Raw genomic sequence first — 131941 nt, 5'->3', positions numbered from 1 at the left:
TGCAGATGCATTGACTGGTTGGATCGCATTCATAGATGTCTTCTTAAGAACCTGTAATAGAACCTCCCAACCCTGACCCAGATGTCAATAATTCTTGAGGTGCCTCTTTTATAGGGCCTAAATTGTGCCTGAAAAAGCCTGATTCTTTTCCTTGAGGATGGGTGATTTGTGTTGCTGGAAAGATCAAGCTGCTTTAAAACAGGGCATTAAAAACCAAAGGTACCTACAGAACATCCCTTCTGGAATTCTTTGTGGCAGTGATGGAGTAAAGATTGCACAGGGAAAATGCCAGAGCTGTGATACCCTGGGAAATACCCAACCCATAAAGGTGTTAGTGTGAGCTCAAAGATCCTTTACAAGCTGAATTGCACCCTGCAGATCACACAGTGCTGTGTTTTTTCCACCCCTCATATGCTGGTTTATTAAACATTCAGTCCATGTCTACTGAGGGGTCAAGACTTACATCACTGCTGCTGTGAACTATGGATGAGTGGGGCTTTTTGAACACCAAACAATGTGAATAGTGCTGTGAAAAACAAAGTTAGTGCGAGATTCTCATGAGACAAATATCAGGTCTTCAATATGAAAGGAAATGTAAAAAATAAAACCAGAACGGCTTTTTTCAGATGATGGATATGCTTTTTAAATTTTTTTTCCTATCTTTGTATTGAAAAGTAAGTGTAAATTTTTCAGTCACTGATATGCAACCCACTTCTGAAGGCTGGCTTTTAATACCTTTTATTTTTTACGAATTTTTAATTCCATATTTAAATTTCATTTATTCGGTGAAGCAATAAAAATACAGTAAAATCTCTTGGCTCCATTTTCATTAGTGCTTGAGAACAAAGTTAAATGACACCACATCTGTGAATGCAGCAGGACTTGCTTCGTGCCTGAAGAGGGATGTACCTGGGGTCTGAGTGAGCTGGGCAAGAGTTTTGTGTTACAGCTTCAGGAGAAGTTCCTCTTGGGCAAGGGTTTTGTGTTACAACTTCAGGAGAAGTTCCTCTTGGGCTGATCCTGTGGATGATCCAGGAGGAAGAAGGGGAGGTTGGTATTGGGTATAAAAAGCCCAGAGAAAGGTGGATGGGAGCTGAAGGTGAGCACCAAGGATTAGGGACTTCTGAAGGGAGAAGAGCAGTTGTTCAAGATTTGAGTGTGAGGATGGATATGTGTCCATATCCCATGAGAAATCCCCTTCCCCTCCTCTCAGTCCTGCTCAGCTGAGCCCTGCTCAAGGACTTGGGTGCTGGACCAGCCACACTGGCCAAGAGTAACAGGAACCAGTCTGGATCTTTGGTTAAATCACGACTCAGACTTTAGTGTTCAATAGTGATGAAATGTGGCATAAATCCACTGTGAACTGTTAGAAACAGTGCAGCAGCCTGTCCAGCAGTGCTGGTGGAAAAGCAGGCCTTGCTCTCCTACCCAGACACAAAAAGAAAGGGGGTGGAGGATCCAAGCAGCTTCAGAAAGCTTTCAGAGCAATTATCTGAGGAAAACACCAGTTTATCAAACTCATTCCACCCATTCATCTTCAGTAGTATCAAAGTGCTGATCTCTCCCATCCCCAAGGGCTTTTGTGATTGATCATTACACAGCTCTCCTCTGCTCAGAACAGAAGCCCAGGATTTATTCTGAATGCAACTGTATGTTGTACTGAGATAAGGGACAGAACATAAAAGAATCTTGCAAATGCTGGTTAGACATAGTTGTGGATGAAGTGGAACTGAAATATCCAAATAATAATAATAATAATAATAATTTAAAAGAAATAGTAGTTTGCCTTAGGAAAAAGTATTTGCAAAAATACAGAGTGTCCACAGGAGCAAGTGAAGCTTCAGCTCTTGGAGGGAAATGCCACAAGTAAATGCACTTCCTGGAGCAAAGTAAGTGACAGCAAGTATTGTAAAGAAAATACAACTGCATTTGATTAAATCTATTTCTTTACCCCCATGCACTCCCCAGTGCTGGAAACAAGACAAATGACATCCATGGTTTTGCACGCTGAGAGAATGGAACTTGAAAGTTCTCTCCAAATCCTTTGCTCTTGTTTGCACGTGAGGGCTGCACGTCTTCACCTTGTGGGGGGGAAATAGAGGCTGGAGTTCAATATTAAGTCACTGGAAAAGAAAATGTGCAGCTGCACTGATTTAACAACTGGGAAGTGGCCTGGGCAGTCTCTAGTCCCTCCAATCTCAGGTTTGTATGCTTTTTTGTTGTTGTTTGTGGTGGCAAACACCCTTTGTCAGAGCAGCTTTGTCCCCAGGACAGCGAGGAGTGGTGACCTCCCCTGCCAAAGTCCTTCTCCCCTGCACCTGCCAGGACCCACTGAGCTCAAGGGGTTGAAGCCTTTCCCTCCACACCGAGCTCTGTTCTCTAGGCCTGGCCAGGGCTGTCCTGAAGAACGGGAGTGGAGGAAGGTATTCCTTTTCTCCTTAGTCCTTGGAAGGGAATTTGAAGTGGTGATGTTTTCATCTCTGTGACTGCCTTGGCCGTCTGCACTTTCTAGCTGGTAAAGTTGTAGGGGTAATTACCTAGGGGGTAAAGCAGGAAAAGAGGAAGAAATCCCACAGAACTGGAGGGTGTGAGTGTACCTATGTGGGTTGTGTGTCATTTTGTTTGTTTTTCAGCGTTTGGAAGAGACACAGATGCACATGAGCTCTGCTGCCCTCTCCTCACTCATCCCAAACCTTGCTCTTGGCAGGCTGTAGTAGAAAGCTGCTTCAGAAATTCCCTATCCTGTGCAGGATGAGGATGAAAGGTTGGTTTTCCCTCGCTTTCAGCTTCTGCCAGCTTTCTGTGCTGGAAGGGTGAGGTGAGCCCTCCGTACTGAATATACTTCTTGTTTGTCCATGTGAGTGGATGGAAGCTTTAAGCTGAGCATGGACTGCTTGTGACTTGTGTTGAAACTTAATCTTTTAAGCCTTACCCAGAGTTTTAAAACTCCCAAGGAGGGTGGTTATCCATAACTTTCTGGTGTTCCCTCCCACCTCAGCTTTTTGTATGTGCCCAGTCAGTGCAGGAGGAGAAGAGTCACTTTTACCTGCCTTGATGAGTGTGGTTAAGCCTTGTCTGGACACAAGAGCAGCCACAAAGTGGAATAATTGCCTTTTACTTATAACAAACTGGCAGAGCTGTCTCAGGGTTTCAAGGAGACAATTAAAGATTTTACATTGTTTCCTTCAAAAGGAGAAATAGACCTGGGGGCTCCCTAATAGCCCTCCTGATTCTTTGCCGCGCTCTCGGTGCGTGTTGTTGTGGGTTGCATTTATTATGAGCCACTTATTATCCCTAATTATTGAGCAGGGGGTAGGGCTCTCGGTAACAGGCGGAGTTGTGACTTGATGAACACTCAGCTGTCTCTATTTAAGATAAAATTACTGTAATTAACAAATCGATCAACCCTACTTTCACTTTGCCTGGCTGGGACAGAACAAATGGGCTAAATGAGACCTATTTAGCACAAAAGTGGAGAAAGGGGTTTGCAGACCTCAGGATACACAGGCTCGGAGCTTTTTTTGTCCCACACTGCTTTTAATGGTAATGTCTCATAATTGTCTCTTGTTAGGCAATTTTGTCTCCAACAAAAAGCGCCCACGCTGCACTTTGTTCAGCTCAGCCCGGAGAGGCAGAGTCACGGCGGGTGAGCAGTCAGGTGGGTTGTTTGGTTATAACCTCCCCCTCGAGCAGGGCTGGGTTGGATTCCCTGTGTTCTGGGCTCACTTGTGACTCTTAGCAGGTTGTTTGCAGAATTTATGTCTTTGAGAGTAAGATTGATTCCTCAGGTTGTCTTTAGCTGGGCAGATGTTGCCTTCTCCAGCTTCCCAGCTGCTGCTCTTCGTGTTACTTTGCTGTCTGAAGGTACCTGTGCTTTTATCCCCAGGAATCCTCCCAGCTCGCTGGTGTGGGCAACACTTGTCCCCAGCTCTTCTTTCAGAGCCGTGTGCTGTCTAAAAAGCATTTGGCTGCAGGAATTTTTCTCTCTTGAAGCTTTTGTGGTGTGTCTGTGCTCTCTGGCAAGCCGGCACTGCATGTGTTGTCACCGACCTTCCCTGCTTGGCCACGCCAGGATCGTGTCACATCCACACATGTATGGAGGGTGATCCCATGAAGGAGATGAGGTGCTGGAGGGCCCAGGAAATGCTGTTTCACTGGGAAATGAGCTGGTAAAGGGTAGATCTGCTACAGCTGGGGAAGGGTCTGGAGAACAATATGGGGGGAGCAGAGGGAGCTGGTGGTGCTCAGCCTGGAGAAAAGGAGGCTCAGGGGGGACCTTTTCCCTCTTTACAACTACTGGATAGGAAGTAGCCAGGTAGGAGTGGGTCTATTCTCCCAGGTAACAAGTGATAAAATACAAGGAAATGGCCTCAAGTTGTGTCAGAGGAAGTTTAAATCAGAGAATAGGAAAAATTTCTTCACTGAAAGAGTGGAGCAGGCTGCCCAGGGACGTGGTGGAATCACCATTCCTGGCAGGGCTCATAAAAGGTGTGTGGAGGTAGCACTACGAAATGGGTCTGTTTCAGCCTCGGGTCTTGCAGGAGGATGAAGCTGGTGCTCCTGCCAGCAGTGGTTGTTCTTGCTACACCAGCTCACCTAGGTTTGTCCACCCGTGCTGTGTGAGACCGTCACAGTTACATTTATTTCAACAGATTGTTTAAAAAATAACCTGTAAGTGCTTCAAGGGACTGAACTGCTCAACCTGGAGAGTTGTGTTCATTCTGGCCCTTTTTGCAAAGGCCAGAGGAAGTTCATCCTCGCTGTCCCCACACCTGCAGGCAGCAGTGAGCTGTGATGAGGGTATTAGGGCAGATGGATAAATGGGAACCAGAGAGTGTCTGGCTTGACCTGTAATGCTGATGGCTCAGCATTTCAGAGGGCTTGGTCATCACTGCCCAGTTCTGTGGCAGGCGTGGCTGCTCTCCGTTTTGGGGGCTGCTCTGCTCTTCCCCAGTGCTGTCCATGGATCTCCACTGGGCATCTCTCCTCCATCCCGCTCCGAAGCGCCCCTGGCTGGAAGGGACAGCCAGTCGCTGCTGTGACTGTCACATACGAGCAGGGAAAACCCGTGTTGAATCGTCAGAGGCAGAGCCAGGAGCATCTGAGAGCTTCATTAGCCGGGCTTTGTTCTGACGGCGCAGTCAGGCGGGGAAATAATGCCGGGAGTGTTATCAGCCATGTGCAGGAGGTGGTTGCGTAGCAACCCCGTCTGGGGACCGGGCCGCTGCTCCGCCGGAAAAAGAAATACTCATTTTCTTCAATTTAGAGGCATTTCAAGCAGGAATTCATTGCTGCTGGAGGATTTGCTTAAGTTTGACATCTCTTAAAGAGATGGCAGCTGGTGTTGGCCTTGTTTTATCATCGTGTGGGTGCAAACTCACAAGGTAAATGAACCTAAGACAATCCAGGTTTTGTCTGGGTTTTCAGTGCTTTTGTCTGGGTTTTCATCCTTTTGCCCTGCTGGGGTTGAAATGGGATGAGTATTGGAAATTGCATTGCTCCTTTCAGGCCTGATGTAAAGGCATCTCCAGGGAGCCCTCCTTGGCACCACATTGGTTACTCCAGGTGAGGAGGGTGATCATGGTCCCTCTTTCCTCTGTGCCCTGTTCAGAGAGCAAAGTGCAGAAAGGGTGTTTCTGCTGCTGCATCCCCTGGTCGGGCTGGAGAATTGGTCAGACTTCAGAGAAACTACAAACCCGCAATACCTGTGAGGCTGGGAAGGAGCACTGGATGTAAGGATAAGAAAGAGATTCATCAGTCTGCTTTTGTGTGGACACTGAGATGTTGAGATTGAGGCAGGGGCTGCCCAGGCCTGTTTTGAAGGGCAGCATGATTATATAGTGCAAGTAAGAAACAAATCCCAGCTCTGAGTGGGATTGCCAAGTGTGCAGGTAGGGCAGGGCACCCCATGGTCTCCCTGTCCCGCTGGAGCTCTGGCTGTTTCACACACAAGGGGCTCAAAGAGCTTTTTCAAACTTCAGCTTCAGTGTGTGCTGTGCAGTAAGAGCAGTGGGGGAGAGTCAGCCTGCCCTGGAAGAGGAGCTGGGATGCCCAGACATCATGAGGGCATCCCTAAAGGATCTGTCTAGATTTGGTAGCTGTGTAGAGGGATTCACATTCTCCATGTGCCATTTATCTGGATGACGTATCTGGCTTTCCAAAAACTTGTGTGGACTTGACCCTACCCTTGTGCACTCCTCTCTGGTGCCTAGGACAGGCAGGGCATGCCTGAGTGCTCCCAGACGGAAAGATTAATAGGGAATTAACAACTACAGGATATTTACTGGTCCCATGCAGTAATGAGGAAATTACTGTTTCATTCCTTGTTCACCTGTTACTGTCTCTATTGCCAGGGTGAGCAGGTAACAGCAGGAGGGTGCCAGTACTGGCATTGGGATTTGGGATCCGTGACGCAGGAGAGATTAAATGAACATCCTCTATGTGGCCTCACCTGCTGAGAATGTGGAGGCATTTTCTGTCACTGATCAGCTTGTGCATCAAGTGACAGCAAGTACAAAGAATGTCATTTGTACATGGAAAACTCCTTTCTCTGCTCTGTCCTCTGGCTTCAGCCTTTCAATATTGAACAATAATACATCTTCACTTCTTATTAACAATTCAGTTTGAAGACTGATTCAGATTAACTAGGGCTCTCACTGTATTAAGCACTTTAGGAAAAAAAAGCCATAGGAGCTCAGGATTTTTATGAAAAGCAGTTTCCTCAGTGCCAGGCAGTTTAATCTCCATGGCCATGGCATTCAGGCTCATTTATTTTAAACTGTGTTTCCAAACTGTGACGGGTCAATAATAAATAAGGCAGGGTGGCAGACTTTGTGTGGAAGGGAGCTCAAAGGACACAGGCACGTTCAGACAGGAGCACAGAGAATCGTGTGGTTCTTGGGTCTGACAAATTAAAGGATCATTTGAAAAACAAATCCTTCTTATAATCAGTATTTCCCCACTGAACTATTGAGAGCAAGCGAAAATTTGGAGTTATATATGGCAAAAGGGAGAAAATTCTGATCCTCTCTCCTCCAAACTGTTTTCTTATAACAGTAAAATTGTTCTGCATGTTGGTCTGGATTTTCCCTTTAATCAAGTCCACGGTGGAAGGAGACACATAGCCCCAGGCGGGTTTTTGCACCTGAGACCTCCAATCTACTCAAGCAATAAATACAAGCGTCACAGAGTGCTTCAAAGGACTTGTTAAAAATATTGGAAATCAGTACCTTGTAGGAAACAAAGTGGGTTAATAGTATTTGTTGAAAACACCTTTTACAAACCACGTGGGACACTGAGCAGGTCAAGTGGAATGTGTAGTAACATTCACCTATCTCCTGCTTCCCTCTGTGGATATTCAGGCAGAGATTTTGGTGGGTTTAGGTTTTATTATCTCCCTTTGAATCACAGAACATGCAGAAGAGCCAAGGTGAATTGCTCTGCTTTGCATCCTGCTCTGCTTACGAGAGCTTTGGGCTCTCCAGCTCAGGGAGGGCTTTTCTTCTGCATATCCCATGTTCAGGGTAGCAGGTTCAAAATGTAAACAAGCTTCAAAAAGCTGGAGTACTCAGACTGGTGTTAGTACAGGGATATTGGAAAATTGATTTCTGTTGGTCAAGTTTCCTTTCAGATTACTCCTGGTAGAAAGACACCCCCTTCTCTCTGTGGAGCATGAAGTGCAGTGGATTTTTCCTGGATAATCAAAATATTGAGTTTGATTAAAGCATTATCAAACTCACCAGACCTCTTTGTTAGACATAATTTGTTAGATATCTATTTGTTAGATAATTTCTGTGAGTAATTGAGCAGGGAGGTTGTCTCTGCTGTTCCCACCCAGCTGGAGGTTGGGCTGTGGCTGGCCAGGGAGGTGAGCTGCTTCTGCTTTTATTTTGGTTAAACAGAATATTTATAAATCAGGTGCTCAGCTTGAATGCTTATTTAAAAGTCCTAACTTTTTCCTTAATGTTCCTGAGTGCTCACTTATTAGAAGCTCACACTGTGAGCCCCTAGGAATTCACGAGATGTTTTCTGTATTTGGGTACTTTAAATAAATCTCACAAGTGCAGGCTGCAGGGTCTGAGGAGATGAACTGTTTCTGAACAGGCTTCCCACACTGACCTTCCCCTCCTCCAGCTTGGCAGGAAGAGCTGCACCAAAATCTTGGCATCTTTTGCCTGTTGATGAACTTACCTGCAGAATTTCCCATTTGAAACAGAGGCTTCAGTGGTGGTCAGGGTGACACCGGAGCTGCAGGTGACGCTGTCTGCAGAGGTTGTGTAAATAATGGTGTGAGCTGCGGTGAGTTGAGCCCAGCTGGGTGCCAGATGTCACCTAAAGCTGCTGCATCACTCCCCTCCTCAGCTGGACAGGGGAGAGAAGATACAGGAAAAGGTTCATGGGTTGAGATCAGGGCAGGGAGAGATCTCTTACCCATTACCACTGCAGGCAAAACAGACTTGACTTGGGGAAATTAGTTTAATTTATTACCAACAAAATCAGAGTGGAGTAATGGCAAACACAAACAAATCCTAAAAATACCTTCCCTCCACCCCCTCTTTTTTTCTGGGCTCAGCTTCACTCCTGAATTCTTTCCCTCCTCCCCATGCTGGTACAGGGAGTGGGGTTGTAGTCAGCTCATCACACACTGACTTTGCTGCTCCTTCCTTCTCAGGGGAGGACTCCTCACAACCCTCTGCTGCTTCACCATGGGGTCCCTCCCCCAGCAGACAATTCTCCATGACCTTCTCCAGTATTGGGCTTTCCCACAGGCTGCAGTTCTCCAGGAGCTGCTCCAGTGTGGATCTCCCACAGGGTGCAGCCCTTCAGGAACAGGCTGGGGTCACAGATCAGGGTCACAGATCCTGCCCCAGCATGGGCTCTTCTCTCCATGGGGCCACAGGTCCTGCCAGGAGCCTGCTTCAGCGTGGAGTTTTCTCTCAGTGCTGCAGCACTTTGAGGCTGTGTCTGAGACCAGGACCTGGATCTTCAAAGAAACAAACCCCAGCTCCTGACCTTCTAAGGAAGCTCAGGCATAAAAATGTCTTCACCCCTGCCTTCTTCCTTCCTCCTGTTCTGAAGCCCATGATCTCTCTGACCCAATGAATCAGGACTCTGGGCAAGTATCCCTTGCATGAGAGCGCTGCAGCTGGCAGGGTAATGAGACAGAAAAGTGATGGATCCTGAGCTCCCATCCCCTCCTCTGCTCCTGCTCAGTGCCCACACACTGCCTTGGCCATGGGCCTGAGCCCATGTGAACCTGCAGCAGGATGCAGATGTGGGACACAGGGACACACTTCCCTTCTCTACCGGTTCAGGGACTTTATTTTTTAAAGCTACCACAAGAAATGTCCTTACGCTGGCAGGGATCAAGTGGGGAGAATGTGTTATGCCTCATCCTCCTGCAGTCCTATCCTCAAGGATGCCTCTGCTCTCAAAGCCATTCCTGAGCCATCTCTTGCTGGTTTGGCTGCTGGGCACTGACCATGGGCTCCCAGGGTTTGGGGTTTGTCTTGGTGTGAGGAGGGAGGGACGCCTGCTGCTACATCAGGTGACCAGAGCCTGCATTGCTGGCTGCTGCTTGGCTGCTTTTTTTATTCCCTTGCTTTAAAACCATTCTGCAGCATCTGGGGATTCATTCTGTTTAGATGTGTTACTTACAGATCTGCAGAGAGCAAGAATTATCACCTTAATTCATAGTAATATTCCCAGGCAAAGCCTTTGATTGCGGGTGCATGTTTTTCTTGTCTATTTTGGCTCACAGAGGATTTGCTTTCTATCTGGGTTTGGAGGGATATGATTTCTTTGTTTGACTGTCCTTCCCAAATATCCCATCAGCTGCATACTGAAGGAAAACTTCTGTCTGAAAAATAGAATTTTACCTTATTTTAGGCTTCCCTGCCTTAATCTCTGGTCAGGTAGCTGGAATTGTATGTAAAAATGAGGGAGACAGGAGATAATCTGCCAGTCTTGACAGTGTTCAGCTCTGGTGGTGGCATCCCAGCTGTTTCCAATCTTCACCTTGCTGGAGAACCCATTTCCATGATGATAATCATTTGTCAGCTTTTAATCTCCCAGTGCAGATGTGACAAAATAGTTTCATAATCCACTTGCGTGCATCAGGCTGCTCACTTCTATTCTGGGAGAGCAGGGCTGACTAATGTGTAGCTCTGGCTGATGGTGTGTGACACTGCTGTGCCAAAGGCTGTCACAGTGCAGCAAATGCCTCCAGAAAGGGGGTAAATGCAGGGATTTTTTAGTATGAGTTGGAAACTGAAACAAAAACATCACACAAACCCATGGAGAGAACCCTGAACTGTGACTCACAGGAGGAGAAGTCACTGTGTCTGTGCAGTCACCAGGGGCAGGGCAGGGGAGTGACATTCCTTGTGCTGTCCGTCTGCAGCCTGGCCCGTCTCAGCAGTGTTAGAGGGAAACATGGGCTCCAGGCCAAAAATAGGGAATGGTGACTCACTCCTGCTTCAAAGGGGTGCAGAGCAGCAGGCAACAGCATGTTCCCCCAGTCACAAGGGATGCCAGCTACTCCCCAGATCCCCAGGGACATTTCTATGATTCATTAGTGGGATGAGAAAGTGGAGGGATAATGGGGAGCAATTTGAGCATTGTGTCATCTGAAGTGTGCTTTGCTGCAGAACTTGTGGGAAGGGGATAAAGCACCAAAATCTAACGTAGCTGCACTGAGTGTGGGGGAGTATTGGATTATGTGTCTGAATATTCCATCAGAACTTGCACACGTGGTCATTTGACTGTGTGTGCTTATCTGATTTGGTCTCGTTAAAGCTCAGAGAAAGGATGGTCAAAAACTTGTCCCGAGTAAGTGTCTAGACATTCAATTGTTCCTAAATAACCAAGTGTGTTTAATTAAAAAATAATTGACGTTTCAATGGGTCTCAATGGGTAGACAGTTTAAAATGAAGATGAAATGTGGTTGAAATATAATCAATATCTTGGTCAGTCAAGGAATTTATGTTTGGGAAGTGGCAGTGAGCTCTATGGGGGGAAAATGGCAAAAGACCTCGTTAGCTTGAGAGCATATTTGATTAAACCAGAAAGTTGGTAGAAAGAAAATGCAATTTCCAGTTGTGCCTCGTGAGCCCACTAACAAGGCTGTGGAATGTGTGTGTGGAAGGTTCTGACATTGTTGTTTTCCTAATAGTAATAATACTTAAACATAAGTAAAGATGGGAACTAGTCCACAGCAGAGTCCAGGCATAAATCCCACCATTTATCATCTGTGCTCTCCTGGAAACAAGAAGTGACTGGCATACATGCTTAATTCAGACTAAATAGCCTATAAAACAAGTTCCCCAAGGCTAGTAATAATAATATCAGGAGAAATGAATATAAGGATGATTGAATACAGGATATGCTGAGGAGTGAATATGGGATATAGATACATATCACGCTGGCAAAGATGGGCTGGTGTTTATGGTATGCTGGGAACTCCAATCCATCATCTGACCAGAGAATGTAATGCAGTTAGAATCAAAAAGGATGCCTCTGTCTGAAGCAATGCATGGATGTTATAAACCAGTAAATGCAAATAATCAATCAAAAGCAGCGAGCGGGCCAAAGTAGAATATCATCAAGCAATAATTCAAATCACAGATGCCATTATGAGAAATAACCTTAAATCTGCTATTTAATTAATATTAAGCTCCTGACACCCTCTGGGACGGGGCACACAAACCTTCACAAGCTAATATGATAATAAAGAAAATATTATGTTCCTTAGAAATTTCAGAAAGGTTATTAACCGTTGAAGGCTCTCAGATCTGTGTGTATAAACTATATTGTCTGCACCCCAGCACTGCTCAGGTTATTGCTGGTTTCCTGGGCTCAAGCACCCCTTGTCAGAGACCCCAGATCAGACTGGGGCAGGCTCAGTACTCCCATCACCTTAGGGGTCCCTCTTTTGGCATTGATCCATGGTTACTGTGTAGTCTGGTCCTTTTTGCCTCGCAGGAAAAAAGAGAGATGCCCTGTGAGACCTTGCTGAGCAAGGCTGGCAGCAGCAGCTCCTGGTGACCGAAGCTTAGTTGCCTTGGTGTGGAATGAGGGTGCCCAACCAAAGCACTGAGCTTCAGAAGAGATCCCAGAATAGACTGGGTTGGAAAGGACCTAAAACTCATCTCCATCCAACCCCCTGCCATGGCCAGGGACACCTCCCTCAGGAGCAGCTTGCTCCAAGCCCTGATGATGATCTGACACCTTCAGTAGCCCAAGGAACACGTAGAGAGGTGCCTTGCACCTGCTCCCAGAGCCTGGTGTTAGACACAAGCTGATCCAAAGCATGAAGCTCTTTCTAGGCAAGTGCAGCTAGAAACACCTTTGTAGTAAGATTGTAGGTTTGCATTTTACACTTAATGGAGTGACTGACTCCCGTGCCTGGGAATGAAGCAGCTCCCTCAACCTTCCCCTGCTTTGTGAGTGAGTGTGTGTGTGTGTGTGGTAAATGACCTTTGGAATGAAAATATTAACAGAAAAGGAAAACATGATTGTAATTTATGAAATGTTAGCCCAGCTGCCTCTGGGGGGGAGCAGACCTTTCAGCCCTGCAAGCTGATACATCGCTGGGGGTGCCTGCATTGACACAGGTGTGTTTAAAGGGTCAATTAGGGGGAAGCTGTGTATTTACACAGCCTGGATTAATTTCATGTTTTGGCAACTTTCTTTTTAAACAGTCGAGATTCCCAATACTGCTAAAAGAGGTTACTAGTTGAGAAAGGACTGGAGGAGGTTCCAGAGCAAAGAGGTGAAGCCCAGACTCTGGTAACAAAGCATTTGGGTGGTCACTGCACCCCGAGAGAGCAGCTCCTGCCTGTGCTGGAGCAACTCTTGATGGTGGGATTTGGGCTCTTGAATGTTGGCAAATGGCTGCAAATAACTCACATTTCCAGGGATGTTGTCTGCAGGAGAACAAAGGAAGTGGGTGCTCTCTTGGCAGTAGCTTTGTGCAATTCGATTTTCTGGGTAAAAACCCTGAGTTTCTGTCTTCATTACTGACCAGGGGCTTCCACGTAGGGCTATTAAAACCTTAAAAGACTCTTTGAGGTAGATCAATGCAAAATGAAATGGGGGAAAATTGTTTATTGCTGAGGAAAATACAGCACGGTGAATAACAAAGAAGAAAATGCAGCTGAAGGCTCAAATTGAATCTCTATTATGCCTGTGATTAAAGAAAATGTGCTAGGAGAGGGGATTACAGGAGGGTTTCTCTGCTAGGCTAGATGGCTAAAAACATGGTGATTGTGGCTGCTGGGCCCTCATTGGCCTGGGTTTGATATCTAAATTATAGGGCTATTACCCAGAAATGAGTTTGATGCTCTGTCTGAAAGGCAGAGCCCCTCCATGGCCCAGCTGGCTGGGGACACTTGTCCTGCTTGGGGCTTGGAAACTCCATCTCTCTATTTTCCTTGGCAGCTAAGGGTTTGTAGTTCTTTGCATAACAGTTGTGGGGTTTTTTTAATAGGCTTAAGAAATTAAAGAGGGACAAGTCCTTCTAGTCACCTACATTCCCATGTAAACCCCCTGACAGTGGATGCGTGACTGCTTTGTTTTAAAGCTGGGTTTTTTTCTTGTTTATTTTAATGATGTCCTTTATTGATGAGGGTGATGTATGGGGTGACAGCACAAGATTTGTAATGTTTTCCAGAACAAACTTGCAGATTTGTAAGTAGCTGAGGTTCTAAGTGATGGCTGAAGGGTTGTATTTGGCAAACTTAACTACATTTGAAACTACTTTGGGCTTGAACTCGGGAAACACTGCTTTCTGTTTTAAAGAAAACTGTTCTCCAGGGTGAGAAGAAGATTTCGGTGACATGTTTGTATTTAGTAAGCTCAAGGCACTTTTCACAAACTTCAGAACCATTCAGCATCACAAGTTGTTTTCTCCAGGAAATCTTTCCTGCTCTGCATCCTCAGCCCCCCCAGGCCCTGATCTGGGAATTGCTGCTATCAGCTGCCCTCAGTGTTCTGCTCCTGGCTTATCTGCTGCTGACACAGAAAGGACACTGGCAACTGCTAATCAACCTCGAGCACACAGATCTCCCCAAAACATCAAGAGCATCTGCACTGCTCCCTCTTCCTTATTCCCTTCTCATCTTAGTGGAGGGGGGAGCATCCTTTGCTGTCTGCAAGCTCCCTAAGCTTAAAAATTGGAGCACAGTTAATTATGATTATTGAGTTGCTGCATCAACAATTAGCTGAACCTTAATTTGAAGCGCAGAGCTATTTGAATTTGTTTTATGCTACCCACCTAGTCTTTAACATTAAGTTCAGCTCTCCCTCTGGCCCCAGTAACACCAGTGTTTGTACTGTGTTGCTGGGTGGTGTAGCCCTTCTTCCAACCCCTTTGCTTTAGGGGACCTGCTGCAAATCCTCTTCTCTTGGAGCTCCAGCCTGGATGACGGCTGCTTGTTGTCACCTCTGGGTCACTCTCCCAGTTAGTGCCAAGTGTTTTTTTGGTGACCCACAGAATCCAGTCAGCACCACTGCAAGGGGCTTGTGTGACAAGCTGTAGCTCCTCAGCAAGGGGCAGCAGGAGGGATGCTCTAGTGAGATCTACATCATCTGCAGGAGGATGGGCCACATTGGGATTTGGTCCATCACCCACACAGGTTTCTCGAACTGGAGTTGGCCAGTTCTCTGACCTTAGTGTTTCTTGGATTATTTTGTAAAAAACCCCACACAAACAAAGCTCAGTTTCTCTTTCAATATTCCTGTCACCACTCCTATTTCTCCTGCTGCTCTGGCTGCCTTTGCCTGGGACATTAATATCCCAGTTGTCATCAGTGAGCCAAAACATGGCAGGAATAGCAAGTGTTTCTGCAGGAGTGTGGAGGCAGGAGAGGACTCGAGGTCCTGGGGACTGAAGACATCTAGGGAGGGTTTGGCTGATGAACTTAAATGTATTTGGTGTTTCTGTGATTTTACTGAAAAATCACGAAATATCTCCAAGGTAAACCTCCAGCTCTAAGTTCTGTGCAACTTTTGCTGTCTTTAAAGAAAGAAAAGGGATCTGAAGAGGAAGGTGCAGCTGGTGGTTCCAGGGTGTAAAGGCTCAAATCTCTGGTAGGGCAGCACTAGTGCAGCATGGCTTGGGTGATGTTCAGCTCTGTGGTGAGGGCAAGGCAATGACTCCTGCCTTGTTCTGTGGGTCTTGTACAACTGGTTCATGTGAATTTCCCAACACCTCTTGTGGCTAGTGGAAAAGCCAGCATGAGTCCACAGAGAGGTTCAGCCTGGCTGTGTCAGACCCTCCAGTGTCTTGTCATGTAATGTGAGTGAACAAGGTCAAAGATAAAATAATCCCCTCCCTCCCCCTTTCACAATTCTTCTGCTGTAATTTTTTAAGAGCCAGCCATGTGTGAGATCAGGCAAAGGTTAAATTGTCAGGCTCTCTTAGCCAAGGAGAGATTTGACTCCTAGCCCGAGGCAGGGGTATCTAACCTGAGCTGTTACATTGCTCGTTAGATCCTGGTTTTTCCTAGCCAAAACATATCTACAGCATAACCCCACTATCCCTGCTGGCTGTGAGGGGTGTGGGTTTTAGTCAGTCTGTGTAAACCTGGTCTAACACACCCTGGTAACCTGTTATCCAGAACTCATCCAACTGTAGGCTGCCAAAAACTGGCTGGCATTGCACTTTTATTGGCTTATGTCCGGAGGAAGTACTTTGTTTCTCTGCATCCAGTATCTGGTGAGTGGGGACTGGGGATTATTAGATGTATTTTCAGATTTCTGCTGCTGCAGATGAAGAAGGCTTGTGCTTCTCGTGTGTGTACACAGGGCACAGAGTCGACTCGTGACATGGCTGTGTGTGCTGGCTGATTGCCTCTGCTTCGTCAGGGAATTGAGAAAATTTAACTCCCATTATGCAAGTTCACCCTCATGGAAATTTATACGAATACAACCTGGAGGTGTACTGCTGCAAGAACCTGGGGTGCTTGGGGGTGCTGAGGGGGAGCCTGTAACTTGACAACATCAGGTTTTGCTGGTCCTGACCAGCCTTTCTGTGGCTTTTCTTTACAGAAAATGCAGTTGCAGCACAGTAAACTGCATTGCAGCTGCAGTAGGGGCCCATCCGTAGGGACCATCTGGCAGAGCCAACGGAATGGCTGAGCCTGCAGGCTCGGGGTGCTGTGACACACGGAGGGAAGCCGTGCATGAACAAAAGCACTGCTCGTCTCATCAGCAGGAACAGTGCTTAAATACAAGGAGGATTTTACAGTGACAGTCATTTCTGTGAAAACTATTGCAGTTAATTCTTCCCAGTGAGGAAGGCAGAGCTCACCTCTACCACGGGCTGGATTTCTCTTGACCCATCACAGATGTTGCTGTACTCCATTCTCAGGTCCCTCATCTCATGATGAAGGCAGAGGTTTCTTTAGCCCATCCTTCCAGATTTCCCAAATATAGAGTAGATTCGTAACCAGGGAGGAAAAATTGGAAAAGTCCAGCAATGTTGCATCAGTCTTGAGTATTCTACAGACATGGGGTGGTTTTCTTTCTGCCTAGTTCTTCTGGGCATCCCTCTCTTGCTGATATACCCATTAAATGAATATTTTTGGTAATCAACTCCCAACTACTGTTACAGAATAACTCCAACCTTCTTTAAAAAGCCAGCAGACCCATTTTGGTTATGAGTGCTGCAGTGCAAGTGTAGACAGTGGTACAGCCACAGCAGGTCAGGGTGAAAGCCCATCCCTGTTTCAGCTGAGGCCGAGATATTGATAGGGACCTTCTGGGTGGTTTACTGTGTTCTGGGGGCCAAATTAAAATATCTACAAGCCCAAAAGAGTCAGAATTTAAGGCATTAAAGCTGTCAGTGTCTAAAGTGGGTTTTGGAAGAAAGTGTAGCTGATCTGTACTGGCTTCAATGACATGTTGGATGGCACTTTGAGCAAACTGGTCTAGTGGAAGTTGTCCCTGCCCATGTCGGGGGGGTTGGAGCTAAGGGGTTGTTAAAGGTCCTTTCCAACCCCAACCAGCCTGTGGTTCTCTGACCTTTCTTTCCCTGTCTTGGACTGTTTATTTCTCCAGTGTCTGTACGACACATGCCCCTGCAGACAAAAAACAATCTTTGCTTTCACATTGGGACTCAGATAAACAAAGGCATCATCAGCGGCCCCCAGCGAGGCTGGGCTGTAATTGAGGTTATTAGCTTTGCTATTTTTCAAAGCACAGAGCAGGCTGGCAAGAGGCCAACCCTTCCCTGCTCCGGCAGCATCTCTGCTGCTCCTGCACCCGCTGCGTTTGACATCCCCTGCATCCTCCCCAGCCCCTGCTGCCTCTGCTCTCTCCTCCCCAGACTGCCAATCCCCTGCTCACCAGGGAGCTTTTTAAATGGCAGCATCTCTGGCTAAAAATAAAATGAAATTTTAATGACTACAAAATATCCCCTTTCCACCCAATTGCCCTCTGGAGGAAGGGGAGGGCTGGGAAGTCAGGGAATGCCCAAGAGATGATGCAGGGGTTGATGCCTCTCACTTGCTTTGCTGAGGTGTGTGATGGTAGGGAGGAGTAAAGAAATAGAAAAGATATTTTATTTAACCATTTAAAAATTTTATTTTATTGTCTTCAGGTGTTGTGGATGGAGAAAATTCGCTGGGAATCATTTGTTTGACGTGGTAGTGGCATGCCCAGGCTCATGGCTCTGTTCATATGGCTGTGATGTAACTGATACCTGAACACAGAACGTGTTTTGGACTCTGACCAGCACCTCCCACTCTGCCCAAGCTTGGGCACTCTGGGAGAGCCAGACTGGCAGAAACTCCTGAGCACCAAGTCAGAGCCTCCTGCTGGAGTCCCATCGGCATCCCTGGGCCTTGTGACTGGTTTTTGGATAGAGCTCAGTGCTGCAATAGCCAGCAGAGTCTGCTCAGTCTAGGTTGAATCTGTCACTTTCCCCCAGTTTTTCCCACGGGAAAACACGGTGTTCTAACACTTGGTGTTTGTGTTCACTTATCCCCAGTGCTAAACCACTGTGTGGCTTCCTCCACCTCCCTGAGGCTGCTGTGATCCAACACCTCCCTGCCTTTCTCCTGGCAGTACTTTGTATTTGTAACCTATTTAAGAAATTATATGGAGACATTGGATTAACCTGTAAATCAATAGTAAGGTAACATCTCCTACCAGGATGGGACTGGGAGGGAAAACAGCCAGGGGTGTTACCATCCTCACAGGGCTTGCTGTGGGAAGAAGCATTCCCTGTGGGCAGAACATTGTGATGACCTTCCTCACGTGAAATTCTCCTCTGAGGCTTTGCAAACCCCACGCTGTCTGCTCAGAGTTGATAAAAAGCCTTTCCATGCCTGTATATCCTTGCACAGAAGGGCAGAGAGAGCCTCAAAGCTGGAGCATCAGAGCTGCTGCAGTGCCACAGCCAGTGTGGGGCAGCCAGGGGTGAACTGCAATGAGTCACCCCAAGAACAGAATTGTCACACAGCACCTCCTGTGCTGGCTGCTGGGAAAGTCAGAGGGAATCCTGGGGGTTATCCAGCCTCCCTGGCTGCTCCTCTGCCAGGTCCATGCTGGCAAGTTCCCACGGGTGCAGCTCAGCCCTGTGGGGGACAATAATCACATCTCCCTGCTGGGATTCCCCTCTTTCCTCCACAAAAACCCCTCCACCACACTCCCTTTTTCATCCTGTGTTTGCTCAGTCAGAAAAGATAAAGGCACTCGTTATTTTTATGTGCTATGTGACTTTATAGGTGAATGTGACATTTCTGACTGACATAATCTGATGAGGAAAACAAGGTATTGGCATCTAAAAATTAGTGATGGGTGCTTTACAAATGTCTGCATACCCAAAAATAGCTGCAGAAGACAGTGCTGCCAGTACATTTTAGGCACAAGAACAAGCAAGGAAAACATTCCCAGAATTGCTCGAGGGAATAACAGACTTTTCATTTAAGGCTGTATTATTTAATTGGATAATCTGATTAAATATATAGGTTATGTGAGGACCTGATGCTATGCCCTTAAACTGCAGCATATAGACAGAAATAAAATAACCAATTGCATGTGAGGCAGAGCTACAATAAATGCTATTTTTGATGCAATTGCTCTGGAGAAATTGGTGGCAGATGCATTGCTCTGCTATTTGGTTAAAAGGGCTGTTTTCTCCCAGATGAGTCAGTTTGTGAACTGTAGTGAATTGGCCTTTGCCAAAATAATTTATTAAGTCAGAGCCATTGAGGCTGGGCATTTTGTTTGAATTTCCATGTTTTATTTATCCTGTGCTTGATTTACATATGTATTTATATAAATGCCCAATGTACGGGCCCTTGCCAGGGCTCTGCTGCATGAATGGGTGTCAGTGAGAGACGCTGGAGCTGCTCTTAGATCCCTGTGGTTTTGGGTTTGGTAGCAGTCACACCAGTGCTGTGAGTTGAGTAAGCTGAATACATTTAACTCAGCTTTTGCTGTGTCTGAGCAGGGGATTTGCCATGGCCTGTGGCTGGCTGTTTATTAGCATAACTTAATGGCTGGCTATAAATAGAAGTGAAGGGAGGTGCAGACAGAGACTTGCCTCACCAACCTGTCTCTTGGGCCCTTGCCTATGATCTTCCTTTTTTCTAGGTTTTTTTTTTCCCCCCCTTTTCCACAGTGATAAATAGTTAAAATGCAATTACAATGTTAATTTGTTGTGTTAATGTGCTACAGCAGGAAGCCAAAGGGAACTGCTCTGGCAAACTGGAGCGCCAGTCAGGTCCCATTAACCATCCAGGCTGCCGGGGGAGTCCTCTGCCACGGGAAAACCGGGAAACACAATCAGCATCTTATCAAGGCTGACACCGAAAGTGATGCAATCAGGTTCAAGTGTCCCAGAAGGACCAGGCACGAATAAAGATAAAGCCACTCAGCCTTTTCTTGCCTCACTGGGGTCATTGGGAAGGGAAGGATGTCATTAACCAAGCCATAAATCTCACTCCTGAGGCTTCCAGTTTTGGTTTTCTCCCCTGCAGCCCTTTGGTGGTGCAAAGAAGGGGATGGCACCCAGGACCCCCTTGTCCCTGCATGGAGAGTCATCCCCAGGCACCTCTGTGTGTCCAGAGGGAATCCTAGTGAGGGCAGTTCAGGGGTTCACGGGCTCCAGCACAGGCTGTCGTCCTTCCCTCAAGTCCCTCCCTTTTTTGTGCTTCTGCTGCTGTGTTATCAAGGGCCTCGCTCACCATGCTTTTCGTGGCTCTCCTCTGCCCCAGCAGCAGTAGCTGGGAGCTGTCCAGACCTCCAAATTGTATCCCAGTGTCCCTGAACACTTGTTTTTTTTAAGAGACAGCAGGTTTTTCATCTCCTCCCCATTTGTTTGGTGTTCCAGGCTCTTGCCCAAGGAAGATGGCAAGAGGCAGAAGTGTTTTCTTTCCTGTTCTTGGAACTGGAAGGATTTCTCCTGCCATGGGCAGACATGGAAACCCTCAGGTGGAGAGCCCAAATTGTGAATTAAAATCTGACATATTATCCTTGGCTTGAGAGTGGGAGTAAGATCCAGCTGCTGCTGTTCTCCTTGTAGGGCCTAAACCACTCTGTGGGTGTTTTAGTGCTCTCAGCACATGAAAATTATGTATATACCAGGGTGCTGGTAAGGAATGCTCAGATTTTTCCCTTTGGCTAAAATGTCTATTCCATTCTACCTCTCCTTCCACATAAATGTTTACAAAGTACAACCTGCTTCAGCAGCACTCCTTAGAATTTATTGAAAGACAAAACACAGCCTTAATCAAACACTTTTTCAGTCAGGAGTTACATAAATAAGTAAACCTATCTCCAAACCAGATGATTTGCTGGTAGTAGAAAAATCTCCTTTTATTGCAGTAGCTGGCTTTTCAAGGAATTAAAACTCATTAGCCTCTCCCATTTAGGAAAAAAAAAAGGCTTTTAAACATCAATTTAGAATCCATTTACAGGCTCTCTCAAGGCCCTGTATTACCACTTGGATCCAAGGTTATGTCTCCCTAACAAAATGTCAGGAAGTGTGGAAAAGCAGTAGGGGAACTGGAATTTCAAAATATTTTCTTTTTATTTACTAAAATATATGTTCAGATACTAAATTACTGTTAAAAAAAAAAAAAAAAACAAACAAGAAAGCAAAAAAAATTCCCAAAACCAAACAAAAAACCATCCCCACAAACTCTTGTAAACAGGAGAGAATTAGAAATTCACTGCCAAAATATGCAAATGCTGTGAAGTTCAAAGAGGGCAAATGGCACATTCCTGTTTATCACAGCCCTGGCCTGGCACAGTGCTCAGTGCTTGCAGAGAGGATTAATGACAGATATTGGCATTAAAACTGATGTTATCAAGCTAAAGAATATTTGCTTTCAAAAACCTGCTCACTAAGGGATAAATGTAGAGCTATGTTAGCATTTTGCAACTTGACACTCTGAGATCTGATTTTTCACTAGTCCAACTCCTCCAGTCTGCAATTAAAGCCAAGAGATTTGGATTTTGAAGATAGCAGAGGGTGAAGAATATTAAAGTCCTTTGGAAAACCAGGAAATTCTGTGTGTTTCAAGCTGACTACACGGCCAGGCACTCTGCTTCAAAGGTAAGATGGGACTGATGCTGCTGGGTCCTGCTGAGTCGTTGGGCAGATGTATTTATTAGTGCTTGAAAAATCTGGTTGCTCTATTGGCCATGAAAAATGGCCTGTGGGGAAACACGAACTCATCATTGAGAACAGCCTCTACCCCTGTGCAATGAATGAAGCTCGTGGCCACGGAGTGAACAGCAGAAATAGATGATGCTGCTGCTCTTTATTGCCTCCTGGAGCAGTGTCCTTTCTGTGTGTGACGTGAAGCAGGACCCATGTGTTGGCTGGAAACCTCGCCATGAGGGGGATACAGGGCATGGGGAAACTTTCCAGGGCAGAGAGATAAAATGAGGTAAAAATCTCCATTGGATATGTAAATGTGGCAGGAAGGGTTTAAGAAGTATTAGTATACATTTGCCAAAGTAGCATTTGCTCCTCCTAAGGTAACCTGGAGAGAGGGGCAGTCAATGTATTCCTGGTTTACAGAGGTCGTGCCTTGAGATAGCTCCGTTCTTTGGCCTTGTTACACCTGACTGTGATGCCTTGGGTCCTGTTCCCTCTACTATCATCACATTAATGAGCTTATGCTGCTCCTGAAGGTTTTTTTTCTGTGTCCAAAGGCACCTCAATGCACCAGACCCAAAGACCAGGAGGTTACAACAACCCATCCTCTTTGTGAGCTTAATGAAATTAGTGATTGCTAACACGGTGTTGGTGTTTTCCTGCATGCTGAGGGCTTCAGAACCCGAGCTGTAGCCTGTTCCAGAGTTCTGCCCCCCTCAATGTAAAGAAATTCCTCCTAGTGTTGAGGTGAAACTCCTTGTACTTAGGTTTATGGCCATTACTCCTCATCTGGTCAATGGGTACCACCAGAAAGTCTGGCACCATCCTCAGACATCCCTTGGAGAGGTTTGTATGGATTGATGAGATCCCCTCTCAGTCTGCTTTTCTCCAGACTGAACAGGTCCCACTCCTGCAGTCTGCCCTCGGAAGGGAGATGCTCCAAACTCCAAATGAACTTTGTGACTTCCAGTGGACCTCTCTAGTAGCTCTTTCTTGTTCTGAGGAGCCCAGAACTGGACACAGTACTCCAGATGTATCTTTTCATACGCCCCTTTGCCATAAAATCCTGTTTAATGGTAGTATATCAGCACTGACAATTACTTTTAAAGGGTATTTCTCATTTTATGTAGGTTTAAACACTTTGCCACGTTTGCCTAGAGAGACAGATTGTTAAAGGCCAGAGAAACCCTCTCTCTTTCTTGGCACTCCACAGGGCCACACAGCTGGAGTGAGTTTTAATATTATTGTCTCCAATTAAAAAAAAAATAAGCCAATTTTAGGAAAAAAAATTAAGCAGTCAGGATTTTCCACTAAGCCTAGCTCACGCCTGCCCTTTAAAATGTTATAAATAGAAAAACATCATCAACAAACTCCTTCACTGTGCAAGAGCCTAATTTCTTCCTCTCCACTGGGATCTGGTGTGTTTTTCAGAGTCTGTCATTAATTGTGCTGTATTGTGAGCATTTTCTGCTTCACTGGTTAGTCAGATAGGCAGCAAATGGAGTCAGCTCTAGGTCAGAGAACACAAAAAGCCAACTCCTGCTGCCTCCCCATCAGGTAGGAATATTGAATTGGGCTCCACATAATTGAAAACATTAGCAGGCTGGACAATAAGCCAATTCTTAAGCACACAAGCCTGAAACACAACAAAGAGACAAGGTCTGAAATTCCCAATGAGCCTGATCCATCTGCCCATGAAAGCAAAAGAACTTCCTCCACCCCTTGCAATGGGATCAGAGTAGGGTGTCTGGAAAGAAATACCAAGGGCCCAGTGATCTAAAGGTAGAGACCAAAATATCTAACTTCCCCAAAAGCTGTGAACAAAAGTAGGCTTAACCAGTTTTTGAACAGGCATGCTGAGACATAGATATGGGGTGTTCTGCCATGTTTTAAAAGTGGATGAATAAAACCTTTTTCTATGAATATATAGGCACATCTTACTTGTGCAGAGCATCTCCTTCCCTAATTTCTTGTCTAGAAGTTGCCTTTAACCTCTTTCCAACAGAGAGGAGAGTTCTGAAAGGCAGAAAATACCCTTCTGTTCCATGGTGTGCATTTTCCCAGACACCTGCTCTTGTTTAAATGAAACCTGGGCCTCCAGCTTTCCTGGACATTGTGGTGTTTTCACCTTGACTAAAAGCACAAAATCTGAGGGATATCACCTGGCACTGCAGACATAATACTCACAATGTTTGCTGACTGGGGCTTCAGCCCAAAAAGAGCCACACTTGAGAATCAGACATTGGCCACTAAATGAGTGATGGACACTTCTTAGCCAGCCTCCCTCTTTTCCAGCTGAGGAGATATCACAGGCTGACCCTTTTTCCCCTGGACAGTCCATAGCTAAATGCTAAAGAGGGACTCTGCAACAGGGAATTGGAGATCCCAGCTGATGTCTCTGATGGGTACAGGCACAATTTGCAGTAGCTGAGTGTCCCCCATTTCAAATGCCCAGTAAGTCTCACCTCTGCTGCTAAAATATGGGGAAGGGAGAGACAGAGACGGGTGTTCACCACATCTTCTTGGGCAGGCAGTTTCATATTCAATTATCATATTGCTTCCCATCAAATAGCAATTTGCATGTGATGCTGTAATACGAGGCCTCCAGGCCTGGTCCCCACCGTGGATGCTGTGACGTGCATTTTAATCAGAGTTCATTGCATGTGCTGTCTTCCAGGTGTCTTTTTGTATAAGAAATGTGAAGTAACAGTCGTGGCTATGCAACATACATAAGGAAAGTACAAACACACACGATGGAGCTTCCCTTATCAGGTGAGCAGCACTGGCAGCCACATCCTCTGGGACCTGTGAGATCGGGGAAAGGCAGGGATGATGACGTGCACTGAGCAGAGGAGATAAGGCAAGGAATAATTCCCGGTTGCCTCACACTGTTTCAGGCCTCCTATCTACACAATCACAGCCCCTCACTCTGTGTAGGCCGAGCGTTTGGCACTCGGTCCAACAATACCCACCCAGCATATCAGCAGCACAACAAAGTGTTCAAAATTCAGAGCTCTGAATCTGCCCAGCTCGACCCTTCTGAAGGGTGTAAGTCAGCGCTGGCTGCTCCTCTGCGATTGGCCCCCAAGGAGCAAAGTGATTTCCTGAGCAAAGGGGCAACTGGAATAAGGATGGATGTTGGGGAGTGGCTGTGCCTCCAGCATCTGCCCAGGAACCTACAGAAATTGCCCCAGAGAGAATCTGAGGGCACAAAACCTGAACCAAATCACACCCTGCTGTAACTCTACAGGGAAAAAAAATAATAATCTACTGCAGCCACTGTATTCTGTATATAATAGATGAATCTATTCAAGGCTGCCAGGGCTCAAGGAGTGCTTGGACACTGCTCTCAGGCACAGGGTGGGATTCTTCAGGATGTCCTGTGCAGGGACAGGACTTGGACTTGGACTCGATCCTTGTGGGACCCTTCCATCTCAGGAGATTCTTCACTCTATGTACAAGGCATATGTGTACGTTTCTCCACCTCCACATTTGAAGACAATTCATTTTATTGCGTCTCAGGAAATAAACTTGCTTCTTTCATAAGGCAGTACTCTGCTGAGGGGGCTGTGCCCATTCAGAAATTCCTCTTTACAACCTCAGGCACCGCTTTTTTTGTTGATGCAGATCCCACGTCAGAGGCATCGTGCAGCAGCTCCGCTGTGGGCACAGGGAAGTGCTCCAGTTGTACAAACCACAGCTCACAGCATGCCTGGCCAGGCACGGGAAAAGTACAGGGGAACGCCAAGCTGATGAAATCTGCGTGAGCTGTTAAATGTTCAAACAGCAAAACCCATTTTAGCTTTTTAGTTTCTTCAGAATGGCTCTGGAGAGCACCTCCGAGGTGTGTCCCAGCTCCTGAGAGCAGGCGGCTGGGGGGGAGGAGGAGGGGGAAGCACGGCTCTTATGCAGGTAAGGGCTTGAATGCCATCGGTGACGCCAGCAGAAATCCCTGGGATGCAGCGATGGAGAGGGGGGTGGGAACCTCTGGAATTAGCTTCTTGGGATGCTGCTGCTGCCTGCGCACATTGACGCTGCTGTAGAGCCACATGGGTTGCGAGGATCACATAAAAACAGCTGTTTGCAAGCAACGCAGAAACACGGGTCACCGTCATCGAGGTTCCGAGCAAACACCACGCAGGGATGGAGGAGGCAGTTCACGCGGCTCAAAGAATGGTGAAAGAAATTACTTTCAGGCTTTGCAACAGTTTCAGAAAGGTGAAAATGAATCTGTGCCTCGCCCCAGCCGTGTGTTGTGAGCCGACACCTCTAACAATGTGCTTTTACTCCTGCTCCTGTTGCAGCTGAGGCCCCTCCAGAGCCCCCTGTGCGTGAGTCCTGCGCTCAGGTCCGTGTGGGAGAGCAGTTGACACCTTAGAGGAATAAAACAGCTCTGCTGGGATTGCTGGCAGGGGAGGGAGCCTTGTGCTTTTACAGGCGTTGTAAATTTGATGATGGCCCTGGGCAGAAGCGAGAAGAGGATCCCTGCCTTGTTTCCAATGGCAGCTTTCACCTCACGGCCATTAACCCTCCTTCCATCCTCAGCACAGGAGCCCCTGCGTGCTCCTCATGCAGTGCTTGGAGGCTGACAAAAACCGAGCCCTCAATGCACAGGTGAGTCTGTCCTGGGACACGAGTGAGTGGGAAATGCTGAACTTCCCCTGCTGAGTGGAGGACAAGGCACCCAGGCAGAAAAATCCCTTCTGTTGTTATAGATGTGTTTAGTCTGGCCCCACATCAGGGCATTCCTGCAGAGACCCCCATCCCTGGAAGTGTCCAAGGCCAGGTTGGATGGGGCTTGGAGCAACCTGGGATAGTGGAAGGTGTCCCTGCCTGTGGCAGAGGGTTGGAATGAGATTTTAAAGTTCCTTCCCACCCAAACCATTCTGTGATTCTATTAAAACAGTATTTTCTATGCTATCACCAAGACTTGGATCCCAGCAAGGTCCTGTGTGCTGACAAAATGGCATTGGTACTACCTGAAAATCAAAGGAAACAATCCCAGAGTGACAAGGAACCTGTAAAAAAAACAGAGAGAGAGATACACAATTTGACCATAAAGTAAAACTTTAATTCTTATAAAGCCCTAAATGAGACACAGGAAGAGCAAATATTTGTTCTGCTGCTGACCTTCTCAGGCAAATAGCACGGGAGGCCCTGTGGGGCTGGAGGCATCGTGCTGCTGGGAAGTGAGAAATCACCAAAAGTCAGAGGGGGCTGTCGAGAACCAGCTGATTACTCAGGGGAGTCAAATTCCAGCGCAGTGAGAAGCCCTTACCTGGATGAATGTGCCCAAATAACAGATATATTTTTGCCATTACTTCTTTGCTGCTGAAGAGAAAGGAATTAATTTCCAGTGTATGTCTAGAGTCGAGATTCAAACACATTTTCAGCATATCTATAATTTTCTGCACGTAATTGGTCCTGCCGTCTCAGCTAGAGAATAGTTTTTAGTATTTTGATCTGAAAAATGATCTTCTAAAAATTTTTGGTAGAATTTGCCATTCTATCACACTAAGAAGCTGATTTTGGTGATGTCTGTGTCTCCAAGGGCACAGCACTGCTGCCACAACAGGAAAAGGTGCTCACCTGAGCTGGGCACCTGGCCCAGGAACAGAATCACAGGATGGTTTGGGTTGGGAAGGACCTCGGAGACCATCTCATTCCACCCCCCTGCCATGGGCAGGGACACCTTCCACTGGACCAGGTGACTCCAAGCCCCGTCCAACCTGGCCTTGGACACTGCCAGGGGCAGGATATCCAATCAGCCACTTATTTTCAGCTCCAAGAAGTGATTTTTTTGCTCCTACCTGGAATGCGTGGCTTGGCGGCTGACACCAGCCAGCAAAGCAGTGGTGGCTCTGCTCTCTGCCCAGCCTGGAGGTTAGGACAGGTTTAAGATACAGAGGAAAAGACTACCCAGGAGATGAGCTACAGAATTGACACCTGGCTGACGGGTTAACAGGGGGTGGGCATGTTACTCATAGCTCCAGGTCTCTTCCTCACAGCCCTCCTCTTCCCGAGAACACCCTTTCCCTGAGCCAGTGTCTTTATTGGGGCAGCTGATCACCCCGGTAATGATGCCATTTGTGACTAATCTTCCAGGATTAAAAATGAACTGTAGCTGCTGCGGCTTCCACCTTTGCCGCATAGCAACGAGAGCAGAAAGTCAATTAATTACCTTCTCGCTGGAATCCGGGGGCCCTTTCGTCCTCGGCTCAGCCGAGTGTGTAATGGAAAAGGGATCGAGGCAGGCTGCAGCTGGCCAGCTGGGAATTGCATGACAAAGTGAAAGATGAGCTCTGGGAAAAAGAGGAGAGGGAGGGTGCTGGGGGGAAACCCTCATCCTACAGGTTCATTTAAAAAAGTAAGATGCTACTGATTACACAATTATTGACTTATTTCCCTGCTTTCAGCCCTGCTGATGGTTCTGCAGACACCCCGTCTTGTTGCAGGGCACCACCTGAGCTCCCGGAGACATGGGATTGTCTGCTCTGACCTCCTCCCTGCTTCAAAACTGGCCTTTCAAGAAGTTTCTTTGGGTAATGTTCTCTTTTCAGCTGCTGGTTCCTTGGGTAATGGTCCCTTTTGGGTTGTTGCAGCCTCTCACATTGCCCCAGAGTTTCCACCCAGCAGCTGTTTGGTTGCTCTGAGAGCTGGTTTTGACTGTGACTGTTTCACTGCTCTTTCTGGTGGCTTTCTGTGGTGAAGGTTAATGGGAAAATCATTCTAAAGATTGAATTTCCTTGGAAAGATTTGACGGATGGGTACAAACAAACTGAGAAGCCATGGGTGGTGATGTGAACAGATATGGGGTTTGACTCAGCAGGAGGACATGCTGCTTTTAGCAGCCTCTGTGGAGACAGGGGCTTGTGAGGTCACCCTCAACCTTCCCAGACAGAGCTCAGTGCCCTGTTCTGAGGGAAACTGCAAAAGTGAAGGAAGATAAGGACTATTTTAATGTCCATTTATCAGATTTGACAGCTTCAGAGCCCTCAGTAATTATCTGTTAATGAGAGCAAATAAATGTTACCTCTGGCCCCTCTAGTTCAGCAGTGTCACTCAGGTCACCTCGCAGGGGCTGGGAGGGGGGACATCAGGATTGACACTCCCTGGGACAGGAAAGAAGGGACAGTAGAAGGGAGGAGCATGGATTGGGAAGTGCAAGAGCCTCCAGCATGGCCAGTGGTGGATCCATGGGGTGAGGAGGGGCTCCCTGTGCAGGGCTCTGTGGCAGCGACAGCCAGCAAGGTAACAGAGGGAACGTCAGGTGCCCAGAAAGGAATCCTGCTCTGTAGAAAGAATCGAACCTAGAGAGACCAAGGAATGTGAGACCCTCTACTTTAACTTTCGCTCTGGGCACTTCTGTCCTATTATCAGTTGGGATGTGAGCTGAATCGGGCTCCAGTGATTTATCTACAGTGACAGAGCTACTGTGACTGAAATGGAAGCAGGAAGCTTAATCTCTGCTTTCCTGCACAAGTTGGAAATTTGGAATCCCAGGTTTCCCTTTCCCCATCAGGGGTTTGCACCACATAGAGAAGTTTTTGGCAAAACCAAGTGTCCAGCTTTAACAGCAGAAGACCTTTGATGTGACAGGGAGGATGTCAGCTCCTCAGGGAAAAATGGAGAGTGCTGTGCCCAGTTTGGTGAGTTCAATGACATTTTCAAGCCTTAGGAAACAAGTGTTGAGGATCTTCTACCCAGTGCAACCACCACATGTCTATTTAATAGCTAGGATGAGGTGTTTTAGTACTGGAAGGTCTATCCTGAATCACAGTCCTGCTGTGGGACAGCACAGCCCTCTCCTTTCCCAGCCTTGCAGTCTCCTCTCACTCAGCTTTCTAACGTGGAGAAGTAGTAACTTTAAGTCTCATTATTAATTTACCTCATCTGCAGTTTACATGTGTGCAGGGGGAGGTAATCACAGAGCTGCCTTCCCTGCTGTTCTCTTCCTGAGGTTTCACACTCTCCAAATTTCTTTTTGTCATAAATCAAATTAACTAAATTGCTTAAGAAGTACTGTTCTATTAAAAGCAGATAGTGTTGTGATGCCAAAAGGTTTATTAGGAGAACTGTATTTTTAATAGTAATACTTTGAGATTACTGGCTGCAAAGTCAGAGTTTCAAAGTTTAAAGACTGCTTAAAACTCTCCTGTGAAATAAATATTTTGGTAGGCATTTACAGAGGCCTACAGCAAGGTACAAATGCATGAAAACATATAAATGTGGCTAAAATATTGGTTATTTTATTTGCTGAAGATCCTTGGATCCCCACACAAAGCTGTAGAGGCACCTGAAGTCTTGGTAGTCCTGAATGGGTTTGGGAAGCTCCTGAGGCACAAAGAGCGAGCCCAGCTGGTGCATCCATGGACTCCTTCACGGGATGCAGTGATGCACTTCATGAACCAGCTTGTCCCCTTTATTAGGAGCTGTCCCAGGAGGAAAGTGGTGTGGGAGAACAGCAAAAAAAAAAGCAAGGCTCCCCAGTGTTTGAGTTTCCTTCCTGCTGGAAAAGCAGCAGCAGGGGAGGGTAAAGCCCCCTCCATATCCTGCTGTGTGTCCCAGAAGAATGCACCACGCTGGGCTGGGCTCCTGGAGTGCTCAGGGGCAGGGTGGTGCTGGTACCACGAGCACCTCTGAGCCTCGGGCAGCCACCCTGTGCTGCTGCTCTCTGCTCACTGCAAGGACGGAGGCAGTGGGCAGGAATGCTGCTTGAGTGCCCAGAAGGTACTTATTTGCAAATATTTTTAAATCTCATTTGCCCTCCTCTCTTAATTTGAAGGCTTAAGCTAAATTCATGGAAAGGCACAGAATCTGTCCCTGTAATACCCGTGAAGCAGAGACCCTCGGGTTCCTGGCAGCCACAGAGCAGACCCTGGGTGAGAACCACCCTGCCTGCACCTTGCCCAGTCCTGGGCCCAATTCTGCCTGTTATGGAGCAGAGCATCCCACCAGGAAGTGACCAAAATCCCCACGGGAGGTTTGCTGCAGTGGCAACAGGTGAAATTTCTATTTTGCTGAGAGATTTGCTGTGTGTCAGTGTGAGCTGCACAGCTGTGCACCGTGCTGCTGAGGCACCAAAAATACATCCTCTGCTGCAGCTGCGATTTCCAGCTCATGGTCTGTTGCCTCCTTATTGTCTCCTGGCAAGGGATAATTTCAGTCCTGCCCTAGTACCTGTTCTCTTTCTGTACATTATCCTAGATGAAAGAAGGAAGACCCCTCTGCGAAGATCTGGTGTTCTGCCTGTGGGGTTGATGCTGAGGCCCCCGGGGCTGGCTGGACTCTTCTGGTGCCTCTGGACAAGGAACTGGCTGCTTGCCTGCTTGTGAGGACAATAAATATTATCCTGTCCCAGCTTTGCTAGTCTGAAGTGCTGACAGGAAAGCTTTTCAGGTCAGAGTATTTGAGAAACTCTATAGAAATGCTACATTTAGGCTGTAATTACTGAGTGCCGTCCCCGTGACTGGCTCTGGAGTCAGCATGGAGGAGCTGCCAGCAGTGTCAGGTATCGAGGGTTATTATGGGCACCCCTGCAACAGCAGACTAAGAAAATGTGATGAGCTGGTCTCTCTGAGACATGTAAAAAACAAGCAGGTATTGCTTGTGTTGGACACAGGTGACTGGAGCTCCTTGCACCCTCTCAGTGCAGGACCAGGAGGGCTGGGTCTGCCCCGTGCCAAGTCCCCCTCTGGCTGCAGAGAGCCGGGCACTCACACCCTCCCTGTGCTACAGTGAGTTTTCCCAGCACTGTGCATTGCACTGCCCATACTGGCATTGTGGGATAAAAGGGAATGATGTGTGTACAGCCTCCCTGCAAAAAGAGGTTTTTTCTCTTTTTTTTTTTTTTTTGGCTTTCTTTGCTAAAAGCAGGACTCTGCCCGCACTGCAGAGCAGGGGCAGCCAAGGCGAGTGCAGAATCCAGTCCTCATCCACAAGAACCAGCATCCCCTCAGCTGGCAGTGGGCATTCAGGGGACTCGGTGGCAGCAGCACGAGGTGAGGTTTTCTGTCTCATCCTCTCCAGCAGCACGGGAAGTGTTGCTGTGGGCTGAGCTCTCCTTCCCTCTGGATCAAGTTGTGATGTACCTCGCTTTGCCCTTTGGCTTTCCTTAGGTCACAGCAGCAGCTTCACATGGTGTTTTTCTGGGCTCAGGTTTTGACTGTATCCTTTACCTGGAGTTTATTTTTGCTCTCTAGAAAAAAGACCCCAGACAAATTGATGATACCTGCACTCAGAGACTGCACATCCAAATCCTGCTGTGGGAAACAGCACCCTCCACATGTGAGGCTCCACAAATTGGTGTGGGAGTCAGGTCCAGAGACCCAACTGGAATTTTGCCAGTAGCTCCAGCCCCTGGCTTAGGTGAACCTGGTTTCTGTCACTCCAAAACACTGAGAGAGGTCCTGTTAAAGGAAGATAAACAAACCTGTGCCTACTGCGTTCCCTTGTTAGCCTTGCCTGAGCTGTCAGGAATATCACAAAGCAGGGGCTGGGGTTTCCCAAAGAGCTCCTCTTGGCTTTTGGGTAGAGCTGGAAGAAGTTTGCAGGAGATGTGAGTAACTGTGTGTTGCTGACCTGCTTTTATCAGAAATGAACACAAAAAGGAGAAGGAAAATGGACAGATGGGGGATGGAACGAGCTGAGATTGAGCCCTCCTGACAAGAAACACCCCAAAGGCAGGCTGGCTGCTGGCCGGCCCTCTGCTCTGAGAGGCCCTTCCCACAGCACGTACAGATTAAATACAATTAAGAAAAAACAATATTAAAAGAATAAGAAAAAAAAATAGATTATATAAAAACTCTCCAGTACTGGGGCATCATCTGGCCACAGGGAGAAATTTCCTGTACAGACCAGTCACTGTTTGTTACAGCCTCTACAACTGCAGCAGAAGAGCTTTTTATTTGAAAGTTGATATTAAAAAGCTTGGCAACAATGTAGTGTGCATCTTCCTTTCCTAGTCCACAGTCATTTCCTGTGAAATACAAGGGCAAGTACATATATGAATATTTAATTTGACAGTGATGAAGCTTTATATATAAAGTCAGTGAAAATGCTGTTAAAGCTCATGGGAACAATACTACTTGTGTAGTGAGTTGGGAATTTGGTACCCAGTGGCTACCACTTAATTTTGACATGAAGCATGAAGACAAACATTATTCCAACCTATTGAAAGTGTTTTTGGGAATGTGTTGTGCTCAAATTGCAAATTAATTTTAAGTTTATAGGTGATAATGGTTTATCAAGGCTTTTCCCCAGGGGAAGCAGAAATCACAGCAATTCTTGTACAAATTGTATCCCAAATTACAGATCAGAAGTTATTTATTTTGCAAATACTGAGGTTAAATCAAGAAACCTTTTTTTTTATATACATACAGTAAAATTTTCTTATCATAATACACATTAATCTAAAATTATGATATTCCCAGACCTTTATATGCATGGTCTTTTTTTTATGAGTCTTTAATTTAGGCAGCCATTTTCTGTTCAGTAAAAAAAATGAAATAAAGAGGGGACATCCACTGCGGGCTTTCTCCTGGAGACTTTGCCTTTGGATTTCACTCTGTTATGGTTATTTTACTGCAGAGTATCTGTCAGTGTGGCTGCAGCTGTCTTTGTCTTGAACACTGTCCTGTGGATCACAGCTCCAACAGCCAGAGCACAAACCCAGCAGCAGCTTCTTTGATTCTACATCCAGAGTTTTCACTTTGTACTTTCACTCACAGCTGCTGACGAGCTCTAAACACGACCAGGAGGGAGAACCCAAAGCTTAGGGCATTCCAGCACCCTGTGCTGCAGCCCACAGCCCCCCCCTCCCCTCCAAAACCCACTCACTCTGCACCACATCCTGACACTGATGCCTTTTCCTTCCCTACCAGCCCAAAATTCCCAGGGCTATTAACTAGGTCACGGGAGCTGGTCCCAATCCAGCAGTTTATCTAATTGCCTTTTCATAGTGTATTGTGCAACTCTTCATTATCCTGTCAGAGTTTCCCAGCACGATGCTGGAGCGGGGATGAGGAGGCCGAGCTGGGATGAAGGGCAGTGCTGTGCAGCCTCTCGTGCTTGTGCATTGCTGGTGCTGCTGGGGTGGCATCACCCTGGCCATAAACACTGGAGCTGCTTTTGGCAACGGCTGGAGGGAGGTGGAATAGCTCCCAACTCCTGGGATCACCTCCCTGGGTGGACATGTACGTGTCCAGAGGGGTGGCTGCTGCTCCAAGAGTGCCTGCTGACCTGCGTGAAGTTTGCTCCTCAGGCAGATGTGACCATGGAATTTTCTTGGCTGGTTGGGCAGAAGGTGCCCCTCAGCCTTTCTGTCTCTGCAGCCTGGCATGTGTGCTGGAGGTGCCCTGCAGCAGGTTAGAAGGGTGTGGGGAAATACTGTGGCATTGGCCAGGACGCTGAGCAGGAATCAGGGGGTTGCACACCTGCATTTGGACACCCACGCTTTCCCTGAGTGTTACAGGGGAGGATGAGGGCGAGCATTCAGGATTTGCACATCTCCTTTTTTCATATGGTCACAATTTGCAGTCTGGTGTGTTTGTAGCAGTTCACAGTCCCCCAAGGCCCTTGAGAATCAAATCCTTTGGGGGCTTGGAGCCTGACTGAGCAGTGAACTAGGAGTGATGCCCATCCTGCTCCCAAATAACTGCACCTTCGTGCAAGCAGCACCTTCTATGCCGCCCAGCAACCTGCAGAGGGGCTGGTGGTGAGGGATTTAGAGAGACAGCACATCCAGGATTGGCCTTCCTGGTTTGCTTTAAGTGATTTTTGAGCACAAATAGCTCTTTTCCTTCCGTTTATTAATCAGAAGACCCAGCCACAACCCTCACGAGCCTGCTCTGCAGAGATAAGGCAGAGTCGCTCCTCCAGCTTGGACGTGCCAGGGGAGGATGGTGGGGTCTGGACGAGCTGCTCCCCGCAGGAGCAGAGCTGCACACCCCTAGGGCTGCTCGGGGGGGTACAGGAGACCCTCAGCCCGCCCCGGGGAGCGGCTGCAGAGAAAGAAGAGAGTGCCAGAGCCCCCCGGCGTCAGCGCTGGCAGAGGGGAGGCTGCCGCTCGTTCGCGGGCTCGCTCTCGCCTTTTAGCTTCGGCTGAAACGATTCGCAGCTCAAACGCCCCCCTGAGAGCCGCTAACCTTTGGATAAGGTCTGGCACCGTTATCCTGCTTGGGTTAATTGGGAGTTAGGGAGAGCCCAGGAGTGACGCGGCTGCCTCCATCCTTCCGTCCGTCCGTCCGTCCGTCCGTCCGTCCGTCCATCTAGCCGCCCCTCCAGCCTTCCCCGGCGCGCTGCGGGCAGCGATGGGGAGAGAAGCAGAGGTAAATGCCCCGACCCTCCTCTCCGTCTCTCCGGGTTTTCTTCTCTTACTCTCCCTCTTTCTGTGTCCCGTAGCCCTTCCCCCCGCCCCCGTTCCTATTTTTGTGCTTTCTCCCCGATTTCAGCCGCTGGCAGTAGTTCGGGGGGAGGGGAAAGGGGGGGGAAAGTCTTTTTATTCCAGCCGCTGCTGCGGAAAATCTTTTTCTCCCTCTCCTGGAAACGGGGCAGGAGCGAGCCGGCGTCCCGGAGGCAGAGGGACCCGGGTGGGGGGTGTTCCCAGGGGGTGGCGGGGGAGGTTCCGAGGTGCGCCCCGCCAGTGGGGACAGGGGAGGCGGGTGCGGCCTCAGCTCTCGGCGTTAAAACCGGGGGGGCAGAGCGGCACCCCCAGCTCCTGTATCCCTCGGAGCCCCCAGACCCTGACCCCTCGGCATCCTCTGCATCCCCGCGCATCCTCGCACCCCTCACAGTTTCCCACTCACCTCGGGGTCCCACGAGGCTCGGCACCCACCCCGGCGCTCTGTGGGCTCTCGGCTTGAGGGGTCCCCCGGGCAAGAAACGGGCACGGCCCCGTACAGCAGTGGGAAAAGCGACCCCTGACCCCAGGGCATCCCCGGCCGGAGGAACGGCCCGAGCCCGCCGAGCGGACGGAGGGTCCCACGGCTCTCGCAAGGCAGCCCCTGCCCCGGGGCATTCTCTGCGCACCGGCCCCGCCATCCTGGGCTTATTTTCAAGCTCCCTGTGACTTTTTGTTTTTTTTTTTTTTCTTTTCTTGGTTAGTGTTGTTTTTTTTTATTATTGGTTGGTTTTCTGTCGGTTTGGGTTTTTTGTTCCGGTTTTGTTTGTTTGTTTGGGTTTTTTAATATTATTCTTTATTTTGGTTAGGGATTTTTTTTTTTTCTCTAAGCAATATCTCCCGAGCCCGACCCATCCGTGACATTGTGGATGCTCAACGAAGAGCCGAAAGCCCGCTTCCTCCACCCTTGGCGTGATCATAGAAAGGCTTGGGTTGGAAGGGACCTTAAAGGTCAGCTGGGTGGCTCCCAGTGGAACCCCCTCCACCCCCCAGCATCGAGGGCTGCTGGCCGGGGTGCGGCGCGATGCCCAGTGGGACCATTTTGGGTCTCCCAGCCGACGTTCGGGGGTGCCGGGGCAGGGGCGGGGATGTGTCAGGGCTATTTGAGGAAATAATCACGCACCAGACAGAGGTTTGGATGCATTTTCGTTCCTTCTTCCCTGATGCCCCCTGCAGCCTCCAGAAACAGAGCTCCTTCACGTCTGCCTTCATAACGAACTCGTCTTAGGATGAATAAAAATTAATGTTAATAAAAAGAAAAAGGAATCGTTGGATGAGTCCCTCAAGGTGTCCATCGTAGCAGTGGTTTTCCCGGGCTGTGAAGAGGCGAAACGGCGGCTGCGGCAGCCCAGGGCAGCGGGGACGGCCCGAGCTTTTTCACTTTCGCCCGTTAAATCCCAGCCCTTAGACGCTGCTAAACCCGAGGCGAAGCCGTGCCCCGCTCGGTTTTCTCGACCTATTTGTGCACTGACATGTAATAATTCCCACGCAAAGCCAAGGATGCGCCACGCTCAGTCACCTTCCTCCTCTGCTTCCATCAAAAAAACCCATTTTTGGGGGGCCGGCTGTAGCAGCAGCTCCCCATCCCTCCGCCGGGAGCAGCGGCCGAGAGACCCCTTAGGGGTACAGCTCTCACCGGGGATATTTTAGTTTTTTTCTGGTTTTTTGCGCCCTTCAACCTTTTTGCACCCAATTTGCTTCGGGATTGTGACTGGGAAAAAAACCTAAAAAGGTATTTAAGGAGGTTATTTAAGGTTTTTTCCTAGGAATCGGGTTTTTTCCCCATCTCTGTTTGGTAGCGGATCCCACCTGCAACCGCAGCCTGAGCGCTCTCTCCCTGCTTCCTCAACAACGATATTAGGAAATAATTTAGTGGTGGCTTTTCCTCCCATCTGTAGTAAAATAATATTCTTCTTTTGCCTTCCAAAACAGCAAAGGAAACAGAAATTCCTCCCCCACACGCCTTTTAAAGAACATATAGATATATTTGTTTTGTTTTGTTTTGTTTTTTAACAACGATTCAAAGGCTCTCCCGCCGCAGAGGGGACGTGCTTTCCCACACACCGCCCCCGAATGCCATCGCTCCCACTGCCACTCTCCACTTGTCTGTGCCACAGCACAGGACCGGGATTTCCCGTTGCCGTTGTTGGCTGTGTTGGCCGCTCACCTCGGAAAAAATTAAAATAAATTAAAAATCGTAAAGCTTTTGACTTACAGTCGAACATAAGCGCTTGGACGGAAACGGAAAGTATCGGTATTTTGTTTAAAGAAAGGAGAACCTCAGAATTGGCTGGTGGGGACCGAGAGCTCTGCACGGAGCATCTCCCTGGTGCCGGTGCCCCCCGCGGCCGGGCGGTACCGCCGCGGTGCCGATGCGATGCCACCCGAATGCGGGCCCCGACCGGGAGCTGGGCCCCTTGTCCCGCCGGTTTTGGAGCTCCCTGATCGCAGGAATCGTTAAAGAGAGCTGAGCCTTCGCTCCTTGTGCGCGGGTGGCCACGCACCGCTGAGTCCCCTGGGCAGGGGCCGCTGCCCAGGCCGCCCCCCGCCTCCAAAGGAGCCGCGCGTTTCGGGGGGCAGAGAAAAGAAAAAGAAGGGGGTGCGAGGAGGAAAATCCCGTTCAGAACCTGTCGAAAGCTGCCTGTCCACCTCCTCAGCAGGGCTCTTTTGTTTCTCCGTGGGGAAGGGGCTGGCGGCCGGAGGCCTGCGGGCGAGTGCGGGGCAGGTGAGGGGCAGGGCGGGCAGCGCAGGGGGTGCGGAGCCGGGCGCGGGGGGGGTCCCGGGCTGCGGCGCTGCTGGCGGGGCCCGGCGGGCGTGGGTGGGGCGGGGGGGGGAGTGCGGGGGGCTGGGCTTGGCCAGGGAGGCTGGTACCTCCCCCAGAAATGCAGCAATTCTCTCCCCTCTCCTCTTCTCTCCGCGAGGTGGGCGCACTGCGATGGAGACGCGGCGCGCTCTGCCAGGGGCTTGCGCTGCCCGTCTGGTGACATCCGCCGGCTGCTGACAGCCCCCATCCCGCCCGATTCGCCCTCCGATCCCGCCGCGGGGCTCGGCGGAGCGGCGCGGAGCAGCGCGGAGCGGGCGGCGGGGCGTGCGGGCCCGCTCCCCCCGCAGCGGTGTCATGCCCCTGGGCATCCCGGCCGGGAGCCGCCCGCACTGCGCCGGCACGAGGAGGTAGCGGCTCGGAGCAGATCCCCGCAGCCGCCCCTCGCCGGGCGACCAAGTCCCGTCCACCGCCCCGCCGCCCGCCCGCCCCGTCGGGTCTCTGCATCCCCAAGGGTCCGCGAGCAGCGGAGTCACCAGAGCCGCCGCCATGGCCACCCTCCTCCGCAGCAAGCTCTCCAACGTGGCCACCTCGGTGTCGCACAAATCCCAGGCGAAGATGAGCGGCATGTTCGCCAGGATGGGCTTCCAGGCCGCCACCGACGAGGAGGCTGTGGGCTTCGCCCACTGCGACGACCTGGACATGGAGCATCGGCAAGGGCTGCAGATGGACATCCTCAAGTCCGAGGGCAGCGAGGAGGGCGGGGAGCCGCCCCTGGAGGGGGACATCCACTACCAGCGGGACGGCACAGGGCCCCTGCCGCCCTCCGGCTCCAAGGAGGCCTGCTCCGAGCTCTCCGGGCAGGGCAAGCCCAAGATCACGGCATGGGAGGCGGGATGGAACGTCACCAACGCCATCCAGGTACGGCCGCCGCCGCGCCGCCACGGCCGAGGGCCGCCGGCAGCGCTCCCTGATCCCGGTCCTCTTACATGCTCTGTGTCTTGGCCAGCAGCCGTGAGCTGATTGCAAACCAGCTTCGGGGAAAAGGGGAAAAAGGGAATGAAAGGGGAGGGGAAAAAGAAATAAAAATAGGTGAAAGATAGAGGAGAATAATAGGGAGAAAGGAAAAGGGAAACAGATTTTAAAAAAGGAGATTAAAACTCCCCAGGCCGGCTTTCTGCTTTTCCCCCCACCCCCGAATAGGGCACAGCGCCAGGGAGGGGTCCCAGCCCTGTCACACTGCAGCTTCTGCGGCGCGGGGGCTGGCCAGTGACCCCATCAGGCTGCCCCCAGCAGGGTCAGGGAGCAAGGAGGGACAGGGGCCCCGCGGGTGACTGGGCTGCTGGTGGGGCTGCACTGGAGTGGGCCAAATGTGGCCGCTCTGGATGTCCCCAGCTGCGGAGGTCTTGGCACACCGAGAGGGGCTGGGGACAGAGAGAGTAGAGACTGGGGCAAAGCCCGGGCGCCAAAACCTTGCTGGCCTGTTCCGGGCGCTCGGGGGTGCGATGATGCGGGTGTGACTGCGCGGGTGTGACTGAGGGGGCGGCACGTCACGGGGACACGGGGCTGCGTCACCGCGTGGCCGCGACTGCATGGCGTGACTGTGTGACCGCCTGCGTGGGTGTGATGGTGCGCGGGCGAGACACAGAGCACGCACATGACCGCCGTGCTGCGGCTGCGTGTGCTCGGCCACGGGCGTGCGCCTGGGCCCCTCCAAGACCCAGCAACACGGTTTCTATTTTGTCTCTTTCTAGGGAATGTTTGTTCTGGGCCTGCCCTATGCCATCCTTCATGGTGGATACCTAGGACTCTTTTTAATAATTTTTGCTGCAGTGGTTTGCTGCTACACTGGGAAAATCCTTATTGCCTGTCTTTACGAAGAGAATGAGGATGGGGAGATAGTCAGGGTGAGAGACTCCTACGTGGACATCGCGAACGCGTGCTGCGCGCCCCGCTTCCCCACCCTCGGGGGCAGAATTGTGAATGTGGCTCAGATCATTGAACTGGTCATGACCTGCATCCTCTATGTGGTGGTCAGTGGGAACCTGATGTACAACAGCTTCCCCAACCTGCCCGTCTCCCAGAAGTCGTGGTCCATCATTGCCACGGCAGTGCTCCTGCCTTGTGCGTTCTTGAAGAACCTCAAGGCAGTCTCCAAGTTCAGCTTGCTCTGCACCTTAGCCCACTTTGTCATCAACATCCTGGTGATCGCCTACTGCCTCTCCAGGGCGCGCGACTGGGCCTGGGACAAAGTCAAGTTTTACATTGATGTCAAGAAGTTTCCCATCTCCATTGGCATCATTGTCTTCAGCTACACCTCCCAGATCTTTCTGCCTTCCTTGGAGGGGAACATGCAGAACCCCAAGGAGTTTCATTGCATGATGAACTGGACTCACATAGCAGCTTGCATCCTTAAGGGACTCTTTGCCTTGGTCGCCTACCTGACCTGGGCTGATGAGACCAAGGAGGTCATTACAGACAACTTGCCATCCACCATTAGGGCAGTAGTCAATATTTTCTTGGTGGCCAAAGCCTTGCTCTCATACCCCTTGCCGTTCTTTGCAGCTGTAGAAGTCCTGGAGCGGTCCCTTTTCCAAGATGGAAACAGGGCTTTCTTCCCCAACTGCTACGGGGGTGATGGGAGGCTCAAATCCTGGGGACTCACCCTCAGATGTGCCCTGGTAGTTTTCACCCTGCTCATGGCTATTTATGTCCCCCATTTTGCCCTCTTGATGGGTCTTACTGGGAGCCTCACAGGCGCAGGGCTCTGTTTCCTGCTCCCCAGTCTCTTCCACCTCAAACTCTTGTGGAGGAAGCTCTTGTGGCATCACGTCTTCTTTGACGTTGCCATTTTCGTTATAGGTGGTATCTGCAGCATCTCTGGGTTCATCCACTCTTTAGAAGGCCTCATAGAGGCTTTCAGAACCAATGCTGAAGACTAAGGAGGGGCCGGAGTTGGGTGCAGGAAGAGAATCACACTGAACATCCACATAGCCAAATAATTCTGCATCCCTTTAATGGAAAGAGTCATTATTTTCGTTACGTGCATCCAACAAATTCTATGTCATAGAATCTGCAAATTAAGGAAAACAAGAAGAGATGAAAGTGCTCTCCCTGATGTCTTTTTAAATAAGCTCAGATTTAAATCTATTTTTTTGTTATTTAGATTTTTTTGAAGGAAATTATCTGGTGCCCCAGCCCTATCTCCTCACTCGTTGCCTGAAGCTTGGCCCCCCACAAACGGCCTGTTGGGAAACAGTCGCAGTTTTCAACACTCCTCACAGATATGCAATTCAGTGTTTCAGGAGCTGAAACACAGGTGCCGATCCCATGGGATTGGGTCGCTGCACTCACAGACGGAAGCAAACCCGCCTTTAAAGGAGCAGGGACCTTTGTTTTAACACTTTGAGAGATGGATGTAGATGAGACCCAGATTGTACGACCAGCCCAACAAGCCCAAGCAGCAGCTGATGACCGGTGATGCTGCTTACCTGCAATGTTTACACCGTAGTCACATAGATGTCAGGACTGCTTGATTCTTTCATCCGAATCCGCACCGAGGAACGGCGCTTCCCATCGAATACAAATGTGTTGCCTCTGGTTGAAATCGCAGCCCTGGAGTCCACTTCTCGGTGACTTATGTTTCGTTTCGTTTTAACAATCGTTATTTCTAAATTATGAAAAGCTAAAAAAAAAAAATAAAAAATATATATATGGTTGGATTTGATGTCGTTCAGGATTACAGGAACAAAACTACGACGCAATTCATTCTGTGCAATCTACCAGATCCGTGGAGCTGTTTCCAATGTACGTGTGGTGTCATTGTGGTAAATAAGATGAAAAATGTATATCAGAAAAAAAATCTATCTTTAACATATAATGTGGTACATAAATATATCGAACAATAAAGAGAAAACATAGATGATGAGGCTGGCCTGGTTCGTGGGGGGCCGCGGAGGAGCAGGGCAGGGGCAGGAGGTTCATCCTCTCCGTGTCGGGGCTACAGCACATCCTCGGGCTAAAGGGAGGCAGTGCTGGGTTGCCATTGAAGGTGGCATTAAGCTGTTTGCGAGAGGTAGGACACGTTTTTTTGGGAAGAGGTCGTCTTACGTCTGGGGGTGGTGGGGCTGCTTTCACCCCCTCCTCACAGTTTTGCTTTCCCCCGTAGTGCTCAGACTCCAGGGATGGATGGAGTTTGCAGATACACCCCGAGGTTTTTGTTCTTGTGAAGGAGGGGAAAAAAAATCCCTCACAAATAAATAAAAGGGGAGACATAAACGAAAAAAAGGGCTGGATGTACCCCTGGCTTGATACAAACTCATCAAATCCTGCCCACGGCTGTGGAGCATCGCGCTGATCCCCGCTGCGGGCAAAGCCGCCACCGCGGGGAAAATCAGCCCCAGACTCCACTCCTGTGACAGAAAACACCTCGATTTACACCATTTTGAAAGCCACAACGACTAATTGTCCACCCGCTGCCGCTGCACAGCGAGGATGAGGATGGGGGTACCCACCGGCAGCACTCTCGCAGCACAGGCACGGCTGAGATCCCCGTGGGGGTCTTATTTTTGCCCCCAAATCGCGCCGAGCCCCGGTAGGGCCGGGATGTCCCTCCATGTCCCCCGTCCGGTCCGGTGCTAGCGGGCAGCTCCGCAATGCGGTACCGGGGGCGGGAGGGGGGTGTTGGCACAAGCTGGGAAAGGGGCTGCGAGCGGGAGCGGGGGATGTCCCTGCCCGGAGAAAAACGCATTTCGGGCTGCTCTCCGGGCAGCCTCCAAAGGAAAGCACAGGGGAGCTGTGGGGTCTGTTCCGTGTGGAGACAGGGCGGTGTGGCGCCGGGGGTGGGTGACTGTGGGGGGCATCGTGGTGGGGCGCCTGCGCCCCGGGATTAGCCACGGTTCCCTCCATGCCGGCGCCCTTTCCTGGGGACATCCAGCGCTGTCCTACCCCGTTCTCAAGCTCATCCCCATCATCTCCATGCTCACCCCTACCCGCATCATATTCATCCTCATCACCCCTGCTCCCACCCCGATGCAGGTTACCCGCGATTGCCGCCCTGCCGCAGGCACCGACAGCCCGATCCGACCTCCCCGCCCCGTGCGCTCCCCGCCCGCAGCCGGCCCGGAGCCGCCCCGGCGGCGCAGCGCCCTCCCCCGACGGCGCGCCCGGCCCGGAGCCACCGCATCCACAGCCGGGAGATGGGATGTGCCCGGCCCGGAGCCACCGCATCCACAGCCGGGAGATGGGATGTGCCCGGCCCGGAGCCACCGCATCCACAGCCGGGAGATGGGATGTGCCCGGCCCGGAGCCACCGCATCCACAGCCGGGAGATGGGATGTGCCCGGCCCGGAACCACCGCATCCACAGCCGGGAGATGGGATGTGCCCGGCCCGGAGACACCGCATCCACAGCCGGGAGATGGGATGTGCCCGGCCCGGAACCACCGCATCCACAGCCGGGAGATGGGATGTGCCCGGCCCGGAGCCACCGCATCCATCCGGCCGGGAGATGGGATGTGCCCGGCCCGGAGCCACCGCATCCACAGCCGGGAGATGGGATGTGCCCGGCCCGGAGCCACCGCATCCATCCGGCCGGGAGATGGGATGTGCCCGGCCCGGAGCCACCGCATCCATCCGCCTGGGATGAGGGGAGCCAGCCCGGCCTGGGGGCTTCACTTCAGGGGTGCTCACTGCTCTTGCTTCTGCCCTGAACTCTCTGTCCCAGCTCTGTTTTCTCCCCAGGGCAATGATAAGGGGCCAGTGTGGGAGGAGATCCAGCCCGTCTGCCTGCCCTGAGCAGGGTTGAGATAACCCCTCGGATCCTGGGAATAAGAGCTGAGGTTCCCCGGCAGGTTAGCACACTGCTCTGCACATCTGTGGTTTGCATCGGCTTTGCACAAGATGGTTTCAGGGTGGTTTTGTCTCTCTGTTCCTCACCAGGGAAGCAAAGGGACCCATGCCATGCCATGCCATGCCATGCCATGCCATGCCATGCCATGCCATGCCATGCCATGCCATGCCATGCCATGCCATGCCATGCCATGCCATGCCATGCCATGCCATGCCATGCCATGCCGCAGCAGCGCGGCAGCTGGCTCTCCTCTCCTGCGGGCTTGTGTCTGGATACAGGATGCTCACAGACTAACCTGTCCTGGTCTTTGTGCTTTACAGGGGCCAAAACTTCTCTGGTTCAGGGTACATGATGATGGAGACCGTTTTATGAAGCTTTAATTTTGCAGAGGTTTTAAACCTAATTCAGCACTTTTCCCCCCCCTCTGTTTTGCAAGCAGAAGTGGCTCCTGCTGTAATTGGGGCTGTAAGATTTGTCCCCTTTTTGTGACAGTGAGGCGAAAGTCAGGGATCCTCGCTCCTATCCCTCAGGGTGAAGAACAGAGAAGCATGAGCAGAGAGTGCCCCCAGCCCCTGCAAGGGCACCTCAAATCCCGGAGCCCCCCGAGCTCCGGCTTCCAGGGAGATGCCTCTGGCTGGAGGAGCTCCGCGAGGCATTCGTGCCTCCCGCTGCCGCCTGGCAGCAGCAGGCGGTGCTGCTCCCGGGGACGACAGGGCATCGCAGCGTCTGGCTCGCTGCAGATTTCAGCTGTGGCGAAGCCAGCGATTACCCAGAGAGCCCCAAAGGGCTTTGTCTCGCTGTCAGCTCTGCTCAGGCGCTTCCCTGCGTGTTCCTGCCGGGAGCCGGCGCTCGCTGGCGGCTGACGTGCGACCAGCTTGCGAAACGAGCCGGCTCTGCAAGCCGGGCGATAAGCGGAGGCTTTGTCCTCTAAACTTGTCCGTGGCTGGAGCGAACGCGGCTGTCGGTGCAACACTTGTGCCTTGGGCTTGGAACACGGGCAGCCCCTCCAGCCCGTCGCAGCAGACATTTTGATGCTGTGCTGGTGCCGGTGAAAGCCTTCGTGAGCCCAGCGCTGCGGGACATGTGCAGCCCTTACAGCAAGGGATGCAGCGGAGTGAGGAAAATAACCCCCAAAATAGCAGCAGGTTTAACTTGAACAAAGCAGAGATCTCCTGAACAGCCAGCGCAATGGCAAAGTCTGATCTGTGTTCCAAATGGCTTTTGTCTGCAGCTTCGTAGCTTCTGGTCATGTGCTGCAACAATCCTCTAAACCTTCTCACTCTGAAAACCAGACAAACAAAGGCCCTCTCTGCACTACCAGGGAATGGATTTATTTCTCTCTCTGTCCGTACAGTTCCTCAAACACAATAGGGACCTCTATTTGGACTCGTTTCCTGAGACATGAGGGTAATACCAAATCTCTGTTGCCCTCATGCACCCACACAGTCGTGCCACCCAACGGGACCATTGGTGGGAGCTGGAGTGAGGTGAGGGCTGAGCCCAGTCCTCCCTGTGGGCAGAGGGCAGGTGTGGCTCTGCCTTCTCCCCACACACAGGGAGCCAGAGACCTTGGCTGTGGTGGCAGCTGGAAATCTCGGCCTCATGAAGTTTCGAAGCTCCGTATCACATATTCCAGGCTATTTTAGAAAATGCCTATTTTGACAGCGGCACCAATGTTCTCCATCAACTGTTTTTGTACATCTTTGGAGTTTGTGTTTCAGGTGAGGAGCTGGAGGCTCCACCAGTGACCCCACCAATGCACTCATCTGTCAGACCCTCATTTGGGTCCCCACACAGGGATGTGTGACCACTGGTGCTGGGCTCCTGCAGAGGGCAAGGAAGAGGAATGCAGCAAATTGGGGAGGGCATGGAGGCAGTAGATTTTGGCTCTAAGAGTGCTCCTCTGGGCTCAGTTCTGATGTGCCCATGGGGCTTGATCTTCTTGGCTGCTCAGGTGGGTATTCCTGCATATTAGTGACCCAGGATGGGGAGTGTGGAGTGAAGGGGGGGCACACAGGAGGCAGAAGGGAGGTTGTAGGACTGTCACACCTGTACAGATCAAGCATGTAAAAGTCCCTGGATTTCTTGCCCCTCAGTGCTGCCAGAGGACAAGGCTCCCCCTCACCCAGCTCCTTCCTGTCTGGCAAGGTCTGTGGGTTGCTGGAGGATTGGCAAGAGGTCATGTCCACAGCCGGGAGGTCTTGCTGGCGTTTGGGAGGTGACCCATGCCTCACTACCTCTGCTGGGACCCGGCATGTGACCCAGCACAGCCTCCGGCAAACAGAGCACTTTGTTCTGACCCTTTGCACTTCCCTGCCAGCGAGCTGCCCTCTAATCCCCCCAAGGAGGGATTTTCCTCTCCCACCCCAGCTCCCTGTGCCTTGGTCCCCTTGGAGAGCGGTCCAGGGTAATAATTTACTGCCTGCCACAAGCCACTCCTTCGGACTTTTTCTTCGACCTTCAGACTGCATTGCCAAAATAAAAACAACAGGAGGGAGCAGTACAAGCTGCTTCCCACAGCGAGAGTGTGGCAGTGCCTGCCAGCCCTGCTGCCGGATCCCGGGAGGCCTGTCTCTGCAGGTAATGCCCATTTGCTTTCTCTGGGATGATTGTGACTTTCCCTTCTTTTAATGAGTTCCTGAACCCCTTTGGGAGGAGCAGAGGGTTTTGTGAAGGACTCATCCCTTGCTGCCAAGAACCTGGCTGGCCAGTGGAAGAGCTGCTCCCCAGGGCCAGCAGCTGGAAGTGGAGGGGGGTTGAGTTCCAGCAGTGGGGTTGTTTTCCAGCTGTGGAGAAGTTCAGAGAGGAGATGACCAGCCTCCTTCTCCCCCTGCAAATGCTGCAGTAGTTGGGAAGACTTATGGCACTAGCTCTGCCTCCCTCAGGAAAGTTCCACCAAAGGAGCTTCCATCACCCTGCTTGTCCCTGCAGCCCCACATCAGCTCACTGGGTGAGCTCCTGTGGGGAGCACCCACAGGTGTTCCTGATCTGGGTAATTCCAGGAGCTGGCAGATCAGCAGAGACCGACTGTGTGTGTTTGCATGTTCCTGGGCCACTTGCACATGGAAAGGAGCCTTGGGCTCCACTGGGATTTGCAGCCAGCACCAGAAGGGTGAAGTTTACACCAGAAATTTCAGGTTGTGAATTGGCTGTGGTCTCCTGGGCTGTGAGAGTCTCGAGGCCCGGCCTGGTGAAGCTCAGGGGTGCTGTGCCCAGCAACCTTCTAAGAGGGCATTCCCAACCCCCTCGCTGGCAGGACAGGGACGGCTGTTCCTGCTCAGTTCCAGAGCAGGGGAACAGAGCTGGGCTTGGCAGATTTCAGGACAGCTCTGCTGCTCTTGTGCAGGGGCTCACAGGTCCTAGATGCCTTGAGCCCAGCTTGTACTGGGCTGCTCACTGGATCCAGTATGTATAACTCTGCTGGAGACAATCTCTGGCTGTGCCAGCACCAGTTGTTACCCAGGATTTGCACGTGGATAAAAAGGAGTGAAAACATATATCCCATGCAGAGGAGCTGGAGTTGGCAGCTCTCAGGGGTGGAGCAGGCGGAGGGGAGGCACTCCCAGGGACACTGCACCCATAAGCTATCCTCATAAACCCAGTGCTGTGCCAGCAGTGAGGGCCTGGGGCTGGGCAGTGCAGCTCTCAGAGCCACTCCTGGACTGCTAAACCCTGCTCAATCCAGCCAGGAAACTGCCTCTCTGCCCTTGTCCCCACCAGCCTGAGCACATTTGGGGTTTGAGCTGAGGGTGGTGGCCCTGTGTCACACTGAGCTGTACTACAGGGGAAAAGAGGCATTCACCCCAAAAATCAGGTTTTGGTGTTTGTGGTTTTTGGGTTTGTGGTTGTTTTTTGGTTTTTTTTTTGGTTTTTTTTTTGTTTTTTTTTTTTTTCCCCTAAAACACGGGCTGTAATGTGCCCTGAACTGCAGCTGGGAAGGAGAGGAGGGGACAGCAAGCAGGAGAGCTGAGCCTTCCCCAAGGACAAGACTGGCCAGGAAGGGCCACTTACAGTCAGGCTGCTTCCAGCCACGTGTTATTTATTCACTGAGACTGTGCCTACACTTGAAAAGCACTTGGGAGCAAAAAAAAGTCACAGCCAATTAATTTAATGGCAATAATAACCTCAGGAATTTATTCCTCAGAAGATGTAAAGGCTTTACAAGAGATCAGTAATCATTCTGCCACATTCATATTTACAGAATGAAAAGTGGCAAGAGTTGCTCAAACCCACCTTAGCTGTCCTTTGGAATAAAAACCTGATCCCCAGTGGTCTCCTCTTGTCTCCCTTCTCCATGGGCAAATATCCCAGCACCTATGTGGGATTCCTTTGCAAAATCAAAGGCAAAGCCTCAGGCAGAGCCCTGTTTTTTTGAAGCTGAAAGAAAAATGTAGAGAGGGGAAAAAAAGGGAAATATTTTAAAGAACTTCAATGGTCACCAGTAATCTATTTAGTCTTTTATGGATCCTCCTAAAATGGACAAATAGCCTCTGGGCTTTAAAAGAACATCCTATCCTATCCCACCCTATTCTATTCTATCTTAGCTCTTACCCAGCAGAGATAACTGAGTAGCCAAATATTTTAGGTCAGCTTTCACTGCAGATCCACGGACTCTTGCTCTGTGCTTTCTAGAGAAGGATTTGGTTTAGCCTTATTTGAACCTTCCCTGCAATTCCAATTGCTCAGGACTGTGTGGTTCCACTTCAGCGATACTTTTATGATTATGGTTATGGATATTGCTAGATTAGGATTATCTTTCCCTGTAAAATAACATATAAAATATTGCGAGAGAGAGAGAGAGAGGGTGCTTCTCTGTGTGTAGAGACAATGGGCTGGACCTGTTGTTCCCACTGGATGTGTCCTGTCCCAGAGAAGCTGCAAATATGGCTTCCCTGGGATGGCCCTGCCTGGAGGGATCCAACTCAGCCACAGAAGGACCACGCAGCCCTTGACCCCTTATAGGGCTTGGGGAAGTGAAGGTAGCTTCCCTTCCTTGGTGGAAAAGAAAATGTTTCCAAGTACAGGCAGTGTGTGGAGGCTCTGAGCTGTGCCAGTGCAGCTGAAAAAATTCCCTTTCTGTGGCCAGAGCTTGCTCCCCCTATGGCCTGGCCAGGTCCAGGCGGGAGGTGTGCAAAGACGGGGTTAAATTTCCCCAGAGCTGCTCCTCACCTTTGAACTCAGGTCCAGCCAGAGGTTTTCCTGGCACAGATGTGTTCTCTGGAGGGCAGGGAAACAGCAGCCAGACACAGAAGAGCAGCAACGCTGGCAAAACCCAGCCCTGAGATCAGCAGCTGCACCGGAATTGTTTAATTTTGCATAGGAGCGCATGGGTGCTGGGCAGGGGAGCGGGCCAAGGTCAGTGCTGGTGTAAGGGGGCACGGTCACCCTGGTGGCACCTGCAGGGACACGTGCCTGTGTGATGTGTGTGCCCTGCAAGGGCTCCCACGCTCAGAAGTCCCTTCAGCACGGCACTGACCTGCCCTGCCATGGGCACGGCCGATGGTCAGTGAGGGACAAGAGCTGCTGCAGGGGGTGACCGGCTGTGGGCACACAGGTCAGGGCAAGGGGAAAGTCTCACCTCTTACACATGGGGAGGGCAGGAGGCTAACCCTGCTCACACCTAGCTGTCCCACCCCTGTCATCATGGTGACAACTGCTCACCATGGTCACCTCTCCAGGGAGAGTCACAGGGCTCCACAGGCAAAGCCCTTTGCAGCTGCCCCAGGCATCTGGTGCTGTCTGATGCTGAATCTCCAGTGAGGATGGGCATTTTCTGGTGGGCCATGTGTCCCTGTGCTTCCAGGGACTCTTTTCTCCTGTGCCAGGGAGCCACCAGTGTCAGGGCAGTCACCCTGGGTATGGGTTTTAGCTCCTCAAAAGCATCTAAACCCCAAATCCTTTCCTGAGAACAGAAATACATGAATTCAACAGTTTTGGGGTAAATTTCTTCTGTGGTACAGAAGCCAAACCACTCAGCTCTCTTCCATTCCCCCTGTCTGCCAGTCCCAAAGCACTTTGTCACCGGGGTGATGGCAGAGCCCCCCAGTGACCTCCACCAGACTGAATGCTGGGTGGGTGCTGCCCAAACGAGGGTCAGGAGCTGTCTCTGTGTCCCAGAACCGTGCCTGGCTGGCAGGCAGCCAGTGCTGCACTCAGGGACTTGTTTCTGCTCTTACTCCTGTGCCCTTCACCTTTGCAGACAGAGGAACATCTGCGTGCTCTGCTTTCCGAGGACACCCGGAGCCAGCAGCTGAATTCCTGCCCCAGCTGTGAGGAGAGGAGATTATTTCAGCTGTTTAATGTTCGTGGCCTGGATGGAGCCCTCCTCCACTGCCCTGGGCAAGACAAAGGGTAATGCTGCTGGATGGTACCGTGTCACTAAGCCCTGGGGGTGGTGAGGGCATGGAGAAGACTTCCCCATGGAGGTCTCCCACTAGTGTTGGGCTGCAGAGCCTTCCCGGTGGGCTCCAGCTGGGCTCAGCCTGCCCAGCAAGGGCTGCAGGGTTCCCATGGGACACACACAGGGGACTCGTGTGTGAGGGGAGGTGGCCCCTTTCCATTGCACACCTGGTCCTGAGTGACACCCAGCCCCGGAGTGTCAGTGACCCTCACAGAGCGGGTAGGATGGACAAAACCGACCCAACATCACTTTGCCCATCACTATCTGTCATCAGATTAGGTGTTTTATGCATTTTAGCAGTTAAAATTTCCCTTACAGGATCCTTCTGCTTTCCCATCTTTAGATAGGAAGTGGGTTTTAATTAAAGATGCCTTTCTCTATGGAAATTAAAATCAAGTCGATTTTGTTGATAGTGCTGAGATTTTCATTAAAGAAACAAAATCAGAAGGCACTGACTAGGAAATGTAAGTTAACTGATGAAATTATTCTGAGATTTGACAATTTCAATGCAAGTGGAGGCAAAGCTGGAGAAAAGAAAAACATGTTAAGGGGTATTCTTAAAAGATGTCAATGCTGATAGCCTGAGAATATTGGCTGAGCAAAAAATCGGGTTTTGACCTGAGAGAACGCAACATTTCAAGCAAAATGCTGCTTCCCCTTCCTCGTTACACATGGCACCAAGCACATCAGATGTCCCAGGTGATCTCCTGCAGTAGCTGCAGTCTGGGGTGAGGGCCACTCGGCCCATGGTGGCTGTTCTGCTTCCCACAAGGAATGGTGCCCACAGCCTGGCTTTTACCTCCTTGCACCCATCACTGAAATTGCTCTGCAAGCTGCTTTCCTGCTGCTACAGCTGCACACAGGGAGATTTTGTAGGAAATTACAATGGAAGCAAAAAGTGACTGCTTCATTTTTAACGAAGAGAGAGAAGACACCAGCCCTTCTCCCAGGTCCCTTTTGCTCAGAGCTTAGTCCCTGGTCTTTCAAATCACCAGGCTCCCTGCGTGTTTATGTTTGCAGCTAACAGTGCTGCAAAGCACCAGCCTGGCTGCCCTGGCTGCAGCCCTCCAGGATTCCTGAGGACAGTGGAAAAAGCAGCTCCTTCAGGGTTTGACCTAAACCAAATGCCAGTTTTCACCTTCCTCCAAACCACTGGACGGCAGACGAATTTCCAGCTGACTTGTAAAAAATTATTCAGAACACCTGAGCTGCCTGCCAGGCTGTAATCTGCTCCTAGCCACAAACTACACCCATTCCTCCCCACCCAAAACTACCCCTCCCACCTAAATTCTCACTCCTAGGGTATAGCTAGCAGGTGTCTCTTCATCTTTTGCAGCTGGGCAGCTTTTCCTGCTCTCTTTAAAGTGTTGCAGTGAGGCACCAGCAGTGGCACGATCACTTTGAGGGGTTGAGGGTGGTTGTGTTCAGGGGCTAAATGAACTGCTGTAGGAAACAAAGCTCTTCCCCTCTGGGTTTTAGGAAGGGGCTTTGGGTTCCTGGCCTAACAGGGCAGGCAGGGTGGGCTGGTGCAAGGATGGGAAATGGGGAGAATGAGAGCTCTCTGCACTCACTGGTTGTGGGATGCTTCCCGTGCTTCAGGACTCAGTCTCTGGGAGATATGCTCCCAGGTATGTTTGGTGACTTGTTTTCATGGAATTATTTTTCTGCAAAGTGCTTCAAACTTTAGCCACTTGCTGTTTTCTTTAAGTTCTGCATTCAGCTTTTCTCTAAAATTTCAAGGCTTGGATGTCTGTGGGCTCCTGCTTGCCCCGAGCCATGGCTGCTTGGCTGGGCTCCTGCTCTGGTTTGCAGTGTCCCTGGGGTGTAGGGAACAGGATCTGCAGGAGAAAATTGGGCAAGCCAGGAGCTCTCCAGAGGGTGGCTAAGAAATCTTCCTCAAATACAGAAGTGCTTTAAAGTCTTTGCTAACCTCTTCCTGGACTTACTGTAGTGCCTCAATGGGAATGAAAGTGCAGTTCAGTACTGGCTTGCAGCTATCTCTTAGATCTGTAGCAGGGGAAAACTTGAGCCTTTTTTTCTCTCCCCAGTAAAAGCACGTGTTTGCGGGAATCCTCCTTCCCACCTCTCTCCCTGCTCTTCTCTGAGCTGAAACTGGGGCACCTCCCCCTTAAGCTGAGAGCAGCCCCTGTGCTGGGTGAAAGCCGTGGGCTGCCTTCGGTGCCCCTCTCTCAATCCTGCCCTTCCAAACTCTGTGCTTCCTCCAAAGCATCACCTGCTGTCCCGGTGACAGCCCTGCCATGCCTCTCCGTGCTGGCAGCCAGCCCTTCCCAGAGCGGGAGAGGACGAGGGACTCGCTCGGAGGGGTTTGCAATGTAGGTTAGGTAGGGGAGGCTGCCGAGAGCGGTGACATCAGGGAGGAGGGTGGGAGGCAGCCCGCAGATGACGAGTCTGTGAGGTTGTATCTCCGTGCAGGGTACGCGTTGCATTAGTAATGTGTTTGTAGCAAATAACGCTGGGCTAGCATGGGAATGTGGGTCAGCACTGCCAGAACTGTGCAAGGAAGAGGGAGCTGCTCGTGCTGTGCTGGGAAGCAAACGTATGTTACTGAGGGATGTGTGGTGGGGGGAGATTTAGCTGCAGTAACTGCTCCAACTTGTAAGTAGCGGCTTTCTGTTGTGTGAGCCGGGACTTCCTTCCTGGGGGATGCCTCTGGCTGGGAGTTGGGGTGAAATGGGCTTTGAGGAGGGGGGAGCAGGGTGCAGGGGTTTGTGTTCCTGGTGTGTAATAGTCACGTTATACTGGGAAACTCCTAGACTTTCTTGCCGATGCTCTCCGTGGCCCTGGCCGTGCCTGGAGCATCCGTGCTGCACCAGCAGGCACAAGGAGGGATGCAGCTGGGCATGTATAACCAAGGATTCCAGCGTATTTTCGTGACCTATTTCTGGTTCTGTTGTTCAGTGAGTGCGCTCAGGAAATCTTTGTGCTTCAGGGGGAGTAGGGTTTGTTACTGATAAAGAAAGGCTTGCTTGACTGCTTGTGAGATTTAAACCACCAACTAACCTGGTTTTGAAGGTGGGCTTGGGCTGGGGAAGGTGGCTCTGAAGCTGAATAGAAAGTGATATGGGATGGGGATATACACATCCTAAAAATGGGTACGGTACTTCAGTGCCAGAGACTTTCACCTCAGAGCAAGTCCCTTTAATGAAAAAGCGTTGCTGGAAAAGGCTGCCCTTGGTCAGCAGGGACTTGTTGAGTGGCTTCACTTCCAGCAAAGAGGCAGTGGAGCAGAACAGGGCTGGTGGAGGGAGGCATGAATGGGCTGCCAGGCTGGAAGGGGCTCTTGCTTAGCTGCAGGTTGCTAAAACAGGCTTGTCCAAGCCCCTTGGAGCAAGCCAGGAACTCGTCCTGCATCCTGTGCTGCTAGTAAATACCTCCAAGGCAGATGGATGTGTTTCCACGGCTTGCCCATGTGCTCTCCAAGATGTCCAAGCCGCGATATCTCCATCTGTGCCTGAGTCGTTATGTTCCCCCCAAGTCTGGGGTTGGAGCAGTGGCAGCACGCTGACCCTGGGGCCAAACCCAGGCTTGTGGGGGTTCAGATTTGGAGGAAATGGGCTGTATCACCTGATGGAGCTGCAGGCAGGGAGAGGGAGTGAGGTGTTAGGTTGGGCTGCTCTGGCGAGAGGCTCCTGAGCAGGGGTGGGAACCTTCACTCCTCTACCTACTGCTGCCATGTGCAGCTTGGGGCTTGTCCACACACACCTGTGTGCCCTGGCCATCCCCTGTGCCAACCTCCTCCCTGGCCCTGAGCCCTCAGTGAGTGTTGTCTGGTCAGAGACAGCAGCACTGATGTCCCTCTGCTGTGGCCATGATATCTGCCCAACCTGTGGGACAGACGCAGCCCTGAGGCAGGTGTTGGATGACCTTCAGCAGACCTCCGGGAGCCAGGGAAAGCCAGACTTTCTGGGAAAGGACTATGCCCAGTGGGAGGAGATGGGGTTTGATCTGTCTGGGTGCTGTCTGTGTGCTGTCTCTGCTGGTGGGTGCCAGCTGGGACAGGATCTTGGACTTGCTGCAGGGCAAAGTACGGACAAGGTCAGGGGCTCGGACCAGACTGATGTTGTAAGTTTTCCCTCTGCATGGTTTGTGGATTTTGCTTTAAATTCCTGCTTTCCCTTTCTTATCCATTCAGAAACTCTAAACCCACAGCTTAATTTTTTGGCTGTGCATTAGAGCTGCCCCCAGATCTGCTGGTGGGGCCAGTTCAGTGGCTCTCAGGACTTCACAGGTCCCTCTGCCTGGCAGATCCAAATATCCATGCGGGAAGGACTCTGTTATGGACTCGTTTGCCTCAAAACTCATTGTTCTACAAACTCTTTGCCCAGAGAGATGGCCTCTGGCAGTTGGTGCTGTCCATTCCTTGGTCTGTAGAAGAGCTATTCCAGGATATTTATGGACACAACTTGCTTGTGTCCACAAAGCCCCTTCTTTTTAGATGGAGATAAACACATGTTTCTGTGAAAGTTTTGATTCTTCCTTTCCCTTCAGTGGCAGAACTGAGGAGTAAAACTGAGTCTTGAAATAATCTTGCTATTTACTCTCCTAAGCAAAACAAGGATCTCCTCTGTACAGGCTGCACTCCTTGGGCTTCCCTCTGGCTCAGCCTGTGCAGCAGCAGGGAGCAGGCTCAGGGCTGCCCCTCTGTGAAGGGAGAGGTGGTGATGATGATGATGATGAGTGGTGGCAACCGCCTGCGCGGCTGAGCAGCAGGGATGCTCCATGGTGGGAATCCCAGCTTCTGGCACTGGCTATGTGTCCTTGGGCAAGTCACTCCTGTGCTGTGTGTGTGCTGGCTTACCTCCTGCAGGGCCTGAAAGGTTTCATTCATGTCCCTAATTACTCGCAGAGTCCTGAATGAAAGGAACAGTGGATGTGCCAAGTGTGTGATGTATCCCAGTACAACCTCGTCCTTGTAAGCACTCTCCTTGTTCCCCCTGGGGACACAGGGGTGGCTCAGGAAGGCTTGACAGTGGTGCTTTAGCTGGAGTCCCCTCGGCCACCAGAGAAGGTGTCTGTTTTGTGGCACTCATGGCTGTCCTGTGAGCTATTGAGGGCTCCTGGTGAAGCTGGGAGGGAAGATGTCCTGGTTCCTATAATTTCCCGGTTATTTTGGTATGTGAGTGGAAGGGGGAGGAGGGCGGCTGTGGAGAGAAGAGCAAGGTCAGAGAAGAACAAATGTGCCTCTGTGCACTTGTGATCACGCTGCCAGCTAATCGGCTTCGGTGCTCCAACTTTCCTCACAGAACTCATCAAGCACGGCCGGGAGAGGATAGAACAAACCATCAAGGCCTCCGGCTCCAGGCTCTGCTTGTAGTGAGTATGAAACCCTCCCAGTGGGATGGGAGCCCTTTAACAGCTCAGCCCGATAACCCCTGCGCTGGCTGGGTGGCGGATGGAGCTGGCTGGCACCGGGCAGATGTGGGCAGTCCCTGGGGACAGCTGCCAGGATCCGCTGCTGCCCGGCAGCTCCTGCCATGCTCAGCCTGGCTGCGCAGGAGGGGCTTCTTTGGGATGGCTGGGGGTCTGTGCCTGGTGCTGTGTGGGGGCAGCGAGTGGCAGCACCCACAGGTGAGATGTGGGGAGGCTGGTGGGGTCTTTGGACCCCGTTTTTGGGAGGGGTAGGGCAGAGAGTGGCTGTGGCGATAGGAGCCTTCAGAGCCTTCATGTGAGGGGGAGTCAAAGCTCTCTGGGGCAGGGGAGAAGGGACCAGAGCTGTTTGTTTTGTGTTATCTCCTTAATTCTAACCTTTGCAAGGAGCATGGGGGAACCCTTAAAACCAAAGAGAGGAATCCCTGCAGCAGGGTCCACCTATCCCCAGTGATGCTCAGGCAGGATGGATCTGAACCAACAAGTGTTCAAGTCCAGCTCTTCCAGCCCCAGCAAAAGCTGCACCAGGCAAAGAGCCCTGGTCTTTAACGCTTCTGCTCACCGAGCCTGCCCTGGCTGCCATGGCAGCTCTCCTGCAATGTCAACAGCCCTGAGCTGCCCTGGTCTGACCTGGCCTGGGCAGTGGCCTCTGGCTGCTGCCAGCCCTATGGACCGTGGTGGTTGGACCCAGCTGGACTCTGCTGGCTGCCCTGTGGGGATACTCACTGGGCTGTGGTATCCCTGGGCAGTGGGGTGGGAGCTGCAGCTGCCTCGAGAGGGGTCTGGCCAGGAGAGCTGTGACTTCACCTGGCCTGGTGCTGTGTTGCTACTGAGGCTGTGCTGGTCCTCGTGTGCTGGTGCCCTGAGCAGTTTGCGCTATTGCAAGTCAAGGGCAGACATTTCATGAGCTTGTGCACCCAGGAACCCTTTTCCCCTAACCTCCTGTCAGCACACACTGTTCCCTGCCTCCCCCAGAGTGTGGGCATCCCCATCCTTTGGGGATAGCAGTGCTGGGGAGCTCATCTCAGCCCTCCTGTGATGGATGGGGTGCACTGGGGTCTGCACTGCTCCCGGGAAAGTTAATGGTGTGAAGCTGTTTCTCCCTTGGATTTTGTTTTCAACACTGACTACTTCTTCTTTTCCCAAGTGCTGAGAGAGTTGCTTTTTTAATGGATCGTTCCCGGAGCCCAGACAAAAGCACCCAGGTGAGATCATGGCTCTGAACAAGCAGATCCTCACCTTTGGGACAGAGGGGGCTGGTGCTTTTAGATGAAAAACACGGAGAGAGCCTGTGTTAGCCTGCTGGCAGTCTTACTGCTGCCTTGTCCTGTGGGGGATGCTGGGTGAAGAAAAACAGCAGAGAGGCCCTTTTGGACAAGGCACAATGTTCCCAGAGTCTGGGGAAGGGAAGATTCCTAGGGAGCAGGAAGAGGAGGAAGAGCATGTACATGTATGTATCCTCTTGTCTTTGGGAAGAGGGGGGCTGCAGCTCTGTGGTGCTGGGTGTGCATAAGGCCATCCAAAGAAACCTGAAAGGTTTGCTGAAGTGTCAGCTGGGTCTCTTGCTGATGGGTGTTTATCAATGGCTCTGTGTGAGGGACACTGTGTTGAGGAAGGGAAAACCCAACGTGCAGCATAGTCCTTTTGACTAAACTTGTTATCTTCTCTAGCCTTCAACACCAACTGACAACATCAACCTGGGACCTTCTGCTAACCCCAAGTAAGCCTCTGCAAAGCCAGGTAGGGTGTGGAGCATGAAGAGATCTGCCCGGGGGATGCAGCAGGTCCCACCTGGGGTGGTGTCTGCAGAAGTCTCAACAATTACATTTCTTGGCTTCTAACACCATGTGTGTCACCGATGCACCACCTTTCAAGACTAAGCTGTAGCTGGCACTTATAATCATTTTCTCCTGGCCATATCTGTAGCCTCTTGTCCCTTTTCTTTTGAGAGGTGATAAGAGAAGGTCTTCCTCATCCATCCTGACTGCCTTTCTCTAGAAACAGGGACAAACTGTGTCCCCTGTAAGGCATCACTTTATCCTTACAGGTGCTTTCACTGCTGCTGCCTTCAGCCCAGGGACTGCTCATGGTGCTCTGCAGGGTGCACTGACACCCACAGTGTGAATCCTGAGCTGGCTGGGAGCGAGGGTCACCCACCAGTGCCCTTTAATCCCTTTCACAAACTCACAAGCACTCGTTTTTCCAAGCAGGAACTCTGCTTTGATGGTGGTGTCTGTTGCATGTTTCTCTCCCAGAAACATTAACTTGTTTCATTCTTGCCCAACAGTGCCAAGCCAACAGACTTTGACTTCCTGAAGGTTATTGGCAAAGGAAGCTTTGGAAAAGTAAGTGGGCTTGTGCAGGTGGGCTGTAGATCTTTAGAGGCAGCTTGGAAGGAACATGTGTTGCTGAAGGAGTTTCTGGCTGTGTCCTTTGCTTGCACCTCTCTGGCTGTCTGGCCTGAGTGGGACTGAGATTAAATAAGACCTGGGACAGTTATTAATAGCCCATTCTTACTTTAAGGTCCTGCAGCCTCTCTAAGGACTGAGGAGTGAGGTGCTTTATGCTCAGGGAGGTGATGGTAAGGAGCAGTGCTTGATTCAGAATAAGTTTCAGACTTGTTCAGCAAAAGATCTCCAGAGAAATCTGTGCCTTGGAGACAGCCAGGATTCACTTTAAAGGGGACTGTCCCTAAATGTTCCAAAAGTATTTTCTATTGGGTGTCTAGGGGATATATGTGGAGATACTGTGTGTTTTTCTTCTGGCAATGAAAAAGTGCTGGGAATTGAGAAGGCTGAAGCAGCAGTGTATGATCACTCACAAGAGCGTTGAGCTAATGAGGAACCACTGACCAAGGTGAGACTGAAAGCTGTGACCAGGACCTTCTGTTGCAGGTTCTCCTGGCCAAACGCAAGTGTGACGGGACTTTTTATGCAGTGAAAGTGTTGCACAAGAAAACCATCCTCAAGAAAAAGGAGGTGTGTCTGCTCTCCTGGGCTACTTCTGCAAATAGTGCTCGGTGTATGGGCTCCCTGGGTAATGCAGTTGGAGTATCTGGTGTTCATGTAGGCAGTTCACATGTTAAACATGGATTTCTCTGTGCCACGAGAACAAAAAAACACAGATTAATTGGGTCAGATAGGAGGGAGTTGTTCTCCTTTTGGGGCTGGAAATGACCCTCGTGGGCTCCCAGCTTCCATCTGTTTTGAAAACAGCAGTGAGCCCCTAGGGCAGGCTGGGCTGGACCCTTACCTGAAGCCTTAATGCCTCGTGTGCTTTTTGATAGCAAAACCACATCATGGCAGAACGTAACGTGCTTCTGAAAAATGTCAAGCACCCCTTCCTCGTGGGACTCCATTACTCCTTCCAGACCTCGGAGAAGCTTTACTTTGTGCTTGACTATGTAAATGGAGGAGAGGTGAGTGCACTTACAGGCTTTGTTTTAATCGTTTTTGGTCCTTCACAAACATGCTGCTTTATTTAAAACTGTTTCTTGTCAGAAGATAATGATGTTGAGGGATGATGTTGTTTTGACTGCTGGCAAGGAGCAGCTAGGAATACCTGGCAGGATGCCTCACCTGTAAATCCAGTCAAGATCTTGCTGGCTATGACCTGAGTCAGATGATTCCCAAAGTAAAGATGCTGCGAAAAGCAGTGTTGGGGCATTTGAAAATGCTGGGGAGAATATGGTAAGTATTGGTGTTGGTGAGCTTTAGGAAAAGCCACTTTTGGCCCAGCTCTGGATCCATGTCTAGAGCTTGAGTGTGATGCCACTGCAACTTTGTAGACCTTTTCTGTCCTGTAGAGGCTTACCTTTTTCAGCTGTCTTTCTGGGCTCTCTGAAACTGCCTGGGAGACAGTGTGAAAGTGGATATCCTGCCCAAGCTGAGTTCATGTTGGGGACCTTCACATGTTCAGCTCTCTGCATGTACCACTTCTCATGGCCCTACTACCACTGAAATTATCTTGTGGGTTGTAGTAAGCTAGGAGCTTAACCAGGTCAGCAGATGATGGAGGATTTGAGAACTAATTATTAATTTTTGTGAATGAAGAGGAGGACAAATGAAGCAATTTCTAGAAAGGTATTTGGATTGCTTAAATTCACTTGGCTTGGGCTTATTTCATGCTGTTCATGTGCTACCTGCTGCAAAATGCTTGTCACTTATATAGCTGGCTTTCACCCTTGCTCCAGATTAGCCTTCATTTATTTAGAGACATGATCCACCCTCTCACCTTCCTGTAGCTCTTCTTCCACTTACAAAGGGAGCGCTGTTTCCGTGAGCCCCGGGCCCGGTTCTACGCTGCAGAAGTCGCCAGTGCCATTGGGTACCTGCATTCCCTAAACATCATCTACAGGTAAGGCAGGGGCACCAAGCCTGCCCAGCCAGGGGGTGCAGTGCTGCGAGGGAATGGGACTCGCTGGGGGAAGTGAAAGGCAGGACTGGCATAGCTGAAGAATCTCCTACCCCAGACAAGACTGTGCTGCTGGCACTTTACCCTGCAAGAGGGTCTGCACAGGACCCAACAGGCAATAAGCCATTCTTTCCCCTTCCCAGTATCTGAGAGTATTAAGTTTAAAGATATAAAATAAAACTGGCTCAATAAGTAAGAAATATCTCTCAGTAACAATTTATGCATGGAAATCCTGGCTAACGCTTGATCCTGATAGGCTGTGAAAGCAGCCTACCTATGTTTGCATGTATGTATACTGATGGGAATCTGCAATTTGGGAAGGTCTTGGCCATCTGGATTGGGAGGTTTTGTTAGCTCCTGTTCTTAGCTGATGCTGTTTCAGATCCATGCTTTCTAAATATCTGGCCAAATCTGTTCAAACAGCACTTTGTCTTGCAGGGACTTAAAGCCTGAGAACATTCTCCTGGATTGCCAGGTATATTCACAGCTTGGGCTGTCTTCCTGCTGCCTTTAAAAATGTCAAGACCCCAAACAGAGGGCTGTGGCTCTGCAAGCTGGGCTATAGTGACGGATGGCATGGGTTTTGTCTGTCTGCCCCACTGCATTTCTGTGGGAAGGATGACTGGACCTGCCCTCGGAAGGACTGCATGGATTTGGGGCCCTTGGCTCATTCCCAGAAACTGTGAGCAGGGATCAGGGGTGTGAAGAGCAGGTCACTGCTGCAACTCTGGTGGTGACTGTTACATAAATTGGCTCTGGGATAAAGCAGCAGAAAATCACCACAGTGCTGGATCTCTTCATGGCTATCTAGCTATAGACAAATTTTAAAGAAGGAAATCTAGACTTTATTTCCTCTATAGGCTCCAGTGCCTGTGCTGTAGGATGAACACAAGGGGAGGGAGGGGGGGGCAGATGAGCAGTGGGAAACTAAAACCCACATGAGATGTAACGCATAGGCGAATACTTGGAAATCCTGTCTCCTGTCCAGAAAGAGTGGGACAAGCTAAAATACCTCATTTCTTTAGGGACACATAGTGTTGACAGACTTTGGACTCTGCAAAGAAGGAATGGAGCAAGAGGAGACAACTTCTACCTTTTGTGGCACTCCTGAGGTACTGCATATGCTGGGGCTTTGCTGTGACCTGGGGGCTGGAAGCCTTCAGATACTTGTTGCTCTGGGTCTTGGGTTTATGTGACGCCTCAAAAAATTATGGGCTCTCTGAGGCTGTCAGCCTGAAGCTGGAGTTCGGATAAGGCCTTCCCTATTCAGCAGAGACAGCTCTACCTGTAACAACACAGCAATTTTGGAGTATGAATCAGTTATTGGGGCAAGGGTTCCTGCACTTGGAAATGGCCGGGCTTGTGAAAATAGCTGTGGAGGTGGAGACAACAGTGTCCCTGGGAGCCTGTGAGCAGGATGTTTACCAGCTCTGAGACCCCAGAGGTGCAGGACAAGGAGCCTGCTGGTACTGGCGTGCACAGGACCTTGCTGTGCTCTCCTGTGTGTCCTTGGTGCATGCAGGAGCTACAGAATGCCCTGAGCTGAGGAGAGCACCAGGCTCCCTCTGGAATGTGATCACTGCTCAGAGGGGAGGAAATGCCTTTTCTCCAATGTGCTCCAGCTGGGGTTTGTGAAAACCTGTTTCCAGTCTGGCTTCTTGGAAGCTTTTTAACCTGCTCCTGACAGAGCCTGCTGGGGATTTTGCTAGCACTTCAGCTGAAGTAATGTCCTGCTGCTTTCCCCAGACAGCCTGACAAAGGCTCTGTAAACATGACACCTTTCAGTGTTCAAACTCAGCAGAAGGGGGCAGGAATTTCCCTCCTTTTCCAGGGGGATGCCTCTTATGCCATAGCATAGCATGAGCCAAGGAGGAATGTTTGAGCTTTTTTTTCTGGTTTTGCTCTGTGTGTTGGTGTTTTCCTGTTCTAGACAGAGCCTGATAGCACACAGAGATAATTCTGTGGGAGACTGCTCTGCAGAATGCTCAAATTCTTGCCTGTTTCTCCTTGGTGGTGGCTCTTGGTAGCTTTGCTGCTTTGGGCAGGCTTACTGGGGCTGGAAACTGCAGCTTTTACAAAACTGCTGGAGCTTTTTAGAGGTGTGATGTGTCAGGGTGGCACAGGTTGGTTGGTTGAACTGTGGTGGGTGGCAAGTCCTTGTACAAGTCCTCTCTAGGAAGAGAACCTTCTGTTCTCTGGAAGGACACTTTGAGGGCTTTGGTAGGTGTCTTTCAACACCTCTGCAGCAAAGCAAATGGAGAGTTTATTAGATAATAATAGGAAAGGCATCTGTGTTATTCCTAATGTTTGCTCAACACATTAGGAATAATGTGCAGCCAGGTTTGGGGCTTTTAAGGGTAAAGCCCTTCCTTTATAATTTGACTCAAATATTTCCTTCTGGCTTCCCAGTACCTGGCTCCTGAGGTGCTAAAGAAGCAGCCCTATGACAGGACAGTAGACTGGTGGTGCCTAGGAGCTGTCCTCTATGAAATGCTCTTTGGACTGGTAAGTTTGGAAATAGGTTGGTTTACTTTACATGGTGGAAAATTTATTTTCAAAAGCTGTGGTGTGAGGTTGGTCTGGTGTTCAGAAGGTACTTGATAGACAACTAAATCCTGAATCAATGACCTGGTTCAATCCTGCCTCTGCCCTTCTGAGCAGAGGTGTGGCAGGTCTGCCTCATCTACTCATGGCAGGACTCATTTTGACCTGCAATTTGTGGCTCCTTCTGGTAGCTCATGTTTTACCTGGCTGCTTCTCCTCTCTTTCAAATTAGCCTCCTTTTTACAGCCGGGATGTGTCTCAGATGTATGACAACATTCTGCACAAGCCACTACAGATCCAAGGAACCAAGACTGTGGCAGCTTGTGACATCCTCCAGGGACTTCTCCACAAGGACCAGAAGAGGAGGCTGGGTGCCAAAACAGACTTTGTAGGTGGCCTCCACTATGATCAGGAGGGAGGGAGGGAGGATGGGAAAATTTCTGTTCTGAACATTTCTTTCATAACAGCACTGCCTTGGAAAAGGCTTCCCACACAGTCTGTCCCTTCAGCCTCCTACAAGGGACACATGGGGTTGACTTGGATTTCCCCAATGGGAAAGGGGTGGTGGCCAGCTAAGGACACCAGTGGGTCATTTCCCTTCAAGGGATTCCTGGACCATGACCCTCATGTATCAAGGATTTGTGGATATGGGTATGTGGTAACTTCAAGTCTTGTTCCAACCAATTAAAGCTGTGAGACCAGGTGCTGGAAAAGGAGGGTTGGCAGAAAACTGACTTTTCCTTCCTTCTTTCTGTACAGCTTGAGATAAAGAGCCATGTATTCTTCAGCCCAATAAACTGGGATGATTTATATCACAAGAGGATTACTCCTCCATTCAACCCCAATGTGGTAAGTGGGTAATTCTGTCTGCTATACCAAAGGGATCCTTTCCAGATCTCTCACACTGGCACGGAGGGTTCTGAGGTGTGGGTTGGGGCCTGCAGATGCAGTGGTGATCTCTCTTTTGGAAGAGCAGCTGTGTTGGACTGCCTGAACACAAGTGGCTGGTTTGGGTCTGCTCACTCCATGATTGTGTGTCTCTGCTCCTTGGCTTAGGCTGGTCCAGCTGATCTGCGACACTTTGATCCCGAGTTCACCCAAGAAGCCATCTCTGCCTCCATCACCCACACGCCTGACCTAGCAGCCAGCAGCTCCAGTGCCTCAGATGCATTTTTAGGATTTTCTTATGCACCAGCTGAAGAGGACATTTAAGTTTTACAAAGGCTTTGTGAAGCCATATTTTAAATGAATGGGTTTTATGTTTATTTTGTTTTCCTTTTCCTTTTGAGAGGATTGGTACCGCCCTTTGCTCATGGTTTAAGGAAATTGGCACTAACACACTAACTGGCTGGGATGGATCAGAGCTCTTAATTTTTGCTGTTTGGTGGATTTTCTCCCTAAAGGAATGTTTCCCTGCCAGGGAAAGTGGGACACTGATTATGATTTTCCCCGAGTGTCTTGTGCTACTTGGCAGAATTGTATTCACTCTGTGATTGTATTTATGGTTGAGGTATGTGCCATCATTCACATCAACAGCCATGGCCCTGTAAATGGACACTTTTTTTTTTTGTGGAGCTATGCTCAGCTATGTCAAATGTCTTTCCCTAAGCCTTCCACAGAGAAGGATACTCTTCACATCACCAAGAACAGTGGCTTCCTTAAGTAAACTCTCTCACTCAAGCTACTCATGCTGGACTGAGCTGGGCTGAGGGAAAAATTGTTCATCAGTTATTGCTCCAAAGGCAGCTGCAGATCTGTAAAGCCTGAACTGCACTGTGGCCCTTCATGGCAGTCTGTCCCTCCTCAAAGGGAGTGGATTATCTCTCTGGTCCAGGACTGGGATGCTACTGCTGCAACAAGGAGGCTGTGATGGAGGAGCCAATCTGTAGGAGGAAAATCCCAGATCAAAGGTGTGGGAAAAGAGGCTGAGTTGCTTGGAAAAATAAAAGTTAACTTTATAGCTGAACTCTGGTTGGGGTTGGGGGGTGCTTTCACAGCATGTGCTTGACTTGCCCCAGGCACACCAACACCTCTGTGATGAGCACGGGGCCGTGCACAGTGAGGGGTAGCTGTGCTCCAGGCTCCAGCACTCACCTGAAAATCCCCATCACTGCTGTGGCACCGTTATTTATTCTGCCTTAATTTAAATGCTGGTGTATTCATTGAATGTCACTTCCCACTTTTTTTTTTTTTTTTTTTTTTAAGCTGTTCTGTGCTGTTGCTGTAGGGAGAAGAGGGGGCTTGGAGCAACACAGGGATAAACAAGGGGCTTTCTAAAAGTTGTGTGATGCTCGTGCTGTGGGGAACCTTGTGCTGGAACAACTGTTTGGATTTTTTTTTATCAGGCTTTATCTTGTATATGCTGGAGTCATTGGAAATACGACATGGTTTATATTAAAGTGCAAACACTGATGTTCTTCTATGGCTGTCCTGGCTCTGAGGGGAGGAGGGCGGTGGTGGGGGGTGTTTGCACTGTTTAATTTAAAGAGACTTTCCCTAATTTAAGATGCTCACAGAATCATGGAAGGGTTAAGGATCTTAAAGGCTCGGGGCAGGGACACCTTCCACTATCCCAGCTCGCTCCACGCCCTGTCCCGCCTGCCCTTGGACGCTTCCAGGGATGGGGCAGCCACAGCTGCTCTGGGCACCCTGTGCCAGGGCCTCCCCACCCTCACAGGGCAGAACCTGCAGCTGTCAGGCTTGGGATTTTAGACACAATCAAAGGCCCAGAAACGTCAAGAGCGGCTCCAGCACAGCCGGCCTGCCCCGCTGACAGGCGCGGCCCTGTCCCCGCCCCGCCCCCCCCCGCCCGCCGCAGTGGTACCGCCCCGCCCCTGTCGCTGGCGGGGGGAGCGGAGCGAACCACCGCGGTGACCTCTGCCCTCGGTGGGGGGCGGGGGCAGGACACCCGCGCATGCGTCTGGCCGGAGCGTTGCTAGGGCGGAGCGCGCGTGGTGACGGCGGCGCGGCGGGGCCGCGGTGGGGACGCGCGGGCGGCCGGAGCCCCGGCGCTTGCCCGCTGCTCCCCAGAGCCCTCCGGCAACCCCGGGGGAGCCTATGGAGAGCGGCCCGCGCACTGCCATAGTGTTCAACGCCTCCAAGGGCGAGAGCTTCACGCCGGCCGGCGGCTACAAGGCCCTGCGGAAGAGGCTGCGCGGCAGCTGGAAGGTGCAGAGGTGAGGGGCGGCTGGCGGGGACACGGAGAGGCCCCGGCGGGGGTGTGCGGGCCGCGCTGGGTACCCGAGTGGCCTTGGGGATGTATCTCGTGAGCTGAGGTCGCTCTCTCGCGTTGGTTGCGCCCTGTTGCATCTTCTGCCGCTGTGGGATGCTGTGCGTGGTTCTTCGGAGCTACAGCTGTCTCACCTGTGGCGGAGATGCAGCGTAAGTTGTAAGGATGAAGCGCCTCATGCGGATTTGTGAGTCTGTCGCGAGTTGGAGTTTGGGACAAAAAGAAAACAGCCCCGATGCAGATGATACTGTTTATCTGGCACGGCATGAACTGTTTGGGAGAGGCTCAGGCTGGATATCAGGGAAAGAAAGGTTCTTCCCCCAGAGGGTGCTGGGCACTGCCCAGGCTCCCCAGGGAATGGGCACGGCCCCGAGGCTGCCAGAGCTCCAGGAGCGTTTGGACAGCGCTGCCAGGGATGCCCAGGGTGAGGTTGTTGGGGTGTCTGGGCAGGGACAGGGGCTGGGCTGGATGATCCTTGTGGGTCCCCTCTAGCTCAGATTATTCTATGGAATGTGCCCAGACCAAAAAGAAGAAGAAAAAAATAATAGGAAGCTCCTCAGGTGCAAAGTTTAATAGCAGCTGTGGCAGCTTGCAACAGCTCTGGGACTGCCACAGTGCCTTGTCAGAGGAGTGTTACTGTTTAGCTGGTTGACATTTATAAGGATTATTTTTGCTCAAGTTGTCAACTTTAAACCCAGATAAAAGGATGTGAACTGACTGAAGTGATTTGCTTTGTGTTCATTTGCCAGTCCTTTAAAAAAAATAAAAGGAAAAAGTTGTGGTTCAGGACTATATCCAAGAATTATGCGTGTCTTTATTAATCTGTTCATAGCTTGAAAGATGAGATCACATCTGAGAGACTGTTTGGGGTGAAATTGTGGATTACAGCAGGACCAAGAGAGAAGTTCAGTGCTGATGAGGTAAAAAGTCAATAATTGTTTTCAAGTTAATTATGTTTTAAAATTTGCTGAAGTCGAAAAGAACAAGACAGAAGATTTTGCTGTAATGCTGCTTTAAATGAATTCGTATAAATTGAAATTTGATGTTTTTCTCATAGGATCAAGTTAAATGCAGGCAGTCAAAATCATTTACCTTCCCTCATCTCAATATAACTTCATGCAGTTTTGTGTGTAGTTTCTCATGTTTGTTTTTTTTTTTTTTTTTCTGGATCTTTGTTGTTTTCTAGTTTTCCGTTCTGAAGAAATTCCTGGAGGATGGTGGGGCCATCCTGGTGATGCTGAGAGAAGGTGGAGAGTCCCAGAATGGCACAAATATTAACTTTTTGTTAGAAGAATATGGGATCATTTTCAATAATGGTAATGGGGCTCACTGCTGCCTTTTATTCATCAACTTGCAGCAAAACTGAAAGAGCAATTGTGGATACAAGCCAAGCAGATCTTCCTCACAAAGTATCTTTTGATCTAAAAGATGTTTTTTCTCTAAATCTGCATGCACGTGGCAGGGTAATACTGGAGCACAGCAAAGGCTTTCCATGGACAGAGTACCTGGACAACTCGGCCATCTCCATTCCTTTGCTGTAGCTGTTAGTTTTAATTTACTAAAAAAATTAATTCTAGTGAAGTTTCTTGATTCAAAAGCCTTTAAGATATTTTCCATACATTTTAAAGGATTGACTCACTTCATGCTCATTCTGAATAAGAAGTGGCACTTTTCTTTATCAGACCAACAAAATGTCATTCATTAGTTTTGTGCTGCCAATGGGGAAAAAGCCCCCAACAACCCAAGGCGACTGTGTCTCAGTGTACATAAAATATTTTGGGTCTTTGGTGGCTTTTCTAGACTATGCCTTTTTTTTGCATCAATAGGATTCAACTCATCAAGTGTTTGGAAGATGTATTAAAAAACTCAACCTGTAAAAGTTGATACAGGCTGTTTTAACTGGACCATCTTTTTGCCTCTTCTGCTTTGCAGAAGATGGACATGTGCTTACTTTTTGTATTTTTATTTGAATTTGCAAACATATTCCTGTCCTAAATCTGTTTTGTCCAAAAGGAAACAGTAGTGAAGGCTGATTTCAATTCTTTTGGGATCCAAATGCCAGCTTTGTGCTGTTAGAAGCAAACACCCAGGGAATCCAAGAACTAAACTAATTTTTCTTTGCTAAATCTAACACACTGATCAGCTAAGGTGTGAATTTCTGTATTTTTTTCTTGTTTCAAGATGCTGTAGTACGAAATGTGTATTACAAGTACCACCACCCAAAGGAAGCACTAATCTCTGATGGAGTTTTGAACAGGTAAGTATTTGGGGTACATGAATCCTCACAGTAAACTCTTGTCATCTGGATTGTTTTCAGCAAGGTTTGTTTTTCAATATCTCATAGGGGAATCAGTGAAGCTGCAAAGAAAACAGTGCTTGAGACAACAGATGAAGATGGAAGGGGCCATGACTCACAGTGAGTGTTTTCTGTGAAGAAACTGATGTGAAAATATGTAGAATACCTGAGAACTGGCAGGTTTGTGATTAGCAGCAGTACACTGTGCTTATGGTGAGGTTTTCTAATGCATTTCTTATGTTCTTATGCTTCTTAGGTTATATCTGGAAAGGAGAATCTGTTTAGTAGAGCTTGGTAAACCTCTGAAGGAGCAGGAGGGATAGGTTTGGAAAGGAATTACTGTTCTCATGACCAGATCTTTTTAGCCTCTAGTCTGTGGGTTTGATTTTGAGTTCTGTGGCTCTGTCCAGCCTGCCTGATGCATGCAGGTGCTTATGGAGTGTCTGTATTTCCTGCAGAGCTCTCACCTTTGTTTATCCTTTTGGAGCCACACTGAATGTGATGAAGCCAGCAGTGGCAATTCTGTCCACAGGATCCGTCTGCTTCCCTCTCAACAGGCCTATCCTGGCTTTCTATCAGCATGAGGTATGAGCTGCCTGGGGCACTCCCTGCATTCCCCCTGCCCCACACAAAAACTGTGAGTGGATGTTTTGGGGATACTTACAAACCCACCTCAATTTTTGATGCATCTGCAAACTCCAGATGAGCCTTGTGACTTCTTCTTCTTTTTATAGTAAACTTCTTTGCATGGGGTTCAGAGGAGAGTTAATGAGCTGGTCAGCAAAGATTACCTATTTTTTGGTTGACTGGTGGATATCTTTAGTTCTTTAAAGTTTTGGGTTTTTTTCCACTGTTTTAGTAATAGTTTATTAAATAAAATTATCCTTAGCTTTGTAAGTACACCATATTGAATGAAGGAAGAGGCCTGTCACCTCGGAACCAGTAGATTTTTCATATATTGTCTTACTCATCCAGCCCTGTTAATTTTTAGAAATAAATTCAGAAATCTAGTCATAGTCAATGGTTACAAGCACAGGATTGATATTAAGTTAACACACTTTTTTACTATGTAGACAAGTAAAGCAGTGCAATAACAATTACCTCTAAAACTGCTTTGGAAGGAATTTTTGCTATATTGTATTCTTTGTTGGCAGAGTAAAGGTGGAAAGATGGCAGCGCTGGGATCTTCCCACATGTTCAATGACCAGTATTTAGATAAAGAAGAAAATGGTAAGATCATGGTAAGTTGGAGTTTTTTGGGAGTTGGTTTTTTCCTTTAAAAACACCCTAGTGGGTCTTCACAACGTTTGCAAAGCACTCCAGGCTCATCTTCATTTTAGAGCAAGACAGCTATGAAATGGATTCAGTATAGGGATTCTAAGCCAATACTAATGGATATTCTTTGATTTATTATCTTATTTTTAATCTTTTTCATGGCATGTTATTTAATAGATTTAATATGAATATTTAAGCATAGGATGAGATTATTTGGATTCTCCTGAAATTAATTGAGTTTTGCCCTTCTCCAGGATGTGCTTTTCCAGTGGCTCACAACATCAGATATCCACTTAAACCAGATGGATATGGAGGACCCCGAGGTAAGAGAGATCCATCACGAGGAGATAAAGAACAGTGTGATCTGGCAGCACCAGTTTTGGTGGACCATGTATTTAGCAGAGTGGTTAACAGCCAGATGAGTGCTGCTGTTGTTGCAGTACCTTTATTCATGGTCTAAGATTGAGTAGACAGATGGCTTAGGTGTAAAAGATAATGGTATCACTCAGCCTTAGATTGCTCTTCATTATCAGATAGGATTTGTGAAAGTCTCTTCCAATTTGCCCATGTTTAAGAGATTTACTGCTCCAGTGAAATGAGTTTTTTCACTCTGAGCCCTCAGACAGGAGGAGCACGCAGGAAGGAAAGGCAGATTTTCTGTATGTGAGTAGGAATCAACCTTTGTGTCAGTTTTGGTTGTATACAAATGCTATTTTTATTTGGAAATATCTTTATGTGATAAAGCTGTACACCCTGTGTGCATAAAAGAACAACAGTTCTGCATGGTTGATTAGTAAGCTGGCTGTTTTAATTTTAAAGAATTAACAGAAATCCAGATGAAACATCCATGTGTTGGGTAGCTTTACAGCTGAGAGAAGAGTTGGCACAATTACTGATCTAGTGAGCTGCAATGCAGAGGGCCATACCTGATAAAGAGTGAAATAATTACTTCTAGGTGAGATTTTATGTGAGATAGAAACTAGAAAGAGGCTATGGGAATGGGTTGGCCGTTTCAAATGACAGGGATGTGTCCCTGTGTGTTCAGATTTCAGACTACACCGTGCTCCCAGACACAGCCGCGCTCTCTGAGCAGCTGCGAGTCTGCCTGCAGGAAGGAGATGAGAACCCAAGAGACTTCACAAAGCTGTTTGACACATCCCTTTATCAGCTGGACACAACTGCCCTCCCTTCAGTTATCAAGTCAGCAGCTGTAATTTTCTTATTACTTATTTATTTATTCCATTCTGTGTTCTGCATTTTCTGTTTGTGCTCAACTGTATCTCCTTAAGAGCAGGCAGGACTGAGCTGTAGGCAGCATTTTGAATATGGATATACCAGAGGATGGATTTGTACAGTGTGGCAATGATGTGTTCTCTTGCTGCTTGTCTTAGCTGTCGTTTCTGGCCTTCTTCTCTCTGTTTTTTTCTGACTACATGAGATTCATTGATCTAATGTTTTTAGAACTGTCTGCAGTGAAGTTGGGCACTTTCTGGAGTGATAGCTGAGAGCTGCTCGTTTCCCCAAGTTTAAATTACTTGGCATTTACTGAAAGCTGCATTTCAGTCGCCTTTGCATTTCCCAATAATTGTGTTTTGAGGTTTATCAGCTGCTCAGTTTTCCCAGTTTGTGTCACTATCAGCTTTGTCCATCATAACTCCCGTTACGCAGATCATGTCTGAGCACTTGAGTAGTGGCCGCTTAACACAGATTCCATGAAACTCCACTCTGCTGTGGACACTCTTCCTTCCTACTCTGTATTTCTTGTATTTTCACTAGTTGTGAATTCACAGTAGGATCTCCCTTCTGATCCCACCATAACAAATATTTTTTTCAAAACTAAATTTTGGTTATTGACTTCCTTACAAACATTTTTGAAATCCCAGTTCTGCTTTTTTGTGCTGGATCACTTTTTGTTCATCCATGTTCATCCTGCTAAAAGTCAATTGAAGAATTGAGCTGTGATTTTTTTTTGATCATCTGATATATCCAGCTACCATTATCTTCCTCTGTCACAATTATAATTTTCTCACTGTAGAAGGTGTTTATTACTGATCTGTAGTTCTCTGAGGTCCTTCTAATATGGACATCCCATTTTTTTTTGTGCTGTTACAGTGCAAAACTTTGATGCTGGTGTGTTCACAGAAATCCATCTCTGTAGCCTGCAAGTAGAAATAGATGTTGTATCATTTTTTCTCGCATACTTTGAATTTTTCTGTGCTGTAGAGCTTATGAAGAACTGAATGTGAAACATGAACCCCTTCGACTCATTCAGCCTGAATTTGAGAGTCCACTACCTGTCCTCCAGCCAGCTGTGAGTAATGTTCTTGCTTGTACAGTACAGGGAGAACCCTTCTCCATGAAAGTTGAACTTGAGAATCTTGGAGGTCTTTTCCAACCTTAATGAGTCTCTGCTTCATTTGTTTCATGCAAAACCTCTGTGTGTCATTTCCATACTTCTGTAAAAAAAGTAGTGAGAAATACTGTAGTAATCATTAATCACTGGGGAGTTGAATACACTACAGGGACCATCTTTTAGAAGGAGCACTTATTTACACTTCTAATTTTTATTAAAAGAGCTTCAAAATGTAGTGTGTGGTACCAAAACAGAATCCTTGTGTGATAAGCATTTGGTTGAGTAGCTGCTCCCAGTCCTGTGAGGCGCTGGCTCAGCCTTCCCTGTGAAAACAGGATGTGGTATTTCAGAAGGCAGTGGTGGTGTAAGTACTGTACTGAGTGCTGCCAGGGAGGAGCGAGTCTGTCCTGCTCTGCTTCCATCTCCCAGTTCCTCAGGGAAGGCAGAAAGTGGAGCACTGGTCTTTTACAGCAGGAGCTGATCAAACTTTTACCAGCAGAGATTTGGGCTGACAGCAACAACACGAGCTATGGTGGTGTGAGACTCATTTCAGAAAGCAGGAATCTCTGAGTATCTGAATTTTGCCATCATTGTTCCATCCTTCTTTACCCTGGCCACAGGGATTGCTGGGATCCTTATAGCTGCAGGATTGCAGCTGAAAGTGGTGTCTCATGCACTGCTTTTTACAAACCCAAGTCCAACTTGTGACATAAATGGTGCCTGCATGAATCAGAAGATACTCTGACCAGAACTGATGTCAATATATTTTCAGGGTGATCTGTTATGGCCAATTTAGTTCCTCAGCCCTCAGCCATCACCTGGGTCTCATGGAGCAAAACTGAAACTGCAAATAAGAATGTCTAGTTGTGATGCTGGGTGATAATTCTGGCACACTTGTGACTAAACTCTTTTGGAATGTTCAGTTATTTTTACAAAGTAAGAATGGAATTTTCAAATGCTGCCCCTTTGTTCAGTGGGCTTTGGAGTTGCTTATGGCTTTTTAAAAGGTTTCTTCAAGTCCGGTAGAAGTTCAAAACTGTTGTCTTAGAGATCTGTAAAGTGTAAGAAAAATATGTGGCAATCAACCATGCTGCTTTTTCTCTTCAAGGTTTTTCCACCTGCTTTCAGAGAATTGCCTCCTCCCGCTCTGGAACTGTTTGACTTGGATGAAACTTTTTCCTCTGAGAAAGCACGTCTTGCAGAGATCACAAACAAATGTAAGTGGAGCAGATGGTTTGCACATTTATATAAAAAGTCCAAATTTTTAGAGGAAAATTGTTATATTTAATTTTAAGGCATGGACCTCATTTGGGAAAATCTATTGCTCTCATCCTGATCCAAGAAATTGAAAGGCTTTGGAAATGGATAGTGTGACTTTATGTACCATGACATTATATTTTGTCTGTTACATGACATTTTATCCTGCTTCTGCCTGCTGTTTCCTATATTGTGCATAAATTGCTTTGTGCACTCTTGCTGATGAATTTCACATCCTTTTTATGCTTTGAAGTTAAAATGTTAAGATTATTCTAAACACCTAAGGAGGATGAGCAGGTACTGGCTGCAGGAATACGTCATGGCTGGTCCACTGAACTTGGTTATGGGACTGAACCTCCCCGAATGCTAACAGCAAATGGAGATTCAGAGCAGTTTTTGGCCAGCTGCTCCAGATGTGTGTGATACTCACCTGCCTTCCATCTGGATGCTTGTTTAGGCACTGATGATGACCTGGAATTTTACGTGCGGAAATGCGGTGATATCCTGGGCGTGACGAGTGAACTCCCGAAGGACAAGCAAGATGCCAAATATATCCTGGAGCACATCTTCTTCCAAGTGGTTGAGTTTAAGAAACTGAATCAGGTATTTTTCTAACAATTACAATGAGTAGCTGTAGTAGCAGCAGTGAGGGTGGTATGTCATTGTAGCAGCTACACTTGTCACAGGCGAGAGGTGCAGTGATGTAAGACATCAGTTGTGCAATAAATGAGACCAGTGAAGTGTGATCCAGAGTACTTATGACTGTTAATCTCTATAAAACATGTAGTGCTCAATTTATTAAGTCTCTCATTTATTTTAATTGGGGGATTAGTACATGCAAGTGTAGCTTGTAATTTCAACTAAATCCAGTTCATTGCTGGTGCCTGAGTGAGAGCAGTGAGGCCTCAGGAGTGCTCACAGCTCTGGCCAGTGCTGCAGTGCAGAGGTGACACCAGCATTGTTCCTCAGCAGCTGTACTGAAACACAGCTGTGCTGAAATAGTTCCTCATAGTAGATTGGATGCTTCAAAGTGTGTTTGGAGCATATTGGCAGAGCAGCAATTTGTGCTAGCAAGAATTGCCTGTTTCACACATAATCTAGGTAAGCCAAAAATCTTACAGTTCTATCCTGTTGTTAAAACTCATTTTCCTTCTTTTTTTTTTTCTTTCTCTTCCCTCACTTAAGGAACACGACACTGACCCAAGTGAAGCTGGATTCCAGAACAGTACCTGAGACCTGGCTTTCCCCAGTTTGAGAAAGACCTTTTAGTGAAAATATATTTTTCCATTTTTAAAGCCTCTCCTTTCAGTATATTGATTAGGACTGTCTCAGTAGTTCACTGAATACTTGGATCATTTATATGTGGTAGTTCAGATAATTAATGCCTTCTGGGGAACTGCTTGTATTTCACAAGCACTTTCCAAAGAATTTCTTATTTTTCTACTTCTTTATTGAAAATGTAATTTTTTAATATATTAAAAAAAATAATATACGAAGAAAATGTGTTTTGGGTCCTTCTTTCTGGCTCCAGCATTTATTTTCTTGTAGTTAAGTCTTACTGTTGGTTCTCCTGGTGTACATGAGGTCCTTAATTGCACTGTGAGAGGGGTTGTTATTTTGGTTTGTGAACTGAGGACAAAAAATAGAGCCATGATTCTAACAGGAGCTGCTGAAAATACATTTATCACCCTCAGGCAGCCTCCTTTTGTCTCTCTGCCAAAGAGAGCTAAGGAGAGGTGAGTTTGCTATTGTAGAAGGAAAGTATTTCTTCCAAGGGAGGGGAGGATTTGAAATTAAGCAATAATGACATTGTTGCAGATCACTGCCTCATATCAGACTGGAACTACATAATTTAAAAAAGAGAGGACAGCACATGGATGAAAACCTTAAGATTTAATGGATCATTATTAAGAAACTTTGATACTGCACAGAAACTCAGGGATATTTTTACTTCCAGTTATTTGATATCTAGCCCAGTCCCTGAGGTGGTGAGTTCAGTAATGTGCAGGAGTGGAAATTCAGGTTAAATTCATTGACCGTGAAATGTTGAAGCTCAGTGCACAGCAAAAATAGAGACAAGGAGATCAGTGGTGAGAAGAAAGCATTTGTCAACATCATCAACGCCACATCTCTATTGCAAGGACTTTTTTTATATTAATGTGGTGAAATTGCATTATAAAGCCTTTTTTTGGCTGTCAAGCTGACACTCAAATTGTTAAACATAAATTCTTCCCCCACTCAGGCCTTCCATGACTTCTGTGCTTTACCTTGCTCTTCCATGGTTTTTAAAATCAAAGCTGCTTTTTGGGAAAAATCCGTTCATCTTTTATCCCCCAAAAATATATTTTTATTTTACATTTCTTCCTGCTTCACATATCTTCTTGGCACAGGTTCTAAAGGAGATGCCCCAAAGCCCCTGCCACGTTCCTGCCCAGTTGAGATGTGCTAATATAACGTTAGCAGAAGTGGTTGTCTCTTCTACTACAGACATTCCCTTTTCTCAGTAGCATGTTGGAAATTTTTCATTTCTTCCTCTGTTTGCCTTTAAAGCCGTGGTTATGTTTGTCGCCCAGAGCACTTTGTGCATTCCAGCTACAGATTTACACAACAAGCTTAATCTCTTCTCCTGTGTGGTATCAATACCAATCAGCCAGCACAGACTGCAGCTGAACCAAGTCCCTGAGTGCTCCTCTTGCTAATTATAGCTCTGGTTTGTACTCTTCTGGGGTGTTTATACTTCAAACTGTAAATAGTTTCTGTTTCCCAGCCCTGTTTCAGAGTTGTTTTGTCACCTGTTCCTGATGTTGTAATATGGTTTAGAGAAAAGCCAGGTGAGCAGCCAGGGGATACAAGCAGCTCTCGGTTTTCTGAGTGTCTCTGAGGCCTCTGACAGCTGAAGAACTAGTTTTTCTCTGAATGAATGTTTTTTTTACTAGGGTAGAATGCATGTAGCTAGCATCTCTCTTTCAAAGCTGTCCCTTTAGCCCTCTGGAAGTATTTAAACTTTGTGACTAGAAACACTTAAGTCATGGCAGTGCGATACATGTAAAATTTGTGGCTGACTGACAGAATTTTGAAGGAGTACAAGTAGGTGAGTGCTTTGAAGAAGTGAGGCGAGGCCAGGGGGCAGGTTAGGCACATTGCTAGTGAAGGAGTTTATATATTAATGAAATTATTGCTGCAATTCACAAAAGTGAGTTACAAACAACTTTTGCTGCTTTCCCTTTTTGTCCTTCCTCTCATACAACATTAGTTATTCAGCAAACCATAAATGTCCTTTTTAATGTGGCTTTAACAAGCGCTTCTCCCTTTCTTTACCGTAAGCAGTGACAGGAGAGGAAAATCAGGATTGTGTGAGTGGGGTGAGATCTAACAGGAGAGCATGAAAATCTGTAAGAGGGGTGGGTGCGATAGTCCGGCTCCTTTCCTTCTCTCATGACCGGCGCTTGGACAGGGCAGAGGAGGCCTTCCCTGCGTGGTGGCAGGTGCTGGATTCCTGCGGGCGGGTGACAGGACAGGGTGCCCGGGCTGCTCCCCGCTGCCAGGCTGTGCTTTCCCGCTGCGCCAGGAGAGGGATCCGAGCCCCGGCGCGCCTCCGCCCGCGCTCCCGGCGGGCAGCGCCGGCCCCGCAGCCATGGCCCCGGCTCTGCAGCCGCATCCCGCTGCCCCTTCTCTGCACGGCCCTCTCCCGATCCCTCTGCCAGGTAACGCGGGCGGGCGGGGCGCGGGGGCCCGGGCACGGCCACCTTGGAGGATCCTGCCCCGGGCGGTGCCGGAGGGGGCTGCCCCCGGTGAGGTTGTACCGGCGGCCGGCCCTGGCTGTTTAGGGGGCTCAGCCTCAGGTCGGGAAGGCAGCGAGAGTCAGAGACCAGCACCAGAGAGACATTTATATCTTTATTGTGTTAATACAAAAGAGAGGGATCGGGGAGGAGGGGGAGGAGCCGCCAAGGCTGCGGCTCTCGGGGGTGCCATCACCAGCCCAAACATCCCCCACCAGCAGTGCCGAGTCAGTCACCCCAGGGGGGCAGATTTAACTTGTCACCGAGTGCCGCCGTCACCACGCAAGCCGCTGGCTCCGTCTTCTGTGCGGCAGCGTGGATCCCTGCTCCTTGCAGCAGGGTGCAGGCACCCAGCAGATCCAGCTGGAGCCAGGGCAGTAGCATCACAGAGTCCGGTGCAGAAACACAGGGACGGTGTCAGGATCGCTCAGCTGGGTCTGCAGGGTGGCAGAGCTGTGGATCAGCGTAGGGTGCTTCTTGAAGGCACCAGGGCAAGCCAGAGGAATCACCACAGGGGTGTCCAGGGATGATGTGGCTGGCTTGGAGCATCCCAGTAACCGTAACTCCTCAGTGCTTACATCAAGGGACGTGCTGGTATCCATAAAGGATTTTACTGTGGAGATGTCCCACCTGGGTGTTGGCACTTTCCCAAGGGCTGAGAGATCTCCAACCAGCCCAGGGCCCTTGAAGAGCAGGCTCTCCAGTGGTTTGCAAGGTGTCGAGGTCTTCTGTGACACATTCATCAGGTGGCCATCTCTGCTGGGGTGCTCCCTTGGCAAACCAGACACCTCAAAAGTGGCGTGGCCATGGTGGGCCTTGCAGAAGCAGACAAGACTGAGGTCAGAGATGCTCTGGGTCAGGCTGTGCAGCTCAGTCTTCACACAGCTGCTCAGAGACTCTACCTGCTTGACAACACACAGAGAACTGCTACTTGCTGTGCCGTCCAAGTCCACGGGAAGCTCCCAGGTGTCCAGTTTGGAAGCACTGCTAGAGTCCATGTAATAACTCAGAACAGGAAAAGAATGGCTATGGCTGGAGGACCCGGCCAAGAACCCATTTTCTAGGATTTCCTTTCTGGTCAGGATGCTGGCGCTGTGCCTCCGGGTGGACAGCATGGTGCAGAATCCAACAGCTGTCTGGCTTATAGAAACAGATCAGGGTGACCCTGTCAGAATACACACATTACTGTTCACTAAGGAATTACAGACTTACAGTAGCAGGACCACTCTTGGCAAAATCCTATCTCAGTCTTGCAAGGAGCTGAGGAGGATCCAGGAGAAGTAAGAGAGCATCCAGCCTGTCACTATTTTTTAGAGTCAAAAATAGTGCACCACAGTCTGTTTTGTTGCTCAGAGGTCACTGGGGAGCCTCCCTGGAGCTGTATTTATTTGACCTGTATATCACTACTCTTAGCTCCATACAGGGGATTGAACAACATTTTACCCCACTCCTCAAGTCAGAGGACCACTAACCCCAGCTAGAATTGAGCCCCTTTGAGAGGAAGGCACCAAAACCAAGCTCAGGCTTAAATGGGAGAGGTTGAGGGGCAGCTCTCACCTTATTTTAGTCTCACTTGTGATAACCCTCACCATCAGCTAACTTCCAGCACCATTCTAAGCAACGAGGGCAGGCCAGGGAAGGGGATAGCTATGCTCCAAACCCATCTTTACTCAGAATGCACATTAAGCAGTGGTAGATAGCTCTTAAATTTAGTACAAAGGCCCTGTATAGTCAGTCTATAAGGAAAGTCTTCTTAAGAGACTAAAAACCTTTTCTCCTAGTGTGTGAGAAATAAAAAAAGAGATCAAGAAAACAGAGTAAATAACACTACTTACCTTCAGCTTCTACAGATACCCCTCAAAGTTCTTGACCCTTTTCTGCTAGTGATACTTACAGGAGTTTTATACTTCTGGTAATCAATTAACAGGCTGGTTTCCCAATTAAGCTGGTTTGGGAGAGGGAGGGGCTTCTGTTTGCCTCTTTTTAAGCACAGGGGCAGTGATGGTGGGCCATGGCTGAGTGATGGAGGTACTCTGAGTTGTGTGAGGGCTGGGTTGTGTTTGTCCTGTCGTTGGTCCTTATTAAGGTGACACCTTTCTTTAAGTTTTGCCTTGTTTTGTGAGATGTTGGTTAGGAATATCCACGTACACGGACCTAGTGGATGATGTGGATAGTATATGTTGAAGTGTTTGGATAACGCTCTCAGGCATGGGATTGTTGGGGTTGTCCTAGGTGGGGCTGGGAGATGGACTTGGATGATCTTTGGGGGTTCCTTCTAACCTGGAATATTCTGCAACTTGTGTGGTACTCCTGCTCTTTACCCAGGGCTGCTACTGTGGCTGGAGGGGGGCTCGGGTGGGTGTAGAGAGCCCCAAGGGAGGAAATAGAGGGTCCCAGGGTGGGGGGTGAATGGAGGGTATCCTGGGCTGGCATGGGGGGTCCCAGTAGTTTCAGGTTGGTGGAGGGGGTGGATGTGGAGCGTCGGGGGGGCCCTGGGTCCATGTGGAGGGGGATGCGGAGGCCCTGAGGATGGAAACGAGATGGGTCAGTGTAGGGGTGGATGCGGGAATGTCCTGGGTCAGTGCGGGGGATGCCGGTGGTTTCGGGTCGGGGCAGGGGTGGATGCGGAAGAAACCCGGGGTCAGTGCGGGGGTGAATAGGAAGGGGTTGCGGGGGTCCTGGATCAGGCGCGGGGATGGATGCGGGGAATCGTGGGGGTCCTGGAGGGTGCCGGGGGCGGTGCAGGGCTGGATGCGGGCTTCCCTGAGGGTGCTGGGCTGGATGCAGGGCGCTCCCAGGGTGGCGGGTCGGTGCGGGGCTGGATGCGGGGTTCCCTGAGGGTGCCGGGGCTGGGTGCAGGGTGGGTGCCCTGAGGGTGGCGGGTCGGTGCGGGGCTGGGTGCGGGGGTCGCGGGGCTCCCTGAGGGTGCCGGGGCTGGGTGCGGGGGTCGCGGGGCTCCCTGAGGGTGCCGGGGGCGGGGCGGGGCTGGGTGCGGGGGTCGCGGGGCTCCCTGAGGGTGCCGGGGCTGGGTGCGGGGGTCGCGGGGCTCCCTGAGGGTGCCGGGGCTGGGTGCGGGGGTCGCGGGGCTCCCTGAGGGTGCCGGGTGCGGGGGTCGCGGGGCTCCCTGAGGGTGCCGGGGCTGGGTGCGGGGGTCGCGGGGCTCCCTGAGGGTGCCGGGGGCGGGGCGGACGGGCGCCCTCCCGCGCGCGCCTCTTTGTGCGGGCGGGAGGCGCAGCGCGCATGCGCGGCCCGGCCCCGCGCGGGGGGGCGCCGTTGGCGCGAGATAGGAAAGTGCCGCCAGCGCCGCCGCTCCGGACCCGCGCCCGGCCCCGGCCCCAGCCCGGCCCGGCCCGGCCCGCCATGGCTCGCCGCGCCCGCGGGTGAGTGCCGACCCCGCCGTGCCGGGGCTCCCCGTGCCCGCTCCCAACCGCGGCAGGCTCCTCCCGGCCGCCCCGTTCCCGCTCGCCGGCCGGACAGCGCGGTGCGGGACGCAGGGCGGCGGCCCCGCGGTACCCGCGCTGCGGCATCCGCTCGGGAGCGGGGGGTGAGCGGGAGCCCTGCGGCTGCTGCCCCGCACCGCTCCCCGCGCCCCTTTGCGCCAGCGATCCGGGCGCTGCTGCGCTGTACCGGGGAAATGAGGCCAGATGCCCAGATGCAAAGTCCACCCCGAGGGACAGCAGGGGCAGAAACGGAAAGAAACGCTCTTTTCCGTGCTCTGGGCAGAATAAAATTTACCAGCAGATGCTGGAGCCCAAAGTTGAGGAGCTCCTTTCAGTCTGGGGTGTCTGGGTGGGTGTCGGTGAGGTTGGAGCCCGTTCAGGAAGAGAGATCTGGAGCTCTGCTCTATAATGGTGCAGGTTGCTCTTGAGCTCTGCTCTGTATGATGGAGGTTGTTCCCTCTCCTGCATTTTTATCAGGTGGAAGTTATAATCTTCCTTTATTCACTTCTAGTGAGGACCAGGATGAGCTACATTACCAGGATACAGACTTGGATGTGCCGGAGCAGCGGGATGGCAGGTGCAAAGTCAAGTGGACACAAGAAGAGGTGAGTGAGAGCCTGAAATTTGCTGAGAAAGGTGCTTTGGGGTGGTGTCGCTGACATGGCACCCTGGGCTTGAGTGACTCCACCCCAGTCCTCACCTGCCAGCCACGATCTCACCTCCTGCTGTCCTGCTATTGGAGAGGACCATGTGTCTTTTGTACTGAGCTCAGGCCTCAATGAGGCTCAGAGGAGTTTGAAATGTAGCCTGAAGAGCAAGCACTCAAACATTTTTAACTTAAGCATGTGAGTACTGAGCGAAACACCACTGCCTGTAACACTCCTGTGAGCACAGAGGGGTCCAGATGATGGCTGATGCCTCCAACAAGCTGAAATGTGCAGTGGAAATGTACTCCTTTTTCTGGAGTATTGACACTTGGGATCATGGCTTAGTCATCCTGGCTAGGAGCCTGGAATTTATTGGGATATTCTCTTCTTTCCTCCCAGTTTCGCTATTGGTTTGTGCAGTGTGAAAACTACAGCTGGGGTCAGAACACCAAGTAAGGTGGTCTGTGGGGAGGGGTCAAAGCCTTGGGCTCATGTTGGGCAGGGAATAATTTAATTATTGAGCCAGCCAGAGCTCACAGACAAGGACCCCTCTAACAGGCTTTGTGTAAGCTGTAGGAGTTGCACACCCAGGCTATAGCAGGGATCATGAAAGAGATGCTGTAGAGCCCTGTAGCACTGAAAGACAGAAGAGCACCAGGGCTAGTGGTGATATACTTCAATCAGTCAGCTGTCCTGGCCAGACAAAAGCAGTGGCTGAGCTGGGAGATGGACTGTCTGGTCAGGGATGTACTGGGGCTGGATAAGCAGGCCCTTGGCCACAGAGTTTAAATCAGACTAGAGGAACAGGGCTGAGCTCTTACTTTGTACTTAATGTATGAGCTTGTCCTAGTAGAGAGCTCAGAACCAGTCTGTGCCATTTGGGCTCTGTGTACTGGAGGGCTGCTAAAGGCTGATGTGAACTGCCTTCCTCCCCTCAACACAGAATGCCAACAAAATCTTGACAATTCAAAATATCTAACTTGTTCTTTCAATGTCATCAGCCTTGTGGCAGGTGTTGCCTCAGTGTATCTGAAAGTGGATGTCTTTGTCCTTTGCAGGATGAGCAGCTGAAGATGTTAGTGAGCCATTATGGGCAGAATGACTGGAAGTTCCTGGCCAGTCACTTTCCTGTAAGTGACCTCGTGCTCCGCTGGGAATGCCATATCTGCTTGTTGCTGCTTCTCCTCGTGCTGGCTCCCTGTGTCTGTGCAGCGGGACTCTGTTCTGACTTTCACAGCTCCAGGCTGTGAAACCAGGAGGAGGCCTTCTTGCATAGAGGCCTTTCTGGGGAGAGTCTGTTGGAGTTCGGGTGAGAAACTGAGGTTCCTGTCCCTGTGTCCACTGCCCTGGGCCCCGGGCCTCCATATGTATGCTCCACCTGCTTCTGCAGGTGTTCTGTGGGACAGCCTGTGTGTATGGGGACTGCTGCTGCTTTTGGAGCTTTTTGAGTCCCTGGTCTAACACAGGGCTGTTCCCATTCCTGTTCCCAGAACCGCAGTGACCAGCAGTGTCAGTACCGGTGGCTGAGAGTGTTGAATCCAGACCTGGTTAAGGGTCCTTGGACCAAAGAAGAGGACCAAAAGGTAAGTGAGGGCTGAGAGGATCAAAATGTTGGGCTGTCTCTGTCTGCAGAGAGGATGGAGATGTCAGAGCCATCCTCAGGCGTTGTAAACTGTGTGTAATTGTTCCCCATGGGGGATACCTGTGAGAACAGCTCTGTCTGCCCTGCCCTGAGCAGCCCAGGCAGCCATGGTTGGGATGTGATGTGATCTAGGCCTCTCCAGGTAAACACCTTCTCCCTTTCACACAGTGCTGCTACAGTAGGCTGCCAAGGGAGAGAGAGCTGAAAAAGGAATTAATTCATCTGCCTGCTGGCAGGTCTCCACCTGGCCTGGCCAGGTTGGGTCTGAGAGGAAAATAAAACTGGCATTTCCTGTGCCACAGTAGGTAGGCTGGAGTGGATGTCTGAGGTTGGCTGGGTGAATCATGACTTCTGTGAGCCTGTTTCTCTGCTGATTCCAGAGTCAGCTGAGAGAGGCCAGCTCAGACAGACTCATCATCTTGATGTACTTCAGAAAAGCTGGAATGAGATTCAAATTTTACCAAGGTTTTCTGGTACAGAACATCTTAGTTTGGCAGATTCTCTGTAAAACTTCTGCTCCCCCAGTTCTTTCCCTTTTGGTCTCATTACATTATGTCAAGCCCTAAGGAAGCTTCTCCTGATGTTCCCTGCTCTTACAGCAGAGCAGTTGTTGTCTGCTTTCCCCTGCCCTTTGTGTTGTCCCAACTCTGCCAGCCTGCCCATCCTGGCCAGGCTGGGCTCCAACTCACTCCTCGTTTCTTTGGCCCAGCTCCTTGGCCTCAGTTTGGCATCTTGGGTCCATTTTTCTGTGCTCAAAAGGCAGGAGTCTACAGCGGGGACATTTGTTACCTCTCTACCTGCACCTTTCTGCTCAGTACAGCTGGCCAGGGTAGAAATGTTCTTTGAGAACTCTTCAGCCAGGATTTTGATGGGCTGAACATCGCAGGAAGTAGAGTGTTTCATCCTGACTGTGCCCTGGATATTGTAGGAGCCCAGAATGGATTCAGTGCCCAGAAGCATTTGTGTTGGGGCTCAGGTAGAAGTGACAGAATCCTGGGCAAAGGGGAAGAGGCAAAGTGGATGGTTCTTAAATGAATTTGGCTCTCTCCCTGTTTGTCCTGGTGCTGTCAGGGCATGGAGCTGCAGCCCTGTCTGTACCACACTGTGAAAGGGAGCAGCAGCCCAGTGCACAGCTGATGGGGACTGTTGTCACACAGCCAGGACCTCAGAAGCAGGGAGGGCAGAGGAGCCTTGGAGCAGGTGGGACTTGGCCCTTGCTCAGAAATGGGAACGTGTTTCTATATCTGGGCCCCTGCCAGTCTCCACCTCATCTTCTGGGAGGGGTCATCTGCATTCACAGGCGCCCTGTGGCAAAATATCTGTGTGGAAACAGCCTCTTAGAGAAATTTGGCTGAATCATTGCTCTCATGAGGGTTGGAACACCTGGTTGCCCTGCTGGGTCCCTCCAGCTCTTCCTCCAAAGGGGCCTTGCCTGGTCCCAGGAGAGGTGAAGAGCAAAGCCTGAAGATGACTCTACTGACCTTCCCCTCCTTTTTTCCATTTCCTTATTTCCCTCCCACTCTCTCCAAAGGTAATTGAACTGGTTAAAAAATATGGCACCAAACAGTGGACCCTGATAGCCAAGCACCTGAAAGGGCGGTTAGGGAAGCAGTGCCGGGAGCGTTGGCATAACCACCTGAACCCTGAGGTGAAGAAGTCCTCGTGGACAGAGGAGGAGGATCGCATCATTTTTGAGGCCCACAAGGTCCTGGGGAATCGCTGGGCAGAGATTGCCAAGCTGCTGCCTGGGAGGTAGGACCCCTTTGCTCGCTGCTGCCTTCCCTGCTGGGTGGCCCCTGGAGATCCGTGTGTTAGGCTCTCAGGATGGGGCTGGGGTGTCTGTTGGAGCTGCCAGCTGTGCTTTAAAGCTGCTGTAAGTGATGATTTGTTCCCTTCTGCTTTCTCTGCAGGACTGACAATGCTGTGAAGAATCACTGGAACTCCACCATCAAGCGGAAAGTGGACACAGGAGGTTTTCTCAACGAAACCAAGGAGTCCAAGTCGTTGTACTTCCTTGTGGAGGTGGATAACAAGGAGAGGCAAAGTCAGACGACAGCTGAGAGCCAGGTACTGCACCAGCACACTTGTAGCAGGCAGCTGGGTCAGTCTCCTGCCCTGCTAATGCATTTTGGAGCTGTTCATCCACCCTTCTGCTGCCTCATGCTTTGCCACAGCCTGATGTCTGCACAGACAGTCTGACTTCCCCAGCCTCCCAGATCTCTCCCTTCTGGAGCTAGAGGTGTGATGGGAGCCTGAGTGTGTTATCCAGGCAGAGGACAGCAGTCTGCTAGAGCTGTTACCTTGCCAATCCCAGCAACAAGCCTGTCTTGGACATGGAATATTCTTTTGGGAGAAGGAGGCTGCTGCAGACAGTGTGTGTGTGGGAGTAGGGTGCAGAGATACTGTGTTCCTTTCTTCTTAAAAAGGAAGCAGGAAAGTACACCCAGTGATTGTTTTCATGAAGAAAGCATATAGTTTTTGAAGGCAGGCTCCTGGAAAATAGGAAGCATAGAACTAGTGCTACATGCTCAGCCTAAGTACAACTTCCTCCTGGGACATTGGAAAATGACATCTTTGATTAAGCAGTCCTGTGCTTGTTATGTTGCATGGACTCCTGCTCAGTGTATGGGACAGAACAGTGAGGGGGAATGGGGATGTGAAACAAACCTGGTGGCAGGTAGGAAAGTGGGCAGAGCTGAACGTGTCCAGGTGCTCTCTGTCCCCAGGACTTGACACTGTTCCCTTGCTTTCTGCTGATATCTGGACTTTCTTTGTTGTATGTGCCAAGAATGTCCTGCAAAACTGGCCAGTGGATGTCTCTGAAATAAAGGAAGAAGATGTCAGTGACGAGGAAGTGATGGGTGTACAGGAGTTGCCCTCGGAGCTGCCAGCTGCAGGAGTGGCAGAGCAGAACGTGGAGGGGACCCCAGATGATGCAGTGCCCGAGGATGGCACTTCATTGGTCGAGTCACCATACAAATGGGTCGTTGAAGCTGCCAACTATTTGTACCCGAGCTGTGCCCCAGCCTTCAGTGAAGCTCTGGACATGATTGAATCTGTAAGTAACAGACCCTTGTTCCTCCAGTTATTGTAGGGAGACTGACCCTCACCCTTTTTGTTTGACTGAACTTACTGGGTCCCTTTGATCATCACCCTGAGGAGAGCTGGGTCTGTCATTGCCTTGCAGCTTCCCCCTCTCTCTCTTCTGGGGCTGGATTAGATCTTTCCAGCTCTGCCAGTATTGCTATGGGTTTGTGTAGATTTTCCTAGGTGAGTGTCCTTGTGTGTGGGCTCTGCCTGTGTGGGAGGCTCTAAGTGCTGGCAAACCTGATTTCAAGCCCTTCTTTGCCAGCCAGAGTGTCCCCAGCTCTCCTTTTTGTAATGGTTCAGGCCCATGCTCACCGGCTTTCCTTTCTGTCCTGTCATGGGGTGGGATAGGACAGGACAGACTGGGAATAAGCCAAACCCATTGTACTATGCAGGAGAGACCCCTTCATGCTGGCACAATGCCACCATTTGCTTTCAGTGGAGGTAGCTTCACTGAAATTAGTTATTTTCAGCTAGTCAAGCGGTGCTGAGGTCCCCTGGGTGACAGAGGCACCCCAGGATGGGAGGCTGGCTAAAACCAACAGGGCTCTTTGCTGCCATCAGAAGGAAGTTGCCTCTGCAGCCCCCAGCCTGCCTGAGGCACTTAAAATCCGTGAAGGAGTCACTTTGCCTGTGTATAGGCAGACAGTGTGTGCCTGAGGCTCAGCAGTGCATCTGCAGGCCCTTGTATGGTATGGGGGTGTCGGGGTGTGGGTGGGGTGGAGCTGTGAAGCAGCTCATTTCTGAACTATCTGGTTAGTTTTAGCCTGCTTTCAGCTGTGCAGGTTGCACCCAAGCCCTGTGCCCAGCTTTACAGGTGTGCCCAGGACTGTGGGTCGCTCTTGGGTGATAGTTGCTTCATTCAGTCCCAGCCCTCTGCCCAGCTGCTTTTTCTGTCCGTTCTCTGAGGGGGTGCAGCTGTTTGTGCAGCTGTGCTGTGAAACAAACAGGGAAACCAGCCTTGCATAAATAGAAAAACCTGCCCCATGCACAACAGCAGCTTTCAGCTGGGTCAGATCCCTGATCTGGCTCCAGCTGTGCCCATGGCAGAGGAGAGAAGGGCTTGAGCTGTCCCTGGCCAGGCTCCTTCCAAAGCTTGGTGCCATCTCACACCCCTACTTATTTCACCTCCCAGCTCAGACTGGCTGCTCAGCTTCCACCCTGGGCTGCTGCTGACACTTTCCCTTTGTGCAGGACCCAGATGGGTGGTGTGACCTGACCCAGTTCGACCTGCCCGAGGAGCCCTCAGCCGGTGGCAGCAGCGGCAGCGCCAGCCCAGCCAGGCCAGTGCCCGGCGAGGTGGCCCTGGCCCTGCCCAGCGTCACTGAGTACCGCCTGGATGGCCACACCATCTCTGACCTGAGCAGGAGCAGCAAGGGAGAGCTCATCCCCATCTCCCCACATGCCGAGGGCAGCTTTGGCACCCCGCCCTCGGTGCTGAAGAGGCAGAAGAAGAGGAAGATCTCCCTCTCGCCCGTCACAGAGAACATCACCAGCACCAGCATGTCCTTCCTGGAGTCCTGCAACAGCATGACGCCCAAGGGCACCCCTGTAAAGACACTGCCCTTCTCTCCATCTCAGGTATCTTCTCGCCCTAATGTCATCCATTCCCATCAGCTCTGCCCCCTTTGTGTTCCTCCTGCCTTGAATGAGGCAGTGCCAGTGTGCAGAGCGTGTTCCTGTGCTAAAAGAAGGCTCAGCTGGTTTCTGGCACTGCTTCTCTTCAGCGCTGCCCTTCCTGAGGGAGCAGCAGCCTGTGTCTCCATCTGGGAGTGCCTGCAGTTTTAAGGAAGCCCAGCTATCCTGTGTGAGGGGCAGGGCACCTGCCCAGTGTGAGGAAGGAGCTCTGCTGTGATGGAGAGCACACTGCTGCTGTCCCCAGGGCATTGCTGGCCCAGCTGTGGGCAGCAGAGTGGCAACAGTGAAAACTTGCTTTCCCTGTCTGTTTGCAGTTCAGTCACACAAACAAGGGCAGCAAACACCTTGTGCAGATCTGTCTTGCTGTGCTTATGAAAATGCTCTGGCCTTGTCTTTGTTGCAAAAGGGACTCAGGGTCTTTCAGCCTTTGTTGTGACTCCCTCAGTGTCCCCACACATGGTCTCTAACACACGTTGCCTTGGAGCTCGGCGGTCAGACCCACGAGGGTCCAGCTGTGCCTTCCAGGCCTTTATTTCTGCTGTTTCTGCAGCAGAAAATGTGGGAGGGCACCACAGGACAGTCCAAAATGCAGGTTTAGGTGGACCTTGAGGGAAAGGCCAGCAAGGAGGAAGCAATCAGAATGGGACCCATAACGTACAGCTCTGCGGAGTGTAAAAGGCAGGAGTGTCTGAAGTGAATCTGAGAAGGCAAAGTGCATGTCCTGCCTCAAGCTGAGCTTCAGCCATCAGTGAATGTCACAAACACAGTTTTTCTCTCCCAAGAGGTTCTTTGGTACAAACTGTGTTCTTTATGGGGGCAGAGCTGTTGCTTACTCGCTCCAGGGAAGTAAAATCCCAGCAGAGCTAACACAGTTTGTTGTTTTCTCGCAGTTTAGGCTGAAGACAGCTCAATGCAAGACCTGTTAACTTGCACACTTTGTGTTATGTGGACTTCCCTCATGTTTGCCAGCCTGAGGTTGGAATGGACTGGGTGAGCTGGAATTACCAGTGCAAGGAGAGACTTCTCTCCCACTCTGTAGCTGGTAGCTGTGATAGTTGTATCAGCTCATCCCTTATGGGAAGTGAATAATCTCTATGGGTGTGAGGCACTTCCATGTGTGTGTCCATGCACAGAACTGAGTCTGTAACCCATCCTGGGTTGGGAGAAATGTTCCTGTGTCAGGGTTTCCCTCATATTTAGGAAAAAGTAATGGCTTGTGATGTGATGCTTGAGACTGAGTGTCTTATTTTTCTTCCCTGTGCTGTGCAGTTCTTGAACTTTTGGACCAAACAGGATACACTAGAACTGGAGAACCCTTCCCTGACCTCCACGCCTGTGTGCAGCCAGAAGGTGATTGTCACCACCCCGCTGCACAGGGACAAGACCCCTCTGCTCCAGAAGAACTTAGCGTAAGTCCTTTCCTTGTCCCTGAGCAGTGTCCTTTTCCACATAGCAGTCTGGTCCAGTTCGGACATAGCTCTCAGTACTTCTCATGGCATTACTGAGAGAGGGGCAAGGCAGGCTGGGGATTTCCTTAAATCACTGTTTTCCTCCCCAGAACAGCTCTTCTCTGAGCTGCAGGGATGAGTGTCCAGGCTGGCTGGGGCACAGCTAAGTGACCTCTGTTGTGCTCAGCTGCTGGGTGGGCTGTGGCCTTGTGTGGGTTCCAGCCTGTCTGATCCCTTTTCTTTCCCACTCTGCTTCCAGGTTTGTCACACCAGATCAGACATATGTGGTGGACAACACACCCCACACTCCCACGCCTTTCAAAAATGCTCTGGAGAAATATGGGCCAATTAGACCTCTGGTAATTATTGGGCCTGGTGTGGAGCTGATGAATGCAAATGAGACATGGAGGGGGGAGGTTGGTGCAGGGCTGTGAGCAAACTTTTATCTGTGCTAGAACAAAGGGTGGTGTGGTAGTGCCAGGCTGAGAAGGGAGGGGTGAAGGGGACATTGTCACAGTGATCATTTCACTGTAAGGAGCTACAGGACTTTTAGCTCCTCTGTAAACCAGCTAAAAGTGCCAAAAGCTGCCCTTGAGTCGGGCTGCAGTGCTTGACTACTGATGACCTTGAGGAAAAGCAGGGAAATGATCTGCCTAGGCCTCCCTGAAGAGCTGGATCTCCCAGGCATTGTGTGCACACCCGTCTCCTGATGGCACGTGTGGGGTTCAGCTGATAAGTCTCTCACACCTGGAGATCCTGTAAATCCATCAGGCTATCAGAAAGCTTGTCATATCTTTTCCAGCTGGGAAGCAAATAGGTTGTTGTGTTTGTGCTCCCACTGTGGGCTCTCCTGACCCCATTGTCCCTTCAGGGAAACACTTGTGACCCTGCCCAGCACAGAGATTTTGACTGCCTTGTGCTCTCTCTGCCTTCCACCCCAGCCCCAGACTCCTCACCTGGAAGAAGATTTGAAGGAGGTGCTCCGAAGTGAAGCTGGCATCGAACTCATCATCGAGGATGATGTGAAGCCTGAGAAACAAAAGAGGAAACAAGGGGTGAGCTGGCTGTGCATCCAGTGCCAGCTGCTATCTGCTGTGTACTCTTAAGGAGTGTTCTGGCTGGTTTTAGTCATCCTGCTTTTGGTGCCAAAATGTTTTTAGCCTTGTGGCTGCTCTCCTAATCAACAACAGGTGCCTGAGGTTAAGGCCTGCTTAAAATACTGCCAGGAGTGTCCTGGTTTATGCTGAGCTCAGGGCTTGCTGGCATGCTTGGAGCAGCTGGGGCAAGTTGGGCTCCCAGAAGGCTCTGAGCTGGTATAAGAAGTCTCAGTTTCCTGGTGGCCTTCCCTTCCTACTAAAGCTCTTCCTCTAAGATGCTGGCTCGAGGTGCCAGGAGGGGGGCACTGGAAGCTGCTGTGCCCTGTAGTGGGGAAGGCTGCACACACCTTCTTCATGAGGTGCTGGTGCCATGCAGAACTGGGGTGATGTGGCCTTGGTGTGCACCCTGGGCCCTCAGGAGGGCACTTTCCTGGGTAGGTTCATGGTGACACTGGTTTTCCTACGTCCTCCAGTTGCGCAGGAGTCCCATCAAGAAGGTGCGGAAGTCTCTGGCCCTGGATATTGTGGATGAAGACATGACACAGAACCTGCCTGCCCTCCCCAAGACTGTGTGTTTCAAAAGAGCCCAGGTGAGGGCTTGTGTGCTCAGAGCAGGGGCAGAGCTGGCTCTGCTCTGGCAAAACTGTGCAAAGCAGCAGAAGCAGCCTGGAGCTGCTTTTGAACAGTCCATGTGAATGTGTGTGAAGGGCTGGATTTCTCCTTTCCTTACGCTCTCCTTTTTCTCCTGGTGTAGCCTGTGAATTTCCTGTCACGGTCCCTGAACCTCTCCTCCTCGAGCAGGAAGAATGACAGTGGTTTGCTCAACAGAGCCTTTGTGCAAGTGCAGCCAGAGAAAATGTCCTACAGGAAAATGCCGAGCCACTTCAGGCCACCAGCCCCGGTAAGCCCTGCAGCCACTGCCCTCCCAGGCAGGAGTTTATCTGGCACACTGCCCTTGTCCCTTGAGGGGTAAGGGGTGGAGCTCTGAACTCCTGCAAGGGCGTCCCAACACTGCCAGGGCTGTCTTTACACTCAGGCTGGGAGATGCTGAGCCAGAGGTGTCATTCTACATTCCTAAAAAACAGCTGTGGCCTGCTCAGCATGTTTGGCCCTGGATTTCCCCACGGGAATTCGCACCCATCAAGGAATTTGGATGATTGCTCTGGCAGTAAAGTAAACCTTCTTTTTTCCAGTGAGCACCCCTTGGGTGGACAGCAGGAAGCTCACCTTTTTTGCTTGTCAGGGCAGAGCAACTCTGAAGTGCTGTATAAAGGTTAAACAGGAAGGTATTTCCCACCCCTGTGTTTTTTAGGATGCTTCTGGGTTGTGGGGAAGGCTGAGTGCCTTAGGCAGCATGGGCTGGCTTTATCCTGCTTTATCCTGACCCCATGGCAATGCAGAGCTCTGGTGTGTCACCTTGTACCTCTTGCTGAGGTTGGTGCTGTTACAGCAGCTCTGTTCCTCAGCTCTGGAACTGGGTTGTGCTGGAGTCACAGCAGCCCACAAATGCCCTCTGGGGCATAAACAGATCTCTCTACAATCGTCACAGCTTGCAGGCAGGATGCATTTGTAGAGAGGTATCCCTGCTTTGCTGGGCAGTGTAGCTCAGACATGGGGATTGGGACTATAATTTTGTAGGTGTTTGTAGGCAGAGTCATTGGATGTCTCTTCGAGCTTCAGTGAGGATGGAAACGTGCTGTCCTTGTTGGGGGGCTTAGACTGCAACTGGGGGCTTGTGTGAGAGTGTTTTCCCATCCCAGGAGGAGCCCAGGTACAGTGTTGTCCCCAGGAAACTGCAGTGAGGAGGATCTGTCCCTGTCTTGTGAGAGCTCTTTATTTTGACAAATAAATACTCCTCAGCCAGAGTAATTCCTTCCCCTTCCCCAAATAAACCCTGCTTAAACACTTCAATTTCTCCTCCTGTCCTCACCAGGGTTGTACTGCTCCGAGAGCTAACAGCTCCCTATAAATAAACTTTGGGAGTGACTCGGGGGTGCCAGAGAGGCAGCCTGTGTGGTGATGGAGTACAGGTGTGCAGTGAAATCCCATTGCCCACAGGCAGCAGGGCTGGCTGTGCTGCTGCTGGGCTCTGGGGATTTATTGTGCTGCTCTGGTGCTGCTGGCAGGCAGTTCCTTATTAAGGAGGCTCATCCAGCTCTGGGCTGAGCCTCAGTGGGCCCAAAGCTGCTCTGTGGCTGTGTGGGATATTGCTGCTGTGGCAAACACTGGAGCCCTGGTTCCCTGCAGTGCATGTGGACAGGCACTTCCAGCTCAGGGCACTGCCTGTCTCCTGGCTGCATTTACCAGAGGATTCTCTGGGGCTTCCTGGAGTGCAGAAACACCTCGTGGGTGCCCTCAGTCTCTGTATGCAGAGACTGAAGCACAGCTGGATTTTGGCTCTTCCTTTGTGCTGTGGGGCCCTGTTGAAACTGAAGGCACTAAATTGCTGTTAAGGATGGCATTTGATCAAAACAGGCCTGGGGCCAAGCAGCTCCTGTAGGAATTGAACTGGTGGGCAATAAACTCTAAAGCTGTGCTTGAATTCCTTCTGTCCTTCTGGAATCCCTTCAGGGCAGTGAGTTTTAATAGGTTTGTGCTTTGGGGTTTTTGTCTTGAGGCAAGTTAAAGGAAAGCACTAAAAGGGCATGTGGATTGCCTTGAAATGGAGCACTCACCTGGGAAACTGCTGAACCTGAACCCCAGAAATTGCCACCTCAGCTGTGAGGAGCAACTGGTGGTGTGCAAGTGCTTCCTGGTTGCCAGATGGGTTCTGAAGTTTTATTTCCCTTGTTAGTTTTGTTTATTTTTGCAGTCTTTCAGAACACGGTGTCGACAAGATTGGTCCTCTCCCTTGACTGTGTTGTACACATCCTTTCTTTTCCCTCTACAGATGAGCAGGGCTTGGAAAGCAGTGGCCTGTGGTGGAACCCAAGACCAACTCTTCATGCAGGAGAAAGCTCGACAGTTTTTGGGCACATTGAAACAGAGTCACACATCAAGGACCTTAATCTTATCATGAAGGATTGTTCAGCTTTTTAATTTTATTTTTTAAACTTTTTAATAAGTGGAGGGGGAACCACAGGAAAAAACAGTATCTTTTGCCAGGTCTCAGTACGTGGGTGTGGATTTTTTTTCCCCTTCAGCTCCCAGGTAGATCTATACTGTAATAAATTGGGCTAACTGCTGGCTAGTGTGTGGAATGCAAGCTTTGGGATCATTATGGAAAGGCAAAGCAGGGAGGCTTGGACAGCTGACAGCACGACCTCTCTCTGCAAGACCTGAATTCTGGAAAAATGGAAGCAGCAGCCGTGTTCCACCTTGGAGCAGCACGTGCAGCAGGTGCTGGAGACCGGCCTCACAGCATCCCTGGATTCCTGCTGCTGCTCTGCTACCTCAGGAACAGCTTTGTGAAGGTTCCTGCGAGCCTTTAGCCTCCCTCCTGGCTTTCCCCAGGGGCTGGAGTGTCCCCCTGGGCTGGAGGAGGAGGGAGGGTGTGGTGCAGTGGGGTGACCTGTGCCTGGAGCCCCTTGCTCCCCATGGGCCTGCTTTGTCCTGCCATGGCTCTAGTGGGGCCTCTCCCACAACTGTGGGAACCTAGAATGCTCCCTCTTCCAATAAATGATGGTGCTCACATCCCTTGGACTCTGCCTCTGCCTCACAGCACTTGGGGAAGGCTGAGAAGTGCTGGGTTCTGTGGGGGCTCTTTGCTCTCCTGGCAAGTTGTTGAATTCCTTTTGTCTTCTCAGCATGGGGGGGAGAAGGGATGTTCCTCCAACACACACTCTTGGTAGTTTCATCAGCTGTTCAGAAGTTTGGGCTACCTTATGGGCAGGTGCCACCGTGTGTTTGAGCTCGGGGTGGCTGGGATCCCTGCAGAGGTGCAGGGGGGGATGGAGGCTGGAGAAAGAGCAGCAGAAGTGTGTGATGTAGCAGAGTCTTTCTGTTCCCTTTCCTGTGAAAGCTAAAGTTGCATCCACGTAGCTGTTCCACTGTGGGAACAGTAGCACTGCCCTGTTTTGAGGCAGCCAAGGATGAAATGTGGTGATCTTAGCAACATATTAACTTTGCAACTGGAAAGGTGTTGGAAAAACTGAGGAGCAGCTCAGCAGCACAGGAAGAGCTTTTTGGGCGAGCTGTGCTGTGCTTTCCTTGGCCAAAGCTGGCCTGGCAGGTCTGCCTCTGGCTGAGGGTGAGCACACAGCAAAGATGTACCCACCCCAGGGTGCAAAACCAGAGCTGGGCTGCACCAACCTCGTTTCAGGTTGTGGCTTATGCTGGAAATAGAGTGAAAAAATCCTTACTGACAAATTTGTTCATAAAACCTTGGATCCTGGGAAATGAGGGAGGTTTAGAAACCCAGCTTATTTTTCATTTTTACAAGCTTGGGGCCAGAGCAAATCCATGAAGTAATTTTTATTTCTGTTTCTCAGTGTTGCAGTGTTTGCTTTGGAAAGATGGCTGGGAGCACTTGTCTGGAAGCCTGGCTTTAGCTGCTCCCATTCTGGTGTTATTTTAAGAGAAATTGTCACAAACCTATCCCTGTCTGCTTGGCCTTTGGTGGGCTCAGCTGGTCCTGGGCTGTGTGGCTGTACAAACCCAAGCCTGGAATTGCAATTCCTTCCTGGAGCTGACACGAGCTGGGAGCTCTGAGCAGGCAGGGGCTGCTGGAGGATAAATCATGGTGTGAGCCTGGCACCTCTGTTTGAGAGCTGCGCCCAAATTAGAGGAGGATGAGGCTGAGAATATTAACTGCTTCTCTGAGGCTGCAAATCCAGGCAGTCCTGCATTGCAGAACATTTCTGGGGAAAGACTGAGGGGCAGAAAAATACCAAGGCCCAGCACAGTTAATAGGTAAAAAGATAATTAGCTTTTAATTTGAAAATGATGCTCCTACTAGTGTGGAGGTTGCCAGCCTGGCTTGATTGTCCTGGGGCCCAGGAATAGACATTGTTCTACAGGTGGGGTAAAAAAGGTTGCACTGGCTTTGTTTTTCCTGTTAGTTTGGATGCTCTGCTTTCTTTCCAGTAAAAGTTTCATAGAGGTTGAACTTCCTGCTGGCTGTGGAGCTCCTGCACTGGAGCTGGAGACCCTGAGAGGGAGTTTTGGTGGAGACCCCTCTCAGTCCAAGGCTCCCTGTCCCTGGCTGATGTCCCTGTGAAGCCTCACACAGCCTTCTCAGGCTGCCCAACCTTCATTCACAAAGGAAAATCTGGATGTTTAATTTAGCTTTAAATGAAAAACCAGGATGAAAGTGTTCCAGGAGCATTGGCTGTGTGTGGGAGGAATCCACTCCCATGGCCCAACTTGCTGCACAAACCCCATGTTGCTGCTTGATTTTGAAGTTTATCTTTCGGTATTTTGCATTCCACAACAGAGCAGATGACTCCCTGTTTGAGTCCAGACATGGAAAAAGGATTGATTCCTACCAGGAGTGGGAAGGGAATAGCACAGCTGGAGCTCCTGGGCCATGGCAGTGCCCTGACTGCTAACAGGATGTTGTTTCCAGCTGGGATAGGCCTTAAAGAAGCTGGGGAAAGCAAAAATAATAGGGCAAGGAGATGAAAAAAGGACATCCATGGTTTTTTATTGGTAAGTCTGGCTTTGAAATGGAGCCTGTTGGGGCTGAGGAGTGCTGAGCTCACACAGCCCCAGGGTCAGCAGTGTGGGAGCTGCTGTGCTCTGTGTCCCTCCAAGGGCTCTCAGCTGCTGGGCTCCTTCCTGCTGCTTGGAGGGATTTCACAGCTTTTTTATCTCGTTTTCACAGCTAATTCTGCTAAAGCCTGTGCAAACAGCAGGTTGCTCACAGGGGCCTGTGGCTCCACACCCGTGGGGAGAGAGATCTGACTGTGGAGGAATACAAGTGGTGAATAGTGTAATTCCTCGTATTTTGGGCGTTTCTTGCATCTGAAGGAAAAACAAGAAAAAGACAGCTGATGGGGCTCAGCTGGGGAACAGGGTACAAGGCCAGCCTTGGCACAGCAAGGGCTCTGTGGGCACAGGATCCACTGTTTGTCCTCCAGGGCTTTGGTGCTCCCCAGGTGTTGGCAGCTGCGGCAGGACACGCTGCTGACCTGGCTGCAATTCCTGCTGCAAGCCAGCCTTGCCCTGCTGCCCTTTGGTAGCTCCTCATTAACAGGTGTGGTGGCACAGAGCAGAGGAAATTCTCCATTAGAGGGTCATTAGTAGCTAAATATTAGTTGGTTACACCTCAGTGATGTTCCATGGGCTTTATCACAGCTCAGTGCAGGGAAGGACCCTGTGAGGAGTGCAAGGGGATGCTGAGGTTGGTGTGGGGTGTCCAGGGTTTCTGCTTTGCCAAAAAATGCTTTGATCCCGGGGATTACTGACAGCAGCAAAGTGCCTCCTCTCCTGCCTTTGCTTATGGTATTCATTGAGTAATAGCTCAGCAACAACCTTGTAAAATTTCCCATGTGCTTGTTTTGACGCTCTAACCTGTGGGCTTAGAGGTTTGGGAAATTAAAAGGGTGATTTTAGCTGAGCAGACATGTGCTGAGGATTAGCTGAGCAGCTCCTGGGTTTTGCAAGAGATGGAGACCACTTGTGCTAACAACTGGCTGCAGCTGGACAGGAAAACAACTGAGCTTTGGAAACCTAAAATCCTGCCTGCCCCTGTTTCTGGAGTGAGAAAACTGCAGTTCTTCATCTCTGCCTGAACAGAATAATCAAATATTAAAATATGGTACTAGGTCAGGGGAAAATATTTTGCTGTGGAAACCAAAGGGTTCAGGGTGAGGAAATAAATGTTCTCACTGGAAAAATGTTAGGAATCAGAAATTTCAGGGAGTTAAAACCCCTGCTGGGAAAAGACTTGGCAAAACTACCCAGGGGGCAAGCACAGGCTCACCTCCCCTGGCCATGGGCAGCCTCTGGCCTGTACAAGGGTAGCTGGCAGTGGCCAAAATCACCACCTGGGTCATGTGTGACCTGGTGACCTAATAGCTTGTGAGAGGAAAATCTAATACTTTATAGTGGGTTTGTGTTTGTAAATGCATTAGCTTTGGTTTTGTTTTGTTTTCCCAAGACACTAAATAGATGCTGTAGGAAATAAATTGATGTTGCATTCCTAATCCCTCCTAGAGTTTTTCAAAATTTGTTCAGTTTTGGAAATCTCACCCAAAGCTTTGACTTTGAGCAAAGCAGCCAGCCCAGGGAATGGGATGCCTTGTACAACAGTGATGTCTTTAAAGGTGGGATTTGGGGTTTTTTTTTTGGGTTTTTGGTACCATTGTGCTGTGCCCAGTCCTGAGTTCAGCCAGGGGCACTGGGCTGCTGAAAGTGCCTAAGTCAGTCGATTAGGGAAGGGAGAGCCCAGTGTCTGGCTGTGGAAATAAAGTGAGTTATCTGTAATTGTACAGCAGGTAACAGTGACAAAATTGCTGTCAGATCTGCAGAAAAGGACCAGATAAGAGGAAAAAAATAAAAAATAATAACTTTAGATTAAATTCTGCTGATGTACTCATCTATTCCCAGGGTCAGTGTAAATCGAGGTTTGAATTAAGCCAAAACAGCCCAGTTAATGTCTAAATCTGCTATTTCTCAGGCCCTGCAGAAGCAGACAAACACAAAATCAATATTTGCTCTAACTGTTGCTAAGTTTTCTTTACAGATTAATTTCTGCCTAATAATCCCTGCAGCTCTCTGGAGCCCTCCCTGCTGTGGTTTCTATCCTGCCCCGGGGTTTCCTCCCAGCTCATCATCCTGGGCTGTTGCGGCCAAGGGGATGTGTGAGGACCCTGCCTGACCCCTCCTGCAAAGCCCACCCTGCTCTGCCTTCAGGGGAGCACCCAGCATCCTTCCATCGCAAGGAAGAAAATCCTTTCCCCCTCTCTGGATTCCAGGAACCTTTTTTCCAAGTCCCACGCCGTGGAAATGGAGCTGGATTAACACCCAGCTCTACACGTTGGACCCGCGTTGAGCCAGGAGATCATTTTGTCCCTTTAATTAGAGTTATTTCTGGTTTGAAGGATTATTCTCCGCTCCTGCCACTAAGCGGGAGTGTTGCCACGCCGTGGAGCAGCTGGATGAGCCCGAAGCAGCGCATCCTTTCCCTCCTGGAGCGGCTGGGGAAGGCAGGAGTGAAGCAGGGATCGCCACAGCAACACCCAGGGCAGGGCAAACACCCTCCTGTTCGGGATCAAAGTGGGAGCGACACAAACTTCAGACCCATCTTGGGCAATAAGCGCAAACATCAGCCTTTGTCACCACATGGCTTTGGCGTGGGCTAAGAGGCACCGGTTGATCCGTGAGGCCCCAGGAGGATGGAAACTGGTGAAGAGTAGGGAGGGCATGATGAGGATGTAGGTGGGTGGAAGGACTCTTGGCAATCTGGTGAAATGAGCTTCCCTGCTACAGGAAGGAGTGGATCAAGAAGAGAAGAAATGCCCCAAAACTGCCAGTGGAAAGGGTCCCTCCCTGCCTGCAGAAGAGAGTTAAAAATGGGGCTGAGAGGCTCATTGAGGTAGGGCAGTTCAGGATCTCTGCTTCTGGCAGCTTTCATGCGGTCTGATGCTTGTGTCATCCCTGATGTGCTCCAGCTGACCTCAAGGTCATTCCCCTGCCCTGTGAGAGACATAAAAGGTGTGTGCAGCTCAGACCTTTCCCTCCTTAGAACCCCAGTCCCTCTGCCTATGAACTGCAGATAACCCCCTTCCATCTCTTTTTTACCCCTCCCTGCACAGGGTTTTGGCATCTACATCTACAGGTGCCAAACACTCTTGTTTATGGCTTACTGCTGTTAGAATTGTGAGTTTTCTTTAAAAATATATTCTCCTTTCAGTTTCTTACTTCACTTCAAATGTCATCCTTTTTCTCTTCTTTTTTTTCAGGGCCACCCAGGGATTTTATTCACAGAATTGGAATGAGCTGCAGAAGGGATAAAGATCATTCATGGGAACCTTGAAAGAATTGTCTGAGCTCTATGAAACGAAGCTTAAAAATAAAACAGGGAGGTGAAGCACAGGCTCCAGCATGAACTTCTTATAAATACTTGTCCATGAAATCAAGAGCTCTTCCCAGCGTGCTGGATAGCCTGCACAGGGAAGAGCTGCTGTATCCATTTCAGGAGTGGGTAAATAGGAGCACAGCCCTAGAGCAGGGACAGGCAGCAGGCTGGAAAACCTTCCAGCTCTTGGTTTGCGCTGCTTCCTCCTGGGTAAAGGGACAGGTGAGCTCTGCTGGGTGTGGCTTCAGAGCTGTGGCACTGGCAGGAAACACCGGCTCCTGGGGAAGGAGAGGGGAAGAGGAACGGGAGGAAAAAGCTGTAATCCTTTGCTGCCTTCAGGCACAGCTCATGGTGCTTTCGGTGCTGGTGTCAAAGGAAGGGCCCTGCTTTGCCTCCCACCTCATGGGGACCCCCTGGCCAAAGCCCTGGGGCTGATCACTCCTGGCCCTCAGCCTCTGTCCAGACTGGTGTTTATGGCTCTTGTATCCTCCCACCACATCAACAAAATTCTTACAAAGCACTTTCCTCCAGACAGGTATTTGCCAGGTCAAACCCAGCCAGACCCCACCAAAGCTGTGAAATCCCGAGGAGGAAGGCCTGATCTGGTGTTGTGCTGGCTCTCTGTGCCCAGGCAGAGGCTGTGACCCGAGGGAAGGTGGCTTGTTGAGCTGTAAATGCCTGGGAGATGCTCTCTGGGTGCTCTCTGTCAGCTGTCCCCATGCAGCTGCCCTGGTTCGGGGTCAGGAAGGGGATTCACACGTAGTATTTATGTCAAAAAAGCCACTCTGAAGCATAATGTTTGTGTATTTCTTCCTGTTGCCTTCCCTGGGTAAGTGACCTCGAGAGGTGTCTTTGAAGATAAAATGAAGGGAGGTGAGCATTTTTCTGTTTGATAAAAGGCTGTGCTGTGTCTGTCGTGGGTGTTTTGAGCATTCTGTGGCTGGCTGGAGACCTGCTGAATTTCCTCTGCTATCAGGACAAGCCACATTGAAATGCAAAACCTTCTCCATCTCCCTCATATCTTTTCAAGATTCCAGTTGGGGGTTTTACTGGTGTCCATCTGACTCTGGCCTGACCGTTCTCCTCTCCTGCCCCTGTGGGCACAGCACTGGGCCAGGGATGATTCCAGGACATCAGATGGACTTTGGGAATGGAGAAGGAGCCAGGTCAGGGTGGGAAGCTGGTGAGAGCACAGTGGGAGGGTGCAGTAAGGACAAAGGGCTTCAGCTCTCCATTGGACGGGAAGGCAAAGCTGCTGTTTCTAAGAAAAACTGTTTCTTCTTCCTTCTTCTAGAAAAAAAAAAAAAAAAAGGCGCCATTTTAGGTATTGCTGATAAGGAATCAACTAAATTCCTTCTTTCTGGGTCCCCATCTCTGCAGGAGATCACTCAGCTATTCAGCTACAGCTTAGCACACGGGGCTTTTGAAAACATCTTGCTGCAAGTGCCTGGAAAATGCTATCATTTAAATCCATAATAGCTCTGTTAGGAAACATGCCCCAGGCATCCACATCAGCTCGTGGTGGTGCAGTGTGTGTGTCTGGTAGCGCTTCCCATCGCCCAAACCATAAATAATGGGAATCCAACACAGCACCAGCCTGCCTGGGCTTGGAAGCAGCTCAGGCCACGGGCCAAAATGTTCTCCAGTGTGCCCAGAGGGGCTCCCAGCCAAGGCTGGGGCTGTGTCACAGAGCCTGGTGTCCTCCCAGATGAGCTGAGTGCCCTCCCATCTGCTGCTGCCAGTGGTTTGCTCATCCGGCGCCCCACTGGGGTGTCTCTGTTGGGTGGTGGGAGAGGCAAAGTGAAGTGGGAAGGCACCAGTGCGTCTTTTCCTCAGGAAAAAGTAAATTTCTGGAAACAAACCTGGGAGGAAACAGCTGGGTGCCATCAGCTCCGTGACACCCAGACATGTTCGTGGCAGGAGGTGTCAGCAAACCCTGCTTATGCTGAGCTTTTGGTGGCAGTACTGAGGTTAAAGAGGGAGCTCTGTTAGCCCCTCTGCTGATGCCTCTGTCTGTTCTTCTCATAAAATATGGATCTGGGAGATCTGGAAAGCTCTGCTGCAGTTACTGAAATGTTTTTACATCATGTATTGCTCGCTGCTGCCCACACGCTCTTCTGAATAATCATAAGTTTCTTCTATAATTATGTTTATTACATGCTTGCTATGGTGACACACTATCCTGCACTGTCGAGTTCCAAGCTGGAATTCTGCTCTGGCTGAGCAGCTGATTCCTGAGGTGCTGCTGGGGGGTATGGGAGGGAAATCCTTCCGTAGCCTTTCTGTCAGGCTCCCCCTGCCCAAGACTGCATCACAGCAGGTAGCACAGAGATTAATAACATGATCATCTTTCTTGTGTGCTTTGGCAAGCAAGCTAATTAATAATGATGGGTCAACAGTTTTTAGGATTTTAGGATTAGCACCAGGTTTAGAGGAGGATCATGGGCATGTCTGAGCTGCAGTGTGCAGATGTGGGCAGGTGTGTGGCAGTAAATGATGTATGACCCACATATTAAAGTAGTTTTTTTGTCTTTAAAAAAAGAAGTTTATGGACTTAATCCTCTTCCTCCACCACCTGCCCTAGTTTATTCAATCCCTCTTATTTAGGATAAAAATAAGACTTTAGTGTTATCAGGTAACTGACAGCTTTGGGGTGAGATGGCCCAGCCCCCAAAGCCTCACGTTATTTTATGAACTGCCTGCCTTATGTGCTGCAGGGATGAGTTACAGCTGAGGAGCTGGGGACATCTCATGTCTCAGCAGTCTGACAGAGGCTCTTTGCTGCTTCTCTCACCTCCGTTTTCCTCCACCCCCGAGGAAGCAGCCCCAGGGCAATGAGCAATGTATGGTGGTGGGGTGGGTGCACTTAGCAGAGCCCTCTGAGGAGCTCCGGGCAGTGAGTGTGGGCTCCCTGCCTGCCCTCCTGGAGCCCAGCTTCCTGCTGGGAGCCCGCCAGCCCAGATACACAGTGCCACGGATAACAACAGGGTAATCAGCCCATAAGCTGCTAATTAAAATATAAGTGTACTGCAGTGAGAAGGGGCTTGTGTGCTGGACCTTGAAACGCTCTGTTTGCACAGCTGATGAGGCAGTCAATGCTCTGCAGCAGCTCTGTGCTGCATGGATGGAAGTCTGAGGGCCCCCCACTGCTGCAGGCTCCCCAGCCTGCTGGTCCTTGTGTGTCCTGCTTCTCCCTGGTTCATCCCAGCAGCTGCAGCAGAGCTAGGGATAAGGTCTTGGTTCAGATTATGCCGAAATGGTGTCTAAAGGTGCTGGTTGGTATGCTGAGGGATGAGTGGGATGACCCATCTGCTGTGGGGAGCAGTGATGGGGTGTGACCCCATGGGGACAAGGGGGTGGCCAGGGATCTGCAGCCTCTGGTGCCCCTGCTGACTCCTCCCTGCTGCGCTGCTGTGAGCTGAGGATTTGCTCAGCCCCACATGCCCGTGGAGGTGTTGGAGGGCTTTGGGTTAATTGCTGTTTGCCAAAGTGCTTTGAGATCACCCGGAGAGACGCAGTCTCAGGTGCTTTGTGTAATGAGCCAGACCCTGACAGAGCCTTCTCTCCCTGCTGCCTGTCCATGGGGCGTGAGCAGATCCAACATTTACTCAGGTGGCCGAGTCAAACACGGTCAGTACCTGCTACACACTGCACACAAATTAGGGCTGAGCTACAACAGTTAACTCCTCTTACAATGAGCACGGAAAGTTAAACAGAGAGGACAGGAATGAGGTGGTTCTATTTTACAGAGACAATTCCTAGGGAAGCTTCTCACCACCTTCTCTGGGCAGGTGCTGCCCTGCAGACCATGGCTGTTGCTTTGACTCCAGATTTAAAAATGTCCAGCCACTTTCTCCTATTTTTCCCATTTGCAGACAGCTGTACCTGATCTAAGTGCCTCTTTCCCTTGGCCTTTGATCCCAAAGCAAAGCCTGAGTGGTAGAAGTTGTTGGTGCTGGGATGAATGTGGTGACAGGAGCCCAGGGTGCTACTGAAGCTTGGTGTGAGTTTTGGGTCCGGGCTGGTCTGGAGCTGAGTGATCCCCAGGGCTGGTGTAGGGTTGTTTTGTGTGATGCTTAGTGCAGTTCTCACAACAACCCTATAGGGCAGAGAAATAACGTGATATGGGGGAGGTGAGTGTGGGGGTCTGTGCTGGGGATGCTGGATCCCCCCTCTTGAGCTCTAATGGAGCAACACACCCATGCCTCTATAACTGGACAGAAATTAAGAGTAGGGAAACCCCTGGGGAGGCAAACTTGCTTTTCTGGGAAACATCATCTCTGCAGCTAGGCACTGAGATGCACAGGGTTCCTGGGCTTGGAGGGGGCAGCAATTGCCTTTCCTATCCTTGTTTTCTGAGAAAAGCAGCACTGGCGTGTGGGAAGAGGTGCCCCAGCTTTGTTTTTATTTGCTGAAGAAGGGATCTTCCAGCAGCTGCATACTTAATGGCTTTCTAGGGCCATTCATTAACCTGACGAGTCGACCAGCAAACCCAGAGCAATGATTCTACCTGCTTGCCATGATGTCTCTTTTTACCCCAATAAACCTTCCCACTCCTTCCAGCTCAGCTGATGAATCTGCCCTGAGATGCAGGGAAAGGTATCTCCAGAACAATGAATCCATGTCAAGAGATTTGTGAGCAGCCAGCCAAACAATTCCAGACAGAGACACGAGAAAGAACATCATTCCCGAAAGCACTGCATTATTGATTAAGCATTTGTGATCCGTAAAACACAGTAAAATCGTGGGGCTGGCTGCAGAATGAATTCTATCAAAAAAAAGGTCGTCTTTTACTGTCTCTGCTCCTCAAGGACGAGGGTAAAGTAAGTTTAGTACCAAGCAGGAATTCATTTGTGTAATAATGGTTTTTGATGACTCGCAAAGGTTATTTTATGATTAGCCATCTAATTATAAAATGGCCAACAATTTCATCTTATCCAAATCTGCATCAGCTAAATTATGAAATGCCCTTGTTTTATGCAAATTCTGGAAATATTGCTTCCTTAACCTCCCAACCCTGCTGTCTGTCACTGCTTGTGTGGAGCATAAATCTCAGGGCAGTGCCAGAGCTGGATTCAGCTGCAAATAAACCAGGGTGGGTTGATTCCACGGGAATACCCAGCAGTGGTGAACGATGGTGAAGGTGCAGCACAGGGCAGATGGGGGTGTATAACCCCCTGGCACGGTCCCAGCTGGGCTGCCCTGCCTGGGGAGCTGCTGCAGCTGGCACAGGGAGCTAGGAGAGTGTTCCTAGAGGAGGAAGGGTTGATCAGGGGGGGCCGGAGATGTGAGGTGTCCTCGCTCTCAGGATCTGCATGCTCCATCCTTCCTGGTCCTCTGGACCACAGAATGGTTTGGGTTAGAAGGGGCCTTAAAGATCCTCTTGTTCCAACCCCACTGCCGTGGGCAGGGACACTTCTCTTAGCCCAGGTTGCTCAGGGCCCCATCCAGCCTGACCTTGAACATTTCCAGGGATGGGGCAGCCACAGCTTCTCTGCTGAGAACACCCCCTGGTTTCTCTCTGCTTTAATTTCTCTTGGTCAGTTGGCATCAGGAATATTTTCCTCTTGGGTCTGAGGAGCACTGCTGGAAGGTCCTACAGTACTGGGCCATGAAGTACAAATTCCTCCTGTTCTTGTTCTCTCACAGCACTGCAGGGAGCAAGGGCAGGGGAAACTGAGACACAGGTTTGCTGTCCTTCGAGGTGGGCACATCTGAGCCTTGGGTGCAGATGGGCAGGGGACTGATCAGAGCTGCTCTACAAACTGTGTGTGTGTATTTTGTGGCTTCTTTGCTTGGAAGAGATGCTGACTCCTCATGCCTGACCTTTGTGAAGAAGGGATGATAGGAAAACCTTTTATATATTTTTTCCAATTTCATAAATGACAAAGCAAAGGGATTTGTTGTTTCAGGCAATCAGTTACAATTCTCAAAACCAGAACATTTTGGCTACTCCTGCAGAGGAGTCTTCTTCCAAAGAGTGCAACTTTTACCACAGCACCAGAGAGGGAAATACTGAAATAAAACAGTCTGAGCCTGGTGATTGGTGCAGAGAAGGACAGAAAACCCCCGTGTGTTCTCCATTCCCCAAATCAGGTGTTTGGGGATCTTTTGGCCACTCTTCACCTCCCTGTTTAAACAAAGCTTTAATGATGGGTTTGTGCCTGTGTCTCTGGGACAAGCCAGGCCTGAGCGAGCTCCTAAGGAGGAGATGTTGAGAGCAGAGGAACTGCAGCAGGAATTAGGAGCTTGTCTGGGAGACCCTGGAGGGTTTTGAAAGACTTTGGTATGATCCTTGTGAGATCAGCTCATGATCCTGGTGGGGCTCCTGGGAAAGGTGGGGATCTGCCATGACAGAGATGAGGAACCTCTGTGCTGGAGGCAGGGAGAGCAGCAAAGGAGGAGGAAAAACATCAGGAGAGGGGGAGGAAAGGAGGATTGTGAAGATTAGGTCCAATTAGTTACATGCTCTTTAAACATCAGATCCTATTAAACACTCCTGGGTTAGAACCAGGCCCTATTATATGGTTGCAGCTTCCAGACAAAGTCCCGTTAAGTGGAGCTGCTTTGAAATCCAGGGCCTCAGACACAGCCATTATGGAGATCAGGCCCATTAAATATATTCAGTTTGAAGATTAGGTCTGGTTATACACAGGCAGTTCAAAGCTGGCCTCTAATTAGGCAGAGGCGGTTGGGGAACGGGGGCTTGAGGGGAGAGGGGGACCTGTGGAGCAGCTCCCTGTTTCTCCCTGGTGGGAAGGAGCCTCTGGCCAGGCGTGGGCAGGGTTCTGTTGGTCCTGCCTGTCCATGCTGAATTACCCCAAATGGATTTTCCAGCAGGAAAGGAGCGAGGGTGGTCTTCGGGCTGATGGAGATGGAGGCTTGAGGCTTCAGAGGTGAACAACAGGGGGCTGAGGGAATATTGCTGGCTGGATCAGGGGCTTGAGAAATCAGGGGAATAAAAGGGTGCCCTGTGCCCCCCTCAGCTTTCTCTGATTTTGAGATGTGTCCAGCTATAACACCTGAACTCTTTTTTTCTGGAGAGGTGGTGTGTCATGGACATGGGGAGGTAAGCCCTGGATAGCCACAAAGGGCTTGGCTGTCCAGCAAGCTGTGGATTGCATGGAAATATGGGCACTCACCTGTCTTCTAGGACCAACAGAGCTGTGCACGGCTTGGCTGGGCTCTGCGGTTTGGGTGCTGGAGGACTCCACTCTCAGCACGAGCCTGCCTTTTCTGCTGGCTGTGAGGGCAGTTTTCCTGCAGGATTGCACAGTTCCTCTGGATTCCTTGCGTGGATGCTTGCCTTGTTAATGGGAATGGCTCAGAAACACATCTCAGTGGTGAGATGATGGCGACAGAGATGGCATCCAGTCCAAAGCCCCTGCCCCAAGGGGTCCAAAGCCCCTTCCCTGGGCTCCCGACCCCACCAGTGCCCAGCCCAGTCCTGCAGAGCCGTGGCTGGATTGACTCATTCTCACAGCTGATGTTTTCCCTGCAAAACACCACCGACCATCCCTCCTCATCCCACTTCTCCACAGGTTCTCCCCTGCTCCTGCTCTGCTTTCACAGTGTGTGATGCACAGAGGTGTGAGAGCAACAGGGGTTATTTTCTTCCTGGTCCCCACATCAGTGCAGGGCCTGAGATGCTCTTACAAACATCACTGGCATCACTGCAATTTATTTCCAGGGGATTTATTTGATGCTGCTCTTGGTCCTGAGCCTCAGAAGCATCGGATCACTTTTAATTAGTGCTGGGTGCTTTTATCTTTGATGGAGAAAAAGGATTTTGCCATTTGGACTTTGGCATATGAAGTATTAACTTAAATATATATATTTAATTTTGGTATTAAATATTATGTAGCAGCACAGTATTAATATTAAAACTTTTACACAATGTAAATGTCAGAGTGAGTTGTAGTGATAAAACCTAAATGAAATATATTTATAATATACTTATCTCTCTGTTTCACTTGCAATAGCAAAAGATTTTTAAGTCAAAACAGATTTTTTTCACTTTTCAACAGAAGTGCTGTTTCTTTGTTCTACAAGAAACTATTCCATTAGAGGCTGTTTTGATTTTCTTTTTTTTATCACTTCTAATCTCATGACTTGAAGACTCAGGGCTTTAATGAGTGCTGAGGCTAAGGCCTGAGGTGATAGATGGTAGTGCTGCCACCTCTCATCCTTGTCTCATCCTTATCTCCCCTCTCCTATTTGTTCCTGGGAAGGAGATACGTGTTGTTGGCCCTGGCTGATGCTCTTGTGGCCCAGGTGGGGACCCACGAGGGCCAGTGGGACAAGTAGCCACTCTCTGCTGCTCGGGCAGGCCAGAGCTATCAAGCAGCCGCTGTCCCTGTGACCTGTGCTGGGCTCGGGCGGCACAGCCCCACCCAGGGAATTGTTCAAAAGCTGCGGCAAGGAGGGATGCTTGGAACCCTGCCTGGTGCCCATGGTGTGCGTGGTGGCAAGGGGATGGAGCTGTCCCCAGGCATGCAGGGAGGCACAAGGGGACGTTCAGAGTCCTTCACAAACAGCGTGAGGCACAACTGGGGTAGAGAAGCTGCCCTGCCCCAGCCTGGCCCATCTCCTGATGCTGTTTGGCGCTGCTCACTCAGCTCCTCAGCAGGAGAGGGGTGTAAGAGCCACCTTTCAACTCCCAGCTGTTCTCCTGCCAGGAAGGGTGAAACTTCAGCCCTCCAGGACAGAAGTGGGGAAAAACTGTGAAGGAATCCCTGAGAGACTGGGGGAAGGTTGGGGGAATGTGGGGCTGGGGGGGTCCCTGCCCTGCCCTGCCCTGCCCTGCCCTGCCCTGCCCGCTGTGCTGGCACTGTCTGGGTGATGCTGGAGATGTGGCTTGGAGTGGGACCATTGTGCCCCAAACCCCCTGGATACCTCTGCCCTACTAACCAGAGATGCCTGGGAGCTGGTCCCAACAAAACAAGCTGGCTGGCCCTGTCCCCATCCTCCTGTGTTTTTGCTGTTCCTGGTGGCTGTGACAGAGGATCCCAGTCCCACAGCAAAGGCCACCAGGACAGGCTGGAGCTGGAGCTGTGACATGGGAGCGCGTTGGAGCTGATGGAGCAAGTGCCGAGCAAGCAAATCTCCAGGAGCAACACGTACGTGCATGAGGATCCCTTCTCCTTTCATCCTTTTATCCACAGCCTGTTTTGAAGAAGCAGCAGATGAAAGAGCCCACCACTCACATCAAACCCCCATCAAGTGCATTCAAGGAAATATTTTTGGCTTTATGGTTTGCTTTGAAGGAACCAGTAGCAAAATGAGCTGGGAAGGCATGAAAGACACCCCAGCTGGGTTAGCTGCATTTCCAGCATCAGAAATTTGTTCTCTGAAGTAATTAAGATGCAGGTATTTGAAAGGATGTACAAGGGCACATCATTAATGTGCACTTTAGCTCAGCTTCTCAGCTTATGCTGCGCCCCAGGGATAGCTGCAAACTGTCCCAAATTGCCTCTTCCACTCAAAACAAGTTCCAGTCTTTTGGGAACAAAGGTAGAGATGCAGAAACATTCCAAAACTTACCTCTGCATAAACCTTCTGTTTTAAATTCCTTCTCCTTATTGAATGCTATAAATCAGACGTGATGGCTTCCTGTGCCAGGAATGAGACCCTGTCCCAGACAGGTGAGAGAGAGAAGCGGGCTGAGGTCTGGAGGGGTTGGGGACAGGCCCAGGGTGGTGTGGGGGGGATGCAGGAGTTGAGGGTTAGCTGGGCTCTCCCACCTCGTAGGAAATTGCTTCCCCTGTATCAGTGGATTTGGGACAGCATTTAATAACGGGGCAGATGGCAAATCACGATTGCAAATATCTTAAACAGGGAGAGGTGGCGATTTCATCTTTTCCTGTGAGTGAGCTGCAAAGCGCAGGCCTCGGGTCTAGATGTGTGAAGGTTAATAAAACCAAATAAAAAATTAATTCTCTTCAGCAGAGATGGCAGCTGATGATGTGCCAGTGATCCCCTCAGAGCAGAGCTGTGCTGCTCAGGCTCCATAGAGTCCCTGGTCTCGTGGCCATGAGGTGCACTTGCAGATGTAGCAAATACCAGCATCTGTTCCCTTCCTGCCCACCTGCCAGGAAGGAACCAGTGCTTTTTGGAGCTCCACAGCTGCTCCTGTTGGTCCCTTCCAGTGGGCACATGTGTAATCCCTCAACAGAGAGGATAAGTTGGCAGGTTTAGGATGAAGCAGTGGAAGGGCCTTTTGATGCAGGGTGTCATCGATCCCAGCTTTCCCATCCTGCTGAGGGAAATTAGAGGTGTGTGTACATTCTTTGTGTAAAAGTTGTGGAGTAATTTCACATCCGATGTTCACCCTTTCTAGATGCTCTGTGCTCAGCTCTTTCAGTTGGAGACTTGCCCATAGAGGAGGGACTCTGGTCATGCACAGCCTCCAGAGTGCTTTGGAGCACCTGTTGCTGGTTATTCCCAATTTTCCAAATTTTTTTTTCCCTACTACTCAACATCAAATCCTTTATGTCTCTTTGGGAGCTCCTGATTCTGATGCAGGGATAATGACGGGTGAAGACCAGGGATGTGGGACTCTGGGGACAGAAGCAGGGCCCAGCAGCAATCAGCACTTGGTTTCTATAGCGTCTCTTTGCTGTAAGAGTAGAGACTAGCAAGTGTGAGGCTGAAACATGTTGCTGTGTCTGAGGAGGTTTTGTTTATTGCTATGGCTCCCTGTAGGGTGGAAGGAAATACTCCTTGTGGGCAGAGGAACGCTGGTGTGGCACCCACAGCTGTGGGGATTGGCTCACAGTGATGCATTTCATCATTCCTGAAAGGCAGAGGAATATAAGAATCCAAGGGATAGTTGGAGCCTGATTTTTACAGGTGGAAGGGGAGCATTGTACTTTTTACCACTAGCCACAGAGGGCCTGAAAGTAAATTGAACCCAGAAACCTAATCTGGTTTTAACAAGCTGGGAAGAGGTGGCAAGGAGTGGTTAGTGGGAGGAGAGGGATGGGATGAGATGCTGGTTGCCCCAGAAATCAAAAAGCAGTTTCTGGGAGCAGGGACTGACCCCAACTTGCCTTGCCACACACACAGGGGGTTTGTGTGCCTGTCCCAGAGCCAACCCACTTCCCTGGGGTGCTGTGCCACTCAGTGGTGTTTCACCCAGCTCCAGACTGAGTTTGGGGGCTGGGCATCCTCCTGCTCTGGGATAACACAGCCTGGTGAGCCACGGCCTGGCTGAAACACCCAGCTAGCAAAACTGCTAATTCCTCTATGGATAGTTTATTTTTTCTTCCCTAGAGCTGATGTAAGTGGTCTCTAGATATCCCTGTGTGGTGGGGGAGAAGGGAGGGCCAAGCACTGAAACACAGCTGGGCAGGAACATCAGGGTTGTCTCCAGCTCTGTAGTGGGTGTCTTTGGGGACCCTTGCCACTCCATCTCTGTGGCAGCAGCTGCTATTTCTCCCCCAGCCCAGGCAGGCAGAGGCCCTTCAGAGCAGGCTTGTGCTGGTTTGCTGAGCTGATGGGAACTCTGCTGTTAAACTGGAGGCATTTGTGAGCGTGGCTGCCTGGATTTGTAAGGAAATGCTGCTGAGCTGCTGTGCTATCGATTTACACATCACCTGGGCTTTGCAGCCTCGCTTCTCTTCCTTCCCATTTGCTCTGGGGCTCCGCAGGCACACACTGGCAGTGCTGATCCCTCCTTGCCTGGAATGGGGAGTTGTGCTGTGGCTGCAGATGATCCCCCAGGTGAGGCTCAGACCTCGAGGGCAAAGCTCCTTCGTAGACCTCTGGGCAGCACAGCACTGTCCCAGCAAGGAAATCTATTTTCCTCCTTTCAGGTTCAATTTTCCACTGTGCTGGTCCCTAGGAGAGAGGGTACAGCCTCTGAAACCTCTCTGAAGTACCACCTTGGAGTTGTACATGGGCACAGCATTTTTTAAAGAAACTTCCAAGCTTCACCTCTTTGCTGGGTGATGGCATCTCTTGGGATATCACCGAGAGGAGGTGTCATAAATGCTGATGACCAAAAAGAGATCACAAAGAAGAAAATCCTTCCTCCAGATGCTGCTTCAGCATCTCTTTCCAGGCTGGCATTCTCTCCAGTCCTCACCCCTTGCCCTGCAGGCGGAGCTGGCAAAGCTGCTGAGCAGCTCAGGGCACTAAGCTGAATGGATAGACTTAATTCTGCTGTCTTGAAACCTCACAGAAGCTGGGGCAGAGTGTGATCACTGCCTGCAGCAAGTCCTCAGAGCTGTCACTGCCCTGTCCCCCAGCCTTGGGGTTGGGTGTTTCACCCAGCACTGCAGCTCCTGGGGCGGCCCAGCCTCACAGACCCATCCCGGTGTGCCCCCTGCCTCCAGCAACAAGGCCAGACTCTGCTGGGCAGCAGTTTGACACATGGATGGTGGATACAAAATCCCCTCCTGTTTCTGACTCTGTTTCCCATCCCATTGGGGGATGGGATGCCACAGGACTCGGATTGCTGTTCTCTTCCCACTCAGCTTTGGGGTCCATGTGGCACTCTCAGAGGGGCCACCTGGGGCTTGTTCAGGTGGAAAAGGAACATTTGAGGCACAGGGTGGAAAAACTGATTTTTCCCTTTTATGAGGAAAAAAAGTAAATCCTTAGTGCTGGTGTGAAATGGCATAGAAAAGGAGCTGCCTGGATTACAGGGAGAGAAATACCAATTATATTAAAATGGGGGGGAAAATCACGAAGGCTTTATCGGGACTATTCTCTGACAAAACTTGCAGCTACAGGCTGTGGACGAAAAGCCTCAGATTTGAATCCACAGAAATATTTTGGCTACAATAATCCTGAGGTATTCAGGCGAAACTCCCGTGGGGTCCAGTGGGAGCCTTGCTTGGGGCCTGGAGGATTTACCTTATCGGTCTTTGGAAAATGTTAAAGAATTTAAAACCCCCATCGGCCTCGCCCAGAGGAAAACCCCGTGCGTGGCAATGCTGAGGCCTGCGAGAGCCGGCGCTGTGTCCCCGCAGAGGTGCCGGCCTCTTCCCTTCGTCCTTCCCCACTCGCTGTGCAGAGGGACAACAACAAGAGCCTGCAGAGTTTCTCACACTGCTCTCTGACAGCTCTTTTTTCCTCCTCTGTGCCTGGCTGGGCTGTGAGCCCTCTGTTCCTGGCTGCCCCTGCCCTCACTGCAGGGTCAGGGTGACAAATGGCCAGTGCAGGGTCACAGGAGGGGCATTCCTGGGACGTGCCGTGCTTGGCTAGAGGTGGCCCTGCCATGTGTCCCTCCCCACAGGCTCTGGTGCTCGCTGTGAGCTGCACAGGCACTGATGCGATGTGGGTGGTGAAGCTTTTTGGACAGCACTGGGGACCAAAATGTCCCCCTGGGACTGTCCTGCACCTGCACCATGAGCACCTTCTCTCCCAGCTCTTTGCACAGGGCTTTTAAATGTATTAGTGCTGCAAAACGTGGTCCCTAAGGACAACATCCAGCGTCACTCTCCTTGTCCCAGGTCAGTGGGAGACAGCTTTCCTTGTGCTGCTCCATGCTGGGCCTGTTTGCCCCTCACAGAGCTGCCCCAGGCCCACAGCTGTGGTGTGGAAGGCACCCCAGAGGATAGAGGCTTAAAATAATGATTAATAACCTGTATCTGTTTTCTGGCTGCTGCAGTTATATCTGGGTGTCATCTCTTTCCCATGTGACCTGGGTTTTACCACTTGAGGCCACCAGATTGATAAAAACCCCTCTGCAAGGCTGTTTAAACCCGGAATGAAGTGGAATGAGGAGAAGTGTTGGAAAGCAGCAGTCATTGATTTTCAGGATCTCCACTTTCCAATCCATGATGGGGAGAGGAGCTGGCCTTGGTGTGCTGTGACCCTGCAGTGCATGAGCTGTGCTGGTGTGGGTGCAGCTCCTCCCCAAAGCATGTTCCTGCTTGGAAAACGGCACCTTCTGGAAAGCTGGAGACCAAAGGGCATCCTGATGTAAAAGGAGCTCAGGTGAGGAGCCTCTGGGGACTTGCTGGAACATCAGAGATGAGAAGTACACTCCAGGCTGCTCAAAGCACTAGGACAGGACCAGTTACTGCTGCTTCATGAAAAGGATGGGAAAAAATGGTGACTGTTGAGAAAAGGGAAATTCTTTATGTGCTCAGATAACCCTCAGACTGTGTCCTGAAGGATAAACCCCTAAAACCCCCATGGCAATTTTTCTCTTGTTCTTCAGGTGGCCGTGGCTCCCCTCACCATCAATTTGAGCCTCCAATCAGCCCAAGCCCTGCACCACTGAGCCCTCAGAGATAATTTGCAGCAGCATCTTCTGGAGGTTAACGACACGTTGTGGGGAGTGGCCAGTTTTAAATTCACTGCTGTCTGATTTACTTCATATTCTCTTGGCTTTGTGCTGCTGCAAAAACCAGCCCCCAGTTGCTCAGTGCAACAGCATCTGGCTTTCCCCTCATTATTGACTTTTTTTTTCTGTTTTGGGGTTCTTTTCCCATCTTAGTAATTGGTGCTGGGTTGCTGGGGGGAAACCATCTGCGTGACTGGAGAGATTTAGGGAGTCAGTAACAGAAGGGATGTTATCAGAGTCTGGTACTTTAGGAGACTACGGTAATCCAAAGCTGATTACAGCTGGGCTGGTGCAGCAGGAAATTCGGGACATATGGGACACTGACACTTCCCAGTAGCATCAAGCAGTGCAGGGCTGCCTGCGTGTGTTGGGGAGGGAGGGCTCTACTCTGGGTTTGCATGGAAGGGGACAAATAGTGACCCTTTCCCTCAGATCATGGCTGGGGAGAAAGGAGACAAGAATGAACAAAGGCAGGTGGGAAGCATGAAAGAACTGCGCTCTCTGGGCACAGGGCTGTGAGGGTGAACACATCCACAGCCAGCTCACGTTCCCCTGCTGTGACAAAATCCCCATGCAGGGCTGCTCCCCGTGGGCCTGGGTCAGTCACAAACAACACTCCCAAGCCAGTAAATCGATGTCTTCAGTCTTGGCCATGCTGCTGTGCTGCCCCTGGTGAGTGATGCAGCCTGAGCACACCCAGCATGTCCATCACCGCTCCCCTGGGCCTGGGATTTATCCCCGCCAGGGCACGCAGGCATCTCTCACTTCTGTTGTGCTCTATTAACAAATATCCAGCGTTTGATCCCCCCAGTCCCACAAATACACACCAAGGGGTGCTGTGCTCGGCAGAGGGGTTTGGGTGAGCCCCGAGGCCACTGGGAGTGGCCGGGACTGTGGGATGCTCTGTGCTGGGGCGGGGGCAGCCACTCGGGGAGGGCAGCAAACCGCTGTGTCCAACCCCAGGCCACAGTCTGGCCACAAAGGATGCTGCATTCCAGTTGGGCATGGCAAACAGGGCAGGCTCGGTGTGGAGATGGAAAGCTTTGCTTTGAGTGCTCAGGAAGCTTTCCAAGTGCTCCGTGCTGGCTCCTGCATCTGCACAGAGGGGAAAGTGCAACACGGGAGCTTTTATGGGAGATTAGGAACTCCCAGTGCGGCTCTTTCCCTCTCTGCTGGGAAGGGACAGCGCTGTGCCGAGGGGGGCTGCAGCAGAGCACACTAATGGGGGCTGCTGGTGCTTTTGGCAGCAGAAAAAGGGCTTACAAGGGACATGTGCTGCTCTGTGCTGCTGATCCACATGGGGGAAGGGAAAGGCTGCAGTGGGGCCAGTGTGTAAGTGGTATAAAAAAAGGGTGGAAACTCCTGAGATGCTTCTCAGGAGTGCCCTTCTAGCTCTTTTTCAGGGTTTATTCTGTGAATTCCCACTTGGGTCCCCTCAAGCACTGTGCACTGGGGTGTCCCCCCTCGGCTCTGGCTTTGGCACTGGCTTTGGCAGCTCTGTGGGATCTGCACGAGGCCATGCTCAGGCTGCCCTGCATCAAACCATCCTATTGATTACCACTTTGATTCCTGCTGCTTTATTTACTTGCTCAGTAATAATTTGCTTAATAAAACCCTGCCATAGCAATTAGAGAGTGCCCAACCCTTTTGATTTCCAATTGCATTCCCAGCCCCAAAGAGACTTGGTGGTCCCGCACTTCCCCTGAGAGACAGCCTGGGGTGTGTAGTGCATAATTTGGGGTTGCATGGGCTGACCCATTGCTTTTCATCAATAGGTACCAGTAGATAGGTACCATCTTGGGATGTTTGGGTGTTTTGGGGAGACTCAGTCCTGGGAAACCTCCACTGCAAAGCCCAGGGGAGAAAAGGAACAGCAATTCCTGATACCCCAACAGGGAGCATGGGAAAGAAAACTCAGCAAAGCCCATGATGCCCTCATGATGGGTCTTAACAGCCCATTTCTCATGTGAGCACCACTTGATTTATGCAGCAATGTTCCACGCTGAGGAAAGCATCATCCTTCTCATTAGTGCTGCACCCAGCATGGCAGGGCCTGGCAGCGGGCAAGCCAGCAGTGGAAATATGAAATAATATCAATAAAAGGGAGCAAAAGTGGAGCTTGCCAGATGCAGCCACGCTGGGGGTTGTCAGGAAATGACAACACTGCGTGCAGGCGCCGTGCAAGATTAGAAAGTGTTTGGAAATTGTCCCCCTGAGTCTTTAGCCAGGAATGGGCAGTATGCAAATACAGCGAGTAAATCACTGCAAAATAGGACAGCGTTTCCAGGGACAGGAGGCAATTTTATTCTTTCATTATGCAGGCTCTTTGCTCTTAAATATGATGAGAAGAATTTTTTTTTTTTTTTTTTGGGAAAAAAGGAAGTGAACAGAAGTGAATGGAAAGGTTTGTACAGGGGAGATGCTTTTGAAGACCTTCGCTGCTCCTGGGGGAATGGGAGCAGGGACCACCGGGGTTGTGCCAAAGGCTTCTTTGGGCTGGATGATGGCAAGGATTTAGTCCCAGTTAGGGAGCTGGTAAAAGCTTTGTCCTGGCCTTGTCTGCAGACCAGCCATAAACCCCGGGGTGTCTGCAGCCATTTCAGGGCCAGCTGGGTCCTGTGGGCAGGTTTGTCACACTGAAATAAGGTGCCCTAAAAGTGCACGAGCATGAGGAAGGGCAGCACAGGCAGATACACCCCCAGCCCGGATCCCACCGACGGCTATGATGTGGCACTTGCTCATCCCTCATTTTCTCATTCGATATTTTTTCCTGAACTTTCCATCAGTGAAAAAAAAAAAAAAAAAAAAAAAAAAAAAAAAAAAAAAAAAGTAAAAAATGTTCCTGTTTGGCTGTTCCAGTCTAATTTGGGATGAAAACGAAGCGCTGAACTGTTCCTGTGGCCCGCGGCGGTGCTTAGCAGCTCTATTAATACAGCTCCACGCATATTAATAGCGGCTGCCTGCGAGCGGCGAGCACGTTCGGCTGTGCCTCCATCCCGGGGGGTGCGGCTGCCCCCGGTGCTGTTCCGGGATGTGGGATGCGGTGCTGGGATGTGGGATGCGGTGCTGCTTGCGGTGTGGCTCCCACCTCGATGCTATGGGGCAGCACCCAGGACCTGTGGCTCTGCATCACCGGCACGGGACAGAGCATCCCCTCTGATGTCCCTTCCCAACATTCTGGGGCCACAAGGTCTCCGAACATCGGGAGAACCCTGGGATGTGGGTGTTTTTGGGCGTTTTGGACTGGTTTGCTGCCTCTAGATGGCACTGACCCAACGCGCAGGGCTCAGGAGCGGCGGTGTCTGAATTACATCTTTTTCCTTCCCTTGGGTTGTTTTTGTTTTAGAATCCTGTAATAATGGATGTTCAGTTTCGGCAACGAGGTGCTGATTACAGAAATAATCGATGCCATTGAGAGAAAAAAGCCTATCCGTGCCAGGCCCTTCCCTGCTCTCCTCCGGCAGGAGCCGGGGCTTAGGTCCCTGTGGCCCCGGGGAGAGCTGAGCAGGGACACCGGGGCAGAGGGGATGCTCGGCCCCACGGGCAAGCGGAATTTCTTTCCTGGATGTCTCCTCCTTCCCTAAGCACTCGTGACACGGGTGTGGGAAGGCAGCAGCACGGTGTGCAGCCGGGCAGGGTCCTTGGCTCCCGCAGACATCCCCTGTTCTTCTCTCAGTTATCCCTAGTAACAGCTTTGCTCTCTAAATCCCATTTTATGCTGATTTCCACATCCCTTGAGTCAGGCAGCGAGAATCTGCCTTAAACCCCGGAGCAACATAAGATCTGTGGAGCTCTAGGATGCTCCGTGGTCCAAAGACATGACAAGAGGAGAGGGACAATTCCCAGTCCTGCTTGGCTTGCTGTGGAGGATAAAAAGCTCCAGCTTGGGTGGGAACGGGGTGCAAATAGTGTTTTGCCCCTGAGGAGACCCATCCTGTCTCCTCCTGGGGCATCTCTGTCCCCAGCACCCCTCTCCTCTCCTGCAGGGATGGGAATGCGCATTTCCCACCGTGGGGTTAAACACTGGGGATGACTTTAGAAAAAGACCCAGATTATGGGGTGCTCTGGGGATTTTAGCAGCTGGTGGCTACCAGAAAGGAGGGTCATGGCTGCAATGACCCGAGCCTGGTGGCATTGGTTGGGTCTGTCCATGGAGCAGGAGGGTCTCAGCCCCTCTCTGCCTCCCTTCCCTGTGGGACAGACCACAGCTCCAGCTAGGACTGATTCCTTTTCTGATGCAAGATAAAGCTCCCAGCATCACCCAGGCTGAAAGGCTCCTTTTGCTCCCTCCCAGGAAATAATCACAGCATTTTCCATCATGCTTTGCCCGACCCCGTGGGTAATAATGAGAGAGGGAGAGCAGCGGTGGGGCTGCTCAGGGCTAGCGCCTTGCAATGGAGCAGCTCTCCAAAGTGTCTGTCAGGGATCCCATGGGGGTAAGGAAGGGTTAATGGCCTGACCCACAATACTCATCTGTAGATATTTGAAAATTGGTGTGTTTTCCTGCTGTTCTTGCTGGGCAGCCTGAAAGAGGGTATTGTGTATATATTTCTCTGTAAATGAGTATATATTTGTATTTCTTATTATATCTGACATCAGCTGCCTAAAGGACAGTATGGCATTATTTAAGATTTATTTAAAGGACAAGTCAGGGGAGATTTCTGGAAAATTTGGGCTATTCCCCATGCAGCGAGGGAGGGGAATACTGATTTCCCTCCTTTCCAGCACAAATTAGCAAATGCATATTGCCTGAGCAGGAGGGAATACAATGTGATCAGGAAACTTGTATGAGGCAGGAGGCAGCTCTTCTCCCAGGGACTGCTGCTCTCGCTGCCCTGATTTCTCGGAGATGTCTGTGTCACTGTGCCTGGCTCCCTGGCTGGGATGTGTCCCTGCAGAGCTTTCCCAACACACCTGGCAAAAATTCAAACTTTTGGCCACGCTCATGATCGGTGTTGTGTGGGGAGGACTCCCCAGAGTGAGAAGCAGTGGTGGGTGCTTAAAAATCAGAAGAGGAGGGTTAAAAACTACACATGGCTTGCAAGATGTCTTTGCCCTTTCCTGTAGGAGGGAAGGATGAGGACCAGCACATTCCCATCTCTCCAGTGGGTACCTGCAGCCAGAATTGCCCTTGAAAGTAAATCCTCACTTGGGAATGGGTTGCTGCCAACCCCATGGTGTCTTGAAGTGAAAGACCTGTGCAAGTTACATGAAAGCCTCCTGATTTTTAACCTCATCTCATGCACTTTGAGAAGGTCTGATTTTTTTTTTAAGCTGTTGGAACTGGCATTATTGCTTCCAGCAAGAAAGAATCACTGAAATGCACATTTTCAAGGAGATTTTGGAAAGGGTCATAATGTCTTTGAGAGAAAGATGGATGTTTGGTCTGGATGAAGGCTCATAAATTGTCTGGGGGAAGGGTGCATCTACTGGGAAATATGAATGTGGGTAAAACATTTGCACAATCTTCTGTTTGCAGAGTTATCAAAGCTTCCAGAAATGTTGCTTTTAGGACTTGCAGTGTGTATTTAACTCTTCCTTCAGCAAATCTTTTTGGCTTTTATTCTTATTTGCTAAGTAGTTGGCCTGCTTAGGATGCTCAGAGGGAAGAGAAGGGCTTTCTGCATCTCCTGTTGCAAAGAAGATGGAACTCAAGTCCCTGTTCTGGTCCTGGTAAGATCCTGTTTGCTTTCCTGACTTCCAGCTCTGACTTTTCCTAAGGCTTTTGTCCTCCCTAAAGAAAAACACATGGACATGAGGAGAAAACCCTCATATTTTCTTTTTTTCTTCCCCCCAGATTGTGCCAGTTTTGGGGCAGGACGGCAATGGCAATTCATCTACATCTCTGGGGAGGAGGGAGTGAGGTCCAGTGCCCTGAACTCACACAGAGAAAACAAATCCTCGAGCTGCAGAGAGATTAGGATGAGGCAAATCAATGTGGAGCATTCATAATGAATAGTAAATAAGCTAAAGGGGGCTGTCTGTCTGCACAGGTGTAGAGCTCCATCAAGAGGCAACGGTGACATCCTGATAATGGCTTGCATTTAATAACAGGATTTAACATCCCCTAAAGGGAGCAGGCAGCACCTCCTGTCAGGACCACGAGACAGAGTTCCCTTGTACTACACTTTCACAAACTACTTGTGAAATTGGGGCAGGCAGCTGCAGAGAGAGGTGGTGTCCCTTCCCTCTTCCTGGCCAGAGCAGGCACCACTGCCACGGGTGGGTGGAAGGCAAGAGGTGGCTGTGGTGGGCTGTGGGGAGCCCAGTCCCTGAGGGGGATTGCCCTGACCCACAAACAGTGTTGGCTACTGGGGCTGGGGCTCCCTGGAAGGGTTTGGCCAAGAGGCAGAACCTCGCTGGGTCTGGGTTGTGCATCCTTGCATGGGGATGCTCTCCTGGGGATTCTCTTGGACCCATTCCCAGGCTGTAGGACAGAAAACCCCCGGTGCAACCAAAGCCAGAGCTGGCTCCGTGCTTCGCTCTGCCGCAATTCCAGACCGTGCCACCCCATTGCAGCCCACCCACGCCCCGGGATGCCATCACAGCCCTGCTGCCCTGCAAACTTGGCATGCTCTGGATGTGCAGACATCCTCGGGGAGCCTGGAGGTGGGTGGGCTGTGTGTGTGGGGGTGCCATCTTCCCAAATCCCCGCTCAGCATCCGCCAGGCTCCCGGGGAGCCGCGCACCGGGCGGGCGCACACGGCAAGGCCGTTCACGGGCTCTATCAAAGGGGGCTGTGGAGAGCGTGGTAACCACAGGGCTGAAACTTGATTAGCTGGGGTTGTGATCAATAATTAATGCTGGTTATTTATTATTTGTTAAGTGCCGACACTGTGCTCGCTTCCGAGTCCCCCCAGTGGATCTCCAGCCTTGCTCGGCGTCCCCGGGTTGCATTTTTATGCTGCTCAAGGGCCACAAAAGATTTCAAAGAAAGAATATTTTAAAAAATGTAATCCTTTGTGCGGAGAGAACAGAAGCAGCCTGCCACTGTAGAATTTGCTGTAACTGGGGAGAGAAATTTATCTTCTTTTTCCTCATGGTTTGATTTCAGGGCAGCTCCCAGGCAGCTCGGGATGGAATAATCTGCAGGTCAGAAGCCAGTGTGGGGGTAGTGCAGGTTCATCGCTGCAGCTCCTCTGCTTCACGGGAAGCCAGAGCTCTGCCAAGTGCACCAGAGCAAAGAAAAGTGAGAGGTAATGCAGCTCGATTTGAAAAGATTTGAATTATTCAGTCGGCTGGGTCATGGGCAGAACATGCCACTTGTGGTATCTCTGGAGCCTGAGAGCTGCCATTTGTCCCGGGACACAGGGTGGGGAGGGTCCCTGGCTTTCCTGGAGCTGCACGGTCCCCCCTGCCAGCTTGCAGGGGGTGTGGGCAGGGGGAGAAGTGGCTTTATCTCTCTGGAGAGAGGGGGCTGTGCCTAGAGTTTGTACAGCAGCAAGGAATTAAACAAGGGGAGTGCAACATGATGGGATGGAGAGAGAGATGGTGGGGCAGCAGGACAAAATACAGGTTCAGGAGTTGAAGGGGATGCAAAATTTGGACTCTCTGAAAACTGAGAGTCTGCTGTGGGTGGGCAGGGAGGGGCTGCACTCTGCCTGCCCATTTCTGCCCTCCCCAGGCACGGTGCTGCTCCCTGCATCTCTCACGGGGTGACATTGCTGTGCTGGGCACCATCGCCTGCCTCCTCAACCACTGGGGAGAAACAGCACTGGGGTTTTCAAGGGGGAAAGGAAAAACAGCTGGGATTTGAGAAAACACCACAAGTGTTTTCTTAGGAGTTTATAGACCCCTTCCTAGAGGCTCCTTCAGGGATCTAGGGGGCCTAGGACTATAGAACATATTTACAGACCCCTTTCCACTGATCCTCCAGTGCCCTGGGGATGACAACCTGCTGTGAGTAAGAGAGACAGGGAAGTGCCTGTGGGGAGTGTGGGCTGGTGGATCCCGTCTGTCCTACTGGAAGGTAGTGGCTTGTGTTTTATTGTAATGAACTTAGCAGCCTTTTAAAGCTAATTATATTTCTTGCTCTAGTGCTCCAAGAGATTAGAGAACCTCCTCTAATTTCTGACTGAGGTGTAACTCCAGGTGAAATCCCCAGGCAATGCAAGGCTGGAGCCCCCTGGAACACACAGGAGCTCTGCGCAGGGTCTGCAGGGCAGGGTCACCCCACAGAGCCCCCCAGCTCTCACTGCTGGGGTGTACAGGGGTTATGTGGGTCAGGGCTGTGCTCCCCAGAGCCCCCATCCCTTTGCTGCAGCCTGGCTGCTCCGTGCCTGCCTCATAAATCCCTCCCTGTCCCAGTGCCCCACAAACTCAGCCATGAATTCACTCTGGGCTTCTCTGTGGTGACTTAAACTGGTGAGCAGATGAGCACGGACCGGGTGTGATGGATGTGACCACACGGCTCAGAACAAATGCACATCAGTTCCCACTGTTATTTGTTGCTGTCTGATGGCAACAAATCAAATTTTTAAGCAAACTCCAGATACTCAATGGCCCTGTTGTTATCTTGCTGGTCCCGGTGACTTGGACAAATCACTTAAGCTTTGTGCTTTGGTTTATTATTATTTTTTTTTCCAGAAACCTTTGTTAGCATCCTGTCCCAGCCTTGTGCCACATGAAGCACGAGGTGATTGTTAATCTCCTCTTGCCATAGACAGAGAATTTGTCACGTACAGAGCTTTATGGAAACACTCTCTAGTTAATCCCTGTTTTGATGCAACAAGCAAGGGAATGAAGGGTTAATGAACTCTCCCCAGAGAGATTAGTCTGGAATATTTAAGGCTTCTTTAGTCCCAACATTTATTAAAGGCTTTTTTTGTTGTTGTTTTATTGTTGTAATGCTCCATTCAAAGGAATCCCTCCTGGAGAATCCTTTTAATTTGGTCTCCAGCACAGAAATAAACTGATTTATCTTAGATCTTTTCATATCATACTCAGGGCTTTTAATAAATGTGAGTTTCATCAACGCCTTTTTTTTTCTTTTTTAATTTTTTTTTTAAACTGGTGAGATAATTTAATATTAACACATCACACCTTATCACCCAATAACACTTAGTCCCTGTAATCTTATGACAGGCTAATTTCTGTAGCAACATCCCCTGTGTCAAATCTGCTCCATTCCATTACTACCCCAGCTGCTCGTGGAGCCCGGGTTGGTAATGAATATTCTGGCTTCTAAGCTTTTATCTAAGGATTATGAAATGAATTTGGAGTTTAGCTTGAGGGAGTTACAGCTTCATTTTGCCTAGTGGAGCTCCTTCATATCGCTGGAATAAATCATAGAGGTTTTCATGCTAAAAATGTAAGACAGAGAATCAAAAAATATATATGCTCAAAATCCCCTGGATGGGCTGGGGTGTTCCGTGCAGGATTTGAGAAAAAGGGTTAATTGAAAAGAGAGCTGGGGAGATGGGAGAAGTGGTGCCTGGCTCTGGGGAAGGGCAGAGTGGTGGTGTGCCTGCCTGTCCCAGGGCGGTGCTGGGAGGTGGGAGGAGGCAGAGGGGTGACCCTCACCCTTCCAGGTGGATCCTCTGCCAAGGCAGCGGCGCTGGGGACCCGTGAGCCCCATCCCACTGCACAATGGGGGGTTGGTGCCTCTCCCTTCCTGCCTTCCTTGTCTGTGACACTAACAGCTTTCACTTAATTTAATCTGTGCAGCTCATGAGGCTGAAGATGAGGTGAGCTCATTTGGCATAATTATCGGATGTGTCAGGAATGTGAAATCCCAGGCAGTGCAACTGTCCTGGAGCCATCACACTTCCGACAGCATGTTGGCTGTTGATGCTGTGAGGATGGGAAACGCACCTGCTTCCTCAAGCAGAAAATAGACTCTTAAAAAAAAAAAAAAAAAAGGGTGAAGGCTAAACTGCTATCGTGGGCTTTTTATGTTTAGCATATGCTCCCCATCCCTGCTCTGTGCCCCCTCCGTGTGTTTTTCCTCTTGGCTCGGGTGTGGTGCTGGATGATCAATGCCACCCGTGCAGGCCATGGCGGAGGCAGGCTGGGGAATGGGGACTTGGGACCAAGGGACTGCTCTGAGCTCCCGCGTGCCCCACTGATCACAGCTCTGATCACACGCTCGTGGCAGAGGTGTGGGTGCTCTTCCTCAGGTGCCAAACTCTTCCTGGGATGGAAGGGAGAGTGGAATACTGTGCTGCCTTGTGGGCTGTGCACTCAGGTCAGGGTCTGGGGCATCCCTGACTGTCCCCATTCCCTCCTGCCTGTCCTGAGCAGCCCAGAACCTGTTTGTGGGAAGCTGCAGCCACTATTCTATGCTCATTGTACAGAGCAGGATGGGCAAAACCCCATGGAACGGGACGACAGAATGTGGCTGCAGTGAGCAGAGTTGGGTGCCTGCTCCATTCTTGTCTGATCTCTGCCTGGATCATTCCCTTACTCATTTGAAAATCCCATTTTTTCGGTAATCCCCCAACCCTGCTTTCCTGGCACATGCTCTGGAGCACTTGGACAAACGCGAGAGCTGAGTGGAACAGCTCGAACAGCTCTGGCAGTTTGAGCGGTGCCGTTCAACCCTTCCGAGCAGACTTTTCCAGCCTCTCTGCCAGAGATGCCACCAGGAAGCAAATAACTGCAGGGCCCTGGAATTGCTGTGTAAGCCCGGAGCGGGTTTCAGGGATGCGCCCTACGACCACAGCAGGGAAATGGGAGGGACCTGGCTCAGCCCTGCCCACCCGCTCGGCCGGGTGCCAAAATCCGCCCGCTGCCACCTCTCTTTTCCTCGATGAGCACCGAGTAATAAATTGGACAAAAAATAATTAACTTGCCATAAATTGGGTATTAGCATATGAATTAGAGTTTAACATATGAAAGGGCTTTTGATGCCGCATAAAATTAATATGGAAAATGACCGTAACAGAATAACAAATTACACTTTAGGAGCTGGTTCCTCGGAGTCTGGCTGACAATGTCATGGTGGCACGGAGGTGCTGGCGAGGGGGAGAGGCTGGGAGCGGGACATCGTCTCTGACCCTCCCGAATTTGGTGCAGCCCTAAGCCTCAGGGATGCCTCTGCCCTGTTACGCTGGGGCTGAGGAAATTTGTGCAGGTGAAGTCCCCTGTTTGTGTTCTGGCACTTCCTCCTTGTTTATTTGGGCAAGTGGTGGTGTATTTCATGTTATTTTACTGGTGGTTAACCTGGGTGGTTTTTTCCATTTGAGTTTTAAATATTCTGACCAGGTTGGCTCTCAGCTGTTTTGTTAGTATATCCAGGACAGGGAGGATTTAAGACAGAGGTTGAGGCATGCTGTGATTTGTTAAAAATGATCTGAAAAAAAAAATTACTATTCATGAGCAAAAGGTTTTCTAGGACAGAGTTAAGCTGGTAAGGACTGGACATTTATTTTCTGAGGGGGGAAAAAAGAAAACCAAGCTTTAATTAGAACATGGGAGGTATGAACACAATTAAAGGTAGTTTGGGGAACAGCAGCTCCATGAGCTGCCAGTGGTGGTGTTGAGCTGCTGTGTAGCCTCTGTACTAGATCAACCCAACTGCAAACCCAAGGTCTTGGCTTAAATTGCCTTTAAGTTTAAAGTCAACACATTTTACCTTTTATTCGGAGCAAGAGAACTCAGCTGACAAAGAGCAGCTCGCTGAAATGCCACAGTGTGTTTGCATGCATCACCCAGTGCAGGAGGTCCAGAAAATATGAGTTGGAAAGATTGAAGATTTGACAGAGAATAGGCTTAGATGAGATGTTAGGAAAAAATCCTTCCCTGTGAGGGTGGGCAGGCCCTGGCACAGGGTGCCCAGAGCAGCTGTGGCTGCCCCTGGATCCCTGGCAGTGTCCAAGGCCAGGCTGGACGGGGCTTGGAGCAGCCTGGGCTAGTGGAAGGTGTCCCTGCCCATGGCAGGGGGTGGAACAAGGTGGTCTTTTAGGTCCTTTCCAACCCAGGCTGTTTTATGATTATGTGATATTTAATATCTCCAGGGAAGCTCTTGCAGTTCACAACCCCTGCAAGGTTCTCTGCCACATTTCCACCTCCCTTGCAGAGCACTGTGGGTGGCACTGCCCCTCAGCCGTACTGCCCTTGAAGTCCCAGCAGACATCAGCCTCTTTCCAGCACGGGGTGTGGTGTCTGTGTGATGTGCAAAGCCTTCCACGCTGGCCTGGGTCTGCATGATCATGAGAAGTCACACAATTACAGAATGGTTTGGGTTCAAAGGGTTTAAATTCTGAAAAACAATCTCATTCCAAAGCCTTGCTGTGGGCAGGGACACCTTCCACCAAACCAGGTTGCTCAGGGGCTGGCCTTGAACACTTCCAGGGATGAGGAGCCCACAGCCTCTCTGGGCAACCTGTTGTATGGCTTCATGGCTGTCCCTTTTCTTTGGTTTTGGTTCTTTTTGCCTTTTTATTCTGTGAGCAGAATCCCTGTAGGCTGGGCAAGTGCCTCAGACAGTAACATAATTACACCTTCCCAGCTGCTGTCTGTCTGTAAATGCTCTTGCCATGAGTGCCAATTAAAATAAATGCAGATTATTTGCAACTTAGAGGATAAACAAATCCCTTTTTGTCTAAATATCAGCCTGGGTTCTGGGGTCATTAGGGAGTTTTGCATTAGTGTCTGCATTCACTCTGGCAGGGAAGGACCTCAGCCTTGTTACTGGAGCAGGAAGCCGTCATGGCCCAGGGGTTTATTTCGGATGGGTTCTGCAACCAGAGGGGATTGAGGGAGCGCGTTGCTGCCCTGAGCAGTGAGATTTTTTTGGATGGAGGAGCAGAGGGCTGCCTGCTCTGATGGGTCAGCAAACAAACAGGAATCTGAAGAGCTTGCTCTGAATTCACGGCCAGGCAGAGCGACTCAAATAGAGACACCCAGCTCTGCCCCGAGGGTTAACTACCTGCTGCTGAAATACTAATTGCAGGGAATTGTGTCCATCAATTATGGCAAACAGGGCTTGCTTCCTGGGAGGGTGACAGGAGAGGGAGAGGGTGGGAGCAGCCCTGATCATCTAAACGAGCTTTTTGCTAATCATCTCAAATGGGAGGGCTCCAGAGACTGGTAATGAGTGGGACATGAGCTTCTCCCACCAGCCTGTAATCAGCAGGTCCTCAGGAGTCCTGGGCACCCCTTTGCTCAGGCTCTGGTTCATGCTCATGGTCTCTAGCTGGCCCTGAAGGGTTGAGGTGTCCACGGCCATCACAGGCTGCTTTCCCTGGGGTTTGCTGTAGCCACCTTGGCCAGGTTGCCTGTGATCACTGTGGAAATCACCACCACTTGTGTCCCTCAGTGCCTTTTTGAGGGTCTGGATTAGCAGTGAAACCATGTCCTGCCAGTGCTGAGGTGGGATCATCCAACCGGCTGGGTTAAAGCTTCCCTTTCCTTCCTGCAGGCAACAATTTTAATTGCAGTACTATGATAGGACTAATAAAAAGAGGAATTTCACACTCTCTCCGGCTTTAGAAATCTATTGTTCAGCCTGTTTACCTCCCTTTTTGTTCTGAGAAATGCTTAATTGTCTCCTTGGACAAGGCTGTCCTTTAAATTATACTAAATTGGTGGTAATTTATGTAGTGTTTTTTTGCTTCACGAAATGGCAATTTGCTCTTTACAGGCGTTTCTTTTGGGGGTGCTCAGCTCTGTGCCTGAGCAGTCCTGGAGGGACCAGGGCAACCCCAGAGCCACAACTCTGTGCCCCGAGGTGGCTCTTGGGACCTGGTCTCCACTGTCCCTTTGTTGCTCCCTAAGGCCTTTAGATCCCTGGGGGAACTTCTGCTTCTGGCATCTCCAGTTTATTTGCAAGGAAGAAGGAGCAGGTGCCTCTTAACAAGTTATCTTCTCTTTGCTATGTGCTTGTTCAATTTTTCTAAGCTCACAAGTTGCCCATGATGGAGCCACCAAAGCACTGCATGAAGTGCTCTGAGATCATCCTGGTGCCACTCAGTTTAAATGCTGCAGCAATGATTCCTTTCAGATTTTAAACCATACTCCTGGTTGACTTATTTCATGGATGTGCTGGGCAAAAGATAAAAAATCTTTAAAGATAACTAAAATTTTGTTCAATGAAAAGGAACAGAGCTGGGGAAGGTTCTAGAACACAAGTCTTATGAGGAAGGACTGAGGGAATGGGGGGGCTCAACCTGGAGAAAAGGATGCTCAGGGGGACCCTCATTGCTCTCTATAACCCCCTGACAGGAGGGTGGAACCAGGTCAGGGGCAGTCTCTCCTCTCAGGCAGCAAGCAGTAGGATGAGAGAAAATAGCCCCAAGTTGTGATTTAGATTGGACATTAGTTAAAATCTCTTCACCAAAAGGATTGTCAGGAACAGGCTGCCCAGGGAAGTGGTGGGTGACCATCCCTGAAGGGATTTAAAAGCTGTGTCCATGTGACACTCTCCATGTGCTGCAGGCACAGGCTCATCCTCCATGAGATGATTGATGCTGGTGAAGTGGCGGGTCCTACTCCTGCAGATGCAGCCACTCCCCTGCTTAGACTCCAGGATGAAGTCACTCTTTTATTCCTTTTATTTCTTTTTCCCTGTTGTTGGAGGCAATTTGGGCAGTGGCACGGGCCTTGTGGCTCTGTCCCTTCCACGCCAGTCACCCACGATGGCATTTCTCTCGGCCTGGCTCTCCCATCTCGCTGTGGCCCCCTCCCTCCTGCTCCCACCATTCCGTGTGGGCCAAAGCCGACTGGAGCACGAGTCTGCATTGATCAATGGGACCCTTATCCATTCCTGGAGACAGGCACATCCCGGGGAGATGGCAGGAATGGGGTCAGCTCTGCCTCGCTTGGTGTCGGGCATTCGGGGCTGCCTCCCACCTGCCCTCCTTCTGCCTTTGGGGGCCAGGGACTATGCTTGGAGGAGCCTAGAGGTCCCCAAACCCCCCTCAAAGGTGAGCAGCCTGTCCCCGACTTGCCAGCCTCCCCTTTCTGTCCCCTGTGCCCTGCAGGGGCCTGGCTGGCCGCTCTTCCCCTTTTGTCTCAGGGTGTCCCAAGATGTCTCAGGACAAATGTCCTCACTCAGGGTGATGCTGGCCTCTGCAGCGCTGTCAGGATGGGGTTATCAGGCTGGCAGCCATGAGCATGCTGGGCTGGAGGAGGCTTGTGAGAAACTCAATTAATCCTCCTGTCACTGGTGCCAGCAGAGCCCAAGCGCCTCTGCCAGCTGTGCCACTATAACACATCTACATGATGGACAAAACCTCACTGGGAACGGGATGCAAACTTCATTGCTACTGGGACAGGACTCCTCTGGCATCGTGGAGGTGACCAACTGCTTTTTTGGGTGCCTGGTAACCTGGGTGGCCAGTGGGGAGCGCGGGAAGGAAAGGAGGACAGGATCACACCACTGCCCACAGCAGCATTTCCTCAGCCCCTGACCTTTTGTACAGCTCATTAACAACACACTGAAGAGAAGGAGGCCAGAGCCATTACAGAGCAATTTATATGTAAATGCCCAAAGTACCAAAAAAGAGCAACCCCACCAGCGTTCATCAGAAAAAAAATTATTGAATTTTCTTTCGTATGTGTCTGGGTTTGTTGGGATTTTTTTTTTGTTTTTCATTTCAGCAAGACAGAGTACACTGTCAAACCTCTGTTTGGCTTCTTGATTCTCCAGGTGCATCCTTATTCCATCCAGGCACAGATTAGGGTTGGGTTTTCCCCTGTCTGGAGAGTGAGAAAGAGAGGCTTTGGCCTCTGGGATCCCCGATAACCCTTGGAGACAGACATCCCATCTCTGCTGCCCACCTGGGACACCCAGACAAGTCTCCAGTGAGTGGCTTTGTTGTCCCTACAGGAATGTAGCAGACCAAGGTGTTCTCACAGCCTACACCACGGGCCTCACTTCCCTTCGGAAATCCAGAAACTTTGTCCCAGAGGGATTTCCAAGAAAAGTGAGTTTACCTTTAGCTAAACCCTGCATTCTCTCTGCTGTGAGGTTTTAGCTCTCAGCTGAGGGCTGCTGCTGCCAGCAGCAGCAATAGAAGCAAGGTAAAACACATGTATAAATTCTTAATCAAACCATTGTCGGTAATGGCCCCGAGTAGTACAGCTGGTGCTGCTGGAAAGAACATGCCGGTGTCTTTGCACATCTGAGGAACGAGCTGATGTTCCCCTCCTAGAGCTGTGCTGGCTCTTGTCAAGCTGAGACCATACACAGGTGAGTTTGGGGGATCCCTGGATCCAGCTGGAGGGCTGGGAAAGACCTTGTTTGTGTCAGGAGCCTGGATGTAGTTTGATTTGAAGCAGAAAAGCCCAGCAAATACTATTTCTGGACTTGTATGCAAAGTGAAAATGCCACCAGTGATCAGATCAAAATTCCAGATCCTTCTCCCAGCACCTCTTCATCCTGGCTCCTTCATAAAGCTGCCTGAGCCTGTGAAAACCCTCCTTGCATCAGCTCTGCACCCTCAGCAGGCACCAGAGAGGGTTTCACGCATGTGTGACCCTGCAGTGCAGGCACAGGGAGGTGTTCTGGCCTTGCTCATGCCCCTCCCAGTGTGTTATCTGTGTTTTGGGAGCTTCCATCTGGCTGCTGCCGTGTTTGTGGGGTAGCCACAACACTACCCTGTGCTCAGCATTATACAAATGAGTGTAAATAGGAGATCCACCCCACTGACACAACGCTGGTGTTGGTGGCTTTGCTGGGTGTGAGCTCAAACACATTTCTCCCTGCCTCTCGACACACAACATCTGGAGATTTCCAAGGCACAAAACCTTTCCGAGGTTTCTTTCTGCAGCTGTGCAAGGGGAAGCTACTGAAATGGGAGAGAGGGAAAAGTGGAGAATAAGCAATGTTACAGCATCACTATCAAATATGCAGGAACCTGTGTCCTGGCAGAGATGTGTTCATTACCTCTCAAACCATTACCAGTGTATCCAACGCAAGAGCTCGCCCTGGGGTGCTTGTGCCCATGGCCAGACACCCAAAGCAGGTGCACTGAGAAAATCTATCCTTGGCCTTACCCCCTCCTCTCCTCCAAATGCCAATTTACAGCTTTTTAAATCAGTGTTAGGATTAATCCTCAGCCTCGCAATGGGGCAGAGGAGTATCATCCCTTTCTCCTGTGCATCAGCAAGGGGCTGAGCTGTTGGCAGCTGCTGCAGAGGATGCGTTTGCAATGAGGATGTCTCACCACGCTGGGGTTTGTTTGCTGCAGCTGCATGGCCAGCCTGGGCCAAGCTTTTGGCTGTGTGTGCTGACGTGGTGTTATGGTGACATCCAGCATCACTGTCACAGCAAACCATCACCACGGCTCTGGGGCTTGGGTTTAGAGCTCCTTCTCTGACCTGAGCGTGCTGAGAGCTACAGCAAACTAGAACCACTGGCAGGAGCTTCAATATGCAACTCCATCTGCTGGGAAAAATGATGATGGGTAAGTTAAAAAAGGTGAAAAGTTGCTGTCCAGGTGTGCAGAGATGGGTGGTCTCACTGGAGCGGGACCAGGGGCTGCCACAGTATGAGCAGGAGTGAGAGCAGTGCCCAGATCTGGTGTGTTAATGAGCGATTTAATGAGCAGCCACATCAAATGACAGCTGTTGGCTGCCTGAAGGGACAGAAAATCTCCCCCTGGTGCTCGCATCGTGCATTTTGCTGCTTCCTCACGTGCTTTGGTACTTCCATTTGGGAGTGGGGGAATGCCTGCCAGCTCCAGCAGGAATTGCTCTAGATGCTTGGCAACCCTTTTGCTTATCCAAAAGGACTAACTGGGTGGGCTGGGGCCTTAATCAGTGAGTTCATAATTGGACTAATGCAGAAAAAGACCCAGCTTCTCAGTGACATAGGCAGCCTATTCCTTGTGTGCCTGTGTTGACCCTCAGAAACTGGCTGAAAAAAAATCACCAGAGCTCAAAGAATCCATGCCAGCAAGGATGTTCAGGCTAAAAGATTAAATAAGGGTAAAAGACTAAAATAATGTTATTTAATCGTGCATTCAAGAAGCTGATAAAGGATAACGTAACACAGATCTGACGTGGTGAATTCGTATCTGAATGTCAGACTCCACTTTTGTTACATCCCTAATATATCTCCATTGAAGCAAGATAAATATGATTATAACATTTCATCTTAATCTTGGGGGGATAAAAATAATGCCTGTGGGCACAACGGTGCTCCTGCTGTTTTTCCTGGCTCTCACTCCATGGGAAGCATTGGGCACGTGCTTCCTGTCCCTACAACTTCCACTGCACTCAGGCAAAGCTCAGTTCACCCCAGCTGCGTGGAGCATTCATTTAATCCAAGTTCCTGCTCCTATCCTGCTCTCTATCCCTGCTCCTGTTGGCTCTGGAGGTGTGTGGTGACCTCCAGCAGCACTGTCCCCTCTCTCATCCCTGCTCTGGCAGGGCTGAGCAGGATCCCAGGGGCTACCCAGTCCCAGAAGGGAGAGGAGAAGCCCCAGGATGTATTTTTGCCTGCTCATTTGCTGCAGATCTGAAGCAGGACTTGTCCCCTGCATGGTACCTCCCGGGGCAGAACAATTAATCAGTCCCTGGCTATTGTCTACCTGGGAATTAGCCCATTTCCTGAGGATTAACCTAATTGTCTAATTATTCATTATATTGTCTCTCCTCCCGATCTTCATTCATTGTTTGGTTGTTTTATTTGTAAAATATCTTTAGTCTATTTTATTTGAAGGCATGCAAGAGATTTACTTTGTGGTTTGTTTGTTTGTTTTTTTTTTCATGTATTTCTCTTCTGAAAAGTCTTCCTGAGCCAAACCTTTCCTGCCAGAAAGGACTGGGAGGTTTGGCACTTCTGGTGGGTCATCTCCCCTGTGCCTGCATGAAAGATCTCTAATCCATTTTTGCCCCTGCGTTCACCTTGCCTGACTGACTTCTGAGACAATGTCACAGCACAGGAGGGATGTGACTCTAGAGAAGCTGCTCTGTGAGAGAACTCCTTGTGAGGAGTGTTAGGGTTAGGGAGTAAGTGTGATTTTTTCCATCAGTGGGTATTTAGCTGTTTGAGTTTGTCCTTGCCTCTAAAAACCCACCTGCTCCTGCCTCTGGGAAGTGGGTGTGTGTCAACACCTTGGTCTTTGTTCACAAGGCACACACTTGTCACCCCAAAAAAGGCCAAAACCAAAAGGAAATCACCCCTAGAACAGCTCTTTGTGGCTGTGAAGTTTGGAAGTGCATGGAAGGAT

The 131941-nt window shown here is 50.2% G+C and overlaps 5 protein-coding genes and 2 long non-coding RNA genes across 12 annotated transcripts; 6 read left to right on the top strand and 1 right to left on the bottom strand.

Annotated features, from left to right (window-relative positions):
• The first annotated feature begins 21446 nt into the window (after positions 1-21446).
• LOC138121149 (uncharacterized) lies at positions 21447-28406 on the top strand. The gene is made up of 3 exons (XR_011156100.1): positions 21447-21568; positions 24294-24388; positions 28033-28406. It is a non-coding gene; the product is annotated as an uncharacterized lncRNA (long non-coding RNA).
• A 2010-nt stretch (positions 28407-30416) lies between these two features.
• LOC138121148 (uncharacterized) lies at positions 30417-32366 on the top strand. The gene is made up of 4 exons (XR_011156099.1): positions 30417-30619; positions 30824-30947; positions 31493-31617; positions 31735-32366. It is a non-coding gene; the product is annotated as an uncharacterized lncRNA (long non-coding RNA).
• A 5959-nt stretch (positions 32367-38325) lies between these two features.
• SLC32A1 (solute carrier family 32 member 1) lies at positions 38326-40718 on the top strand. Its single transcript, XM_069034409.1, has 2 exons — positions 38326-38697; positions 39531-40718. The coding sequence occupies exons 1-2, from the start codon at positions 38326-38328 to the stop codon at positions 40716-40718; spliced, it is 1560 nt and encodes a 519-aa protein (XP_068890510.1).
• A 5240-nt stretch (positions 40719-45958) lies between these two features.
• Positions 45959-64783, top strand: SGK2 (serum/glucocorticoid regulated kinase 2). 3 transcript variants are annotated; one of them, XM_069033793.1, is made up of 15 exons: positions 45959-46206; positions 49826-49977; positions 55291-55360; positions 56562-56619; positions 57085-57134; positions 57702-57759; positions 58309-58392; positions 58701-58832; positions 59658-59770; positions 60266-60302; positions 60853-60939; positions 62237-62332; positions 62604-62759; positions 63131-63220; positions 63428-64783. In XM_069033793.1, the coding sequence occupies exons 2-15, from the start codon at positions 49926-49928 to the stop codon at positions 63581-63583; spliced, it is 1239 nt and encodes a 412-aa protein (XP_068889894.1). In that variant the 5' UTR covers positions 45959-46206; positions 49826-49925; the 3' UTR covers positions 63584-64783. The 3 variants fall into 3 exon arrangements, with proteins under 3 accessions (XP_068889894.1, XP_068889893.1, XP_068889895.1); XM_069033792.1 differs by lacking the exons at positions 45959-46206; positions 49826-49977 and adding an exon at positions 50023-51654; XM_069033794.1 differs by lacking the exons at positions 45959-46206; positions 49826-49977; positions 55291-55360 and adding an exon at positions 55367-55615.
• Positions 64784-65292: 509 nt separating this feature from the next.
• Positions 65293-74270, top strand: IFT52 (intraflagellar transport 52). Its single transcript, XM_069034297.1, has 13 exons — positions 65293-65547; positions 66433-66520; positions 66787-66916; positions 67782-67857; positions 67945-68016; positions 68355-68481; positions 69051-69137; positions 69426-69494; positions 70217-70371; positions 71395-71482; positions 72633-72741; positions 73239-73384; positions 73967-74270. Exons 1-13 carry the CDS (start codon positions 65429-65431, stop codon positions 74012-74014), a joined length of 1314 nt encoding a protein of 437 aa, XP_068890398.1. The 5' UTR covers positions 65293-65428; the 3' UTR covers positions 74015-74270.
• Positions 74271-76390: 2120 nt separating this feature from the next.
• On the top strand, positions 76391-93192 carry MYBL2 (MYB proto-oncogene like 2). Of its 3 annotated transcripts, none has more exons than XM_069034281.1 (14): positions 76391-76485; positions 80512-80605; positions 81706-81777; positions 82138-82230; positions 83821-84041; positions 84200-84356; positions 85078-85347; positions 86571-86957; positions 88284-88423; positions 88722-88821; positions 89404-89517; positions 90033-90149; positions 90314-90460; positions 92450-93192. In XM_069034281.1, exons 3-14 carry the CDS (start codon positions 81721-81723, stop codon positions 92576-92578), a joined length of 1932 nt encoding a protein of 643 aa, XP_068890382.1. In that variant the 5' UTR covers positions 76391-76485; positions 80512-80605; positions 81706-81720; the 3' UTR covers positions 92579-93192. The 3 variants fall into 3 exon arrangements, with proteins under 3 accessions (XP_068890382.1, XP_068890380.1, XP_068890379.1); XM_069034279.1 differs by lacking the exon at positions 76391-76485 and adding an exon at positions 78546-78646; XM_069034278.1 differs by lacking the exon at positions 76391-76485 and adding an exon at positions 79882-79940.
• Positions 76663-78500, bottom strand: LOC138121079 (uncharacterized). Of its 2 annotated transcripts, none has more exons than XM_069034282.1 (2): positions 78396-78500; positions 76663-77725 (listed from the first exon to the last, which is right to left on the bottom strand). In XM_069034282.1, the coding sequence occupies exon 2, from the start codon at positions 77673-77675 to the stop codon at positions 76944-76946; it is 732 nt and encodes a 243-aa protein (XP_068890383.1). In that variant the 5' UTR covers positions 77676-77725; positions 78396-78500; the 3' UTR covers positions 76663-76943. The 2 variants fall into 2 exon arrangements, with proteins under 2 accessions (XP_068890383.1, XP_068890384.1); XM_069034283.1 differs by having other exon boundaries at positions 76663-77700; positions 78396-78484.
• Positions 93193-131941: the final 38749 nt, after the last annotated feature.

The sequence above is a fragment of the Aphelocoma coerulescens genome, chromosome 20 (assembly GCF_041296385.1).
Source record: "Aphelocoma coerulescens isolate FSJ_1873_10779 chromosome 20, UR_Acoe_1.0, whole genome shotgun sequence".
Classification (NCBI taxonomy): domain Eukaryota; kingdom Metazoa; phylum Chordata; class Aves; order Passeriformes; family Corvidae; genus Aphelocoma; species Aphelocoma coerulescens.
The sequence above is the reverse complement of the archived record's forward strand: the minus strand, read 5'-3'. Positions and strand labels throughout refer to the sequence as shown.

Coding starts and splice junctions, on each gene's coding strand:
- SLC32A1 (XM_069034409.1), top strand. CDS start 38,326: ATGGCCACCCTCCTCCGCAGCAAGCTCTCCAACGTGGCCACCTCGGTG. Junction 38,698..39,530: donor ACGTCACCAACGCCATCCAG/GTACGGCCGCCG, acceptor GTCTCTTTCTAG/GGAATGTTTGTTCTGGGCCT.
- SGK2 (XM_069033792.1), top strand. CDS start 51,462: ATGAACTGCTGTAGGAAACAAAGCTCTTCCCCTCTGGGTTTTAGGAAG. Junction 57,135..57,701: donor GGACCTTCTGCTAACCCCAA/GTAAGCCTCTGC, acceptor CTTGCCCAACAG/TGCCAAGCCAACAGACTTTG. Junction 58,393..58,700: donor CCATCCTCAAGAAAAAGGAG/GTGTGTCTGCTC, acceptor GCTTTTTGATAG/CAAAACCACATCATGGCAGA.
- IFT52 (XM_069034297.1), top strand. CDS start 65,429: ATGGAGAGCGGCCCGCGCACTGCCATAGTGTTCAACGCCTCCAAGGGC. Junction 68,017..68,354: donor GGAAGGGGCCATGACTCACA/GTGAGTGTTTTC, acceptor TATTTCCTGCAG/AGCTCTCACCTTTGTTTATC. Junction 70,372..71,394: donor GCCCTCCCTTCAGTTATCAA/GTCAGCAGCTGT, acceptor TCTGTGCTGTAG/AGCTTATGAAGAACTGAATG.
- LOC138121079 (XM_069034282.1), bottom strand. CDS start 77,675: ATGCTGTCCACCCGGAGGCACAGCGCCAGCATCCTGACCAGAAAGGAA.
- MYBL2 (XM_069034278.1), top strand. CDS start 79,921: ATGGCTCGCCGCGCCCGCGG. Junction 85,348..86,570: donor CTCTGGACATGATTGAATCT/GTAAGTAACAGA, acceptor CCCTTTGTGCAG/GACCCAGATGGGTGGTGTGA. Junction 88,822..89,403: donor ATGGGCCAATTAGACCTCTG/GTAATTATTGGG, acceptor CTTCCACCCCAG/CCCCAGACTCCTCACCTGGA.